The sequence below is a fragment of the Muscardinus avellanarius genome, assembly GCF_963383645.1.
Source record: "Muscardinus avellanarius genome assembly, chromosome: 9".
NCBI classification, from domain to species: domain Eukaryota; kingdom Metazoa; phylum Chordata; class Mammalia; order Rodentia; family Gliridae; genus Muscardinus; species Muscardinus avellanarius.
In genome coordinates, this window is record NC_137795.1 from 114,899,572 (window position 1) to 115,043,750 (window position 144,179).

Here is a 144,179-nt window from a genome sequence, read left to right on the forward strand (position 1 = left end):
AGGCGGGCTCTCAGCTTGCCTGGGCGGTTCCTGGGGCTTCTGCTCCCGGTGCTCTCCCCAGGTCTCACCTCATGCCAGGTGCAGTCTGTACTCTGCTGATGTAACATGCATGTGGGTGGTGTAACATGCATTCCCTGCCACTTGGCTCCCACACCAGAGTCTTTATCCCATTAGGTTCTAAATGACAATTTACTTAATCACTTCTTAATGATGGAACACTTAGACTATCACTAATGATTTCAAATTGATATAAAAATAACAGCACAATGATCATTCTTATACACAAATCATTATGCATGACTCTGAATACTAAATTAAGGAAGTTTCCTAGAAATAAAATTACTGGATTAAGTGGAACAAACACATTAATGTCTATAATATGTTTTAAGTGTATAAAGGAAATAAAAATGGCAAATGATATAGTTATAATGTTTCATTGTAGCATAATACTATGAAATAAACCACTAAATAAGGGCTTATCATATCACCCAGTCTAGTATAGCTCTTACTTCAATGGTACTATCATGGATGTGTGCCATTTTTATAAGAATTAGGATGTCCAGTTTTAATTTAGTTTTACTTATTAGAGGGGTGTACTATTTTCCTTATTACTTTTGCCTTTTACAATTTTTGGTAGAATGGTTACCAGTATTCAACAGTAAGATGCAAAGTGGCCCTGGGCTGGATACCTGGATGGTGGTGCTGACTCCAGGATGCATAGTGGCCCTGGGCACTGGGTAGTGCTGACCCCAGGATGCATAGTGGCCCTGGGCCCTGGGTAGTGCTGACTCCAGGATGCATAGTGGCCCTGGGCCCTGGGTAGTAGTGCCTCCAGGATGCATGGAGGTCATGGACTGGATGGCAGGAACTAGCAGTGCTGTCTCCAGGGCGATGGTTGTCTTGGGATGGACACCTGGACCTGGTGGTGCCAACTCCAGGACACATGGTGGTCCTGATCCGGACAAGGGTACCTGGTAGTGCTGTCTCCAGGATATATGGTCCCCTGAGCTGGATGGCTGGACCTGGTGGTACCAATTCTGGGGCAATGGTGGCCCTGGCTGGACTCCTGGACCCAGTGGTACTGTCTCACATGGTGGCCCCCTGGTACTTGCACAGTCACCTGGAGTGAGCTCAGGTTTTTCTCCTGCCCTGCCTGGGGCAGCAGCTGCCCCCTCCTCTTTCAGCTGCTATTAGAATGAGACCCTGACAGCGTGGACAGTGAGCCTCGGCCCCTGGGGGCTAGTTTAGTCCAGTGGGCCCCACACAGATTGGTGGATAAGTTTTCCTTGCCATCCCTGAGACCTGCATGGCTGCAGGACCCTGGCTGGATGGGAAACACTGTGCAGACTCAGCACACTGCACTGCCAACTCCCCTCTCTGGTGTGCCCACAAGCCACGTGTTGGCACCTCTGCTATAGGGTTGAGGCCAGCCACAGGTTCTCAGGTGCTGACCTGGATAGCCTCAGTTTTGCTCAACATGAGAAAGCTGCAGGCAGGCCCAGCTGAGCAGTTAGGGCTGACTTTTGGTCTCAAGCTCCCGACACTGCCCTGTGTCTTGGTACTGCTCTGTGTAGGCCCTGTGAGGAACTTGCTCAGCTGCTTGGGTCATGATTTCCCCAGCCCTCTGTCTCTTCCTTCTTCTGGCCCGTATCCACCCTTTCTGCCTGTCTCCTGTCTCTGCTTTGCTGTTTCCGACCTTGGCCTGGTAGTACAACTATACCCTTTCACTGACCCTTTAGGGCAACTCTCACTGACAGACCCCTCTTCAGGTTTCTTGCAGCCCTGCATAGCTCCTTTCTGGTGTTTCTGTAGAATGCAGAAGCAGTTAGTTATACTTTGGATCTGGAGTGTCCCCACAAGCTCATGTGTGGACGGTGTTCAGAGGTGGGGCTTTGGGAAGTGACGGGTCATGAGTGCCTCTGGATTATTCATTGGGGGTTAATAATCTGAGAGGAGATGGGACTATGGATGGGGGAAGTGGCAACTGGGGGCGTACCCTTGAGGACCTATGTCCCTTTCCTATCCCTCTGATTCCTGGCCACCATGAGCCGGGCAGCTTTCCTCTACCACAGCCCCTGCCATGATGTTCTCCTTCAGCATAGGCCCAAAAGCAATGGAGCCAGCTCACCATGGACTGAGACCTCTGAAACCACAAGCCTGAATCAACCTTTCCCCCTAAACTTGTTTTTCTTAGGTGTTTTGTCTCAGTGATAGAGGCTGGCTAAAAGTTCAAGGGTTTGGGCACTGGGTCTTTAGCCCACTCTCTAGCAGGGAGCTGAGGCCTCCTGGCTGGTCAGCCAATCACTCCAGGGAAACACCCCTCCAGCCCCACTCTCTGCTCCTATTTTCCTTCCCCTCCCCTCAGATTCTCCTGCGGTGTTACTGACAAGGTAGGAGGAGGCAGAGATGGGGGGGGGGCAGGCGGAAGGCAACTTGAGGGCTCCCAGGTCGGTGCCCTCAGCGGGGGTCAGGCGTTCCTGACCCCAAACACCCATGCACACCTCATCTCCTGTAGCACTCAGAGTAAACTCGGAGGTTCTCACTGCATGTGGATGGAACTGGGAGAAAGACCTGCTCATGCTGCTCAAAAATCTGCACAGTCCATGTCTCAGGAGGGCTTTATTATATTATTCATTTAATCTGAAAGAACTGTAATGATTTCCTTTATAACGCAAAAGTCACAAATTTTAAATGTTCTAGACTTACAATGGTATGTTTTTTAAGATGCATTGAATTTCTCTGTTACTTTCTTAGACCTTCAACCTTTACATTTGAGGATATGAAAATCTGCATCTTAGAAAGCGAGCCAATCCTGCTTGGTCCTCTTGTTTTGTAATTATGTCCATGGTTTGTCTTCTCCTACTGCTTCTCTTCAGGTCCAAGTATTGAAAAAGCAGCATCTTAAAAAAAGTCCCTGTGGTAGCCGGGAGCCCTGGGGCTGAGGACCCACTCTGCAGGGTCCCTGTGATGTCCTGGGCAGGCAGAGGAAGGACTGTTTTCGGGAGCCAGTAGACCACCTGCTGACCACCTGCTCCACTTTCCTTGTTAGATCCACTAGAGAACATAAAGGAAACAAGAGTCGCTTTTCTTTCCATCTCCCAAAGAACACGTCTCTGCATAAAAGATGCCCTAAATCCTTTGTGGGTCCATGTCCCACCCACGGCTCGGAGGCACCTTCAAGCGGCTGGAGGGCCATGGGAAGAGCACAGGCTGGTTCCTGTCCTGCCCTGCGTCCCAGGACTGAAAGAGTTAATTTGCAGGAGTGTCAGAACAGTTGATGTCCTAGGAAACATCTGCCTATAAGATCTGCAGCTTTGCAATGCTCCTGCATAATTCCTACAACCTGAAAATGTGAAATTTAGAAATTGAAAGCTGCTGTTTTTGATGAGAAGGGAGAGCATGTGCTTCTCAGGGGTAGACGGCCTTCCTCAGAGCCACTGCCCATCAGGACGGACTGACCTTTGACCGACTGCAATATCGCCACCTCAGGAAGAGGGAACCCAGCCTTCCAGTCAGACATCAGGTGCGAGCACAGGGCGCAGGGTGCACACAGGGCCTCCGCCGAGGGGTCAGAGCACACATCTCTCATTTCCAGCTTTGGCCTCTCAGGGCTTGATTTTTAGCAATGTGCTGATTTCCCTTCATAATGCAGCAGGGAGGCTGAGTGTGGAGTAGGAAATCTTATCTGCTTGTAGCAAAAATGTGGTTAGGGGTCAATGCACAGAGATGTGCATGTGCTCACAGTGACACACCCATGAGCACACACTCAGCCATGTACTCCCCATCTACACACTCAGTCACACACCCATGTGCACACACTCAGCCATGCACTCCCCCATCTACACACTCACAGTTATGTATACAGTCTACACACTCAGGTGCACACATCATGTACACACAGCCAGGCCTGCTCCGGTGGGCAGGCTCAGTTGTGTGGGGCTGTGGGGAGCTGCAGGGCTCAGGGCAGGTGCGCTGGGCCACAGCCCAGGGCTGCCATTCCCTTCGCAGCCCCTCTGGACCAACTTCTCCCGAAGGTCGTCCACCAGAGCCAGCAATTGTCTTGAGGGAGGGGGCTGTTTCCAATGTCCTCAAAGGTGTTATGTGGCCACAGCTCTCTGCAGGGTGTTCTGGCAAATTCTCACTCAGTTAAGATATGAACCAGAACTTCCGGGAAGATGGCGACCGAGAAAAGTGGGGCTTAAGAGCCCCGCTAACAACCAATCTCCATTACCACAAAACCAGCGCCTTTCATAGCCAGAAAACACCATCACCAGAAAAACAAAAAAAACCACCAGGCTCCAGAGAGAAAGCGGACTGAGAACAGAGCTCAGGGCCACAGAGGAGACACACGCGCCCGAGGACGCGGCAGCAGCGCCATACTGCCGGCGGCAGCGGCGAACTCATCGGACGGCTACAGCAAGCCGAGGTGAGCCACTGCGGAACAGCCAGGCGGGATTTCTCCACGCAGAGAGCGTCTAAAGCTCCCAGTGGCCGAGCTCAGCACACGCTGCAGGGATTCAGAGTGGAAATCAAAACCAGAGAAGAAAAAAAATACGCCAGCCTCACGGCCGAGGGCGTGGCAGAGGCGCCATATTGCCACCGGCGGCGGCAGCAGCAGTGAATTCACCGAGTCCAGTACAGCTACATCTGCGTACTCAAGAACAGTGAGTCAAACTGCGGGCCACAGAGGAGAAATCCCAGTACTGTACCTCCTGGGACTTGACCCAGTGAGGGAGTGGTGGTGGCAGAGATATCACACCATAGGAGAACGTGCAACCTGGCACCCCCCATAGTTTAAAGCAGCCTCTATCGACTCCCTGGGTCAGAGACTCTGTGATACAACCCAGTAAAGGAGTAGTGGGGTCTGAGATAATACAGACTCGAGATCCAGAGCACCTTATGTGAAGCCATAGTGACCTAAGGGAAGAACCCAGAGAAGGCACAAACCTCCGAAATCATGGGAAAGAGGAATAACACTGGACTAATGAATGCGCACAACCCCACAACATCAGAACCCGATAAAACAGAAAATCAGAGATTTCTAGAAGATCAAATCAGGAAAATAACTGTAGAAATAATAGAGGTGCTTCGAAAAGAACTCAGAGAGAGCCAAAAAGAGATAAAGGATGCAATTAATGAAGTAAAGGCCTCAATTCAAAGCACAAACAACCGATTAGAACACATGGAGAACAGAATCTCGCTCTTAGAAGATGAGCAATCCAAAAATGAATGCATAGTTTCTAATCTAGAAAAAAATATCCAAAAGCAGGAATCTGACATGGAAGAAATATGGGCCCATCTTAAGAGAGCTAACCTAAGAATAATTGGAATAGAGGAGGGAAAAGAAAGTGAAACCAAAGGGATCAACAATCTCTTCAAGGAAGTAATAGCAGAAAATTTTCCAAACATAGAGCAAGAGGTTGATACACAGATCCAGGAAACTTATAGAACTCCCTTTAGACAGGATCCGAGAAGAGGATCCCCACGCCACATAATTGTCAAAATGACCAATGTGGAAGCCAAGCAGAGAATCTTAAAGGCAACAAAAACAAAGGGCCAAGTGACATTCAGAGGCAAACCAATTAGAATCACTCCAGACTTCCCAAACCAAGTCATGAGAGCCAGAAGGGCTTGGAGTAACATATTCCAAACTCTGAAAGAAAACAACTTCCAGCCAAAAATTTCCTACCCAGCAAAACTTTCTATCAAATTAGATGGAGAAATAAGAAGCTTCCATGACAAACAGAAACTGAAGGAATTTATGTCTTCAAAACCAGCGCTAGAGAAAATACTCAAAGAGATTAACTACAAAGAAGAAATAGGTAACACTCACCAGAACCAGAGAAACAAGATTTTCCATCCAACAGACAACTAAGATTGGTTATCTATGGAGATTCATTATTTTTGTTAGTCTTTACCTATCTCTAAATTGTATTGTTTGCCTTTATTGTTGTTAATTTTTAGGATTTCTAGTTGGAATATTAATATACCTTCAGATATAGCATTTGGAAATATTTTATCCAATTCTATTAGTAACTTTTAACTCTGTTTACATTGTCTTTGGATATACAATATATTTTTTTATTTTCTAGGGAGTTTGTATATTCTTCTGTTGCCTGTGCCATTGAAATCATAACCAAGAAATCACTGCCAATTTCAATGTTGTGAGGTTTTATGACCCAGATTTTCTTCTAAAAGTTTGTGGTCTTAGGATTTATATTTGGGTCTTTTATCTATTTTGAGTTAATACTTGTATGTGGGATTAGGTAAGGGTCCAATTTTATTCTTTTCCATGTAATTATTATTTTTCAACAATATTTAGTTAAAAGATTATTATTTCCACCACCAAATGTTCGTGGAAACCTTGTCAAAAATAACTTGACAATATAGGGAAGAATTTAGCTCTAGGCTTGTATTTAACTCCAATGGTTTATATATCTGCCTTTAGAACAGTATTACACTGTTTCAATTATTGTAGCTTTATATGGTTTGAAATCAGAAAATATATATCTGCTAGCTTTGTTCTTTTTCAAGATCGTTTTGGGTATCTAGAATTCATATTCCATATTAGGATAGATTTTTTTCTGAAAAATAAATATATGAATATATGATAGTTTCACCTAAAAAAAACAGAAAAAAATATGCTCTGGTAAGAAAGAAAGCAAAAAGAAATATTGAAATGTTATCTTTAAGTTATCAAAAGCTTGGTATCAGACAAATGAAACTGTTATGTGAGATTATCATTTTTAATTTTGGATAAATTGCTATAATACTAGATGTCAACCACTAAGCCAAGCATGGGAAGGAGGGATGGGGAGGGAATGGGGTGGGGATCGGGTGGGGGCTGACTGGGCGATGTGTGCATGTATGTCTACAAAAGTTTGTATCCCACTATGATGTATGAATACAGTGCACCAATAAAATAAAATTAAAAAAAAAAAGATATGAACCAGGTTTATTGCCATATCTACACAGCTCATCCCACCATGTGATGGAATTTGTGTATGTTCGGACACAATGCCAATGTTTAAAGACGCATGTAAGCCATGTGGTCATCACCGGTCACTCAGTGGACATGCCTTTCTCTCCCAGCTTGCTCTGGCCACTGAGCTTTGGCCTGTGCTTGGTCAGAAGAATTAACAAGGACCACCTGGAAGACCTCTGGCACCTGCGCCCAGTCCTCAGTGTCTGCTCAGGGTCACAGCCAAGTGGCCACACCATTGTTGGCACATGTTCAGTTGCAGCAAAGCTTTGTTTCCTCAAAACTGCCTAGCATGAGTAGGAACCAAGCTGGAGGCAGGCTGAAGAAAGTAGGCGACCCCAGGGTCTCTGGTATCCGCCATGTCCTCCTGCGCCAGCTGCCACGGTCCATGGCCCTTTCCAGGCAGCTGCCTGGGTATCTGTTCCCCACCCCTGGCCGAGTATTGCAGCCCCAGGAGGTTAACGTTGGCTGTCTCCAGGTCCTCTGAGCCAGCCCCTACACGACTGCAGACAAGAGGCGAGTTCACATGTGGTTGGGACAGAAGTGCAGGCACAATCCTGTTGGGCAGCAGTGGTGGCCAGCCCTGGAGTGTGTCAGACGGAAGCCCAGCACTGGGCCTGAGCTGCTCTTTGGATACTCTGCTGTCCTAAAGCCCCGCTGTCCACCTTATTTCCTGGGGATGTAGGAGTGGGGCCTTCACCTTCTCCATGCCCTGGCCTCATCAGCCTCTGCCCAGCACGGTGGTCAAGGTTGTCAGCACCCACGTGGCTGAAGTCCACAAGGCCATGGAAGCCACGGGGCCAACTTTGGGCCCTCACTCTTCAGCAGCAGGTGGTGTGAAGTGTGCACTGCACAGTGGGTAAGGGCTGGGCTGCTACACAGCAAAGACCTGGCACAGGGAGCAGGCTGCGCCCTCCCGCCCGTGCCACCCTTGTGGCCATGTCCGCGACTGCCCACACCTGCCTCTCCAGCCTGCGGAAACAGAAATGAAGACTGTCCATCAACACTGGCGGAGGCACTTGATACCATGTTATATTGTGATCAAAGGACCCTCCATTTAAACAGGAAAAATTACAATTTCCATTAAAAAAGAACAGGGTTCCCTCAGATGTTAATCACTGTGGCCCAAGGCGCATAGACAGGGACTGAGGGCCTCCTGCAGCTGCCCTTGGGGCCTGCCTGGCTGCATGCAGGAGGGCCTGGTCTGAGCTGCCCTGGAGGTCTGGGCTGAAGCCTCTTGCTGTCAGTGGGGACCAGGCAGCATGGGCAGATGCTTTGGGCTGATGTCCCCTGGTGTTTCCTGGCTTGAGGGCATGTCACGGAAGTCCTGACCTGGCTTCTGGGTCAGTACCCTGGGGGCTGGAGGGAGGAGGCTACTGAGGGGTCCAGCGCAGTCCTGGATCTGGCTCCCACCGACAGGATGGGTGGTTTGCAGGAGACAGCAGGGAAAGGAAGCCTCTGTGCCCTGGTACCTAGTGTTGGTGCTCAGTGGCTGCTTGTCTCCCCGTTTTCTCTGAAAGTGGATCTGCCTCTGGAGCTGAGCAACACCATGAGTGAAAGCACATACACGCTGGAGTCTAACAGTGGTTAGCATCTAGGCCAACTGCAGGTTCACACACAGGATTAAGTCCACGGGATGGGACTGAGTTCAGGACCAGCTGTGTTAAGCCACTGACGACCTCACAGGGCACCTAGCGCCGGGGCAGGAGGGAAGTGGTGGGCCACATGGAAGCCCCAAGCTCGGGCTGCACAGAGGGTTGATGTGCTAGATGACGGAGGTTTCTGTCTGCAGGAAGGACTGGGCGCGGGAGCCGCGGTGCGTCTGCAGGGCGCTCTCGGAGCCATTCCGGGAGATGGACCAGCTGTGCAGTCTGTAGTCCCGGCTCCCAGGCTGGGTGGGGCACAGGCCTCGCCACCTTCTCTTCAGCTCACACTGCACCTGGGGACGGGGCAGTGGCAAGGTGAGCGTGCTTGCAGGGCTCCCCAGTGTGCGAGTCTGGCAGCTCCCCTCCCACCTGTGTATGGACCTGGAGGACATTCCCCATCAGATGGACAGAGGTGGGCTGGGAGAGAGTGGAGACAGGAGGGCCTCGCTGGGAGCGGGAGGATATGTCCAGCTCACCCTCTGACCCTGGGGCTGGTTTGGAGAGGTCACCAGCACCGCAGATGGGGCCGTGTGTTTCCAGAAGAGACTCCTTAGCAGCAGGGATGGTGCTCAGCTCTCCCCTCATCTATGTGTGGGAGATCCCCTCAAGGAGGGTGTTGGGGAGTGAGGAGGCAGCAGAGGAGGGGCAGAGACAGGAGCAGGGGTTGGCCCCGCTCTGTGCCGTGTGTGCAGTGTGGTGACAGCAGTTAAGACACCAGACAAGGAGACATCAGTCAGTGGGGCAGGGCTGGGGCTTCCAGATGAGTCAGAAGCAGAACAGCTCCTGGCCTTTTCTTGGGAATGGACTGACATCTCCTGGGGAGCCCAGCCCCTTTCCTCCAAGACCTCAGGTTTTCTGGACTCAGGGTCGTGGACAGGGATCTGCCCCTCAAGTGGGCACTGGCACTGATTTTGCCCATATGGAGGAAGGAGACCACAGTTCTGCTGGAAGACGCTGTGCTGAGATGGGGGAGCCATGTGGCCCTTGCTATGTGAGTCAGTGAGTGGTGGCAGGGCTACAGGGACTGGGCCTGCGGCCCTTGCAGAGCTGCCTGTGCTATCTCTGGTGAAGGCCTTACCTCGCTGTTCAGGAAGCAGTAGAGGACAGCGACCACCAGGCCCTGTAAGGAGAGAGGGCATCAGCGCCGGCCTGCAGCCTGCAGTACACCCGCCCTTTCCACACCCACCTGGAAAGACCCGACGCACAGCTCAAACAGGATCTGGTACTTGGAGGAGATGCCGATGGGGAAGGCAGCAAACACCATGTAGTGGACGCCGAACAGCGGGATGAGCAGCAGTGTAGACTTGGCCAGCCTCCTAGGCAGAGGAAGGGGCGCAGTGGGTGGCACCTTGGCCCGAGGAGCTGAGGCTCACGCCTGCACACACTCCTCCTTGCCCTCCTGAGCCAACAAGCACAGCCCCAGCCCTCCTCTCTTAGGTGGGAAGCCCACAGGAGGCCTCATGGGTTGGTGGTTCTCAGAGGAGCACTGTCCTTAGTCATTGCTGTCTGCAACTGGCTCCCAGGGGGCCCTGGTGGGAGCCTAGGAGGCCTTCCTCCTGACCTGGGCCATGGACCCATGGAATCGACACACTGGGATGGACATCTCTCAGAGCCACGAATGATTGCCCAGGACAGCCAGTGCAGCTTCCCGCATCCCGTCCCTGGCCCTTGCCCACCTGCCAAGCAATGCCATCCATGCTAATGGGCATCTCATGGCAGCTCAGATCCAGCTGCACGGAACCACTGCAGGCCCTGCTCCAGCACAGAATGCTGGTCTCTGAGTTTCTGCAACACCTGGCACAGTTCCCCATGATGTATGGGCGCCACTGAGACAGCTGCCCAAGCCTGTGCTCCACCCTGCTTGCTTGAAACAGGGGGAGATGCCTGACCCGGATCCAGCCATCCTCATCCAAGACACACCAGCCGACGGTGGGACCCGGTGTCTGGGTTAACATCTTGATGGGTGCACTCAGCCACCGAGTGAATGCCAGCCCATTGCCCCTGGAAACAGCTGCAGGGAACCCAGGGGCTCCACTGGCCCCTCCTGTCCTGTTAGCCCCCTCCCAATACACAGGGAACATCAATTTATTTGAGTTATTTTTGAGGCACCTGCTTCAAATCTACCCTCAGCTGGGAAGTGCAAGTTCTAGGGTACATACAAGTCTCCCTATCTCCTTGGACACAACATCCCATGTCCTTGGGGTTTCTCACAAGCAGGACTTCTCCCATAACAGACATCCCATCCCAACCCTAGAGCCCAGTCCCTTCTGTAGCAGGCCCCCACTGAGCCCAGGTCCTTCTGTTCCTCACTGGATTTAGTGAGTATGGGCTCCGTGGATGCCTGATGTCAGGGGGATCCTGCTGTTCCCACCGTAGCACAGCCTGTCTGCCTCATCTGGTTAGAAAGTGTGTGGGCAAGGCTGGCTTTTTGGCTTTGCAGACCCAGAAATGTGGCACCATGCCTTGCTCCTTGTACCATCCTGGGAAAGCAGATTTCATTACCCCACACAACTGTGTTTCCAACATAAAAGCAACTTAACTAACTCCCAGGGAACCAAAGGAAAGGTCTACACAGATGCTAAAGACTGGCAGGGAATCCAAATTCAATGAAGGGCACCCAGGACCCATCTCAGCTCTGTGTCCTGGCTTCTTCTGTGGCATGAGACCCAGAAGCCAGGGCTTCTTTCTGTCTCTTCCTCAGGACCTGTGATGGGTTCCGCCTTCAGGGTGGGCTGGCTGTGAAATTCTTCCTTGGGTTGTATGCATCACGCGATACAATTGTACTCAGTGTTCACCAAACTTTCCACAGTGTCAGTGGTGCCAGACTGTAAGTGCCTTTCAAGGATTAGCACAACTGATCCTCAGATCTTACTGACAAATACTATCTTCCTCCCACGGATGAGGAAACCAAGCAGAGTGAGGTGGCTCCCCACAGGCCCCAGCCGGGACGCTGCCCAGCAATGTGCTCCTGGTCTGCTACCGAAGGGTGTGGGAGCCCTCTCAGCACCCCAGATGCTACGCTTTCTGCGTGGGGCTGGGGAGACCTTGAGGCAGTAGCCTCTAGGAATGCCCTTCCAGCCCGTCCCAGCCATCTGATCCTGAAGTCCATCCAGGCTGGGCCGAACACTTTAACATTACATTAGTATTTATTTTGTAGCCAAGTTGGGGATTTCATATTTTCTGTTTGTGGAAGTGGTTGGTGACTCCCCTACCCAGCTCTCCACAGAGATTGAAAGGGACCTCTGTCACCGGACCCTTCCTGAGCCTGTACTAGGGGTCACCAAGGTGGGCCTGGCATCACATGCTGCCATGCCCACATGGCCAAGCACCCCAGGGCCTGGCGGGAGGACAGTGAGCATTCAAAAAGGGAGCTGGGAAGCCGGGTGTGGTGGCACATGCATGTAATCCCCGCACTTGGGAGGCTGAGACAGGAGGACTGCACAGGTTCGAAGCCAGCCTCAGCTACTTAGTGAGGCTCTCAGCAACTTAGTGAGACCCTGTTTCCAAATAAAATATAAAATAGGTCTGGGAGTATAGCCCAGAGGTAGAAAGCCTCTGGGTTCCACCCCCAGTACCACCAAAAAGAAAAAAAAAAAAAAGGGAGCTGGGCTGGGTGTGGTGGCGCACGCTTGTAATCCCCGCACTTGGCAGGCAGAGACAGGAGGATCGCGCAGGTTCGAAGCCAGCCGCGCTGGCTTAAGAGACCCTGTTTCCAAATAAAAGTATAAAATAGGTCTGGGAGTGTAGCCTGGAGGTAGAAGGGTTTCCAGGAACCCCAGTACCACCAAAAAAGGAAAAAAAAAAAAAAGGTAGCTGGGCAACCAGGACAGACTGCCACAGGAGCCTGCCAAAGCCTGGACAGTATGTTGGCCACAGTGATCCACAGGGCTAGAGGCACAGGCAGGCTTGGCGTTAGAATGAGCCAGGGTGGGCCTGGGCTCCGTACCCCTCTGCATGCATAGGGACCTTGGGGACCTTCCACGAGCCAGGGTAGGCCTGGGCTCTGTGCCCCTCTGCGTGTCCTGCCCGCTTCTGGACAAAGGATACTCACTTGTACTGGGACTGCTCGCTGCCACCAACGTCTGGGGACGTCAGCTTCTGCAGTAAGATTCTTATAATGCTGATGAAGAGGACAAAGTTGACCTGCAGGGGGAGAGGATGCCCAGGGGCCGACTCTGAGCAGGATGGGTTTGTAGCACACTGGGCTCACTTCTCTGTGGGGTCCATCCAGTGCCGCCTGTGAGGAGGCTGAACACCCGCACTCCCCGCCCAAGCTGGACCCTGTCTTGCTACTATGGCTATATAACCCAGTGGACACTGGCCCAGGCTCCCCAGGCCTGGGTGAGGTGCATCTGTGGGAGGTGGAGGAATGGGCCATCTCTGTCTACACGAGCAGGTATGGAATGGTAGAGCAGGCATGCTCAGTAAGAAGCCACTTACAATGATAGAGGTCAGGATGGGAGTCCGTATGACCCACCAAGGGATGCTGTGGTCATTGGTGTCCCAGCAACTGTGGAAGAGGACACGAGAGTCACAGGACTGCACCCCAGGTGGGCCTGGCTTGAGCTCTGCGCTGAGCAGGTAGGGCCTTGGGGAGCAGCCTACATGGGCTCTCACTCCCCAGTCTCACCCCTGCTGGCACAGCCGGCCCTCAGGACATCAGCGCTCTGACAGAGAGAGCCTGAAGCAACTTCCCAGGGTGCAGGGTGTAGGGTTCCATGATTGTCCAGTCTGCCCCTCTGAGTGAGCCCAGTGTGGTCCTGGTCAGTCCATGCAGCTCTGGGTTGGTAAGGCCCAGGCTCACACTGGCTCCATTTGACATCATGGAGAAGGAAGTTTTTCTCCTGAATCAAGCTCCTCTCATCTCTTACTGGTCTGTGTCTGTGTTTTGGATGAAGGGTTAGGACGCTTTTGGAATCCTCAAGGAGAGTTTAAGTGGGAAGGTTCTGTCTACAATGATAACTCCATGTTTGATTTTCAGGGGCAGCCTGTCTCCAGGGAGAATCCCGACCAGTTGCTTGTAAATGGTCTCTGTGATTCCCCTTAGAGTTCTCAGGCTCTGGAGACCCCATGCAGGGCAGAGTCCCTGTCCTGGTCCTGACCCCAGCTGACTGACTGGGTGATAGGCCATGGGTCACTGGGTGCTGGGCCTGAGAGCTCCAGCTCAAATCCACCCCCCTGGGGCAGGAGGCTCCTCCAGCTGCCAGCTGGGCCTCAGGTGCCCTCGAGGACTCCTGGGGCCCCCACGTTGTTAGGCTGCAGATCGACTGAGTAAATGGGTGTTTTAGGCTGCCCGCCTTCGGCTGACACCCAAGGCTTTTTACGAGGCACCTTCCTGCTGGGACACCTGGGCTTGTGTCTGGCTCTTGGGCTGGAGAGCTCAAGTTCTTGGGAGACAAGTGCTGTCTCCAGAGGCTGCCCAGCCAGCCTCTGTCCCACCTAGGCCTCTGTGCGGTGGGCACAGTGCAGCTCTCTGTGCCTGTTTAGGGGACCTGCGGGGCCGCACAGGGTGCCCCTGTCTCTGCCTGGTCTGTGTTCCTAGCTAGGCTGCAAGGCCTTCTGCCCCTTCTCTCACAGGGACCTTCCTCCAAGCATGGTGTCCTTACAGACTCCTCCCACCAATGCCCCGTCCTGCTCGCTGCTGTACAGAGCTGCCTGTGGTGTCTCGCTGGTGCAGGTGCCTCCTGTCCTTCCAACCAGGCACCCACCACTCCAGTTTCAGACACTCGTCTGGTCTCACTGTACAGGCTGACCACCAGCAGGCGTCACTCACCCTGTGTCCTCCAGAGAGAGCCGGGCAGCTGTCCACGCACCGACGCAGACAGTGGGGATACCTGTGGAGAGATGCCTGGTTGGATCGATCCCGCCTCGTGAGCGATGGGCAGTTCTTGAGCCAGAGCCACCACGGCTGGGCTTCCTCACCAAGGACACCATGGAGGCTCTTGTTCAGCAAGTATGAGTTCACACTCATGCCTTGTTAGGCAGCAAAGGCAGTTAAATGTGCTGAAAGCTGCGAATCTGACCAGGGCTGAAACTAGTCTATGTAGAGAGTGTGACTGAAGTTGTGGAGGGTGACAGCAAGGCACAGTCACTGCCACATGACCCAGGCGTGGACAGAAGACTCTGATGCTCTGGACAGACTGGGTCCTGCCAGAGGCCATGGCCAGCCCTGCCCGTCTCTGCCCCTTCTCCCTTCAGGTTTCCCACGACCCTCTCAGTTCGTCAGTCTGTGCATGATGGCTGGGGAAAGGGAAGATGGAGCCGAGGGAAACCAGAATAGCAACGCTGTTTGAATTTGGATAAAAGGGGCCAGGAATGGAGACTTCAAGCATTTCAGCCCAGGTTCCTGGCCACCAGAAATATCCAAGTGTTGTGTGTGGGAATCCTCAGTTGCTGAACACCCCGAGGCACATCCTCAAGGGGGCAAGTGTGTTTTTCTGAGCTGGGGAAGTCTGCATGTACTGGGCAGAGAGGAAGGGAATTGGGGGTCAGGCTGTGTGGGGCCCTTACCCCATCCAATCAGCAGGTAGGCCAGGAAGCACCTGCCAGGGGAGAAGATGGCCACCAGCAGGGTGTGCAGGTAGAGCCCCTCCACCAGGAGCCAGTAGAAGTTCGCCATGATGCAGTACTGGAAGAAGACCAGGCTGAGCTTGCAACCAACCTGGAACACCAGAGAGCAAGAGAATGCAGCCTGGGACAGACATAGCTGCGCCCACAGAACTTTTCAGTGTGTTTGTACAAGGGAGGGATGGGCCAGAGTGCTGACCTGGGAGGGCTGTGATTAATACAGTGGTGTGGGTGGGTGTCGGTCAAGGCTGTGTTATGTTGGAGTGAGGCCCTCCATACACTGCACCAGGCTCCACCCATATGGAGCCTCTGAACTTCCACAAAGAGGCAAATGTAAACAGCCCTCTGGGCGGCACTATGAGTGCAGCGGCTGCTGGTCACCCTCCTCGTGGCCGGCTCTGCCCGTGTCCCTCTCTATTTCTGCACCCACAGCTCCTCCGATGTCTCTCTGTTCTTCCTCTGCTGTTCCCTCAGGACTCGTCCAGCCCAGGACACATGGTGGAGGGGAGGGTGGGATGTCCTATGTAAAAGGAGGCCCCTGTGCCTGCATGCGCCCTGATATTGGACGTGTACCCCTGCCTGGAACTCAGGGGCCTTGAGGCTCTGCCCAGTGTTCCTGCTGCTCCAGGCTCCTTGTCCTGAACGGAGAGGACTGCAGGAAAAGGGGTGACACGCAGTAGCCTTTACTTATTACCACTTAGGTAGAGAAGTTTGGGAAGAGGAAACAATGCAGCCAGGTGTGTTGGTACACTCCTGTAATCCCAGTACTTAGGAGGCTGAGACAGGAGGACTGCAGGTTCAAGGCCAGCCTTAGCAACTTAGCCAGACTCTGTTTTAAAATAAAAGAGAGAGTGTGTGCATGTAATGGGCCCATTCCAGGTTCCTAGACTTCTAATTTTTTGACAACTTTGTAAGTTTCTCATTGTAAAAGAAACTAAGAGATGAAAAAAAAAAAAAAAAGAAAACCAAGATAAATCTGGCAAATAAACCACTTTCCCCAGGAGTTTTGAAAGGTTTACAATGGGAAAATATATGATAGAAAATAAATCTATTTTAATCTCTCAGACCTCCCTTCATGTAATTAGACCCACTGGGAATTTCAACCTCATGAACATGAAATTGCTGCTTTTAATCATTAAGTATATAGAATTTGTGACAATGGAATAGCGCTTTGACACCATTCCTGTTCCTGTATGAAGGCAGATGTGTGCCTACAGGTATAGCTACACAGGTGGATGTACATATATGCTTGTGTGTTAGGGCAAATGTATCATACAGTGGTGCACGTCCACCACACATGTGGGTAGACTCACTCTTGCGTCTGTCCATGGGGGGGCTTATCAGCCACGCACACAGTACAAGATGCTCCAAGGCCAGGCATTCAGCTGCAGGCTTCCTGCCAGACCATGTCTACATGTGCTTTGCATGTGTGTGCCTATACTCTGCACATATGTGTGGACCAGTGCTCCCTAGCTGTGCCCTGTTGGCTTTCCTCCCTTCTGACCCCTCTGCTGTTCTGGCCTGGGCTGTGGGCCGAGGACCATCTACACTGTGGTCACTATGGTGCTATTTCTGGGTTTGGGTCCTGCCACTTAGGGCCAATTGCAGGATTCACTTTAGCCTTGTCCTCATTTGGGATGCAGAGTGACTGCTCTTTCAAAGACTGAGCATTCACCGAGATTATTCATGGAGACAGCCTGCACTTGGAAGAAACTCAACAAACGTGGGAGATCAGAGACTCCCATGTAAGAGGGGCAATGGCAGGTGTTGCTCTGCTCTGGAGGTGTCTGCTTGTCTGCTGCTCCTCCTCATCCTTTTGTGTGAGAGGGTCAAGTCCTTGGGGTCTAGCAGTAAGAGAGAGCTGAGAGCTGCTGCTTTAGACAGATTACATGCCAGTGGGTCTGCCAGTTGGGTACTCGTGTGTCTTCCAAGGGTCTCTGCTTCCTTAAGAGCACAGCAGAGCAAAGCGGAGACCACCGTGGTGAGAAGGGGACCTGGCCCGGTCTCTCCGTTTCCACTGTTATTGCACACACAGGGAGGCCTTGTCTAAGGACAGGAGCTCAGGGCCATGACTTCCAGCTTGGGGGTGGATTTTCGATGTGAAGGTCTTGTTTTTAACTCATTACTGCTTCAGACTCCTCTGTTGGTCAAATCCCTCATTGTGAGCCAGTTACCCTGGATATATATTTACTAGTAGCTGAGGTGCCATGCAGTTATAAAGGGCTTTCCATTTCAAGGCTAAACTAATTTGAATTGTTCAGGCTAAGCAATCATACTAGTAGAGGACCTACCTGTCTGGAGTGTGGGAGGTGCACCTGGCATCCTGGCTCCTCATGGAAGACTACTGTCAACCTTGGAGGAGTAATCTTAGACCAAGAGCAATCCACAAGATTCCCAAATGCAGGGTGTTGTGCACTAGCAGAGGGAAACTTAGGACAACCTGTATGTGGCAAGTACTCAATATCTGTTGGACTAGCTTGACTAGGAACTAAATAACCACTAGTAACCACCACAAAGACAGCCAAGGGAGAGCAGTGTGGTCATTACACAGGCTTTACTGCATTTGTAGAAACTAACAATCAACATTATTTATCCTAGAGACATGCATTTGGGTTCCTAATCAGCTGTTGCATGAAGTTTATTGACTGCACAGGTTGATTTCCTTGGGCAATCTGGATGGAAGCATGTACTTCATAGAACTGTGGGGACTTAGAAAATGCACTCTGCGTTTGTCTTAGTTTGCATGTGCTGAATTCAGGGCTCTTTAACTTCCCAGCCCTGCCCTGCCTGTACCCTTCCCTCCTGCCCTGTGCTGCCCCTCCTTTCCCAGCTGCCGACTTGGTCTACTTTGGACCCACTCTCTTCCTCACCTGGACTGTGCAGCACTGAGACCTCATCGTCCTGAGGGCAGGATGGTGGTGAGCTGGAGCTCTGTGCTCCCCAGAGAGGCCCTGCCTGGGGACAGCCTTACCCAGGAGGACGGCTGGTCGGGGCAGTGCAGCATGCTTGAGCTGGAGTAGAGGACATTGTCCTTGACCAACACCGAGATGGCTCTCAGGATGAAGGAGAGGAACAAGTTCAGGTGGATGTAGTTTCTGGTGCAGTGCAGCTTCCTAGAGGGAGGGAGAAAAGGAGGGGAGATAATCAAACTGATTGTGTGGACACCTTATTTATCAACTGTGTGGCTTTAATCCTAAAGTTTTTGTTTTTATGGAAGCCGATAATTTATTTAACTGTTTTACTTTCATTGTATATTTACGTTGTTTCCAGTTTTGCATCATGATAAACATTTCTGCATTTAAATCTTTCCCCTTATTTCAGGCTATTTCTTTAGATTAGATTTCGAGATCAGACTATAAGGCAAAGTCACATGAACCTGCTCTCAGGTTTGCAGTGAATGGATGGGCTCTGAGCCTGGAGTTGTGGTGTCTTTACCCAGCGACTTCTGCTCAGCTTCAGGACCCAGGCTGTGGGGGTGGAAGATGGATGTTACACTTTCCCTCCTCCTCTTCACACTGATTCCTTTCCTTGGCTAACTAATTAATACCTGGCCCCACACTCCTATAATACATGAGAAAAGTTGCTTCTGCAAAAGCTGATTTTCTCTGAGTCATTCTAGCACCGAGGACAGAGGACAGTTTACCCTGCACTAAGCCTCCCTGGACCACCCCAGGGCTCCATCTTCATCTGGGGTGAGGACCTGCTTTTGGTGTCTCTCCACAGGTGGCACACGCCCATCCCCACTCCCTCCTGAGAGCCCCCTGGGAAGTGTGCTTGTAAGTTAAACGCATGGGTCAATGCCCTCTGCACCCCTTTCTCCTACCCACACAGGTTTTAAATCTGCCCTTTGATGCCTTATGACCCTGGACCAGCCTTGACCAATCAGTAGCAATGAGCTGCCCAGAACAAATGAGACTGAAATGTAGCTATTCCAACTGAGGACTGCACTTAGATTTCATCTAATCTGAATTAATTTAAGTTTAAAAGGCAGCATAAGGCATTCCCATCACACATGGCCATCTTGTCTTGGTAGTGCCACAGCCTGCTGTGACCTATCTCTTTGGTGCTATGCAGAGGTATGTCTGGCAGTTTAGTCTTTCTTTTTATGTGTGTGTGGTACTGGGGACGAACCCCGGTTGTTCTAGCTCTGAGGTATACTACCCACCCTTTTTATTTTTTTATTTTGGAACAGGGTCTTGCTAAGTTGCCAAGGCTGGCCTCCAATCTGAGATCCTGTCTTAGCCTCCTAGGTACCAGTATTACAGGTGTGTACCATCATACCCAGTTCAGGCATGAATATTCTTTCTGGAATGCACACAAGTAAGCCACTGATCTAGTGAATGCCAATTAACTGACTCAGCTTGAATGATTTTTTCTATATATGAATAAAACTTTGTAATATATGAGTACATGGTGAAGACAGCATGAGTTTTAGTAAACTTATATAAATCATAATTGGTTAGTAAGTAGAAATATTTGTTATTTTAATTATAAATAGTTTTTCTAGTTTAAAAAGAGTGTGGACAAATTTTATAACTTAAAATGAAGGCACACTATTGATGCAGAATCACATGATGATGAGAAAATAGGGTTATGATCAGAAAAGCTGACACAGAAGAGGCTGAGAGCGGGCTGTTGCACATTTCATGATGCACGGCCATTGCTGGCTGTGGTGAGAAAGATGGAAGTGTTCTTCACTGTGCCAAAAATTTCCGAAACAATAAAGTGGATAAGATGAAGTTTTTTTTTCCTAGCCAATGTGTACTAAATTTGATAAGAAATTTCCTATCAGTCTAAAAATGGAAAGTATGGTACAATTGAAAATCTTGTGTTCAATTTTTCTGAAGCAGACTCCATAAAAACCATCAAGAATGTGGTTGTTAAAGTCTCTTAATGTATACTCAAAAAGAGCTGTGAATCAGAGTTAACACACAGCTGGGAGCAGCGGGAGACAATACACTGCAGAGGCTGTTCTCCAGGGGCTGGCGTGAGTCACGGGGATCTTTAAAAGACTCTTCTTTGTCAGCTCCACATCCAGATTTCCTGGGAACAACAGGATGCTTTCCACACATTCAAGGGCCAGAGACAATGACAGTGCACAGCATCTCACGAATCCTATGTTCTAAGGAAATGGAAGCTCATCTGTGATGTAGCTAGGTGTAAGAAACTATGTTGAAAGCTTTTCATAAAGTAAATCGTAATTAATGATTTAACACATTATTCTATCATTAATCAATAGGTAGAATATTTTAATTAAACAAATAGCATCATATATAAAACCATAAAATTTTGAGAACTACTTTTGTCATATCAATACATTTAGAACTGCTTACCAATTTATGCATCGCTCTATTAAATTTGACACTAATGACACTGAGTTACTAACAAGAGTTAGTAAGTTTACTTAACTTGTGCAGAAGGTTTGTAATCAATGTGTTTTCAGTTCAATCCCCCGTACTACAAGTATACATGTACAAAGACATTTGGTGCCAGACTCCCTTACTAAAAAACTTCTAAGTATGTTTGAACTGGGTATGTTTGAACAATTTTTAAGCTAGATTCTGTAAACTCCAAATGCACATCAAGTGTCTCCAACAAATGTTATTGACCAAACTGAGCCATGCTGAGTGAATGACCTGTACCCAAAAGATGAGCAGTGAGCATAGAAGTGTCAGCAGCTAGCTGATATTCTTTTATGTTGATCCCAGGCTGAATCAACAGCACTTTGGATCTAATTAATTAACTTAAAGATACTATTAAAATGAATTCCACTCATTTCCTTTAAAACTGTAGCTACTAGAACATTTAGCACTACACACCAGGGTGCACAGTGTGCAGGCCCCATGAGGTGTGCCTTGTTCTATCGACCTGTCTCCTGCACAGCCACTGGACCCTGCGGTGCTGGCCACAGTCCCTGTCTCCCCAGTGCCTGTCATATCTCTTCTCAGCTACTGTGAGCTCTCTGGTTTGGGCCTGCAGTGTCCACTGACTCTAGCGACTCTCTGATTCTTTCCGTATGCCTTGCTGGGCCTGCTTGTGGGGAGTACTGAGGATCCTCCTCTCCCACTCAAAACCCCTCACATTAGCCTTTCGTCTGAGGTTCCACATTCTACATTCTTAGGCTACAGAACTTCTTAGCCTCATTTTAAGTCTTTTCTATAAACACATTGATAACCGTTCCTACATCTAATGTGTGGTAAATGTGCTTTGGACAGCGATTTCTTAGGTCTTCTGCCTTGCCCACACTCTCAATAAAACCCTTCCTCTTGGAATTCTATTCCATCTGCAACAATGACAAAATGTCAATACAATTGTTTCTTTAAGCTTAATTTTATGTGATGTCTTGCTTTCTCAAAGAACCTCAGAACTTTTTGTTTATACATTTTTTTGACAGAAATTCTGCCTTGAGAATTCATTAGATGCTTGCTTTGACTTTGAGGGCACAGACCACCCTGAGAAGTCTATACCAGCTTTCACAAAGCCTGGAGAACAGCTTGAAGTGGACTTTACTAGCTGGTCCAGCTAGCTTGCCCACCTAACTACAAAAAAATTATACTCTCTCAGCAGTAGAAATCATTAGTCATCTGCAGTCCTGACAATGTACCTACTTGTAATTAAATAAAATCACTGTGTATGCCAGAAATAGCATTAAGTGGTCCAAAACCAAGTTAGAGAAAGAGAGAGAGAGAGAAAGAGAGAGAGAGAGAACCAACCAAATCACAACCAGACAAAAGAAAGAGATTCAACTACCAGTACTCTAAGATGCAGACTATAAAATTATGTTGACTACTATGCTCCAGAAAATAGATGAAGAGATGGAAAATTTAATAGAGAATGGAATTAAGAAAATCAAGTAGAAAATTATTAAATCAAGAAGAAAATTATTAAATATTAAATAGATGGGCCAATAGTAGATTAGACACAGTGAATGAGAGAATTATAAACTGGATCTATAGAATATGTCTAGATTAAAGTAGAGAGAGGGAAATAATGGAAAAGGTAGAAAGTCTATCATAAAATACGTGAGAAGTGATCAGAACACTCAACTCACGTGAGAGTAGGTTTTCAGGGGAGAAGCAAAGCTTGGGGAAGTACTAGCCCAGAATGCTTGAAACTGGTAAAAACAGTAACAGAGCCAGGTGTGGTGTGTATGTTTGTAATCACAGCACTTGGGAGGCTGAGGTAGGAGGACTGCAGGTTCAAGGACAGCCTCAGCAGGTAGTGAGACTCTCATCAACTTAGTTAGACTTTGTTTCAAAATAACAACAAAATAAGGCCAGGGGTGTAACTCAGAGGTAGAATCCCCAAAAAACAAAAAAGAAAAAACCCAGATGGGACACTTTACACCTTAAGAGAGAGAAATGCAAAGGAAACCACCTTAAGTCCTGTGAGAGTATAATTGCTGAAATCAAGACAAAGGGAAATCTTCACTGTATGCAGAGAAAAAAGCCACACTGCTTCAAGGGAACAGATATACCTGTAGATGTACTGCCAGGCTTACCTGTCCCCTAAATGAAGGTCATCACGTTGGAGGTAAAACACAAATCTTAAATGGTGCTTATAAGATACCTCAAGCATAAACAGTTATTACATACACACTAGGATGCCTGGAATCTTAAAACCAATAATACCAATCGGTGGCAAGGATATGGAGCTAGCAGAAGTCTAGACCGCACCGGCAGGTGTGTGTCTGTTAAAATCACCTTCGATGTTTCTTGCACATTTAGGAAGTTTGACTCTATGTATAAACCAACAATTGTAAACATAGTTGTGCACATGTACAAGCACACCATCTGAGAAAGCATGCACACACAGAGATAATGCCAGCATCATTACTAATAGCAGCATGTTGGTTCTGCCTCAAGGTGAAGGTCACCGCCTCCATGAACAGCTGAGGGGTGAATACATTGCCTATGGTCCCTGAATGGAACACTACACAGCAACACAAGAGCACATGCCAAGTACATGCAACAACACGGACCAACCTCTCTGCAAACTGCTGAGCAGAAGAATCTAGTGATCAGGAGTCCCAGCTACACGGTTCCAAGATCACATTTTCAGGAGGCAAAAGTAACTATGATAACAAAAATCTGAGTGGCAGTCACCTTCCAGGAAGGATTGGCCGTGGAAACAGCAGAAAGGACTGGCCATGGACGCAGCAGGAAGGGCTGGCCGTGGACACAGCAGGAAGGGCTGGCTGTGGACACAGCATGGTCCCGAGGGCCTATGGGATCAGTTTCCTACATCTTGAGCTGACTGTTGTGTTTACCTTGCAATGAACGTAAGGCTACACCTGAAGACGCACGTTCTCCACTGAGTATGGACTTCGACAAAAGCATTTACCTTAGTGCAGGAAAACCACAAGAGAGTCTGAGGAGTGGGCTCAGTAGCTGCCATCTCAATTCCTTGGTGCCTGAGGGGCAACACTGGGCTGCAGGCCTGTGTATGAAGGCTGTGGGCCGCCCCTTCCCCAAGGCCCTCCCCAGGCCACTCTGCCCCAGGGCCTCTTGAGTTGGCTGTGTTCACTCCTCTTGCATTCTTCATTTCCAATTTGTGTTCCTTCTCCTCTTTACCCTTTGTCCTGTCTTTTCCAGAGTGGGTCTGAGGTCCAGCCATCAGGCAGGGGCACAACCCTGTCTGGCAGCTGGCAAGTTGTCCAAACATGTCTTATTTGCTGAGTCTCTTCATTACTAACTATTGTTCATTTTAAAATATTGCCTCAAAGCACAGACCTCACAGTGTGTGATGGAAACAACTGGCTCCCAGGTGAGGAGGACCAGAGCTTGCTGGCCGGCGGCAGCTGGGGATGGACCTGATGGTCACATCTGACAGTGAGCGGGAGGCGCAGCTGGTCACATCTGACAGTGAGCGGGAGGCGCAGCTGGGGATGGACCTGATGGTCACATCTGACAGTGAGCGGGAGGCGCAGCTGGGGATGGACCTGATGGTCACATCTGACAGTGAGCGGGAGGCGCAGATGCTGTCTTGCTGAAGGCCTGTGTGACTGGCGGGGCGCCTCATCACCAGCTTCACAGCCCAGAGGCCTCTGGCAACCTCTCTGGGCCTCCACTCTGACCTGTTAGCTGGGACTGTCACAGCTACCGATGAAGATGTAGGGACTAAGTCAAACACACCTGTAGGATACTGGACACGGTGCTCGTCAGCAACGTTCATGGCTGCTGCTGGCCAGAGGTTGAGGCTCTGTCTCAGCTGCCCTCAAGAACCCCCATACAAAATGAGGCCCATCTATGTTATCAGGGCTACACTGCGCTCAGAACTTGGTCGAAGGAATGAGCCACTCCCTTTCTCTGGGTGTCAAATAATATCAGGGTCACTTTCTGCTTTTCCAACTGGTGGGGTGCCATGGCAAATAAATGTTCTATGACTACAAGAAATTCTATTTCAATGACTACAAGGAATTCGTCGGGACAATGAAGCAGGTTATTTTATAATATGGACTTCAGAGTCTACCCACTCTCAGCTTTCCTGGGAAGCAGCATCGTGGCCGAGCAGGGCTCTGAGGCTGGGGTGAGGTGGAATCTAGAAGAAGCTGAGCAGAAGCTTTGGGTGCTGTTCCCTGCGCTTAGCACAGTCAGCCATCAGCCAAATGATGTCAAATGCAACACACCTTTTCCAGCTACAAAATACCAGAGGCAGGTGAACAGGGTGTCTGTACACAGAAGGCCATGTGCGACACCCATTATCCAGCATAGGTTCTCTTAAAGCTCAATGCAATGTGCACAAAACTCCAAAGTGCTGCCAGGTTGGCTGATTACACGTGTCATGCAGTAAAATTGGAAGAAAACTGAGGTTTGTTAAGAATACGGATCGGAAAGCATAGGAAGATAAAAATGTCTAGTTTAATTATCCTGCATGAACTTGCCTCTCTAAACTTTTTCATTTATTCTTCCCTTTGAAAATTTAAAACATACATGGGAGAATAGAACAAACATGGATGGGCGCTAGCTTTGCTTCTGAGCGAGGACACGTAGCTCTGCCACACTGTTCTCGGTGCAGCTCTGGACAGAAGGGTCACCGGAGTCCAAAGGCCCAAGCCGGAGCCCCTGCCAGGCTCCCTCGCCCTGCTCCTCGCTGCCCCAGGCATGGATCCGAGCATGGCAGCCAGGGTCTAGACACATTCCTTCTGCTGCATCTGTAACTTTATCTGACAAACTGACCAACACCCAAGCTCTTCCTCTGTAAAGAGAGGTGAACTGGTGGTGAGGGGAGCCTGTTGGCCTGGCTGGATACCCATTGTGTGCAGAACCAATGTGCTCACAACTTGGCTCCTGTCCACACATGTGCCTGCCCCAAGAGAAATTGTTCTAGACAAAGCCAGCGCCTCAAGCCGGGCCAACTGCCTGCCTGTGAGATGTTGGGTCACCAGGAGCCTGCCAGGATGGAGGTGCTGAGAGATACCAGCCAGCCTCGCTCCAGGGAAAGCAGAGGCAGATGCAATATCTCAGATATGGGTGTCAAGCCCCTCCCACCTGCCAACTTCACCCTCACAGCGAACGAGGGGCTTGACGCACATCCACACTTCACCGTCCCACCCAGGGTTAACTAGGTGTCTGAGGTCATGAAGCTACAAAGAGGCCGAGCAGGAGCTATACTCAGACAGCTTAATGGATGCCACAGGCTTGAGATGCGAGTGGTACCTCTTGGCTGGGGCGAGGTTATGGCGCTCCTGTGTTTCCATGCATGTGTATAATGCCCAAGTACTTAGCATGTGATGGCAGAGCTGAGCTCTCACACAAGGTCAGCATCATCTCTTTATACAGACGCACAGCGTAGCTTGCTCCCGACATGGCGCCATGCTGCTTGGCTACAGAGGAGACTCCGTCTCTACCTCTGAGTACCCAGGAGAACATTGCAAAAATGCTAACTCTTGTATTCTTAGCAGAATTCTCATTTCTGCTCCTTACCTAAAGAGGCAAAGAATTATACTTCCCGTCGTGAGAGACATCAGGGAGACACTGTAGCCCAGGGTGTAAATGGCCTTCACCAGAATATAGAATGTGATCTGTAAAGAAAGAAAGATGCACCTGTAAGTTGATGACCTGCACTGGACAGTGGGACCTTCCTAGACCTGAACACGTGTTCCCCAGAAAGGACTCTTGCCTGTTGACTGCCTGGAGACAGGACCATGTTACAATTCCTTCTCCATCTGGAACCAACAGGGATCTTCACCCTTAAACACCCACCTTCCCTAAAACTTGCTCTGTGACCTCGGATGGTTTTCCTAAGGAATCTGTCTGAGAAACCAGCCCCGCCATTCTTCGGGCAGGTAAAGGCAGGAAGGGCTGTGCTGGACCAACGGGAGCTGCAGGGGTGCCAGAACACAAGTCAACAGGACATACATCCAGTGCACTGAAAGCCACATGGTTTCAAGACACAAGCAAGGTGCTCAGAGCAGACCCTCCTGCGCCAGGCCAGTGGCTCGGAGGATCTTAATTTTCCAGCAGTTCTCGGCTTAGCAGGTTTCATGGCTCCAAACTTTAAAGATTTTTAATTTCTTATAATTATGGGTGTGTTGTAATTACACACAATAGTGGGGTTCATTGCTACATCTTTGTACATACACATGACATAGTTTGGTCAGCTTCGCCCCAGGATCTCCCTTCTATCCCCTGCTCCCCTCCTTGGTCCCTTCCTCTACTCCACTGCTGGCGCTCCTGTTCTCATGAGAGCAATAGTTTTAATCTCCACAAAATCACAAGGCACACGAGGGGTTAGTGGTAGTCAGCACTACAGAGCTCTGTAGCCCAGGAGCCTGAACAGAGGAGGGAGACGGGTCCTTGGGAGCAGGCCGGGAGGGGTGGTGCCCCAGAGGTGACCCTGGGCACCCGAGGCCACGCGGGCCTGTGCTGTCCGCACTGAGCTGATTCCTGGAAGAAAAGGAGAGACAAGCCACAAGCTCTTGCATGATGACGTTTATATTTTCCAGAAAGGCCTAAAATCTGTATAAATACTACTGAAACTCATGTCGATTTCACAATAAAAGGAGTAAAGTGACACAAAAGAAGTTATGCTTTTATTACTTTTAATGATAAGATACAGTCTAGTCATTGTTTGAAACATGGACTGCTTTTCTGACTGTAGGAATTCTCCTGGAGTCCACAGAGGGATCCTGACAGCCCTCCTTCAAGAGACTCCCCCTCCCATCCTCAGCAACCCTCACACCAGGATCCCTCCCCCTCCTCTTCCCGCCATTGTGCAGGCCTCTTGGGGATGGAGGATGGGAATACAGAACTGGAATGTCAGGATCCAAAAGGTTCCTTCCTGAGAAGAGACTTGCTTACTCTGTTTCCTTTCAGCCTAAGAGCTGGAGCCCTAGACAGGTGTTCCTGAGTGCTTCCTTGGGCCTCTTCACCCTCCTTCTGCAGCCATCTTTTTGACCCTGGTGCAGAGGCAGAGGCTCTCAGAGTCTGGCCTCTGGGGTCGAGGCCACTCAGCCTGGTGGCCTCTCCAGGGCAGTGCTGTGGACAGGGGAACTCGCCTGTGCTGTGCCCATCCTCTATGCTCTTCACAGCATCTTGGAGAGTCCTGAGCTGCTGCGATGCAGGCTGGAGAGGTCACTTGAGTGAGAAAAGCTCGTCGGGCAGCATACCTGTCTTGGCCTGGAGAACGGGGTGAGTGCACATTTCCATCCATGCAGCAGGAGAAGGGACTCTTTTCTGCCTCGTTAAGCCTCAGCGGCCAGCCATAATCCTATCATGAGGAACACTGGTGCCCTCTGACAGCCTCTCCCATAAAATGTTACTGAAATTACAATAGTTAAACAGAGTTTAACTCTGGTGACTGGGTCGTGCTGGCTGCATTTCAGGCTCTAGGCCCCTGTGGCCACCACGGGCCTCCACCCTGGATAGGTAGAGGAAGAGGAGCATTTCTACTTAACTACGTTCCCTGGGTGTTAATTAAAACTCACTTGCACTCCTTATGGGGGGCCCAGCAGACGCTGACTGACTTGAGGCTCGTTGACATCTGATTGACAGTGGGCTCCAGGTTCACTCTGAGTGGAGGCTTGGGGAGCGCAGGACCCAAACCATGCTGGGCTGCAGACCTTTCTGAACAGAAGGTGAACTGCTCAGTCTCAGTCCCCCATTGATAGCCCAGGGAGGGCGCGAGGGGCCAGCCACACTCTCCTGAAGCCACGACACAAGGTCTCCTGACCTCAGCCTATCACCATCTTCTCAACATGGAAGCGCACAGCTCAGCGTGGATATTTCAATTTTGAGAGGGGACAATAGCTCTGATCACCATGGGGTTCTAAAAATGCCTGATGCCATCGCAGAGGGAGAACAATCTGCAGGAAATGTGCAGTTGGTAAGAAAGGACGAGATCCAGCAGCTGTGACTTCAGAAGCTAATTCCAGCACTGACTTTGGAAGGAAACACTGGCAAGGTTCTGAAGTTCTTTCTGTAGAACCAGGATCCTGCTGGAGCCCGGGAGAGGGAAAAAGATGGTTTCATAAACTTAACACCATCATCTGTACTTGCCCCAAAGAGGCCAAGGCTGATGTCGCTGAGCGGAGGTTTCTGGCCAAGAAGACGAGGAGAGTGCCGGTCCTTGTGCTCCCTCTGGGGAGGCTCTGCTGGAGCAGGGCTGAGGCGCCTCTGCCCATCACAGGGAAGTGAGAGCCTCGCGCACAGGCCCAAACCCTGAAATGTGCAGTGTCTCCTGCAAACACAACACCCAGAGCAGGGCCCTGAGGTTAGATGTTACTGATGACCCCACATACACACTCAGCTGTCACAGCTGACAGGAAAGAGTGGGCCCAAGACTTTAAAATTGCAGCCACTCTTTTCACAGGCTTGTTTTCCTTTAAGGGGACTAGAGCTGGTTAAAATGTCTTAGGGGAATGCTGAACATTTAGGGTGACAGCAGTGCCACTGACCCCGAGCCTGCAGGTCTCCCTTGGACAACTGGCCACAGAACCAACAGATTCCTGGTCAGCATAGGCAGTGCCTGGGCATGGGGAGGGAGCCCCCTAGATGTGGCTCCTGTGCCCAGGGTCTGTATCAGGAGGGAGTATCTCTATTCTCAAGATTCATTCTCAGATCAAGGCCACAGGAGAACAAGACTTTCTTGCCCCACAGGGGATGTGCCTGGATGACTACGAGGGGCTTCTTTCTTCCAATTTCCCTCTCTCTATATATATATTTTTGTGTGGTAGTAGCAATTGAACCCAGAAGTATTTTATCACTGAGCTATGTACATCCCAGCCCTTTTTATTTTTTGAGATAGGGTTGTGCTAAATTGCCAAGGGTCTCACTAAGTTGCTGAAGCTGACCTTGAATCTGTTATCTCTGTCTCAGCCTCCCAAGTTCTAGGATTACAAGTGTGCACCACCATGCCCAGCTTCCTATTTCTTTTATTTATTTATTTTTGGTGGTACTGGGGTTCCTGGAAACCCTTCTATCTCCAGGCTATACTCCCAGACCTATTTTATATTTTTATTTGGAAACAGGGTCTCTTAAGCCAACAAGGCTGGCTTAGAACCTGTGTGATCCTCCTTGTCTCTGCCTCCCAAGCCCGGGGATTACAAGCGTGTGCCACCACGCCCAGCTTCCTATTTCTTAAATGATATTTAGGTTTATATTTCTTGCAGAACATGTTTGGTATCACTGGTTAATTCAATCCATTCCATTTAGCACATTACAGGGCTCTTGATCCAGACACTGTGCACGGTGTTTCCAGGAAACAGTGACAAGGACATGGCCCAGCCCTAAGAACTTGCCCCAGGCTCTACCCCGGGAAGCAGGAGGAGCTAGGAACTGGGATGGGCACAGGCTGGGGTTTGTTTACTAAAAGATAAGAATGTCCAAATGATGTTAGTTGTTAGACTGGCTTGGATTTTACCAGCCGTATTTTCAATCTTTTGCAAAGGCTTAGTTTGGTTACTTGCAAATTCCTGTCAGGGTCCTGGGGAGCAGAAGGCTCTGAGGTGACCGTGAGTCAGGGGCCGGCTGTAAGGCCTGATGTGGAGCTGAGCATGAAGCACCATGGGGCCAGTGAAGCCGCTGACCACACGGGAAGGACAAGAAAGCTTTCCTGAGGTCAGCTTTCACGAGAACCAGGCCAACAATTTTAATTTTAAAAGTTGGTGAATCATAATCTGTAAAAATATCACTGAACTGAGCTGTTTCGAGGTGAGTTCTTTCAATCTTCTAAGGAACGGATTATCCCTGGGATGTAAAAATTGTTCCAGAACCTAATAACAATTAAAGGTTATGTGTGACATTTTATGAAAGTTCCAAAAGTCTGATGTCAAAATCAGACAATAAATATACTGTAATAAGGAATAAAAACAAAACTGAAAGTTCAATTTACTCATATAGAAGAAAAAGTCTCAAAATACTTAGTATACAATAAAGTCAAATTATAAATATACTAAGAAATAAAACCATGCATACCCTTAATCAAGACGATGTTCCTGGGACACACTCCTGGCCTCACGTTATGCTCCGCTGGCCTCGCTCCACCTGCAGCTGGACATTTCCAGCCTTTGGGGCTCCCTGGCAGGACAGTACATTCCAGGCACAGGTCGCAACCCTCAACCTGGGGCCTTTCCAGTCCTGGGCTCTTGGACTGCCTAAGAAAAGCCATGGAACTTTCCTCAGAAAAAAATGCCTGGTCACATGTGTGCACAGGGCATTTCAGCTGGACTCAGGGTCCTGTCATTACACATGGGAAAAGAAGAAGCAAAACTGCTCCTGTGAGGCCAGGGCACAGAGACAGCACCATGACCAGCGAGGCTTAGCCAGGTCACATCAGAACAGTCGCACAGATGCAAGACGCCAGGGGTAAACTGAGGAGACGTCTGGGCCATAGTGAGGAGGCCAAAACACGCCCCTGAGACAGACCCGCTTTTGCATGGAAAGGCTCTGCTGCTGGACAGTGTGTGCTCTCCCAACACACAGGGGAGATTCGGTTCAGACCAGTTCAACTTTGGGGGTCGGGGGCCCAGAGGATAGAAATCCAAAGCTTTTTGATGGGACAAACTGCTAAGAGGTGTGTAAGGCCAGCTGGGGTGGTGGGGCTGGGCTGATTTCAGTGAGGTCATGGGCATGGGCTGCCCCAGTTCACACCAGGAGTTGGGTTTCCATGGAGTGGGAAGGAAGGGGAGTCAGGGTGATTCTGGGAGGATGTGTTTCTTGGTGAAAAAGTAGTCCTTGCCAAAGTTACTGCAAACACATTCCAAGTGGATCAGAGTGTTAGTATAAAAATTCATAGAATTAGAGGAAAAATACAGGTGGCTGGGTTTCAGGGTGCAGATGCCAAAGTATGAAAGCAAAGAAAGAATCCACAGAAAAAAAGCAAATAGACTTATATTTGCACTATTAAATATATTTTAAACAACTGGGAAGACCAAAGTGGGGAAATATGTCTATTAGAAAGAAGGACAGTGTTCTTCACAGATAAAAGGCTCTTGTGAATGAGGAAAGAAAGAATCCCCATAGGAAACTGGCAAAGGGGACAGGTCAAAAGCAAACAAAACTCGAATCAATAATAAACCATAGGAAGCCTCTTTGCCCCCTTAGTAATAAAAATGCAATGAAATAGTAAGACATAAGTTTTTTTTTTTACCACAAAATTGGTGATAATTGAAAATATATGAAAGTTTGTGGTGGTGAGTGCTATGCTCTGAATATCTGAGTGCCCCAAACACATGTGTTGAGACTTAAGCCCTAAGGTGATGCTTTGGAGTGGATGAGCCATGAGGTGGCGCACACCACAGGATGAGGTCCTGCCCTTCGACACCTGAGGGCCCCGTGGCAGGTCAGCCTGCTCTATTCAGGGGTGGAGAAACATCGATTCCCTGTGTCTCCATCAGCTGTTGAAATGCAGGACCCTCCTAACTAGGATGTCTTGGGGAATTTTAAGCTAAGGCAGGTCCCACCTGTCCCATAACCCCCTGTGGACCAGGTTGTGCACCTTTCTGAAGACAGGTGAACTTTAAAAAGGAAGCCTTGGAACTGCTGTGGCTACTGTGGGGAACCTTCAGCTTTGATGAGATAGCCACTGTCCAGGGCCAGAGCAGGTCCCAGCCTCTTTGAGGCAATAGGAGGCAGTGTCTGAAAGGGAAAGTGACTGAAGGGCCTCTACACAGGGCAGAGAGAAGCCCAAGGCAAAAGCCCAGTCACCCCAGCCGTGATGGTAACCCATTGTCTCACCAGGGTCAGCCTGGACCACTGTGCTTATGAACGATGAGCTGGGCATTGCTGTGCCCAACGTATGGCCAGCATGGCATCATGGCTTTTAGAGCAAAGGCCAGATCAGCTTTGTCTCTGTCTCCAGTCCCTGTCTCCATGGCTATGATTATGTATCTGTGATACACATACATATGTGACTTTTTACCTCTGGATGACACTGCCAAAATTTGTAAAACAGTTCTATTTAATTGCCATAAGGAAAAATAAGCACTTATATAAGTGAATTATTCCTAAAATGCTCAGGACACTAGAAATTAATTCAAATGCTTTTCAAGTTCCTGTGACTTGGGTTATCTTGATAAGTAAGGATATTGTTGATTTAGCACAAAAAAGTATATAACTCTTTGAGTTGTGAGCATCACACATAATGGAGACTTAGAACTTTTATTATCAAAGTATCTTCATGTCACAACAATTTTCAGCAAGAAAAATGAAAAATAAATGGGGTAAGCCAATTGTAAATTCAAATGAGACAAAACATTAGTTATGGAACACAAGTTTCTCTACTTTTGGAGAGAGGATCGAAGAGACAGGTCTGTTAATAAACATGCCCTGTACCACACTGAAAACCTGTATTTATAACTCACCAATCCAAGGGATGTCAGTGAATTGTTAACTATTACAGATAGAAGGTTAGGAAAAAAAGAGGAAAAATCTTGTGTGGCTAAGACTGAATTATTAGGGTTTTAAAAATGACCATTAATATAAAAAGCACTCTAACACAAATCAGAATTTGTTTTCTGTTAATAGGATAGAGTATTGATCTACTCTTGGATAAGAGAGTTTGAAGGGCTTTTCCTTGCCCTTTGAGTAATCTGATTAGGTATAAAGATCCTGCTTCCTCAAAATAATTTTCTGTGCTTCATGTTGTATTCATCAGGTCTCTGACTACTGTGCTTCACTATGAAAGAGCTAGGTTATTGTGCTAGTATTGGGAAGAGGCTTCAAAATGTATTAATGTACTAGTATTAGGAAAGATTTTCAATTTTTCAAATATATCTTTGTTAGTAAAGAAGCCAGGAGCTTCAGAAAAAAAAAAGCTGCAGGATTCCAGGCACCAAGAGAGGTTAGCAAGACAACAGAGACAGTTTCAGGGCCTTTTTCAATGTAAAGATAAGATTTCCCAAGGAAGTGGAACGATGCCATAAACCTTTAGGAGACCCCAGATTTCGATAATCATGGGAGGATGCCATAAGCGATGGTCAAGCATTCTGGGGCTTAGGGAAACAGGACAGACCTACAGGAAGGAGTCCCCCACATCAAGAGACTGGCCCTAGAGGGGGAGGATCTTTGTGGGTTAGGACACTGGCTATAAGAATTACTCTGTGTCCAGAAATCTTTGGTGAATTTGTTTGAACCCCCCCCCCATGCCACTCCTGAATGGCATGGGGCTGTGACTGTCTTCTGTATTTATATTTTTTAAGAAACTCATTTAAATCTTCAGCAAGAGCCTGGGCTATTGCATATCTATCCTTAGCTCAGGACAAGAACCCGCAGTTTTTGTGGGTTTTTTTTTTTTTGTGTGTGTGTGTATTTTCTTTGGGGAATTATTCCCAGGGGTCTAACAAAGATCCCTGGGGACAGTTTCCCAAACCATAACAGTCCAAAACCGTAACAGTTATTTTTTCCTCCTTCCTAACAACTATGAAATTTTTGTCACCTTTTTGGATGTATAACTACCTGCAATTTTATTTAATCAAGTACTTTAAACCTTCTGACATTTTTGACAAACTTCTCCAAATCCAATTTGGAGAACTGGATTTGGAAATTGGATTTGTCTAAACAAGTTATTTTTTTAAATCTCTAACTTAGGATTTTCCAGAGGGCTCCTAGATATATCAAATGAATTTCTTTTCTCTCTTCATAGAAAGGTGTTAAGCTAGGCTCATTGATGGGAAGAACTATCCATAGAGGTGATGACCAACCTTCAGCTTGTATTTGGGTAGATGCAAGTTACCAGTGTGGGTCAGAAATTCTAAGGATTCCTGGAACCCTGCTATGTCCTGATGCAATGTTGCTAGTCACAAACTTAGATACTGTCTTAATGTGCTATTATTGATGAACTCTCAAATCTTCAGCCACAGCCATGTTAAGCCTTTAGCCATCCAAAATTATCACCTTATTCTGGTGTTCCTCTGAAAGCTTTCCCAAGCATCTATGGCACAAAAATGTTGAGAGCATCCGCAGAAGACAGACATGTTGCTTTCTAATGGGTTCTGGGGTACATGAGACTGGGTAAGTCTCTGAGATGCTAACCAAACCAACATATTCACAAAACTGCTGACCTGGGTCAAACAGAACTGAAAGTAGTTATAGAGGACTAGATGACCCATGAGGATGATTATTGTGCTGGTACTGGGAAATGTCTTTGATACTAATTTTAAAATCTATTAATTTGAAATGCTTTCAAAAGGTAAAAGTAGTCAGCGCAGACACTCAAGCAGGGAGGAGGGGCAGCTGTTACCCTGCAAAGTTCCAGGCACCAAAAGTGATTAGCAAGAACACAGTAGAGTTGTAGCCCAGGGCCTTCTTATTTTAAGGACAAGTTTACATAATAAATCACTTCTAGCAGACAGGCTAAAATTCCCCAAGGATTCGGGAGGATGGTATGATCTTCCTCAAAGAAGTTAGATACCATGAGCTCTCTGACTCTGATAATCAATCAACACATTTTGGGGTGTAACAAAAGGCTTGTGTCTGTACCTGAGACAGGGTGGGCCTACAGGATGAAATCTTCACATCAAAAGGCTAGCTCCAGACTGGGTGGAAGGACGCCTGTATCGAGTCAGGAAGACTACTGGCTAACCAAAGATAAGAGATAATAACCGTTATAAAAACTCTCCCGTATCCAAAAACTTCAGTGACTTATTTTCAATTCACTCCATTATGTCTCTCTCTGATGTAGTGCTTTGTTTTGTCCCTTCTTTCTGCCTTCGTAATAATAAAAATTGCTTAAGCTTGCAGCAGTTCTGGCTATTCTTTTCTACAAATAGCTAAGAGTAAGAATCTGTGGCTACATCTCACACCGTTACAATTATGACTGTTTGTTTGAAGCTTTGCTGGTTCTTTGATGTTTTGTTTTCCAGACTTAAAGACTCTGCTTTCTCTTTTTCTTAAGTTGTCTATAACTTTAAGCCACTTGGCAAGGTAGCTTCTGTGAACAGAGTGCTCTTTCCCCAGCAGATCCTGGGACTCTGAGGCTCTTGCTGCACATTCTAATTCTCACGGAGTGTGGCAACTGATATATGTTAAAAGAGAATCTGTTCTCCTTGTAATAGGACACAATCAGGCAGGCTTTTGAAGGGGGGCTTTTGAAAGTTGAATCTGAGATTCCTATTGCCACAGGGTTTCAAGACGAGATGGCTGACTTTATGGAGCCAGCAAGCCTCTTTGACAATATTGAAACTACCCAAGAATCACTATTGCTCCAGTGATATACGTCATCAGTCCAAGTTTAATGAGACTAGACTTATTTTGCAAACAAATCATTCTCACTGTGGTTGTCTTTTTTTTTTTTTTAATTAATTTATTTTTTAAATTGGTGCATTGTAGTCATATATCAATCACATTGGAGTACAAGACTTGAGAGGATATACAAGCACACATCATCCAATTAGCCCTCCTCCAGCCCCCGTCCCATTCCCTCCCCCTCCCTCCATCCCACACTTCTTTGGTGATTTACTTTGATACATTTGTTTATGTACCTCCTGCATTTTAAAGAGGCTCCGTCCTCCAGTATTACATACCCTCTGATTGATCACATTAGTTGCTTCACTATAGGGCCCTTTCTATAGCTCAACCTCTTCCTGTTGCCCTTTTCCTCCTAGTTATTGCTGATTAAGAGAAGCGTCTGATTTATATTTTCTGCGATATTTCTCTGTGCATGCTGCGTTGCAAGTACCAATCCCACTCTTGATGGTCCCAGTAGTGGCCTGGCTACTCAGTGGACTGATCCAGACCTCGCTGGCTCACGCAGCGGCCTTGCCTCATGGGAGGACCCAGTTCTGGTCTCGCTGGCCCCTGAACCGGTCAAACCCCTAAGCTGGCTTTGGTCCCGACCTTGGAGGCCGCAGGAGTGAACTTGCCTCACGCCAGGCTCCGATGCTGGCCATTGGCCCCTGCACCGGTCTAACCCCTTGGCAGGATTCCAATCCCGGCCTCGGAGGCCCCAACACTGGTAATGCCTCACGGCAGGCTCCGATGCCGGCCTCACTGGCCCCAGCACCGGCCTAACCCCTTGACAGGCTCTTATCCTGGCCTCAGAGGCCCCAGTACCGGCCTTGCCTCACGGCAGGCTCCGATGCCGGCCTCGCTGGCCCCAGCAGCGGCCTAACCCCTCGGCAGGCTCCGATCCCGGCCTCGGAGGCCCCAGCACTGGTCATGCCTCAAGGCAGGCTCCGATGCCGGCCTCGCTGGCCCCAGCACCGGCCTAGCCCCTTGGCAGGCTCTTATCCTGGCCTCGGAGGCCCCAGTACCGGCCTTGCCTCACGGCAGGCTCCGATGCCGGCCTCGCTGGCCCCAGCACCGGCCTAACCCCTCGGCATGCTCCGATCCCGGCCTCGGAGGCCCCAGGACTGGTCATGCCTCACGGCAGGCTCCGCTGCCGGCCTCGTTGGCCCCAGCACCGGCCTAACCTCTCAGCAAGCTCTTATCCTGGCCTCGGAGGCCCCAGTACCGGCCTTGCCTCACGGCAGGCTCCAATGCCGGCCTCACTGGCCCCAGCAGCGGCCTAACCCCTCGGCAGGCTCCGATCCCAGCCTCAGAGGCCCCAGTACCGGCCTTGCCTCAAGGCAGGCTCCGATGCCGGCCTCGCTGGCCCCAGCAGCGGCCTAACCCCTTGGCAGGCTCTTATCCTGGCCTCGGAGGCCCCAGTACTGGCCTTGCCTCACGGCAGGCTCCGATGCCGGCCTCGCTGGCCCCAGCACCGGCCTAACCCCTCGGCATGCTCCGATCCCGGCCTCGGAGGCCCCAGCACTGGTCATGCCTCAAGGCAGGCTCCGATGCCGGCCTCGCTGGCCCCAGCACCGGCCTAACCCCTTGGCAGGCTCTTATCCTGGCCTCGGAGGCCCCAGCACTGGTCATGCCTCATGGCAGGCTCCGCTGCCGGCCTCGTTGGCCCCAGCACCGGCCTAACCCCTCGGCAAGCTCTTATCCTGGCCTCGGAGGCCCCAGTACAGGCCTTGCCTCACGGCAGGCTCCGATGCCGGCCTCGCTGTCCCCAGCACCGGCCTAACCCCTCGGCAGGCTCTTATCCTGGCCTAGAGGCCCCAGTACCGGCCTTGCCTCAAGGCAGGCTCCGATGCCGGCCTCACTGGCCCCAGCACTGGCCTAACCCCTCGGCAGGCTCTTATCCTGGCCTCGGAGGCCCCAGTACCGGCCTTGCCTCACGGCAGGCTCCGATGCCGGCCTCACTGGCCCCAGCAGCGGCCTAACCCCTCGGCAGGCTCCGATCCCGGCCTCAGAGGCCCCAGTACCGGCCTTGCCTCACGGCAGGCTCCGATGCCGGCCTCGCTGGCCCCAGCAGCGGCCTAACCCCTCGGCAGGCTCCGATCCCAGCCTCGGAGGCCCCAGCACTGGTCATGCCTCAAGGCAGGCTCCGATGCCGGCCTCGCTGGCCCCAGCACCGGCCTAGCCCCTTGGCAGGCTCTTATCCTGGCCTCGGAGGCCCCAGTACCGGCCTTGCCTCACGGCAGGCTCCGATGCCGGCCTCGCTGGCCCCAGCACCGGCCTAACCCCTCGGCATGCTCCGATCCCGGCCTCGGAGGCCCCAGCACTGGTCATGCCTCACGGCAGGCTCCGCTGCCGGCCTCGTTGGCCCCAGCACCGGCCTAACCCCTCGGCAAGCTCTTATCCTGGCCTCGGAGGCCCCAGTACCGGCCTTGCCTCACGGCAGGCTCCGATGCCGGCCTCACTGGCCCCAGCAGCGGCCTAACCCCTCGGCAGGCTCCGATCCCGGCCTCAGAGGCCCCAGTACCGGCCTTGCCTCACGGCAGGCTCCGATGCCGGCCTCGCTGGCCCCAGCACCGGCCTAACCCCTCGGCAGGCTCCGATCCCGGCCTCGGAGGCCCCAGCACTGGTCATGCCTCAAGGCAGGCTCCGATGCCGGCCTCGCTGGCCCCAGCACCGGCCTAACCCCTTGGCAGGCTCTTATCCTGGCCTCGGAGGCCCCAGTACTGGCCTTGCCTCACGGCAGGCTCCGCTGCCGGCCTCGCTGTCCCCAGCACCGGCCTAACCCCTCGGCAGGCTCTTATCCTGGCCTAGAGGCCCCAGTACCGGCCTTGCCTCAAGGCAGGCTCCGATGCCGGCCTCACTGGCCCCAGCACTGGCCTAACCCCTCGGCAGGCTCTTATCCTGGCCTCGGAGGCCCCAGTACCGGCCTTGCCTCACGGCAGGCTCCGATGCCGTCCTCGCTGGCCCCAGCAGCGGCCTAACCCCTCGGCAGGCTCCGATCCCAGCCTCGGAGGCCCCAGCACTGGTCATGCCTCAAGGCAGGCTCCGATGCCGGCCTCGCTGGCCCCAGCACCGGCCTAGCCCCTTGGCAGGCTCTTATCCTGGCCTCGGAGGCCCCAGTACCGGCCTTGCCTCACGGCAGGCTCCGATGCCAGCCTCGCTGGCCACAGCACCGGCCTAAACCCTCGGCATGCTCCGATCCCGGCCTCGGAGGCCCCAGCACTGGTCATGCCTCACGGCAGGCTCCGCTGCCGGCCTCGTTGGCCCCAGCACCGGCCTAACCCCTCGGCAAGCTCTTATCCTGGCCTCGGAGGCCCCAGTACCGGCCTTGCCTCACGGCAGGCTCCGATGCCGGCCTCACTGGCCCCAGCAGCGGCCTAACCCCTCGGCAGGCTCCGATCCCGGCCTCAGAGGCCCCAGTACCGGCCTTGCCTCACGGCAGGCTCCGATGCCGGCCTCGCTGGCCCCAGCACCGGCCTAACCCCTCAGCAGGCTCTTATCCTGGCCTCGGAGGCCCCAGTACCGGACCTGCCTCACGGCAGGCTCCGATGCCGGCCTCACTGGCCCCAGCAGCGGCCTAACCCCTCGGCAGGCTCCGGTCCCGGCCTCAGAGGCCCCAGTACCGGCCTTGCCTCAAGGCAGGCTCCGATGCCGGCCTCGCTGGCCCCAGCAGCGGCCTAACCCCTCGGCAGGCTCCGATCCCGGCCTCGGAGGCCCCAGCACTGGTCATGCCTCAAGGCAGGCTCCGATGGCGGCCTCGCTGGCCCCAGCACCGGCCTAACCCCTCGGCAGGCTCTTGTCCTGGCCTCGGAGGCCCCAGTACCGGCCTTGCCTCAAGGCAGGCTCCGATGCCGGCCTCGCTGGCCCCAGCACCGGCCTAACCCCTCAGCAGGCTCTTATTCTGCCCTGGAGGCCCCAGCACTGGCCTAACCCCTCGGCAGGCTCTTATCCTGGCCTTGGAGGCCCAAGTACCGGCCTTGCCTCATGGCAGGCTCTGATGCCAGCCTCGCTGGCCCCAGCACCGGCCTAACCCCTCAGCAGGCTCCGGTCCCATCCTCGGGGGCCCCAACACTGGCCTTGCCTCACGGCAGGCTCCGATGCCGGCCTCGCTGACCCCAGCACCGGCCTAACCCCTCAGCAAGTTCCGGACCCGACCTCGGAGGCCCTAGCACAAGCCTTGCATCATGGCAGGCCCCAATGCCGGCCTCGCTGGCCCCAGCATCGGTCTAACCCCTCTGCAGGTTCCAATCCCGGCCACGGAGGCCTCAGTAGTGGCCCTGCCTCACAGCAAGCTCCGATGTCGGCCACTGGCCCCGGCGCCCGCCTAACCCCTCAGCAGGTTCCGATCACAGTCTCTGTGGTTAGTATTTCAAAGGTTCCAGTTGTAATGTATCAGATCTCTGCCTCCCCCGAATATTGGCCACTGGCATTGCCACTGCCTCCACCGTTTCAAATCCTTCCCAGGCTCCTTTTCCACTCTGAATGTTGTCCAGTGTTCCTAAGCATGCGTGATGGTAGCATTCGACATTTGGTGTAATTTCTCCAAAAAAATAAAGTTGGTAAGATCCGGTTTCTGCTTCTCCTGAATACAAGTCTCTACCACCATCGCGAAGAACTCTTTCAGCACCGCATTTCTCCTTGGTCTCCGCTAAACTCTCTCCTTATATGTGATGTCTGAGATTCTTAACAATATAGAGAAATAGCAGTCCTCTTTCACGGCGAATTTTTCCATAAGTTCCAGTGCATTTAGATAAGTTTTGTCTGCATCTCCAGTGTCCTGGCATCCATAACGGCTTTCTTACCACCTCTCCGATATTTTTCTTTATCTTTTTCTGTTCTGGGCCCGGTTTCTCCAGGGGTCTGGCGTGCTACTCGCAGTTCTGCCTGGGGCCCAGAGTCCCGCAACCCGGGCCCCATCTGGCGTGCCCAGCCCGCGACCCCTGCCCAGAACCCAGCGTCTTACTGGGTCTGGTTTCTCCAGGGGTCTGGCGTGCTACGCGCAGTTCGGCAGGGGCCCAGAGTCCCGCGACCCGGGCCCCATCTGGCGGGCCCAGCCCGCGACCCCCGCCCAGAACCCAGCGTCTTACTGGGTCTGGTTTCTCCAGGGGTCTGGCATGCTACGCGCAGTTCGGCAGGGGCCCAGAGTCCCGCGACCCAGGCCCCATTAGGCGTGCCCCGCCCACGACCCCCGCCCAGAACCCAGCGTCTTACTGGGCCTGGTTTCTCCAGGGGTCTGGCGTGCTACGCGCAGTTCGGCCCGGGGCCCAGGGTCCCGCGACCCAGGCCCCGGCTTTTGTGCGCCGCGCGCGACCCCTGCCCAGAACCCAGCGTCTTACTGGGCCTGGTTTCTCCAGGGATCTGGCGTGCTACTCGCAGTTCTGCCTGGGGCCCAGAGTCCCGCGACCCGGGCCCCATCTGGCGTGCCCAGCCCGCGACCCCTGCCCAGAACCCAGCGTCTTACTTGGCCTGGTTTCTCCAGGGGTCTGGCGTGCTATGCGCAGTTCGGTCTGGGGCCCAGAGTCCCGCGACCCGGGCCCCATCTGGCGTGCCCAGCCCGCGACCCCCGCCCAGAACCCAGCGTCTTACTGGGTCCGGTTTCTCCAGGGGTCTGGCATGCTACGCGCAGTTCGGCAGGGGCCCAGAGTCCCGCGACCCGGGCCCCATTAGGCGTGCCCCGCCCGCGACCCCCGCCCAGAACCCAGCGTCTTACTGGGCCTGGTTTCTCCAGGGGTCTGGCGTGCTACGCGCAGTTCGGCCTCACTGTGGTTGTCTTGATAGGAAGGGGGTGACTACAGATAAGACATTTTTCAGTAGAAAACAACAGCACACCTGGCATCAGATTCTAGCCCCATGTAGTGTCTCCAGGTTTTGTTGTATTTCTGAACTGTTTTCTACAGCAACTGGCCATGACTTTCCAAAGTAACATTTCCATTTTCCTTCTGCTTTGAAATTACTAAAGACTAAAACTGTCCTTAAACCTGCAAACTGGAGCTGGAAAAGTCATCATAACTTAAAGAAGTGTCAATGATCACTTTTGTGGACAAGCTTTGTGCTCACTGCTAGACTAGTTTGTCCATCTGAAGACCCCCAAAGACACGTGAGTTGTGAACTAGAAAGACCACCAGACTGAGGGCACCCCACTCCTGCACAGCCGAAGGTCTAGCTTAAAGCTACACATCTTAACAAGCTGCCCTCAGACTCAGAAACCAAGTTTACGATTTGTCTTAGCTAGCAGCCTTTGTTTTTCTTTTGTTTTCCAAGAAATGCCTCTTACTATGTGTCTGGTTGCTGGTGCCATACAGAGAACTCACTTAGATGGACGCTCCCTGCAAAGCTGCTGTCTGAAGCAGGGCACTTGCAGCTCCCCTTGCCCTAGGTAAGCCTGGTGTGGCTCGACACGGCAAGGTGCTGACCACATTTGAAGGCTTGTTTCCCTCAGATCTGAGAAGTCTCCCCAAAGAAAGCAATGAGACATACATTAGAACTGGAGACTTAGTTTATTGGAAAAGGCACCAGCAAGTCTGCACTTGAACTTATTGGGACAGATCTCATGCACTGCTAAGTCTTTCCAACCACAGCAAGAATGTATAAACTCCAGATTTAAATCATACAATCACATAGCCATGGAGTATTTACTAGACAAAAAGAGGGAGAATATGTTACCTCATGTGCTTATCAAATATCTCAGGAAAAGTTGGAACCTACTACATAGTATCTATAAAAATGCAGATTGGCTTGGAAAAGTAAAATCTGAGGATAATTCATTTGGCCTTTCGAGCTGATTAACTGTGGGAAAGTGAGCCCCAGCCTGTTGCAGGCCCTAGGTCTGGTGTCCTGATGTCCTGAGGTCTGGTCTCCTGGTGGCCTGAGGTCTAGCCTCCTGGTGGCCCAAGGTCTGTCTTGCTGCAGGTCCAACATCTGGTCTCCTGCAGGCTTGTGGTTTAGTAGCAATATTCACAGTCTGTTTGCTGAATCACTCTAGCATTCACTGACCTCCATGAGGATAAGACATCTATCCAAAAGAGTCACCCCAAAAACCTACTGGGATTCTGGTTTGTGGTCTTGATGTTCAAGGTAGGAGGAACTGGCCTGGCCATCAGTAGTGCTGAATAGCTGGGTTAACTGTTAAATACAAGTGGAGGTCAAAACAGAGGCCAGGACTATCCTCTGCCCCAGGCAGAGACCCCTTTCTGGAACATTGGCTCCAGTCAGTCAGTGAACTCAGATTCGTGGCCAGTCAGTGAGGGCCCATGTGGCCTAAGTAGAGAGAGTGCAGCTCTGAGAAGGACCTCTGCACAGCATGCTGGCTTCTGACAACTTCAAAGTCTCCTTACTCCTTAACAGTCTCTCACTCAACCAAATATTTATGTCAAGTGAGTCTCTCTGAATTTCCTTCAGATCCCTAGTTACTGACCATACACATTGGGGCCTAGTATACTGTTACGAGGTTAAAAAGTGGAGGGAATCTGTTATGGGATGCACATTTTGTTTTCTTTCTGCAAAATGAGTTGTTCACTATCACCTAACAGAGAGCCCTTAATTACACACTAACTATGCTATGCTCAGTTTATATACTTTGGTTTTAGATAATCTGTCTCTGCCAATAAGCAGGAGTAACTTCACCCCTACTGTAATTTTCTCTGGAACCATATCCATTTTGGATATACATCTTTCAAAATTTTAGAGCAACTTAGTCTAAGTAATGTAAGTGAAAACTGGTACACGCTACTTTTTGGTGCGTAGACTAGTTATAAACATGTTTCTTTGAAAGAGGAAAGTATTATGAATTTAAGTCAATTGATTGCTAGATTTATTCACCCATTTCCTTTAGATTTCTAAGGCAGAAACAGGTTTCACTAAAAACATACAGGTAGACAGACCAAGGCTACCATGAGTATGGGGTGAGGCCGTTCCCAGTGGGAGTATCTGGGCTCATGGGACTAGGATGAAACATGTCTAAATCCTTTTTATGTTTTGAGTTTTACTTCTACTTTTATTTTAAGTATACTTTTATTGGTGCATTGTAATCATATATCATAATGAAGTTCAGAATGACAAGGACATACATATACATGTATAAGCACTGGATGGGATTCCCTTTGGGTTCTACCTGACTCCCTCCTTTCCCCATATACCATATTGAAATTGGCATTGATTATTAAAAAAAAGACACATAGACCAACGGAACAGAAGATTCAGAAACAAATCCTCACATTTATAGCCAGTTGATTTTTTGACAAATGTACCAAAAATATATGCTGGAAAAAAAGATAGCCTTTTCAACAAATGGTGTTGGAGAAACTGGTTATCCATTTGTAGAAAAATGGAATTAAACCACAATTTCTCATCCTGCACAAGAGTCAACTCAAAATAGATCAAAGACCTGAAAATTAGACCACAGACTCTATAATTACTAGAAGAGGGCACACGGCCAACATTTCCAAGTCCTTAACTGAATGAAGAGCAGGCAAACCATCAGCCTGCAAAGCCACGATGTGATTGCAAATGGCACTCTTAAACATGCAATGTGGAGGCCTTACCAAAAGAACAGAAGGCAGGAGTTCAGTATGGTAACCCTGGACCCTGAGGGTTACACCTAGGTCCTCCAGAGCACCTGCCCACCTACCCCTTCTGCCTCTCCCACTGGCCTCAACTTCTCCCACCTGCCCCTATCTGTGCTCATCCACCCTCTCTGTCTCCACTGGTCCTCATCTCCCTCCTCCACCCCGTCTGCCACATCTGCCCCATTGTGCTTGGCTGTGCCTGTAGGTCCCAATCTCCCTTCTCCATCTGTCTCCACTTGACTCTACCTGTCCCGACCTGCCCCCCCACCGTCCATCTACAAGTGGTCCCCATCTGTCCTCACCTGCTCCCATCTATACCCACTGGTCCCCATCTCCCCCCACTTGGTTCCCACTGGTTCCTATGTGCCCAACACAGACTCTAATTAATTATCTATTCTGGCTTGGCTCTGCCTCAAGCTCAGAGCATCCCAGACCTCTCACTGGCTCTCTAGAGCCCCTGCCCCTCCCTCACTCTGAGTGAAAAGCTACTCCTGCCTCTTCCAGAACAGGAATGCCTGGTTTCTGTCCCATTTGCAGCTGAGACTCCTGCTGTGTAGCTGACCCTGCTCTCAGTCCCACCGTCATCTTTCCGGGACCACTCCTCCTAACCTGGAAAAGGCAAGGAGTTTCTACCTCACCACAGCCATGAGTATGCTGCTGTCCCCTCCTCCTGCCCCAGCCACTTGACTCCCCCTGACATCTGTGGCTTCCTTAGTGCCCTGCCCTGGAAGGACGCTCAGGGCCAGCAAGGCCTGCCTGCCCTTACTTGGGAGCCAGCCCTTTCTGGGCTCCCCAGTATCAGACCTCCTCGTCTCTTCTCTCCCTTCTGGAAATGTCGGGTTCCCACCCTGACTTGGTCTCTGCTCTCCTCTACTCGTGGTCTAAGCCACCCTGTGGTTTTCAGTCATGGGACAACGATGACTTTCTGCCTGAATCCCTGACCTCTGCTATAACTCCAACCTCATGCCCTAGGCCATTTTCACATCTATGTTTCTTGGTAGCTCACATTCAGCAGGTTTGAAACCTAATGTGCCAGGAGGTCTTTCTCTGTGGCATATGGCCTCTGACCTTCACACGAAGCCCATGGTGGTCTGCTTGACAGATGCCCTTCCAATTGCTTTGCCCCAAGGGGCCCTGGCCTGTGAGCTCAGTGCCTGCCTGTGGACAGGGCACCTCCCCACCCATCTTTCTCTGTCTTCCTACCACTGCAGCCGAGCAGCAAACTCTCAGTGTGCCTTCCTTCTACTGTCCCACAGCAGGATTGGACTCTGTTCCAGGAGACACTCACTGGTGGGCCCAGGTGCATCTCCCACCATAGGGGTCCGGAGGAGAGGCTGCAGAACTGATGGTCTCCAAGCCCTCAGAGCCAAGATGAGGCAGGCCGGGGTGGACACCTCCACCTGGCTGAGAGATACAGGCTCCACCAACAGCAAAAGGGGGCAGACAGGAAGGGCTCACCCAGAAGGGCAGCAACAGTCACACCCTCCTTCTTGACTTTTCTCCATACTGAACTAGAAACCTTGATCCTCAGAGGGGGCCCTGGGGCTGTGTCAGGGCAACAGAGAAACTCCTGAAGATAGCAACAGGACCAGGCATCTGTGGTCCAGAGCTGAGACCTCTGCCTCCTCTGCTGGGCTGGTTCTCCTTCCCGCAGGGCCAGGAGCCCTCCTGGGATGCGGATCCTTGTCTCAGAGTCCTGAGCATCTTTGGATTTGGCTTCCAGCTGTGTTGAGTTTTCCCAAAACTACCTGGGCCAGTGGTGGCTTGGATCTGCCTCTGACAATGTCCACTGGTGGCTGAACCATGAGAATCAGGGAGACACAACTAAATCAGAAAGTGTGTGAAATGCCACATAAGCTGCCCGCAAGTTATTGCAACCCTGGCTCTGGAGCAGGGATGACGGCCTACAGGCCCCTTGGCTCCAGGGTTCAGACTCATGCACCCAAAGGGGCTGCCTGATTCACTGCTTCTCTTGTGGACTGTTTAACAATTCCCTAATTTTGAACCATGTGAGGATAGAGCTGGGCCACTATGAACTTAAGGAAGTTAAGACCAGGGCCCTCGCTGAGTGGCCTGGAGCTGGGAGGTTTGTGATCAGGAGTGTTTCCATGGAAGTCCAGCAAATCCCTTGACAAGGTCCCAGAGGAGGAGACTAATATATAATGCTTCGGTAACCTGTGATTTCATTTTCCACCCTAAATGTTCACTTTTGTATTTAATTTTTGCTTTTGCTGCTGTATTCTTTGTCTTTCAGAAGGTCGCTCCTGTCCAAACCTTTAAGCCACAGGCTCGGCAGGCTGGCTCCCAAGTGCAGATGTGGCCTGGGGGAAGCCGAGCTGACTCGGCCACACATGCCTTCCATGTTGAGCTGAGGGTGGGCTAGGGCCGCTCTCCTTGCTGGCCTGGTTGGCTCATTCAGCAGTGCCAGAACGTCCTGGATACCCAGTGTGGATGTGGGGTATTTCCTTAGGCCCTGAAGGCGCCTGACACTGAGGTGTAGGATTCCTGCTGCTGCATGGTTTGGCTCTCCAGGCCAGGTGCCCTCAGACAGAGCTTTGAGCTACAGCCCAAGCCTGAGACAGTCATATACTTGCAACACGCTTCAAAATATGTAGTTGGCATCACAAAATCACCAAATGGCTGCATTTGAGTGGTGAGCTGGAGGACAGGGCCCTCCGGTGCTCCCTCTCTACTCAAGCCTCAGCCTCGGCCGCCTGACCTTCAACTTCACACCAGCCGACCTTCCAGGCTGCCCTACACAGGCGGCAATGTCCTGGGAGAGGCTGCTGTTTCCTCTGAACCAGGTAGCTGCCCTCCAGCTGTGCCCTGACCTCCAAAGCAAGGGTAAGGGGTGGGTTGCCCAGTCCCCTAGCCCAAGCTCTCCACAGGGGTGGATGGCCTGGGGCAACAACAGCCATGAGCCCTCACCAGGATGGCTGGCCACACAGCATTTCCAAACCTTTCACCAACAGCCCCCTCTTCCCTGAGCCCAGAGTGTGTTGACTTGGTACACTGTCCATGCCCCTCAGTACTTATGCAGTCCATTTAGTGAGCAGCAACCAACATGCTATAAATGAACAGCAGCTGTGGCTCATGAACCACCTTCACTGTGACCCTGAGTGAAATGTGTCTAATCGTGGGTGTGGAGTAAACAGGTGAACCTCTCAGGGTTGGGTGAGGGTTCAGGAGGAAGCGTGGCTCAAGGGCTGGAGATCATGCCTGCTATCTGTTGCGCGTCCCTGTCCAGAAAGCTACTTATTTCTTTCAGGCCCATTTAGTAACGGTCTGCTTACCCACTAATGCACTGTGCTGGGTACTGTGGGTGCAAAAGGAAGACGTGAGTGATATTCAGTATCTGTCTTGCTCTTGCGTAGACAAGACCCCACACGGTTCAGCTGTGCTTCTGAGTGAATTCTGTAGCAGCTCAGAGGTTGGAGAAAAGATGGGACCAAACTGCTGCATCCCAGGAAGGATGAAGCTTTTTGGGTAGTAGAAACTGCAGGGGCCCTCACAGTGGTGGGTGGGGAATGGGAAGCCCTGTGAAGAGTATAAGAGGGACCCAGACGGCAAGGTCAGGAGACAGCAGGGCAGGAAGCTCGGGCTCCGCTGAGACCACACTGTGTGCCCAGCAATGGCTCATGTGCTCCCTCAACAGCACAGACCTGGTCCCTCCCCCAGGTCTTCTGGCTCCACAGAGAAGGCACAGGGGTAGACCTGTGGCACCACCAGGGCCTCAGCAGGCAGGCCGGGGCCTGGTCAGTGTCCGAGAGGTCCCAGTATCTGCATTTTATGTGACTTGGGGTCAGGTCTCACCATTCTTCACATTCTTTTCTATGAGTGGGCATAAAGCTGGGCAGAAAGTATCACCAAAGTTATGGGTCAGGAGGCAATAACATGCCACGGTGATTGACCTCCACTCGGCAAGTGAGTCTTGGAGACTGTCCTTAGCTCCTGTCTCAGCTGGTCCTGAGAACAGCCACAGGTGTTCTTGTGGGAAGAAAACAACTGTTGTGTGTCTAAGTACATGACAGAGATTACAAAGCAAATGAAAACAAACAGCCCAGACACACTTAGTACCTCCCTCCTGCTGCCAAGTGTCATGGAGGGTGGCTAGGTTGTTGGAACGCTGGCAAGACTGGACAGGAGGGCTCTGGGTTGCTCCTGCACAGCCGGATGCCCATGAGGCTGCTCTCTAGGGACCACGGGCAAGGAGTGTGGTTGGCTTGAGCTGAGAGGTTCTTCTGCTGTGTTCCCAGCCCCTTGTCCCTTCTGGGCAGGCCACAGAGGAGAGCGGCCAGCATGGTTCAGTGATGCTAAAGTCCCTCCCCGAGTACCCTATGGGCCCTACTGCTACTGGCATCTTCTCCTACAAATGCAGCCACAGGCCTCCCCACGGTGCGCAGGGCAGTGAACAGTGAGCCGGGCTGACTGGCTGGGACCCTTCACGATGAGGCAGCAGCCAGGCTCACTGAAGATTTACTTTCTACACAAATGAGGGACTGTGTGTCATGGGTGTCTGCTGGCCTGCCCCAGGCTTCCTCACTGACCAATCACACCACCTGTGACTGCAGAGGACACGCCAATCACTAGCACAGTGGTGACAGCTATTGTCGGTCGGGTCAGCATCTGGGCTAGCGGGCTCAAGTTCTGATGGGTCTGTGCTTGTGCCCTTGGCTTTGTGGCCCTGTGGTCGGGTCATGGTGGGAGCGCACTTCATCCTGGGGTTACTGGATTGATTGAGAATCCACGGGAAGAGTGAGCACAGAGCCGATGCTTAGCACAGGCCCAGGAAAAGACCTGCCATGTGGTCCATTCTGTGAGGGAAGCACACTGATGACAAAGAGGCCAACCTTCTAACCCAGGGGCCACAGTCCTTGCTAGGGTCAGGACCACTGTGTCCTGTGCACACTGCGTGACTGCTTCACACAGAACTCGTGGACCTGCCATCCTGCACTGCCCTCCTCCAAGAGGGCCTCCTGCTTCTCCTGCTCTGAGGGGGCAGAGGGCGGGGGCAGTGGGAAGAGCCAGCACCTGTCAGTATCCTCCCTGGGTTCTGTGTGGGGTGGCATGGGAGGCCCAGCTGCCACCAGCAGCCTGCCTGGCTCGTCTCCATCCCTTAGATGTGTGTGCCTCCCAGCACTGCACTGGGGTACCTGCCCTCCACCTCCCTGTCTGAAGAACAGATGAGTATGGGCTCCTGGGGACATCAAGGAAACACAGGCGAGTCCCAGGCCCTGCCAGGGAAGGCGCAGCCTCTGAGGAAGGCAGGGTCACCCTAGCGCCTGCTGGGCCTGGGGACGAGGGGGCTGCATCTTTGCTGTGGATGAAGGCTGCTTCCTCTGGAAAGGCCTTTACAGTGGGGACAGTCCCGGGCTGGTGGGGTGACTGCGGTGGCAATCTGGGACCTTGGTGTCTCCAGTGTGACACCCAGTGTAATCAGGGGTTGCCAGGCCTGAGCACTTAATCACCAGGATTTCCTGCCCCCGCCTGGTCAGCGTGTTTTAGGAAGCTGCATGGAGTGTTACTTTGGGTGGACGGTGACAGGGAGCCTGGATTTTATTTTAAAATCTGAACAGGACATGTCTGTGGTAGAGGAACAGCCATAGATGTTTTGTGGCATTTTTATCCCAGTGCACGGAATTTATGACTTAAAAAACAAAGTGGCTGGCTTAAAACTGAGAGCCTTTGGTTGCTTCCAAATTTGCTTAAAAAAGAAAAAAAAAGTGCCTGGCAGATCACCTGACTGTACTTAGAAGACCCCAGAGAAACTCCAGTACACAGCCCTTGGGTGACATACCTTCACATGCCAGAGTCCTGGGAGAGATGGAGGGAGCTCCTGAATGGAGGCCTGAGGAGCCACCAGTCTTGGGAAGACCGCCCTAGAAATGCCAGGGTAAGGAGATGAAACTAGAGGAGATGGCAGGCGCGGTAGTGGCATTGCAAAAATGCCCAATTTCCTAGATTTAATCACAGTACTGAGTTGCAGAGGAAGAGAGCCTGCTCTCAGAAAACTCTTGTGCCGGTAGACCATGCACGCTTCAGTGAGAGGCTTGGCAGATGCCACACTACCTGGTCCCTGCAGTACGTGGAACGGAGCTACGTCACAATAGGTTAAAAGAGAAGAAGATGAGTCCCTGGAGATCCAACAAGTCCAGAGTCAAAAGACAAACTTGATATAAATGTGTTATTTTAAGGACTTAAAATTGGATATTATTTAAATACACAGTACACGCCCATTGTTGAGAAAACCCAACACCAGGCATGTAGAGGGAGAGCAGTCATGAGCCCCAGTGCCTCTGCTTCGCAGCGATGTTCCTCTCACCCGCTGAGCATCAAGCCCCAGGACCTGACGGTGTGGTGGTCCTCGGGCTGATCTCCTCCGACCCCACACTCTTCATTCTTTCTTAGGGCTCTGAATTTCTGGTCCTGAAACTTATGCTGTGTGCCCTGTGAGAAACTAGCAGAATGACCCAATGATGCCCTGGTATCTCTTGAGGTGTCCTCGCTACATTGGCTGGGATGAACTTTTCCAAGCCCTGGTCCTCCCCCTAGCACTTGTGCCACCTGTCCTGGCATACAGCATCCGTGATGTTCAGGAGGGTGGCTGGGGTTCTCATATCGTCCTGTTGGCTATCCCCAGAGCCGCTCCCAGAGGTGGCCACCCACACCCCATACATGGCTGCTCATGCGTGAACCCCAGATGTGGGGTAGGCGGAACAGGAGGCTAGAGTGCTCCCAATTGTCCGTGTATAGCCAGATCCTGGTCCATGGTGTGGCACTGACCTGAGCTGAATAGAGGGGACTTCTCCCAGTGCTGGCCTTAGCTTCCCTGGCTAGCTGGGTGCCCAGGCTGGATGCTATTCCAGCACATGCTCCTTTGTCCTGGTTTTCTAGATATGCTGCCCTTCAACCTCAGCACCTCCAACCACCTGCCTTGGGGATGATCTTCCCTAAATTCTCCCAGGACTTGGAGAGCCTGGAGGCCCACCAGCCATCCCTGGCATGCAGCATTTGCAGACTTCTTCCTCCTGCCTGTCCTCTGGCCTCAAGGTCTCCCATTCATTTGTAAAGCTTCAAGCACCATGTGCACAGGCTCAGTTAAAATGAGCATAAACAGCCAATTGTGCCTTGTCTAAGGAGATGATTTCTGGCAGGCCTCAGGGCCCCTGAGGGCAGCCATGGGTATAGCTCTTTGCTCCACCACCCGCAGGTGCAGTGCCTGACCCATCCTGCCCAAATCACCACACCTTGTCCACCACCAACCTCACCATCCCCAGCCTAAGGGTCCCTGGCATGAAGCGCAGCTCATACTAAGGTGGCAGGTCTCCCTAGCCACAGGAGATTCAGATGCTGCTTTGAACCTTGTGGGAAGTCGAGTTCACCCTGCAGTGTAGAGCATGGCGCATGTGCCTTGGATGAGTCTGCTGGGGTCTGACGCCTGGAAGGTGCTCCTTCCTTTCAGGGATCCTTTCCTGGCTGAGAATCCCCAAGGGTGGACCCTGGGCAGGTAGAGTGAGGCACAAGAGCCCTGGGGAGCCCAGGGCTGAGGGAGAGAGCAGCCCAGTGGTGAGAGCTGGTAGGAGAGGGTGTGAACGTTTTGGGAATATGGCATAATATGGGAGAAATGTGTCCACTTGACAGGTGGAAGGCTGAAATGTCAAAGGCTAAATTTAGCAGAGGTGCTCTTTAAGAGTGCTGCAAGCTAAGTCACAACCCAGAAGCCTTGTGGGGGCCGATGCCCCCCAACAGTGCTGCTTCCCGTGGCCTGGCCATGTGCCACCCTGGACCACTGGGCCAAGGGTCAGGGCTGCATGGGGCAGGTCCTGGAGGTTCCTCCTCTTTGGCCCCCACTCCCAAGGCCCTGAGTCGTCTGTACCTGAGATGATCCTTCAAACTAGGAGGAGAAGCAGTTCCCCATGGGTCAGGGGCTTGGAGGTTGGGAACATGCTTTCATCAGCTGGACCAGGATGTGGTTTGGGGCAGCCTGTGAAGCCCACCAGCAGCCCAGCCAGTCCATATATCTCCATGCGTATGAGCTTCTGGGTTGTACCAGATCCTCTTCCAAGTCACTGGCACCATGAGAGGCAGCAGCTAGATTAGAGCCATGACGTCCATGCCAAGGTGGGATGAGAGTGTCCACCTCACACTAGCTGCTATGACATGGTCATCAAGGCTTGAGTTTAGCTGCTGCCTCTCATGGTGCCAGTGACTTGGATAAGGACCTGGCACAACCCAGAGGCTCATACACATAGAGGTATCTTGACTCACTGTCTCACTGTCCAGGGGTAGCTCCCTCCTCAGCCCCCTTGGGCACCAGGGCTCGGGGACTTCCATGCCCCATGACTTGGAGCTTGCTCCTGGGCTGGCTGAGAGCTGGCTGAGAGCCCCCAGCTGACAGAGCAGTGCCCAGACCTGCAGACCCCACTGGTGGTGGACCTTCACTCAGCCACTGAAGACTGACCGCCGAGGCCTGGGCCTGGGGCTGGAGCCTGGAGCTGGTCCCGGAGGGTGCAGATGGGAGAGTTGGGTACTGGAGCTGAGGTCAGGGATTGACGGAGGTTGCGGAGGCCTACAGGACTGGGCTGAGCCATGCTGCCTGCTCTGCTCCTGGGCTCCTCAGCCCAGAACAGGTACCATGCATGGATGGCTCCTCTCCACTCTCCCTTCAGGGACTCCTGGCATCTCTCCATTCTGTCTGTGATCCCTCCACATGCAGCCAGGCCTGTGGCTTTTGTGAAGGTTACTTAATTTTCCTAAATTTGATAAATTTTGGAGACAGTAATGACTGTATACACAACACCCAGGGCAGTATTTGCTACATGTGAGCCAGTATCCAATGGAATACTAATCTGGGAAGAAGGGAGAAACTGATGAGAGGAATCTGGGCTGCTGGGGCAGGAGCGGCTGGGCCACTTGGAGTGCTCCTCCATGCTCCCCTGCATGTGGGGTGCTCCTGGGCACCCTACAGAGGCCAGGACTGAGGAGCCCACATGGTGAGATGGCAGCAGCTCCTCTTGGTGTTTTGCGGGTGGGAAGGGCAGCCATGCAGCTGCGGCCCCATCCAGCAGGTGGACAAGAGGTGGAAGGCTCTTGTGCTCAACACACAGGGCCCCAGGAGGGGGAGCACATCCCAGCATTTCTCTAGCCTCAGTTTTTCTGTCTGTGCCATGGTGTTATCAAGATGGAATGAGGTATAAGGGCTAATGGGTATGGCTCACAGTACACATTCTTTGTTCTCACCAACTATCGGCCCTAGGGCAGGAGTGTTACTTTTGACAGTGGGATATTGCTAAAGAAGAGTGACTTCCTAATTCAGTGGAAAAGAACCTGTTCTGAGTTATACAGCTCAGTGAGGAGAGGAAGGAAAGACATCTGTAGGAAGGTAGGGAGGGTGGCCGCTCCAGGGGGCAGAGTGTGGAGTGTAGAGATAGAAAGAAGCAGGTGGGCAAAATTGGGAGAGACTTGGGCCTGGGACTGGAAGCACCAGAGGGAGAGTTAAGCCGCCCTTTGTGCAGATATAGCCGCCCTCAGAGCTCCAGGGTGTCACGTAGACCCACACGCCGAGAGTCTCCAATGGGGAAAGAGCGCAGATGCAGATGGACTGAGGTGAGCTATGAGGACAGCCAAACACCCCAATAAACGCACACGAGGACCTCCAGAGGTAGCCCCACATGGCTGTCACTGCAGACGGCCGTTCCAGGCATTTTTCTCTGGGCCATAGCAACCCTCCCTTCTTTGATTACAGCCTTCTTCGACACTTCCCATTGTCCCTACATAAACCTCTTATATTCCCCCATTTGTACTTTGACTTCTTGTCCTTGGAAAATCAAGGATCAAGTTGGAATCACTACCCATAGCAGGAGGGCACCCTGTGGGCGGGGGCAGGCCCTCTCTCCCTGTCTCAGGCTCCCCACACCTGGCACCTCACCTGTGCAGGTAGCATACTCTGCACACACCTGACCACAGGCATATTAGGTGCTCATGTCCAATGGGGCAGCAAGAAGATAAAGGAACCGAGTGGACTCACCTCGTACCTCCCAGTCACTAACAATCCCATTCCAGCAGGAAGATTCACAAGAACACAGCTCCTGAGACCCCCTGGACAAAGGGACCCTGTGGCTAGTCCACCACGCCTCAGATGAACCAGTGCTGCTGCCCTGCACCCTCCATAAGGCCGACCCAGTCTCTGCACTGGGGAAGATGCCTACTTCTGCAGGAATGGCTGTTGAGGGTGTGCAGGGAAAGCAGTGTCTACACCCCAAGACACTGACACAGGAAAAGCACCTTCCAAGTCTCTAGAACTGCAGGGCTATCGGTGAGTCCCCAAGTGCATACCCAGTCGGGGGCTCTGGAGACAGGAAGCCCCCATCCCAGAAACAGAACCCAGTGGCCCTCGAGGCCACAGGGTGCCAGGGCCTGGAGTGCAGCTATAGGTCCCCACAGGCGCCTACCTTGCTCTCGTCCTCGGGGTCACTGTAACCACACGCGTCAATGAAATCAGGAAAGGTCTCCGACCACCCATCACTGGTACAGTTTTTACTTATGTTTCCTGGAAAATAAAGTGTTTTACCTACAAGTCCATGAAAAGTGATCTTCGCTGGTAACCTGACAATCCTAAAATGCAGTGTCCCTGCAGTGCACACAACCCACCAGGAAGGCTGGGCAGGGCCAGAGAAACGCCAGTGGATGCGCTGTGTTATAAAGCAATAGAAATAGAGGTCAAATTGTAATTGCTATAGCTGTAAGTGCTGTTGGTGTGGAGCATATTGAGAATTCTCATCAGAGTCTGATGTTCTGTTACAGAGAGCGCTGCGACCTGCCACAGATCCTGGGGTTCACTTCCCCTGCCTCCCCACTTGCCTGCACTCTTGACTGGTGAGAAGCAGCGGACAGCTCCACTTGGCTGGTGGTGGGAGGAAAATGACTGCGGGATTAAGGTAGAAATCACAAGCAGCAAAGGCAGTTGTGATCTTGGAATCCCATTGTTTGCTCCCAAATAATCTCAAATTGCATGCTAACCTCAGAAATGCAGGGTTCTCTCTGCGGACCTAGGGTGTGAAACTGGCACGGGTGTCCTCTGCATCTCCACGAGTGGCAGGTAGGTGAGAGCCTGGGTGGGCCATCTGCCCCCAGCACCTGCGTGAGCCCTGGGGCACAGCCCGGGGCTCAGATCCCCCAGCATACCTGCACCTACAGAGCCACTGAGGCTGGCTGGAGGTGGGCCGCAGCCAGGCCCGTTCTGCCTCACAGGCTCCTGAACAACACTGCTGCCTATGCCTTCATGTCCTCCCCTGCCCCCCACCCATGTGGGTTTGAGTGGACAAGCTTCTCCTGCTCTCAATAACCAGCATTCGCTCCAGCATGGCCTAGCTACTCCCTGGCTGCCCTGGGAAGACAGAAGTTACCAAGTGCGGCCCCGGCTCCAGCTTGCCATGACGGAGCCAAGAATTCACAGGGTGAATGTGTGGGTAGCAGAGAATCAAGGCTGTGGCCTACCTGGCTTGCTGTAGAAGTTGCTGAACACTTTGGGGCAAGGCACGGTGACTGTCTCCCCTACATCCGCAGGGCGCCAGCAGGTGATGTTATCCCAGACACCAGGGCAGGCTGGAAGGAGAGGCAGAGGGTGAGGGAGCCCAGCATCTGGCCCCTGGCTTTCCAGTGAGCAGGGAGGTGAGAGGAGGCTGTGGTGCCTGGCATAGGGCTTTACAGTGAGCAGCGTAGTGCAATCCCTGTCCTGGCCCCAAAGCCCTGGCATGCAAGGTCCCTGGGACACAGCAGCCTGGGCACTCATCTAATTAGATTTGAAAGTATAGGTATGTGGTGGGACACATTTGAGTAATTTGATGTGTTATTCAACAGTTTTAACTGATGAATAATAATTACATATTTACGGCATAAATGTGATGTCCCAATACAGGTGTATACTGAGGAAGGATCAGTTAGGTAGCTAGCATATCCGTCACCTCGTGCACTCACGGTGTCTTTGTGGTGAGATTTAAAATGCACTCTTAGTATTTTAAGCAGCACGACATGTTTTATTGACTGCAGTTGCCCTGCTGTGGGGTGGAGCAGCAGAAATACTCCTATCCAGCTGGGCCGTCCCCTCCCAGCCTCCTGACCCCCTGCACTTTGCCCTGGAGGTCAACTTGTAGACTCCACCGAGGAAAGTTACTTGGTACTTGTCCTGTGATGGGCTGATTCCACACAGCAAAGACACACAGGTCCATCCATGTTGAAATTATAGGGCTTCACTCTTTTTAAAGGCAGAATAGTATTCTATTACATACCTATACCACAATTTTTTATGAAAAATGTTTGAATTTATTTAGTTTCAAGAGGATTGTTATGTTTTTTCTTGCTGATCTGCACCCTGTATGGTAAAACAGGCACCTCTTATTAGTTTATTAGTTTACATCCTGGAGACTCAGGTCTGAGGGAAGCAGGGGTATCACTGGCCTGGTGATCTGAGCCTGGTTAAAACAGGAGCCACAAAACACACACCACAAACATTTCAATTTAAATGCAGCAAGACCTTGCTTCAGCTTAGAAAGCAGAGCCAAACCTCTCCTTCTGGTCCGAGCTGGCTCTCAGTGTCTCTGGTTCTCCCTGCATGGATCCCTGCCAACCTCCACCTACAAGGTGCAGCAGCGGACTCAGCTCCCTCTGGAGGCAGTCCTCCTGGAGAGGCCAACCCCACTGGTGTGCAGGTGCCCAAGGGAGCCACAGAAGAGCACGAGGAGAGAGCTTCTTGTACCTTCTGGCCTTGGCTGGTGTCTGCTGCGTGTAGTTGAGACTGACCCCAACTGAGATGCCACATGCAGGTGGGCAGTGCTACTGGCCAGACCAAGTACTGAGGTTCACCCTCCATCCTAAAAGCTTATTTATGGCTAAAGTCACAGCCACAAAGATTCCTGCAGAAAAGGGGCTGTGCAGGAAGTCCAGGTGCTCATAGAGAGCTCAGGGTGGCTGAAGCTGGCTCTTCTGTCTTGCAGCCCCTCTCCCTGCTACACACAGACACCTCCCACCAGCCATCGAACGGATGTTCAGTCACCCCAACTGCACAGCTTGCAGGGGAACATCCCTGCAGCCCATCCCTTCTGCCAACCTAAGCAGCCAAATTCTTCCGAAGACACCTGAAAGTGAGACCCCAGCAGAGGAATTTCAATTTCTTGGTTGTGGCAGGAAAGCTGCTTTGCCATTTCTCTGTTCCAAGGGGCTGCAGCCAGCCAGGTCCGTCTTTGTGAGGGAGCAGGATGAGGGACACTGCAGATTGTCTTTCCTCCTCTGACCCTAACCCCTCTGTGCAGCAGGGTCTTGAGAGTGGATGGTGCTTCCAAGTGAGCAAGACGGGAGGAAAGGGGGGAAGCAGGCAGGAGGGTCTTACTGCTGCAGCAGGTGGCTCGGCCCCAAGATGGACACATGATCAAGTCAAGCTCTTTGACCACAGAGGGTGACTTTGACTTCTGTCCATTTCTTACTGCAGGAAAGATCAGAACAAAGCATGTCCTGTACCCCGGGCATTCCTTGTACAGAATTCTCTGCAGCCAGAAAAGTGTGGTAATCTGGCAGGACCCGGAGTTATGTGGGGCCCCTCTCTGCTTCCTTGACTGCCTCAAGCTTCACCTGAATCACTCCAAGGAGGGAAGTGAGAGCAGGCCAGGCTGGGCATCGGGTCCCCAAGAGACTCGGCTCCGGAGGAAAGGCCGAGGGACCCAAGGACTCAGATGCCATGCTCAGGGTTGTGGCTCAGCACCCCTTTGGGGCATGCTGCTGGCCTGCTCAGAGGCCGCTGCCTTGAAGTCCAGCCCTGTTCTTTCCAGGTGCCACAGTGAGCCCTGGGCTCTCCTGCTGGGCTGAATCTAGAATAACCCAGGTTGGCATCAGGAGGAGGCGCCTGGGTGGCCCTCTACTCAGCGGCGCTGGGTGGCTGGCTGTGATCTCTGAGTCCTCCCCATGCGGCTTTCGTGCCATTCTCCTTTTCAGCAGGGCCACCCCTTCACAAGGGAGAAGGATACGGCACCCTACAGATGCTCTGTTGCCAGGACCCACAGAGGCAGGTACAGGGGTAGCTGTCAGATCTACCTGAGTCTGTGCAGAGGTCTGGCCCTTGAAGCCTTAGTGAACCTAGACTCGGACTCAATTTGACAATGTCTACACATATTCACACACACTCTCGCATAGGGAAGTGATGTATGATTCTTTTTTTCAAAAGCTGGAAGATATATATTTTTTCCTTGATTTCCCATTTAACAATATCTCTCTCATATTCTTAAAGTTATTTATACAGAGTATCACCATTTTAATGGCTGTATAACATTCCAGTTTGATTATAATAGTTGAATCTCCCATTTGTAAGTCCTCAACATCCACTATATTTATGATATAAACAGTGATAAAACAACTGTCTGATAGAAAATCTAGTTTTTAAGTGCTCAACAGGGAGCAAAAGAAGTTAATAAAACCTGGATGGTATTTACTATTTCTGAGTTCCTACTATTAAAATGAAAACCCAGGGAGCCACAAACAAGTACAGGAATAGCAAATCTTCACTATGCTAGCACAGCCACCAATTGTGGGATTTTCTCAGCTGTGCAGAGTGAGAAACCCATGCAGGGCTCACTCATGAAAGGGCTCGTGGTATAGGGTTCACTGTGTAGGTGACACCCATGCAGGGCTTACCTGTGGAGGGCTCACCTGTGTGGGCTCACTGTTGAGGGCTCACCTGTATGGGCTCACCTGTGTGGGCTCACTGTGGAGGGTACACTTGTGTGGCCAGTCTATTCTCTGGCAAGGTGACTGCTGAGCAAGGAGGTTTCTGTGACAGTTTTTAGTTCTATAATACTAAAGAAGAGTCATTACAAAAACCAATTACTTAATTTTGGCATAAGAGCCATCCGTGCCTGCCACTGCATAAAGGACAAACCTGGGCAGAAGTGGAACTGACTTGGGAGAAATCATCTTCGCAAGTGGTTTGTCCTCCTCTGCTCTGACCTGAATAGCCCCAGACGAGCGGCTTTGCTTGTCGGCCCTCATGCCACTCACAGCTCCTGCTCACCGGGAAGGGGCTTCTTTGCACTGTGTTCACAGACAAGGGACGCAGCCTGCGGCGGGGTCCTGGTGAGGGGATGCTGGGGACCAGGGCTCCTTCCTCTCACTAGACTTCCCTGGCCTTGAAAGACCACGGTGCAGGGCAGCAGGCTTGCTCACAGAGCCTCTCATCCCATGCCCAGGTCACTGGAAAACCCCTTCACGTCCTCAGACAAATCTGGCTTTGTGTAAATTCTGTCTCAGCCCCAGTTCTGCTCCCCAGGGCAGGAGCAGCTGAAGCAGCAGCTCAGCAGGACTCCCACCACTACCTTACTTTGCTTTCTGCTTAGAGACCCTCAAAATTACACTATTCTTGGACGCCTGGTGTTGCCTGGACACTTGTGGCCATCACTTCATAGCCTCCTGAGCTGACTGCAGAGCCACAGGGACCCCAGGGTATGTCCGGAGCCTGGGGGCATGTGGTGGAGATGCGGAGTTGTTCTCTAGGCAGCTGCCCAGCAGGGACAGTGGTGCAGAGAGGACATCCCTGCTCTAGTAGCTGCGATCAGGACTTTCTGTCCAGTGTTATTGTGAAAGGCTCCAGAACAAAGTGGACAAACCACACGGGAGTCAGGGTGTGCAGCCATCAGGATAAGACTTCCCAGACCCAGTGAAGGCGCACCAGAGGGCTCAGGTAAACGATCCTGACTTTCCCTGAAGGTGCTGAAGCACTGTCCCTGCTGCCGGGCTCGCTCAACGTGGGTTCCTCTGCATATGCTTTGGAATGCCCCTGTTCAGATGCCAACTAGAAAATTTCCCATCACTCAAAGTTGTACTGAACCCCAGTGAGGCAGTGATTACACGCATCTTACTAAATGAAGGTTTTCTTTTCTTTTGTTCTGTGGATGCATATTTATATCATTTGTTCTTAAAATATTTGTTGGTGAGATAAGAAGAGCTTCTTCTATTCATTAACTAAGCTGGGTCTGGTGCCAAATGCCATTTTAGAAAAGTTGCAATTAGGAACCATGACATAATTGCTATTGGTAGGAGCAGAGAGGAAGGAAGCCGTCTGAGGGAAACACCCAGGCAGCAACCTGCCAACACTAAAGAGATGCTCTGGGGCCCACGCAGCACTGAAAGAGACAGGCGAACAGGCCCAGACGACCTCACGCGGAGGCTGCAGGATGACGGGGACTATTCTAACAGGCTCAGGGCTCCACAGAGACAGACACTATGTAGCAGGGTGCTCTCCCATGGCCTAGATGGCTTTCAGAAGAGCCCCGGCCAGGCTGCTTCTGATTTTCAGTAACGGCTACCCACACCTTCGACAAACATTCACTGCGTAACTCCCGGAATCAGGTCCCAGCTATGCATGGGATACTCCTCAGTGTCCAGAGTCCTGGGACAAGGTGCTCTTCCTGAGAGAAGGGTGGACATGACTTGGGGGTCGCTTCATCATCCCCGGCTTGTGAATGGGCCACATGCGGTCCCCAGGAGAGACAGTGGGGAAGCAGGTCAGGACAGGACCATGCCCTGCCAGGGCCGCACATGTGCTCAGGCCTGCACATGGTGTCACATAGGGAGCAGACTCCTGCAGACTCGGGGAAATGCCGATGTTCTCTCTAATTAAGGTGCAGCAATAATGCCACCCCTCACTGCAGAGGAAGCTACAATCTGAGAGTTCAGACCTTTGGATCTGAGAAGGAGCAGCTTTACTCTGGGGTCCAGTGGATCCTGCAGACAGGATCACTGCTCTGAGACTTTAACTAACATCCGAGCAAGACCCTAACCCAGAAGAAATCAAAGCTGGTCAGTGAACAGAAGGATTTTTTTTACAGTAACATGCAGATATCCAGTTAGAACCTACGTATTTTTAAAAATAGGCTGGGTCTCATAAAACTCAAACATCTGGACACTCCAGACTGTGCTGGAGTTGGTCTGGTTAGCTCAGACAACCTGCCCCACTGATTCAGAGAGCCGAGCCCACACACTGCTCCCTTAGGGAGCCTGTCCCACATGCACAAAGCTATGTGGCAGCGGGTGCGGAGCTGACAGGGCCCGAATGTGGGAGCACGTTGGGAAAGCAGTGCGCAACACATCTCCCCCGCCCAGTGAGTGGTATGCTTGTCCTCACCCATTAAATACACTCTACAACTGTGCTCTGCACCCCGTGGATGGTGCCACGGGAAGTCCAGGGCTGAGCAGAGCGTGAGGCCCTGCATGAAAAGTCTCAGTAGCCAGCCCCATCTGGGGAGGACTCAGCATGGCACCCTGCCAGGCTGATCCTGGGATAATCTAGATTCATGATCAGGGCTTGGGTGGCTTTGTGGGAAGTCCTAGGACATCTCTCTACAGTGAGGTGACTCTCATGTGGCTGGGTCTGACACAGGTCCAGGGTGGAACTCACCTGGGAGGAAACCCTGGCACTGCCCCCCTGTGGGAAACCATGCAGAGCCATGCCCAGGCCTCATGGGGAAGTCCAGAGGACCGAGGTTGCTCAGCCCCTGGGGATCATGTCTGCTCAAGGGCAGGCCCAGGAGCAGAGACAACCCACCCTCAGCCTCCCTGGGGGCCCAACCCTAAGAGCAGTTCTGGGCCTATGTGGTCTCTCAAGTTAGATCCCCAGCATGTAACCAGGCCTGAGCACCAGATAATGGGCCCTATAGCCAGATGTGCTATAACCTGGCCCTTCTTCCCTCCTCTCTCTATGCAAGGCCTAGCCTTCAGCCAGGGCAGGAGACCATGCCCTGCAGCCCTTCTCCCACCTCAGGCTCTTGCTGGAAGGCTGCGGATGGGACCCCTCCCCTTCGGTCAGCAGCTCCTCCTGCTGGGGACCCCTCTGCAGCCCATGGAGGGCTCTGAACCAGAATGAAAGACTGCCCAGTGGGGACCCCATTCCACCACATGACACTGCAGGCAGCCCCTACCCTCTGCTCCCTCCCTCCCAAACTGCTCTGTTCAGACACACAGGCGCAAGGCATCTAGCTTGTTGGCAAGTCCTAAGTCTACAAAAGACCAGAGACAGCTGCCACCACAGCCCTGCTCAGAGAGCTGGCTCTAGGGACTCACTGCCGCCGTCTGCAGGGCCTGAATGCCTCCCTCAGGAGGGTCACCTTCCTCCTGACCTTAAGTGAAACCACCATAAAAGTGCCTAACATTCATGTCACAGGGGGTAAAAGAAGAAAACACCAGAGAAGAGAGGGATGCCTCCCAGTGTTCAAGGGGGCACCGTCACAGAGACGTGCACGTTGCTGACCCGTGAAGTCCCAAGTTCTCAAAGAGTTTAGAACTAAGCTGAGCATGGTGGCACATGCCTGTAATCCCAGTGCTCGGGAGGCTAAGACAGGAGGATTGCAAGTTCAAAGCCAGCCTCAGTAACTTAGCAAGACCCTCAACAACTTAATGAGACCTTGTTTCAAAACAAACAAACAAAAAGACCTGGGGTTGTAGCTCAGAGGTCCCCTGGGTTCAGTCCCCAGTTACCACCCCTTCCCAATACACAGTTTATTGAAATTATTTTCTGTCTGGATTTGTTACATTTTTTTTTGCATTCATATGTAATAAAGTGGAAGATTTTTATATCAGACTGATAGAAATTGCCTCACTAGAATGGAAAACTAGTTTCCCCCCTCGTTTCTGGTCTTTTTCATGGGAATTCCTTGGTCCAGAGTGTAAGTGGCAGGCCCAGAGCCCAGGACCTCAGTCAGCAAATGCTCCCACTGCAGCCGTGGCCCTGGGAGCACCGCGCCCAGTGCTGGTGCTTGGGTCTGGCTCCCGTCATCTACGCTGTCTTCATCTTGGGAGTTACACTATTTATATCGCTGGCATTTGGGCCACGCATATTTCAAGGAGTAGAAGTGCTGTGGACACAGGCTGTCTCTGCTGCACCGATTGGCACAGGCCTCTGGTCAGCCTGATTTTCTCCTGAGAGCCAGCTGCTGCAAGCTCTTCTTATGAGTCAGAGAGGTGGGATGGGTCAGGTGCACATGCTTTGGCTATGAAATAATATGAAAAATGGAGCCTTCAATGTAAGTTGTCCAAGTGGACACTTATCACCACAAGAAAATTGAATGAGATCCCCACCATGACGCCCTGTGGCCTTGGCCTAGCTGGCTACTCTCCCTGCCAAGCTGACAGCAAGTCAAGCCACGCATTTTCAGGACACTACCTCAGACATTGCAGCACAGGGTGCCCAATATGCTTCATGCACAGGTGGTCCTCTGCTCCTCTGAGGAGGAGCCCAGAGTGTCTAGCTGCTGACCTGTCCCTGGGAGTCCAGCCACCAGACTGGGGGCCAGTGAAGCTCCTGGGCAGCGCTGGCCACAGAGGTCTGCCCTTCTCCCACAGAACTATTTTTAACGTATTATTTGAAAACTTCTAAAGAATTGATATGTTTTATACAGATTTTGAATATCTAATAAGCCCTGTGAAGATAGGAAGCTGGGCCTCAGGGAACAGATTGCTGGGGTGGAGGAGGGCCACACCTGTCCAGGACTCCAATGACTCATGATGCCTGTCTTCTGGCATTACCTTCCAGAACTCCCTGAGTTTTCACTGAACTCTGAGTTTTCTCAGCAGCCACCAGCCTGACCCTCAGTCTCCTGTCTGGGTTCCAGGGCGGTGTGTGGCTCTCCCTGGTGTCAACCCTTAGCAGCAGCGTGAGGCAGAGTTATATGTTTGCTGTTCCATGGACAGAGTTCCTCCAGGCGCTCTGAGGGCATGGCCATGGTTAAGGCTGGAGGGAGGTTAGGCCAGGCGTCCCTGCTCAGAGGATGTGGGCAGGGTGCAGGAAGGCCTGTTTCTGACAGAGCCACACTGTGCAGCCTGGGGCTGCAGTTGCTTGTGGTGTGCAGGTGGCTCCGGTGGCTGTGTGCCATCAAATGCATGTTGACTATAAGTTAAGTGATAAGGAATTTGATATTTCAGGTACATAAGATACATATTAAATTAATCTCACTTTTTTCATTTATTTTAGTGTGGCTACTAGAAAATTCAAGTTATCTATGTGGCTCAAATCTTACTGATCTAGTAGAGTCCATCATCTGACACCCTCTGTAGGACACCAGATGTTTAAACAGAATCTTACTTTGATTATCTCTCTTAAAGAGGATGAGATCCTGGCAAACACCAGAGAGAACAGAAGCTCAAGGACAGAAGGCCTTGCCACAATTGATAAGTGGTGCTGTCCCCCAGCCCTCCTGTGGCAAGGACAAGTGGGGTGCCTAGGTCTGAGGAACCCGGAGGAGCCCAGCAGACTCCTGCCCAGCAGCCCAGCCGCAGCAGGACTAGCAGGCTCACTGCATTCACAGTAGGCCTGTCTGCAGAAAGCACAAGATCCATTTTCCTGTTTGCTTTCTGATAAGTCTACCCTCCTTACTGGACCAAAATTATTGTGATATAACTAAGATTTGAAATTTATTAATTCAGCCGGGCGTGGTGGCGCACGCTTGTAATTCCCGCACTTGGGAGGCAGAGACAGGAGGATTGCGCTGGTTTGGAGCCAGCCTCACTGGCTTAAGAGACCCTGTTTCCACATAAAAAAGTTAAAAAATAGGTCTGGGAGTGTATCCCCGAGGTAGAATGGCTTCCAGGAACCCCAGTACCACCAAAAAAAAAAAAAAAAAAAAAGAAAAGAAATTTATGTATTCAGATAAATGCTCATTCCATGGAAAAAGGGGCTGTGTTTGCAAAGGGTAGCAAAGCCACAAAATGTTAGCCACCATGGCCATCACTGTGAACCGTGAGCGTTGTCATTGTGAAGGGTGAGGGTTCCTCTTGAGGGTTCATGTGGACCTCACAGACATGGTTCTCCACGGGCTTTGTCAGCAGTTCCCTAAAAACTAAAAATCAGACCTGCTTCAAGATGCAAGCAATCTTCTACTGGCTGTCAGGAGAGGGAGGAGCTGCCAGTGTCTGCAGCAGGACGTTCCTGTGCTTACCTTCAGATTTTTCTGTTTGAGTGCTTAGAAGCTCTGCACATTTTGTTTCTTCCTCCTGTATTTCCAGGTGAAATCGACATTCGGGGTGAATGCTATTTACCTGTTCAAGGTAAAAAGGAACCTAAGTAACTAAAACTTACATAAGAAGAAAGTCAAGCAAGACTTCTACAAGAAGAATCTAAACCTCACAGTTCAAGACAGTTCCAAATTAAAATTTACCTCAAAGCAATGACCTTCATTTTCCTGGCATGATTTACTATTTGCTTTGTAATTTTTTAAAAAACAAACACAAAACCTAATAGAATATATATATATATATATATATATATATATATATATATATATATATAGTTTCTGAACAGGGAAATAAAGTGGCATAATACATTGTATGTTTAAACCAATAATGTCTCAATATTCAAGTCTTCCATTTCATAGTTCTCAGAATGATTGAAGCAAATGCATATTTACTCACGAGCCCACTTTTCAGGACTGTGTGCAGATACGTGGTACCAGCTCCTTCAGTGACCGAGTTCACTGTAATGCCTTATGACGGGGCAACTATATTTCTAAAGTTTCCAGACCCATTTGAAACTTAAAATTATAATACAGATGAGGTTGTAATCATTCTGACTCTTGAATTTGGTGTGAAGGGGGTTTCAAAAAGATTAGAAGAATGGGAAGGGAGGCAGAGGTTCCAGAATCACATGGCCATGGCTCTGCGGAGAGGTGTGTGTGTGTCTGTGGTGCTATAGAAGTAGTCTCTCCTGTGCTTACCAACACAAAAGACGGGACACAGAAAGGGGGTTTAGACCTCAGGAGACAACATTCTCTGATTAGTTTTTACAAAGCCCAGCACTATTTCCCTCTACTCTGTCAGACCACAGCAAGTGCCCACATTGTAGGCTGAGCTGCCCAGCTGCCTACAGGTCTCTGTCTCTCCGTCTGTGTCTGTCTCTCTATTCTCTCTCGTTCAATCTCTCTCAGCTTCACTCTCCGTCTCACTGTCTTATCCTCTCCTTCTTACCCAAATTTTACGTTTACTAAAATAGTAACTAAAGAGAATCATACTCCTGGTCATATTATAGCCATCTATGTTTAGATATCCTCCTTTTTTTGTGTGTGTGGTACTGGGGATGGAACCCAGGGGCTTTCTACCTCTGGGCTACACTCCCAGACCTATTTTATATTTTATTTGAAAACAGGGTCTCACTAAGTTGCCAAGAGCCTAAGTAGCTGGCTTTGAACCTGTGCCATCCTCCTGTCTCAGCCTCCCAAGTGCTGGGATTAAAAGCGTGTGCCACCACCCCGGTAGATATCCTACTATTGATATAGGTCAACTAGAATTCCAACTAGAAAGAAAGTTTCCTGACAAAATTACGAGAAGGAACTTGATGCCACATTTACCCCACTTACAAAGGACCCAAGAATTTTTCATGCCAGCTGCCCACTAAGCAGACACTCCTGCTTCAAGCAGCTCTGCTTTTCATACAGGAACAAGTTAATAGTCTAGTTAATAGTCTAAATTTCGAAATTAAGAACACTGTATCAACTTAGAAAAATTAAGGCATTAAAAGCACTGGGTATCTGACATTCTTGGAATAGGCAAAACAATGACTTTTGTGGAGGCATCTTGGGGGGAGAGCGGCCTTACCCACGACGCCCCTGATGCTCGGGCTGCAAGCTCCTGCGAACGCCTGGCACCAGTGTCGAGGGTCCTTCTCACCTGGCTTGCGGTGCCTCCCCAGGGCCCAGGGGTCTCCTGACTCCAAAACCGAAATACCCCCACGGGCAGCCACAGCCTTCCCTAAACAACTCCCTCCCGGCCGCGCAAGCTGGGGAGGGGACGCAGCCCGACCGCGTACACAGCGTGCACGTGCAGACCCTCGCGGGTCGGTGGTCCGGAGCTTTCCCGAAACTACGCCAGGCAGCGACAGGCTCCCCGCGTAAGCTCCGCTCGGTCTATCTTTCCTGCGACGGTCTTAAAACGAGCAGAATACTTCCAGAGGAAACTTTCTTAGCGATCCCGGATTCCCTCCGACACCGCTAAAATCCAAGCCAGAGTCAGCGACAACGCTGCTCCAGTCCCTGCGGCGCGAGCCCGCGCAGGTGCCGCCGCCCGGGCAGGGACCCCGCGCGGTCGGTGGCGGCCGGAGCCCGCCCAGCCGGCCCGGGAGCCCGGACGCGCGGCCGGCTGACCCTCGGCGCGGCGGGGCGGCGAGGACCCACGGCCCGAGTGCCTCGGGCCGCCCCTCCCGCCCCCCGCGCTCGCCCGAGAGGGGAGGCCGTGGGGTCGGCGACTCACGGGGGCCAGCAGCCAGCAGCAGCAGCAGCAGGCGAGCAGCGCGGGCGCCCTCATCCCGGGCTCTGCGCGCCGCCTCCGTCCCCAGCCCGGCGGCCGCCCGGCCCGGGGTGGGGGGATCCGTGGCCGATCGAGCGCGCGGTCCCCGGCCCGGGAGAGCGCCCGCACCGCCCCGCCCCGCCCCGCCCCGCCCCGCCGAGCCCGGAGACCCCCCCCCTCCTCCTTCTCCTCCTCCCCCCCCTCCTCCCCCTCCTCCTCCTCCCCCTCCTCCTCCTCCCCCTCCTCCCCCTCCTCCTCCTCCTCCCCCCTCCCCCTCCTCCTTCTCCTCCTCCTCCCCCTCCTCCCCCTCCTCCTCCTCCTCCCCCTCCTCCTCCTCCCCCCTCCTCCTCCTCTTCCAGCAGCAGGTCGGGGGTGCTTGCTCCCACCCAGCTGCAGGGTAGGGATCCCCAGGCGCACCTTCCGCGGGAGCCGCGCCCTGAGGCCCCGGGAAGCCCACCAGCTCGCGGGCCGAGGGCCTTAGGGGTCAGTGGAGCAAGCCTCTGGGCAACTGGAGTACGAAGAAGACTCCAGTGCGTCTTGCGGGGAGCTGACTCGGTTCTTGGAGAGGAAACAAGGTGGGAAGCTGGAAAACTGCACGCGAGGACCTACCGGGCAGTCACACAGTCTCCCCAGCCGCACCCTAAGGCGGGGACCTCAGGCGGAGACACCTCTGCAGGGCCACATCCAGGACACATCCACTAGACAGTGCGTCTAGTGGAGGAGCGAGTTAACCAGCCAGCGAAACTGCACCAGAAATGAGAAATAAAGCAGACACTAAAAAACTTTACTTGGAAATATTTTCAAAAACAAACGTTAAAGAAATGAGTACAAAGCACAGCCTTTCCCTCTTCATCTGGACTCAGTCTGGAACGTCTCACCTCGTGGAGGTAAGTTACCATCTCAGCTCCCCGCCCACCCCCCCCCACCCCGCAACCCCCAGTAAATCCACCGACTTCCAGCTCTCCTCTGTCAGTGTCTAGCCAGCTGGGAGCCACATTAGAAAACAGGATTTGGACCTTAGACTTGCAACTTGGGATCTGGAGGCTTGGGCCCTGCGTCCCCTCTGATGAACCTTCCTTTATTTGCTTTCCTACCCTGGGCAGGCCAGTGAACTGGAGTATGCAAGTGCAGTGGCCACCCTGGCTGCTCCACCCAGAGGGCGCTGGTGAGTGTCAGGCAGCGGATGCCTGCACTCTGAGAACCACTGTACCTGCTGCCCAGGTCAAAGGTTGGGCGAAACTGGAGGTCTTCTCCAGACGCATAGATTCAGCGTAAGGGGTATCTGAAGTGGAGAAGTAACCAAGACAGTGCCAAGATACAGGCCCATGGGAGACAGAAGGGACCTGTCTTTCCCAGGATGCAGTGCTTTGGAGGAGTGAAGCTCTGAATGGGACTGGCCATGGCCAGGCTGAGGTCAAGGACTGAAAGGGCACCCACCAGGTGCGTGCAGCGGTCAGCCTAGGAAGCGGCTGCTCAGGAGGCTGAGGACAGAGGGGCCGTGGCAACGGGAGCTGGGACAGCGTTGCTGGTGAGGGCCTGTTCCCTCTGCACTCCTCCTTGTCTGTACAGCAAGCTCCTCCACCTGGGCACTGAGGTTTCCAGCTGAGCTCCGAGTGGAGATAATCAGGCTGTGCTGAATGCCTATTCCTGTGTTCTGCCAGCAGTAGCCACACCTGGTGAGTCATCCAGGGAACCATGAATGAAGGGTCCAATACGTAAATGTGGATGTTCTGTTGGGCGTTTGCATTTCCCAAACAGAAAGTGGAACCACAGGAACCCTCACTGAGGTACTTTTGGCCCCAGCCCCAGAGGAATAATGGTTCTGGGGTGCCCTGTGTTTGTGGGACTTGGGTGGGATGACAGTGACCTCGGTGTGCCGAGCCTAAGCCTTTGAAGAAACTCGCTCTTTGCATCTCTTTTTTCTTTCAAAAGCCTGAACATTGGACTTTAGTTTAAAAAAAGAAAGAAGGAAGTCACTTTTCCCAACTCCCTTACACAAAGACTGTGTTTCAGTTCAAGGTCTTTCCCGACTCTGTGGAAATCTGTGGAAGCCAGGAGCCCTCTTTGTGGGCCTGGGCCTGGGCCCGGTTTTGTGCTTCTGGGTTAGAACTCTGGAACAAACATGAAGGTGGTTTTCTGATTATGGTCTCAGGCAAGAGCTAGGAAGTGTCATGCCCGCACATCTTCATGCTGGGGCTCTGGGGAACCTTGTGCCAGGGCTGCATTAGCCCCTGGTCTGTGGAGCAGAATTCCTAAGATGTGCTTGGCCTACTTCTCAAGACAATTTGGCAATTAAGTCAAGGCCAGCTGTGGTAGGCCTTCACAGGTGCATTCACACCCAGATATTACATGCTGGTGTGGAGATGTGGCCCTCAGGTGACACAGATGCAGGCTGCCACCTCAGGGCTGTCTGGTGGGGCTTCCAGCTCCTGCTCTTCCCCCATCACAGGCCCCTGGAGGGAGTGGACTCAGCAAAGCTCCAGCTCAGTGCCCTCCACAAACCTGAGAGCTTCAGTTCCAGGTGTTTCCAACTGTTAGAAAGCTCATTGTCTTTTCTTCCCCCAGCCCAGTCCTGCAGGGCTGCTTAACCTGGACCGGGCTTTCCTGGAAGGGTGGGGTCCTCTCTTCTGTTTCTCCTCTACCTCTTGTATTGTTGCTGTCTGGGGTCCTCGGGTTGGAAAGGGTAGAAAGAGTTGGGAAACCCTGTCTTTTGGCACAACATGGTGCCCAGGGCTGGAGTGCTCAGGTGGTGTTGGGGTTTTTCAGTCTCTCTTGTCTGCATTGCTGGGAGCCCTTGGGGAGCCCCCATCCAGATGCTGCCTCCTCACAGGCCCTCAATGCCTGCTGTGAGCGCAGTTCCTGCTTAGCTCTGCAGGCAAGTGGCCAGCTGCAGTCTCTGCCTCCAGGCTCCTGGAGGGGGGCATGTCTCTCTCCTTCAGAAGACACAGGCCAAGTTCCCCAAGTGACTCTCAGGGCAGCTTCACTTCATGAGGGAGGGAGAAGCACTGCCCCCCCAGCAGTGAAGGCTCTCAAAGCAGGCCTCCTGTGGCCTCAAGGGCTGAGGGAATCAGCTTCTCTGAGGCAACCTGTGGTGAGGGATACTGGGAAGACACTGTTGAGTGCCCCTTGGGCCATTCTTGGCCACTGTTGGCAGCCACTACCTGGTTGAAGTATGGCTACTTGACCCCACCTGTGTGGCCTTCGGTGTGAACTGTGCAGAACACTTGGTGAGTCTTCCCAAGGGTCCCCCAGACACACCTGGAGAGCCCTGGTCCTCAGGATGACTGGGAGACAAGTCAGGGTGACCCTGGGCAGAAGTTGTTGGGTATCTGACTCTCAAAAGACTTCATGTTTCAGAATGACTGTGTGTTTGAAGAGGAAGTGAGCAGACAGTGGAGAGAGATCACATTGGCCTCTTGCCCCTCCTCTAGCTCTCCATGGCAACTGCGGCTCCTTCTCACCATTAAGGAGCCACCATTGTTATTAACCAACATCCGTGGTCCACGCTGGGGTTCGCTCCTGGCATAGGACACTCTGTGGGTGTGGATGCACGTCTGTTGACATGTGTCCATGGGTACAGCTCATACGAGTGCTTTCACTGCCTTGAAAACGTGTGTTTCACCTGTTCATTCCTCCCTCCTTCCCTCTCTCCTCACACTCAGGAACTATCAGTCTTTAATTCCTCTACAGTTTGCCTTTTCCAGAATTTTAGATAGTTGGAATCGTACGGTAGCCTTTTCAGATTGGATTATTTCCTTAATATGTATTTAGGATTCCTCTCTGTCTTTTCAAGGCTTGAGAGTGTTCTTCTTTTTAGCTGAATAATATTCCATGGTCTAGATATACCACAATTTTTCCATTAACCTACTGAAGGACCTCTCAGCCACTTCCAGGTTTTGGCATTTGAGAATAAAGTTGTTAACATCCATGTGCAGGTTTTTGTGCAGACATAAAATTTTCAGTTCCTGTGGGTAAATACCAAGGAGCATGGTTGCTAGATCCTATAACAAGAGGACATTAATTTTGTAAGATATTTCCAAATTATCTTTCAAGGCAGCTGCAGGGTCTTGCATTCCCTCTGAGCCTTCCTGTTGCTTCATGTCCTCCCCAGTAAGGCATCTCTCTCACCCCAGGTAGGTAGAACTCAAAAAGTTCTTCTTGCTCTCTTCTCCTGGGCCCAAGTGTGGCCCAACTTCTCACACCCACTCCGCCTAGTGGAACACCCTGCCCAGCTCAGTCTTGCCAGTGGCACACAGTGGGCCTTGGTCCTGTGAGCAGGTGAGCAGCGGCTGAGCCAGCCCTCAGCTTCGTGTGCTCTGGCCTGACTTACCTGGACTGCTGCTCTCCTGCTTGGCTCCACTCTTCACCAGCAGCTCCCGCCCTCTGAGGGCATTCACCAGAGCCCTCTGGCCACCACTGGCCACTCACTGTCCCTCTTCCCTCACCTAGAGGAGGATGGGGCCTGGCCATCTGCCTAGTGATCCACCACCTCGGGCATTGAGTCCTCAGCAGTGAGGACTAATGAGTGTCCTTAGTAGTACGGGCTTATGGTTGTAAGGCATACATTTCTGTGGACATTTTTTTTTTATATTGTCTCCCTCCCTCCCAACCCCTTAGGAAGTAGCCAAGACCTTTTCTTTTTCTGTGTGATAAAATGAACACCAGGTTTTACTTGGGTTTGCCCAAGTCCCAGGCCAGACAACAACAGAGGCCAGGAGCTCAGATTTCCACCTCTGGGCCACCTACTCCCTGATCACACTGCACGGCTTTCTACTCTGACACCGTATATGCTGAGACTTACCCAAACCATTAGAACACCGTAAGGTGTGAACACGTGGGAAGACTTAGGGACTGTCAGGAGATGCGGGTGGCACCCACCTACACTCCAGATCATTAGATTATCACTAGCTTTCTTATCTGTAGTGAGTGTTTATGTTAATCATAAAATCTTGAACAGAGAAAAGAATAAAGTTGATTGTTCCTTCTCTTAGTTTTTTCTAAAAATTGAGATGTATTCCTCAGAGCTCCTTTCTGACACCACCCGTGATAAGGGAGCTCTGAGGAAGTACATAAACTGAAGTCATTTGCCATGGCGGGAGGGGATGGTTAGGGGAGAGGCGCGGCTCCATTAGGCAGTGTAATCACAAGCCACCTCCGGGTCCCATGCGCTCACGTTGCACGGGGAAAGCAGGGCTCATCTGATGCCAAGTGCCCAGCCTGCTCAGCCACGTGCAAGGCATGAGACACTTCTGCAACCTGGAAAGTGAAGCTGGCAGCTTCAGAGGAGATGGGATGCTCTTCACAGCCACACTGCTGACTTTTCTTTTCTTTCTTTCTTTTTTTTTTTTTTTCCTTCGGTACTAGGGATTGATCCCAGGTGCGTTCTATCTCTGAGCTATACCTCCAGCCCTATTTATTTATTTTTTATTTTAAAACAGGGTCACACTAAGTTGCAGAGGGCCTCACGAAGTAGCTGAGGCTGGTTTCTGTCTCAGGCTCCCTAGTACTGGGATTACAATTGTGTGCCACCTTGACTGGCTTGCTAATTTCTTTAATTCATGTAGCCTTAGAACCAACTGGGTACAAGTGTCAGACCCATCTGTGGACACTTGGCTGGTAGTCCCTGAGCGCATGCTGAGAACAAGGCCATGGAGGTCTGATGCTGGCACCTCCCAAGAATGTTCCCTCTGCTGCGACATAGCTGTCTTCTGGTTTGTGTGACCCACCTCAATTTCAGGAGAAGCAAAAGGTCTTTAGTCAGTAACATTTAGGATGACTAGGACTTTCCATGTTTCAAGGAGAAGCCTGGGTGGGTAAAGCCTGGTGTGGCCTAGTGGGAGGATGAGCAGTGTCCAGGTCAGCAGAGCCTGAGAGCCCTGGCCATAACCCTGCACGCTTGATCATGGCACAGCTTGGTGCACAGTCCTCAGGGTGCTGAGACCCAGGAACTCCAGGAAGGGCAGAGGAGCTCACCAAAGGGCTGGGTGACAGTACCTTGGCCACATCTCTAAAAGGCAGGCCAGGACAGACCCGGCTGTGAGGCTTGGGGGTCAGGCCAGGCATGGAGGGTGGATGCATGAAATGCTCCTCTCAGCGGGGCTGTGTCCTAGTGAAGAGAGAAGAACACATCCATCTTTAAAGACACCAGAGAGCTTTTAAAACTGCACATTAAGCAGAAACAAGAGTCTAATTGAAGAGTGAGTTGGTAAATGAAACCATGTTTAAAAGTTTGCTCCAAAATGAACAGGGAGGGATAATTAATTACTCAAGTGGTCTTTAAATAATTAATAATGTTCTGCTGGATGTAATTAAAGAAGATTTTCTAGGCCAAATTGTTCTTAAGCACAGACTCACAAACTCAGAAACAGAGCATCTGAATCAAGAAGCTTTGTCCTTGTCTTTTCACCAAAATATTACTATTTTCTCTGTTCTTTGGTCTTTTTTCTTGTTCTAGGACCTATTAGGTCCTCTTTCTGCTTCTAAGTTCACACCCTGAGGGGAAGGGGATGATGGGCAAGGTGAGGAGTGAATACTGAGCATTATAACTTGAACGTCATACTCAACAGGACCCACTGGCACCTCTTGACCAGTCCCATCACCGATGGGGCTGATGGATGCTGGCCAAAAGTCCCTTTCCTGGCATACACTCCTTCAGCCTCCTGAGGTGCTCAGTTATAAGCCACAAAGTCTCCGTGTAGGCAGGCACAGTGCACAGTGCTGTCCAAGGATGCTGGCTGGGGTACTAACTTGGCAACACTCCATCTTTTCCTCAGCTTCTCCAAGATGATCAGACAAGACAGAAAGCTTGGACATCCAACTGGTTATTCAACCCACAAGTAAGAATTTTAGTGACCGCATGTGTGCTTTGCTTGGTTTTGAGAAGAGAGCAGGGTGAACAAGAGACTGGGATGGCTCTCAGAGCGTTGTCCATTGGGGCAGATGACTGCCCACATCAGCACAGGACAACCATGTCTGCTTCATGCTTTTCTGATAAGCTCAAGCAACCAAATGCAGGAATTTAGGTAGACAGTAAGTAAAATAATATCACACTTTAACTTAAATACCTTTTTGAGTGGATACAACAGCCAAACACATCCACTTGGACACACTGTCATTACAGAAGAAAAAGGCCTGCTTAACCCACAGGCAGCCCACATCTCCCCTGGAGAGTCTTCTTTGCTATAATTGAGAGCACTTTGGCTGATTGCTTTAAAATGCCTTCTTCAGAGGGTCACTCCCTCTTTGATTTCCTTGTTGCAGCACACTCTCCTCCCAGAGTGTAAAAGCTGTTTCAGTGAGAATGCTGAAAGAAGAATGGAAGGAAACCTGGAACAGCAGATATGAAGACCTGACAGCCCTGCAGTGGTTTAGCCACATCCTTGTAGAAGGCAGGGTGTTGCAGAATGGAACATGCTCTGTAGTCAGAACAGGTATGTGTGGTGGCTGTCACTGGGCTTCGTGGGACCAGCTTGGCCTCCAACTTTGTCCCTGTCCAAGATTTGTCCAATGACTTCTTAAACACTTCCAGTATACTCATAACTTCATGGTGATTAGAGCCCATGGGACCCTGGGGACCACCTGATACCTGCATGTCTCCAAGCATATGGGGCAGAGTGTAAGTGAAGGGTGCATGAGCTCCCACTTTCCTGTAGGACCTGCTGTCAGGATTCTCCCAGAACCCTCACAGCCAGCCTAGGGCAGCAAGGGCAGAAGGCCAAGGAGGGCACACCCAGGACTAGGTGAACAGACAGATTCTGAAATAAGCAAGAAGAGGCTGCAGTGTGGCCAGGTTTCCTGTGCTAGCCAGGGCATCCTGGGAAGAACCACAAGGGAGGACACCTTACAAGAGGCAGCAAACCTCCTCCTGCCAGTGTCCTGAGGGTGCTGATGTGGAGTGCTCCCAGACAGAACTCTAGACCACATGCTTCATGTGGACTCCAGTGCTCCCAGACATGGCTCTACATCACCTGTTTCTTGTGGACTGTGGTGCTCTGAGATAGGGCTCTATATTAGATGCTCCCCACAGACCCTAGCAGCCTACTTCTGCCCTCCCCGGGGATGCTTTATCAGCCCCTGTGGGTCTAACGTCCTCAGTGTGCATGCTTCATTCCCAAGGAGAACATGCTGGTGAAGCTTGGTGTGGGATCTTGGTGTCTAGTTCTGGGCCCTCCTCCTGGGGAGGCACCTGCACTTCTTGGAGCAGAGAGGCAGCCCCAGTAATGTAACTCCCTGCCAGTGTACCCTACCTCTCCTCTCCCGGCGGTGCTGTGTTGTTTGTTCACCCCTGACTGGGTCTGGCCCAGCACTACTGGGGTATTATAGACACTGCTTATTTTTTTAAAGGGAGAAAAGGAACATATTTAAAAAAAAAACATTTACTTTACAACCAAAGTGTATAGGACCCCCAAAGCCTGAACTAGCTTGTAAGCAATCATTCAGTTTCAGGCTGAGAAATCAGAGTTTTTTCAGACAGATTAGAGCCTCTGGAAAAGCCTATAAGAAACAGGCAAGTATGACCTTTACTGCAAAGCTGCTACTTCTCTTTGCCTTTTGTGTGTGTGTGTGTGTGTGTGTGGTACTGGGGATGGAGATAGAACCTGGGGGGCAATCTTCCTTTGAGCTACACCCCAGCACTATTTTTTATTTTATTTTTTTTACTTTGAAACAAGGTCTCTCTTTGAATAAGAAAATACTTCTTTTAATATTTTAATTTCTTTATAGTCTTGCTTATGAAATGTATTTTTGAAACAATTTAATAATCTTCTAGGAATTTAATTCCTAAAAAAAAGAAGAATGTAGTACTGTGAGTCACTGACTAGAGACCAACAGGGCCCCCGGGCATGAATGGGTGGAGGGGCCCTGGAACTAGGTTCCCTTTCCAAGATGTCCAGAGCCCTCTCCCCTCTCATGGGCTGGACTCCTCTAACCTCTCCCCTCTGCTCACCCCAGGCAGCAAGGCTGTTCCCCACAGTGGCTCTCCAGGCATGGCTACCTATGCTCTGGCCCCTGCCCTTCTGGGAGCATTCCTGCCCATCCCACTCAGCACCCCTGCCACAAGAGCCCACACAGTCTTTTTCTTCTGTTCCCAAGTACAGGTGAAGTCACCACCCCAGTGAGATGACTGTCTTACTGAGGGGTCTCAGCCAAGAAATTTTATAGGAAAATTAACAAGATCAGTGAAGTTGGTATTTATTTATATATTTTTTTAATTGGTGCAATTGTACTCATAGATTTTTTTTTGCTCATATAGAAAGAGCTTTAACTTTTTTATTGGTGCAATGTATTCATAAATCATAATGGTATAAAGAAAATACTTTTGTAGACATACATGCACACATTGCCCAGTCAGCCCCCACCCGATCCCCACCCCGTTCCCTCCCCATCCCTCCTTCCCATGCTTGGCTTAGTGGTTGACATCTAGTTTTATAGCAATTTATCCAATATTAACGATGATAATCTCACATAACAGTTTCATTTGTCTGATGCCAAGCTTTTGATGACTAAAAGATAACAATTCGATATTTCTTTTTTGCTTTCTTTCTTACCAGAGAATATTTTTATCTTTTCTTTTTTTTTAGGTGAAGCTATCATACATTTATTTATTTATTTTTCAGAAAAAATCTATCCTGATATGGAATATGGACTCTAGATACCCAAAACAATCTCGAAGAAGAACAAAACTAAGATGTATATTTTCTGATTTCAAACCATATAAAGCTACAATAATTGAAACAGTGTAGTACTGTTCTAAAGGCAGATATATAAACCATTGGAGTTAAATAAAAGCCTAGAGATACATTCTTCCATATATTGTCAAGTTATTTTTGACAAGGTTTCCACAAACATTTGGTGGAGGAAATACTAATCTTTTAACTAAATATTGTTGAAAAATAATAATTACATGAAAAACAATAAAATTGGACCCTTACCTAATCCCATATACAAATATTAACTCAAAATAGATAAAAGACCTAAATATAAATCTTAAGACTATAAACTTTTAGAAGAAAATCTGGGTCATAAAACCTCACAACATTGAAATTGGCAGTGATTTCTTGGATATGATTTCAATGGCACAGGCAACAGAAGAGTATACAAACTCCCTAAAAAAAAATATTGTATATCCAATGACAATGTAAACAGAGTTAAAAGTTACTGATAGAATGGGATAAAATATTTCCAAATGCTATATCTGAAGGTATATTAATATTCCAACTAGAAATCCTAAAAATAGCAACAATAAAAGCAAACAATACAATTTAGAGATAGGTAAAAGACTAACATAAATAATGAATCTCCACAGATAACCAATCTTAGTTGTCTGTTGGATGGAAAATCTTGTTTCTCTGGTTCTGGTATGTGTTACCTATTTCTTCTTTGTAGTTAATCTCTGAGTATTTTCTCTAGCGCTGGTTTTGAAGACATAAATTCCTTCAGTTTCTGTTTGTTGTGGAAGCTTCTTATTTCCCCATCTAATTTGATAGAAAGTTTTGCTGGGTAGGAAATTTGCGGCTGGAAGTTGTTTTCTTTCAGAGTTTGGAATATGTTACTCCAAGGCCTTCTGGCTCTCATGACTTGGTTTTGGAAGTCTGGAGTGATTCTAATTGGTTTGCCTCTGAATGTCACTTGGCCCTTTGTTTTTGTTGCCTTTAAGATTCTCTGCTTGGAGTGGGCTCAGGGAGAGTGCATCCTCAGATGTGTTGTGCCTGCACCTTCTCTTAAAGTGGAATCTACTCTCAGGGTCCTAGCTGACCCTGCTCATTTAGGACCTGAGAAAAAGTACACATTAAATATTGTTCTTTTGGCCTGGCCTGACTCACCCCATTTCATTTATACAATCTTCTGTTTTTACAATTACTTTGTAATCCACAATTTATTACACCTTTACTAGTTGTTTTCCTATTCTTTTCCTGGACTATTTGCTTTATTTCATTGTTTAATTTATATTATATGATAATATAAAGATTGATTCTGTGGAAAATAAACTCCTGTTGGACGTGTGTACCATTATGTTCCACTATGGTTTTATAACTAAAAAAGTTTATGTATGGTCAAAAAAACTGTATAAACTCAGGAAAAAAAAAATTCTCTGCTTGGCTTCCACATTGGTCATTTTGAAATTACGTGTCGTTGGGATCCTCTTCTCTGAGCCTCTCTAACGGGGGTTCTATAAGTTTCCTGGACCTGTGTATCAACCTCTTGCTCTATGTTTGGAAATTTTTCTGCTATTATTTCCTTGAAAAGATTGTTAATCCCTTTGGTTTCACCTTCTTTTCTCTCCTCTATTCCAATTATTCTTAGGTTAGCTCTCTTAAAATGGGCCCATATTTCTTCAATGTCAGATTCCTGCTGTCGGATATTTTTTTCTAGATTAGAAACTATGCATTCATTTTTTGAATGATCATCTTCTAGGAGCGAGATTCTATTCTCCATGTGGTCTAATCGGTTGTTTGTACTTTGAATTGAGGCCTTTACTTCATTAATTGCATCCTTTATCTCTCTTTGGCTCTCTCTGAATTCTTTTTGAAACGCCTCTATTATTTCTACAGTTATTTTCCTGATTTGATCTTCTAGAAATCTCTGAATTTCTGTTTTATCAGGTTCTGATGTTGTGGAGTTGTGGGCATTCATTGCTTCATTGTTATTCCTCTTTCCCATGATTTCGGAAGTTTGTGCCTTCTCGGGGTTCTTCCCTAGGTCACTACGACTTCACTTAAGGTGCTGTTGATCTCGAGTCTGTGGTATCTCAGTCCCCACTACTCCTTTACTGGGTTGTATTGCAGAGTCTCAGACCCAGGGAGTCAATCGAGGCTGCTTTAGACCATGGGGGGTGCCAGGTTGGGCGTTCTTCTATGGTGTATTATCTCTGCCACCACCACTCCCCCACTGGGTCAAGTCCCTGGGAGTACAGTACTGGGATTTCTCCTCTAGGGGCCGCAATTTGACTCACTGTTGAGTGCGCAGATGGAGCTTTAGTGGACTCCGTGAATTCGCTGCTGCTGCCGCCGGTAGCAATATGGCGCTGCTGCCATGCCCTCGGCCGTGAGGCTGGCGTATTTCTTTTCTGTTTTTGAACTCTACTCTAAGTTCCTGCAGGGTGTGCTGAGCCCAGCCCCTGGGAGCTTTAGATGCTCCCTGCGCTGAGAAATCTGCCGAATCCCGCCCGGCTGTTCCACAGCGGCTCACCTCGGCTCGCTGTCCACCGCTCCTCTCTGGAGTTTGGTGGGCTGTTGAGTGCGTTGGTCTGGTGCCGTCCGGTGAACTCGCCGCTGCCGCCAGCAGTAAGGCACTGCTGCTGCATTCTTGGGTGTGAGGCCGGCGTTTCTCCTCTCTGGTTTCTGGGCTCCATTATGAGTTCCCTTCCTCTCTGGAGCCTGGTGCTGCAAGGCAAAATGGTACCCGCCGCTTCACACCGTGGCTCCGGCAGCAGCACTGCGGTCTGGTTTCTGGTGTCTCGTTTTTCCAGCCCTCTTTTCTCTGTCCCTTAAAATTACATTTTTTGTTTCTCTGCTGATGGTGTTTTCTGGCTATGAAAGGCGCTGATTTTGTGGTAATAGTGATTGGTTGTTAGCGGGGCTCGTAAGCCCCGTTTTGCTCCGTCGCCATCTTCCCGGAAGTCGTAGTCATAGATCTTAATGGGATAAAAGACATGTGGAGACACACATGCACACATCACCCATTAGCCCTTACCCGATCCCCACCCCATTCCCTCCCCATCCCTCCTACTCATGCTTGGCTTAGTGATTGACTTTGATATGTTTGTTTAAGTACTTTAGAGAGTTTCCCTCTTCCCCCTCCCATTCCCACAGTTACGTCTCCTTATTTGCTCCTCTATAGAATCTCCTTCTTTATCTAGAGTTCCTCCTGTTACCCATTTCTCCCTAGCCTTTGCATATTAGGGAAAGCATACAATTTCATATATATATATTGGTGGTACTGGGGGTGAAACCCAGAGGTTTTCTACCTCTGGGCTATACTCCCAGACCTTTTTTTATATTTTATTTGGAAACAGGGTCTCAGTAAGTTGCTGAAAGCCTCACCAAGTAGCTGAGGCTGGCTTCGAGATCCTCCTGTCTCAGCCTCCCAAGCGTGGGAATTACAAGCGTGCACCACCACGCCCGGCACAATTTCTTATATTTTCTGACTGACTAATTTCACTTAGAATAATGTCCTGGAGTTCCATACATTTCCCTGTAAATTACATAATTGTGTTCTTCTTTATGGCTGAGTAAAATTCCATTGTGTATATATCCCATAGTTTTATAATCCATTCATCTGTTGATGGACATCTTGGCTGGTTCTATAGTTTGGCTATGGTGAATTGTGCAGATATGTATGCATTAGTTTGGTAATTTGGTTTCCTTTCTTTTGGGTAGATACCCAGAAGTGGTATTGCTGGATCAAATGGTAAGTTTGTTCCCATTCTTCTGAGGATCCTCCATACTGTTTTCCAAAGTGGTTGCACTAATTTGCAATCCCACTAATAATGTTTTAGAGTTCCTACTTCTCCATCTCCTCGCCAGCATTTGTTGCTGTTTGTGTTTTGAATGATTGGCATTTTTGTTGGAATTAGGTGAAATCTCAGGGTAGTTTTGATTTGCATCTCTCTGATTGCTAAAGATGTTGAGCATTTTTTCATGCATTTATTGGCCATTTGAATTTCCTCTTTTGTGAAGTGTCTATTTAATTCACTTGCCCATTTTTTGATTGGGTTATTTGTTTTCTTAGTGCTGAGTTTCTTGAGTTCTCTGTATATTCTAGATATTAGTCCTCTATCTGAGGAGTAGGTGGCAAAAATCTCCCATTCTGTTGGCTCTCGATTGAGGTTCTTGACAGTTTCCTTTGCTAAACAGAAACTCTTTAATTTCATGCAATCCCATGTATTGATTCACCTTTTAGTTTGTTGTGCCTTTCGGGTCTTGTTGAGAAAGGTTTTTATCTGTGCCTATGTGTTGCAGTGTTGGACCTATGTCCTCTTCAAGGAGCCTCAAAGTCTCTGGTCTGATTTCCAGGTCTTTGATCCATTTTGAATTGACTCTTGTGCAGGGTGAGAAAGTGGGATTAATTTCCAGTTTTTTGCATATGGTTAACTAGTTTTGCCAACACCATTTGTTGAACAGGCTATATTTTTTCCAGTGTATGTTTTTGGCCCCTTTGTCAAAAATCAATTGGCTGTAAGTGTGTGAGTTTGTTTCTAAGTCTTCTATTCTGCTCCATTGGTCTATGTATCTGTTTTTGTGCCAGTACCATGCTGTTTTTGTTACAATGGCTTTGTAGTATAGTTTAAAGTCAGGTATTGTGATTCCTCCTGCCAGGTTTTTCTTGCTGAGAACTACTTTGGCTGTTCTGTTTTTTTGTTATTGTTGTTCCAAATGAATTTAAGGACTGATTTTTTTTATGTCTGTGAGCAATGATCTTAGTAATTTAATGGGGATTGCACTGAATACTTTTGGAAGTATGGCCATTTTAATGATATTTATTCTGCCTATCCATGAGTATGGAAGATCTTTGCATCTTCTAAGATCTTCTTCGATTACTTTTTTCAATGTTTTATAACTTTATTTGTAGAGGTCTTTTACCTCCTTGGTTAAGTTAATTCCTAAGTATTTTATTTTTTTTTGTGTGGGAAATCCTGAGTTGGAAGTGTTTTCTGAATTTCTTTTTCAGTGGATTTATGGTTGGTGTACAGAAAAGCTTCTGATTTTTTAAGATTGAGTTTATATCCAGACACTTTGTTGATCAGTTCTATAAGCTTTTTGGTTGCTGAATTTTTTGATCAATTCTATAAGCCTTTCATTGAGTTTGTTGGGTCTTCTATGTATAGTATCATGTCATCTGCAAATAGTGAAAGTTTGAGTTCTTCTTTTCCTATTTGTACTCCTTTGATTTCCTTTTCTTGCCTTATTGCTCTGGCTAGAGTCTCAGGTACTATATTGAAGAGAAGTGGTGATAATGGACATCCTTGTCTTGTCCCTGTTTTTAGGGGGAATTCTAGAAGTTTTTCCCCATTTAATATGATGTTGAGCCGGGCGTGGTGGCGCACACTTGTAATCCCAGCATTTGGGAGGCTGAGGCCGGAGGATCACGGTTCGCGGACAGCCTCAGCTACTTAGTGAGGCCCTCTGCAACTCAGTGAGACCCGGTTTCAAAATAAAGAATCAAAAATAGGGCAGGGGCTATAGCTCAGAGGTCGAATGCCCCTGGGTTCCATCCCCAGACCCACAAAAAAAAATAATAATAATATGATGTTGGTGGTGGGCTTATTGTAGAGTGCCTTTATGATGTTGAGGTATGTTCCTTCTATTCCTATTCTCTGCAGGGATTTTATCATAAATGGGTGTTGGATTTTATCAAATGCTTTTTCAGCATCTATTGAAATGATCATGTGATTGATTTTTGTCTTCGGTTCTGTTTATATAACGAATTACATGGATTGATTATCATATGTTGAACCAGCCTTGCATCCCTGGAATGAACCCTACCTGGTCATGGTGTATGATTTTCTTTGTGTGCTTTTGAATGCATGTTGTTAGTATTTTGTTTAATAGTTTTGCATCCAAACTATATCGCATCAGAGATATAGGCCTGTAGTTTTCCTTCCTTGAACTGTCTTTATTTAGTTTGGGTATTAGTGTAATGTTGTCTTCATAGAATGTATTTGGGAGAGTCAGGTTTTTTCTATTTCATGAAATAGATTGAGGAGTATTGGGGTTAGCTCTTCTATAAAGGTTTTATAGAGTTCACTTGGGAAACTATCTGGTCCTGGGCTTTTCTTTGATGTTAAGCTCTTTATTGCTGTTTTAATCTCGTTGATTCCTATTGGTTGGTTTAAGTATTCTATATCTTCTTGACTCAGTTTAGGAAGGTTATATTTATCTAGAAAGTTGTCAGTTTCCTCCAGATTTTCCATTTTGTTGGAATATAGTTTTTCAAAGTAGTTTCTGATAATCCTCTGGATTTCTATAGTCAGTAGTGATATGTCCTTTTTCATTTCTTATATTCATAATTTGAGTTGATTCTCTCTCTTTTTTTTTGGTTAGGTTGGTTAGTGGTTTATCAATCTTGTTAATATTTTTAAGAAACCAGCTTTTGGTTTTGTTGGTTTTCTGTATTTTTTTTATTCTCTACTTCATTGATTTCTGCTCTGATTTTAATAATTTACTGTATTCTACTGGCTTTGAGGTTAGATTGTTCCTGTTTTTCAATGGCTGTGAGGTGTGTCATTTGGTTATTTATTTGATGATTTTCTGTTTTTCTCATGTGAGCACTCAATGCAATAAATTTTCCTCTTAATACTGCCTTCAAAGTGTCCCAGAGGTTTTGATATGTTTTATCTCTATTTTTGTTTGTTTCTAGAAATTTCTTGATTTTATCTCTTACTTCTTCTCTGGTCCATTCTTCATTCAGAAGTGTGGTGTTTAGTCTCCACATGTTTATGTGGTTTCTCTGGTTCTTCTTATAGTTGATTTGTAGTTTCATTCCATTATGATCTGAAAAGACACAGGGAAGTATGTTATATTTTTTGAATTTGCTGGTGCTCACTTTGTGTCCCAGGATGTGATCTATTTTGTAGAAGATTCTGTGAGCAGCTGAGAAAAATGTGAATTCTGCTGTAGTTGGGTGAAATAGTCTATATGGACCATTGTGGACTTCTGGGAATATGGTGACCGAGAAAAGCGGGGCTTAAGAGCCCCGCTAACAACCAATCTCTATTACTACAAAATCAGCACCTTTCATAGCCAGAAAACACCATCACCAGAGAAACAAAAAAATCACCAGCCCCAGAGAGGAGGGGGACTCAGAACAGAGCTCAGAGCCACAGAGGAGATACGCCGGCCTCATGGCCAAGGACGCGGTAGGAGCGCTTTACTGCCGGTGGCAGCGGCGAGTTCACTGGACGGCTACGGCTACAGACCAACACACTCAACAGCCCACCAGGCTCCAGAGAGGAGTGGCAGACAGCGAGCCGAGGGACTCAAAGCGGAGCTCAAAACCAGAGAAGATATACGCCAGCCTCACGGCTGAGGGCGTGGCAGAGGCGCCATATTGCCACCGGCGGCAGCAGCAGCGAATTCACCGAGTCCACTAAAGCTCCATCTGCATACTCAACAATGGTGAGTCAAATTGTGGGCCCCAGAGGAGAAATCCCAGTACTGACTCCCAGGCACTTGACCCAGTGAGGGAGTGGTGGTGGCAGAGATATCACACCATAGGAGAACGCCCAACCTGGCACCCCTCATGGTCTAAAGCAGCCTCGATTTTGACTCCCTGGATCTGAGACTCTGCGGTACAACCTAGTAAAGGAGTAGTGGAGACTGAGATACCACAGACTTGAGATCCAGAGCACCTTAAGTAAAGTCGTAGTGACCCAAGGGAAGATCCTAGAGAAGGCACAAACTTCCAAAATCATGGGAAAGAGGAATAACAATGGAGCAATGAATGCCCACAACCCCACAACATCAGAACCTGATAAAACAGAAATTCAGAGATTTCTAGAAGATCAAATCAGGAAAATAATTGTAGAAATAATAGAGGTGTTTCGAAAAGAATTCAGAGCCAAAGAGAGATAAAGGATGCAATTAGTGAAGTAAAGGCCTCAATTCAAAGTACAAACAACCGATTAGACCACATGGAGAATAGAATCTCGCTCTTAGAAGATGAGCAATCCAAAAATGAATGCATAGTTTCTAATCTAGAAAAAAATATCCGACAGCAGGAATCTGACATTGAAGAAATATGGGCCCATTTTAAGAGAGCTAACCTAAGAATAATTGGAATAGAAGAGGGAAAAGAAGGTGAAACCAAAGGGATCAACAATCTCTTCAAGGAAGTAATAGCAGAAAAATTTCCAAACATAGAGCAAGAGGTTGATACACAGGTCCAGGAAACTTATAGAACCCCCGTTAAAGAGGCTCAGAGAAGAGGATCCCCATGCCACATAATTGTCAAAATGACCAATATGGAAGCCAAGCAGAGAATCTTAAAGGCAACAAAAACAAAGGGCCAAGTGACATTCAGAGGCAAACCAATTAGAATCACTCCAGACTTCCAAAACCAAGTCATGAGAGCCAGAAGGGCCTGGAGTAACATATTCCAAAATCTGAAAGAAAACAACTTCCAGCCACAAATTTCCTACCCAGCAAAAATTTCTATCAAATTAGATGGAGAAATAAGAAGCTTCCATGACAAACAGAAACTCAAGGAATTTATGTCTTCAGAACCAGCACTAGAGAAAATACTCAAAGAGATTAACTACAAAGAAGAAATAGGTAACACATACCAGAACCAGAGAAACAAGATTTTCCATCCAACAGACAACTAAGATTGGTTATCTGTGGAGATTTATTATTTATGTTAGTCTTATACCTATCTCTAAATTGCATTGTTTGCTTTTATTGTTGTTAATTTTTAGGATTTCTAGTTGGAATATTAATATACCTTCAGATATAGCATTTGGAAATATTTTATCCCATTCTATCAGTAACTTTTAACTCTGTTTACATTGTCTTTGGATATACAATATTTCTTTATTTTTTAGGGAGTTTATTTACCCTTTTGTTGCCTGTGCCATTGAAATCATAACCAAGAAATCACTGCCAATTTCAATGTTGTGAGGTTTTATGACCCAGATTTTCTTCTAAAAGTTTATAGTCTTAAGATTTATATTTAGATCTTTTATCTATTTTGAGTTAATATTTGTATATGGGATTAGGTAAGGGTCCAATTTTATTGTTTTTCATGTAATTATTATTTTTCAACAATATTTAGTTAAAAGATTAGTATTTCCTCCACCAAATGTTTGTGGAAACCTTGTCAAAAATAACTTGACAATATATGGAAGAATGTATCTCTAGGCTTTTATTTAACTCCAATGGTTTATATATCTGCCTTTAGAACAGTACTGCACTGTTTCAATTATTGTAGCTTTATATGGTTTGAAATCAGAAAATATATATCTAGCTTTGTTCTTTTTCGAGATCGTTTTGTGTATCTAGAGTCCATATTCCATATTAGGATAGATTTTTTCTGAAAAATAAATATATAAATATATGATAGTTTCACCTAAAAAAAAAGAAAAATAATATTCTCTGGTAAGAAAGAAAGCAAAAAGAAATATTGAAATGTTATCTTTAAGTCATCAAAAGCTTGGTATCAGACAAATGAAACTTTTCTGTGAGATTATCATTTTTAATTTTGGATAAATTGCTATAATACTAGATGTCAACCACTAAGCCAAGCATGAGAAGGAGGGATGGGGAGGGAATGGGGTGGGAATTGGGTGGGGGCTAACTGGGCAATGTGTGTATGTATGTCTACAAAAGTTTTTTTGTATCCTGCTATGATGTATGAATACAGTGCACCAATAAAATATAAAAAAAGAAATATTCTATATGTGTCCATCAGGTCCATTTGATTAATGGTTTTCTTTAGGTCTGAGGAATCTTTACTGACCTTTTGTCTAGAAGATTGGTCTAATGGTGTGAGAGGGGCGTTGAGAGTCCCAGTATTATTGCATTGGGATTTATGTGTGACTTCATGTCACAAAGAGTTTGTTTTATGAAAGTAGCTGCATCTATATTTGGGGCATAAATGTTGATTATTATAATTTCCTCTTGCTGGATTGTTCCTTTTACCGGTAAAAAATGACCTTCTTTGTCTCTTATGATAAGCTTGGGCTTGAAGTCTAACTTGTCTGATATCGTAGTTTTACTCCTACTTGTCTTCAAGTTCCATTCGCATGGATTACCTTGCTCCAGCCTTTTACCTTAAGTTTGTTACTATCTTTACTTGTAAGGTATGTTTCTTGCAAGCAGCAGATAGATGGATTCTATTTTTTAATCCATTTTGCCACTTTTTATTTGGGGAGTTGAGGCCATTTACATTCAGTGTGATTATGAGAGATGATTTTTAATTCCTAACATGTTAAGATTTTATTTCTGTTTGAAATACTGTTTGTTCTTCTTTGCTTAGTTGTCTGCTGGATGGAAATCTTGTTTTTCTGGTTCTGGCATGTATTACTTATTTCTTATTTGTAGTTAATCTCTTTGAGCATTTTCTCTAGCACTGGTTTTGAAGACATAAATTCCTTCAGTTTCTGTTTGTCATGGAAGCTTCTTATTTCCACATCTAATTTCTGAGATAGTTTTGCTGGGTAGGAAATTTTTGGCTGCAGTTGTTTTCTTTCAGAGTTTGGAATATGTTACTCTAGGCCCTTCTGGCTTTCATGACTTGGTTTGGGAAGTCTGGAGTGATTCTAATTGGTTTGCCTCTGAATGTCACTTGGCCCTTTGTTTTTGTTGCCTTTAAGATTCTCTGCTTGGCTTCTACATTGGTCATTTTGACTATGATGTGGTGTGGGGCATCTTTTCTCTGATCCTGTCTAAAGGGAGTTCTATAAGTTTCCTGTACCTTTGTATCAACCTCTTGCTCCATGTTTGGAAACTTTTCTGCTATTACTTCTTTGAAGAGATTGTTGATCCCTTTCATTTCACCTTCTTTTCCTCTATGCCAATTATTCTTAGGTTAGCTCTCTTATCATGGGCTCATATTTCTTCAATGTCCAATTCCTGCTGTTGAGTTGTTTTTTCTAAGTCATAAATTATGCATTCGTTTTTGGAGTAATCATCTTCTAGGAGCTAGATTCTATTCTTGATGTGGTCTAATCGATTGTTTATCATTTGAATTGAGTCCTTTACTTCAATGTTTGCATCCTTTATTTCTTTCAGACTCTCTCTAAATTCTTTCGGGAAGTCCTGGATTATTTTTACAGTTACATTCCTGATTTGATCTTCTGAAGATGTCTGTATTTCTGTGTTATCAGGTTCTGTTATTGTGGGGTTATTGGAGCTCATTGCTCTTTTGATGTTCCTCCTTCCCATGATTTCAGAAGTTTATACCTGTTGCTTTTGGTGATTAATCTCAGTCTCTAGGGTATCAGCTGGTATATTCAAGGACAAGTTGTATTGTATTCAACAGTGAAGGTTGAGTAAGGAGGGAAGTGAAGGAGTAAATGGAAGAATAGGGTAAGGTCTCAGATAGGGTAAAATAGGATGAGAATATGAGTTTTTTTAAGGTAGTATATACTAGAGATTAGAGATAGTAAAAATGTAGTAGTATTCTAGTAACCAATGTAGAATTTCTAGTATAATGATATGAAGTGGATTTAATACAAGACAGGGGAGAGATAAAAAGAAGAAAAAGATGGAAAAGGGACAGAGAGAAGAGAGTATGTTATGCACAAGAGAAGAAGCTTGGGAGAGGGTTTGGGAAGAGGGTTAAATAAACAAACAAACAAATAAAAATCAGCCAGTCATATACTGTCACACACACAAAAAGAACAAAAAACCAAAATAACCCCAACAACAAATTAATGCAACTCTACAAATAAATGACTATTCAGCAGATATATCCTCTGCAGTCTCTCTCTGTGTAGACACCAAGTTCCACCAGCATCTTTCCTGCTATAAGTCTGGTTTTCTGAGTCTTTCTCAGTCTATGCAGATGGTCGGTATCAATGGAGCTAGATTTAGTATTGAGCGCAGGTCACCCTCCATGCTTTCCATAGATTTGGAGTCTTGGTCTCTCCCTGCCTCTGTTGGTGGTGTATGCCTCTGAGACCAAACTCAATGTAGGAGTCTCTGATCTCCACAGCTAGGGATGTGCTAGTCTGACTTCTCCCTGTTTGTTACGATTGGGAGGTCTGCAGTATTCCTGGAGATCCTACTCATTGAGTTTAGTGTTAAGCATATATCTCCCCCAACACTTTCCATTGATCAGAGCCTGAGTCTGTCTGAGCTTCTGATATGTCCAACAGCAGATCCCACTCCTACCTTCTCCAGGTTCTTCTCCAGGTCACCATGACTTCATTTCTGGTGTTATTGAAAAGCACTCTGGATCTCTGGAGTGTGTGGTAATCTCAGCTGCCATTACTCCCTCACTGGGTTGTATCACAAGGTCTCAGATTCAGGAAGTTAATCATGGCTGCACAAGACCCTGGGGGTGCTGGGCTGGGCATTTTCCCGCGGGGAACTGCAACTTCACTTAAGGTGTTATTGAGTGCCACTCTGGGTCTCTGGAGGGTGTGGTAATCTTTGCCACCACTACTTTTTTACTGGGTTGAACTGCCAGGTCTCAGACTGAGAGTTTACCACAGCTACACGAATCCTGAGAGGTGCAGCACTGGAGTTCTCCACTTACGATTTTGGTGTGTGCTGGTCTGGATCTCTGGCAGGCATGGTAAGCTCAGCTGCTATTGGTAAGATGGTGCCGCCGTGGCACCCTCGCCACAAGGATGGTGTGAGCTCCACTCTGGATCTCTGGAGGGCATGGTGAACTTGGTCACCGGAAGTTTTAGTTGGTCTTTGCGCAGGAAGAATTGATGAATGACAATCGACTGATCTGCAACTGCTCACTTCAGCTCCTTGTTTTCCTTTTTTCTCTGGAGTCTAGTGCTGTGAGGCAAGATGGCACTGGCACAGTGCCCACTACAGCAAGTCAGGTGGGCTTCTTTTCTGCTCTCTGGTAGTTTTTCTAGTCTTCTTTTTCTCTGTCCCTTGTATTTATAGTTTTTATTTCTCTACTGATAGTATTTTCTGGCTATGTAAAATGCTGTTTTTGAGGCAATGGAGATCGAGTGTCAGTAAGACTCTTAGCGCTGCTTCTTTTGGTTGCCATCTTCCCGTAAGTTCCAGTATTTATTTTTGAAGCTAAAGCTGACAAGCTAATTTTGATTTCTAAGTTTATTTTATTAGCTTTATTTTTGAATTGTCTGCTAATTTGTCCTAAAACGCAACTTGCTGCATTTTTTGTTTATTAAAAAGAAGTTTGTTGCAGGATCCTGCCTTCTTCTCTGGGCAGTGTGGGCATGACCTGCAGGAGGCCACTAAGTTCAGGGGCTTGAGTAGGCTCCAGTTGCCACCCACCACATAGCTTGCTGGGAATATGTGAGATTGAGCCTTCACAGCCAGTGCACCCTGATCCCGCTGCTGCTATAAGAATGATCCCAGGTGTCAGCTTGTCTGTGTGAAGGGAGTGCTATATCTGGTGTGTCTGCCAGGGAATTTCAGGGGATTTGTGTTTGAATCAGTGGACTTAGTGGGAAAGATTTGCCCTCAATGGTGTGCTACTATCCAACCAGTGGGCCAGATGGAACCAAAAGGCAGAGGAAGTGAGGACTTTCTCCTGCAGTTGGGTCCCCCATCTTATGCCGACTCCCAGGCTCTCAGTCACTGTCAGCTCCCTTGACTGTCCAGCTCAGATGGCCTGGTGGCCTTCTCGGGGCTCCCCGCCTATCATCACATGAGCCGACTCACCTGATGAACCTTCCTCATTGCTCATGGGTATAGTTGGCCCTTCACATGCATAGGTTCCACATCTGCAGATTTAACCAACCAAGGGAAAAAAGCATTTCATCTGTATTAAATATACACAGATGTCTTGTCATTATTTCCTAAACAATGCACTTTAATAGCCACTTACTGTATTAAGTATTTCAGAGAGGATTTAAAGCATGCCGGAGGATGGCATAGTTCTGTGCTGACACCATGCTGTTTTATAGCAGGGGTCTGAGCATGAAGGGTTTGCTCTCCATGGGGTCCTGGAACTGATCACCACGAGTGTCGAGGGACGGCATGTGTCCAGTTGGTTCTGTGTTTCTGGAGGCCTTGTCTAATACAGACTCAAAGTGGGGACTGCTGGTGGAACTCTTGCTAGTCCTGACTCACAGGGTTTTGTGGATGAGCAAAAAACAATTCCCAAGCTGTTTTTTTTTTTTATGTCACCAAGCTGAGGAGTGATATGCCGTACCACAGTGGCTGGTAGGACAGGCCTCCAATCATGGCAGGCATCTTGTAACTACAAAAACAAACAAAAGAAAAGCTTTGATAATTGATAATAATGATACCTTTTCCTCAACTGATTCTCGAACCCAAATCACAAAGGGGTCCTGTTGGTATGACGGAAGTCCAGGGCATGGTCACCAACACTGGGAGCTCTCACCATGCCTCTCACCTCCTGAAGGCCTTGAGTCAGCCTCTGTGGGGACAGAATGGTGGGTGCCAGGAAGAAATCTACCTTAAACTGGTGTCTTTGAACAGAACAGATGTGCAGGGGAGGACCATCATGGGGCAGAGGAGTAGAGGAGAGTGGCTGTGTAGTTTCCCACCCATAGCCTGAGCCTGAGACCAGAATCCCATCTCCTGGCCTCAGGGTGCCTTGATTGCCCTGCCTTCTCCCCAGCTCAGAAAGTGCAGGGTGGACATCCTCCCTGTCCAGCCCCAGAGTGTTCTGCCCTCTGCCCTGTGCAGCAGTTGTCTCCTGTCGCTGCCTGTGGCTGCGGGGTCCACCCTGTGTCTACCTCCTCCTTCCATGCACACCTGCCCCATGTTGCTGCAGTGGCTCTTGGGTGCGGGGTCTGCACATCCTGGTTCTCTCTTGGAGGCTTCTGGAGGCCAGCAGTGTCCTGGCCAGGGGAGGGTGGCCCCTGTGGACCATGTCCTTTCCAGCACACATGGTCACTACAGAAACAAGTCTGAGTGGATATATGTGAAACAGCTGACTTATTCATTGCATATTGCATGCACCTATCAAAGAACACAGTGTGCCCATAAATAAACGCACCATAATTTGCCACTTAAAAATAACAGTGGTGCTCAGGGGATCCTTCTCAGAGGGGCTGGTCCCCTTGGGTGGGGGCCCTTCTCTGCCTGCTGGGATCAGTCTCCTGCTTAGAACTGTCACCTTACACAGAAAGGTGGAGTGGGGCCAGCTCAGGTTTTCTGCTTCTCTGCTTTTCTGCTTCCAGGAGAGCATAGTCTTCTTCCCCTTCCCTCCACAGATGCACTCTGCTCAGAAAACTCACTGGACAGCAGGTGGGCCGATCTCAGGCTGAGGGAGGGGCAGGGCCAACTCAGCTCTGGAATTTAATCTTTCAGGAGGATTTCCAAAAGGTGGTGTGCTGTAGGCACTGGTGTGGTCTAGTCCCCAAGCAGACATGGCACGTCCCTAGAAAAGTGTGGGGAAAGGCGCTTGCAGCCTGCCTGTCTGGCAGTGGGGGCTGAGGGTTGGTGCTGTGCCTGTCTAGGCCCGCCTGCCTGTCTATCCACGGTGCCCTGTGCCACGCCCCTGGAGCTGGCTGTGAGGTGGGGCCCGCAGTTCCCTTCTCGTGGTTTCCTCTGGAGACAGAGTTTACCAGTCAGCCAAGGGGAAGGCACCAAGTCTGAGCTGCCAGGGCCTCGGGCTGCTCCTCTCTGCCTACCTCAGCTTTGGAAATAGGTTGATAGCCTGAGATCTAGTCCCGGCTAGCTCACCCCTTCTCCTCTGGCACCAGGCAGAAATCCTCCAGTGAGCAGAGGTCCACAGATGAGAGAAAGAATGGAGGTGCACCGACCCAGGCTGCGGGGAGGCCTGGACACAGGGCACAGCATGCAGCCAGCTTGGGCTGCCCACACAGTGCGCCTCCTGTCCCCAGCCACCCTGTGCCCCTTCCAGCCTGTACAAGTCTGCCTTGGGGATTGCCCTTCCCAAGTCCACACAGTACTGGGCCCCTCTGACCCTCCACCCTCAGCTCGAGCCTCTTCCCTGTCCTCTTCCCAAATGGCCCTTCGAGCTGGTGCCTGCAACCCCCATGGTTCCAACTTCATGCAGTGAAGGTGCGTGGTTCTCTGGTCAAGCTTCCCAGGGCAGGTGACCTTTTGGCTTTTTGTATTGGCTATCCAAAGGAATGAGTAAATTATACAAAAAGCTATTAGAGGAAAGCGCTTGAGGACAGGAAAGGCTGGTGTGACAACCTGCGCATTCTACCTCGATCTCAGTGACTCTAACTTAGTAGCTGAACCTCAGGCCAGCCGCCGACGGTGTTCATCACAGCCTCCCCCAGAGGAAGAGCAGCCTGAAGCCTGTGGCCAATGAGCCCCTTGGCTCAAGTGGATCTGAGTACCCCTCCTCTCTGGGCCTGTCAGTGGAGCTCAGGGATCTGGCCACTGTTCTTCCCTTGTCTTGATGATGGGATCCCAGAAAAGCAATATGTTCCTGGAACCCTAAGCAAATTCAGAGGCACCTACACACCAGGCCAAAAGAACACACTGCCAAGTTCCATGTGGGTGGACTGACCCGCAGGACCAAGATTTATGATTTCATTTTCCAGACAGAAGAAATTCTAGTTTCTTAATGTTTGTAGATTCTTAGTTCAAGAATGCAAGGGAATCTGATTTACTTCAGATTTGATCAAGAGTAGGATTTTGAAGCAGGCTTATGACACCTGGCTCTTCCTCTCGGAGTATCCCCAGAATCCTTGCTGGGGAGCCGTGGCCCCTCATTCACTACACTCCTCTCCCTTCTACTGTGTCCTATTGAGACTCACCTGCTTGTGTCTAATTTTCCTAGAAATTTCCTCCTTCACTAAATCTCTGCTAAGACAGTTATTACTGAAATGTGAACACCCAGTACTTGCTTGACATTATACATTTGATCGAACCTCAGTTGGCATTGATTATAATGATTTAAAATTTCCTGCCTCTTTCCCCCCTCACTGTATTATGTAAAGGCAACAGACAGGAGCCATCTCTCCCCGGGACCTTAGTATTAATTTGTGGTCATCCCTTAAATACCCTCCACTAAGCGCTGGGGTGTTTCCCCCTTTCATCTGAGTGGCTTGCAGCTCTTGGACCTGTGGAACTTAGTGGAAGTGACACTGTGGGACTCAGTCTGGTCGTAGCCCTCCCAGTGCCTCAGCCTGGCTCTTGATTTGCTCCCTCTGAACAAGTTCTTGGAACAGAAGCTGCCCTGTGAGGAGCCCAGCCACGCAAATGCTGACCCTTGTTGGTGGTCCCAGCAGAACCCTGGGAGGTAGTGTGAATACAAATGGTTTCCATTGACAACAGTCTTGGACTTCAAAGTCAGCTTGCAGTAGGATAGGAGAAATAATAGTAACAGGTAGAAAGGAGACAAATAGGGAAGAAAAGGGAGATTGCAGCTTTCAGTCTAAAAACCCCATGTGGTCCTCATCTTCACCCTAAGGCACTGTTTTCATCTAGGCCTGTGCATGTTCCTAAAAGGTCCTCACCTTTCACCCTAAAGGTTTATTTTCCTTAGGACTCAAACTTTTAAAAACTGTGTATCCAGTTAATCAGCATGCATTATGGATTATGCGTTATGCATTATGCCTTGTTGACCAGCAGAATGTATTTTAGACTGTTGAGGAATGTCTAGAGGGAATGTTGTTAAAAGGTCAGTGACATTTGGTCCATTTGACCCCATCTATCAATCAAGTGACAGAAGCTTGAAGATTCTGAGGAAGACCAAACTGCTCTGTGCCCCTGCTTACTGCCTCAAGGGGTCTCCTACAGAAGAGCTGTGAGACCCCACATGGGTCTCTCACTCTCGCTTGAAAGAGTATTTCTAACTTTCCTAAATAAATCTCTATCTCTGTCTCTGGCATGTGCTGAAATTCTTTTCCATCACGTAGGCCAAGGATCCCTTAGATCCTGGACTGAGGAATTGGCCCTTCTCTTGTGACAGGCTCAGGCCTCTTGTCTTTTTAGTTGAGGTTTTAGACAGAATGGAGCAGAGGTGTCATATTCACTGCCTTCTGTCCAGAGTCTGGAGTCAGAGAAAGCAGGGTAGTTCTATACCACTGGCGGTCACTTGCCACTCAGCTCAAGCCCAGATATGAATGTTGGGTAAGAAAAATCATAGTTTTGAACAAAGTCACCCTTGAACTTAACTATGTGATAGAGTTTTATATTTCCCTCAAGGAAGCCATTTGTTACTTCACATGAAATCATTAATTCCAGAGTTTAGGGATACTCAGAATTTAAAACAAAAACTGACTGAATGATTAACCAAAATGTCCTAACTTGTCTAGAAAATTAACTGTAGAGATGTTCCAAACGTGTCCAGCCATAAATTCTACTTACTAACTGTGCACTCTTGATGTGTAATTAGCACTCATCATTGGTTCAGGCCTGTGCAGATCCTGGAATACAGCACCACCTGCAAGCCGACACTTCAGCCTGCTGCTACTTCCTGGTTGCTAGTAGAAGGCATGGATGTCCAGGGACTGATGTGAGGATAGTCCATCACTCTCAGGAACAGCAAACCGCAGTAGCCAAAACGTCGCATTGTTCCTGATTCCAGGCCCCTGGCAGTGCTGTGGAGAGCGTTGGTGTACGTTGCCTTGCACAGAGGGTGTGTTGCAAAGCCTGTCTCCCTTTCTGGATGGAGAGCTGGCTAGGTCTTCTCCAGGAGACACTCTCTGTCTTCAAGGATGTTTGCTGTACCAAGTCCTTGGAAGTGAGCCCAGAACCAAGGAAGTTAGGGCATCTGGTCACAGAGGTGTGGAAGCATGAGAGCCAGGGCACGTCTCCACTGGGTTTAATCCCTTCGTTCCCGTCAGGAGCCATCACCCAGGACACCTGGGATTCTCTGTGCACACTGTCATTTTCGGGTCAGATGATCTGAAGTCATTGGACCAGTCTTAGTCCAGAAACCTCATTTTGAAGTTTTTCCTTCCTGTCCAGTCTTCCTGGCTCCTCACTCCTATTGCCATAGTTTGTATCTTGAATTCCTCAAGTGTCTGCCTAGAAGGCTTGGTCCCTGTCTGTGGTGCTACTGGGAGGTGGTGGGACGTTTAGAAGGTGGGCCCATGCGGACAGGGCCCTGGGAGGAGAGATCGGGACTGCAGCCCGATCCTCTCTACTTCCAGGCATCCTGAGGTCAGTCGCTTCTTCCGCCTCGTGTTCCCACCAAGCGACTGCCCACAGACTGCAACCTCTGAAGCTGTGAGCCGAATGAACCCCTGCCCATATTCAGTTAGTTAAGTCAGGTTTTGTTACAGTAACAAAAACCTGACTACCTCACCCATTAACTCCATTGCCCATGTCATCCTCTACGTAAAATTTCATACTCTTCTCTCTCACCCCATCAGTTTTCCCTCAAGGAGTCTGATAGACCTGCTTACTTTAGCTCGTGACTAACTGATCATGGGAAAATTCTATCTCTGCTAATGGACAGCAAAGTTCACACCAAAGAATGTATCTGTAATTATGGTTGTCAGTAAATAAAAATAAATAGGCTTTTCTTGGGGAGAAGCTGAGGGATAAACCTGAGTTTCTGCTTTACTACTCACTAACACATCTATTTTGTATATTTTTGCAGATAGCTCTAATCTATAATGTATTAAAATAATTGCTGGATCTGAAACTGTCAGAGGGCTTTATTTTCTGTTCTTGTTATAGGGATATATCACAGCCTTGTCTATTAGCTATGGAATATACCTGTGGATACGTGACTGAAAAAGTTTAGTGTTGGGAGCCACAGGGACTAAAAAAATCAAGAATTTACTTAGAGATAGAGGTGTCATTGGAGATCTTCTAGTTTGAAATGTGTCTATGAAATATAACTTTTCTTGGTTCCAATAACAGCTATGCATAGTAATACTGACAAGGAAAAAGAAGTCATAACAAGTCTCACAGAGGTAAGCCTCACATCTGAAAGTGCAAAACAAATGCATAAATGGATAAACCAACAAAGAAAATAGAGAAAACGATGAGGAAGAGAAATTGTGTGCATAAGGTTACAAGTAGAAGGAAACTTCCTCAACCCGATAAAGGGCACACACCACAAATCCATTTAATATAACTATAACTGTTTTCCCCAAATATCAGGAACAAGACAAGGTTGTAATTGCTTACTGCTTTTGTTCAGCATTATATTCAAAATTCTCTCCAAAGCAACTAGTCAAAAAAAGGAATGAGATGCATTCATATTGACAAGGAGGAGGCAAACTGTCTTTGAAGAAACATAATCCAATATATCTAAAGAATTCTCAGAAAACTATTAGAAGTAGTAAGCATGCTGAGTCAGATTGATAATACAAGATCAGTATACAACTGATATACATAAAATCAATTCTATACCTTTATACTCATAAAAACAATCCAAAAGTGAATTTAAGAAAACAATATTTATAATAAAATCAAAATAATAAAATACTTAGGCATAATTTTAACAAAAGAAAGGCAATACTAACTACAAAACATTGTTGAAAGGGAATCTAAAGACCTAAATAAATGGAAAGATAGCCAGGCGTGGTGGTGCACGCTTGTAATCCCAGCACTTGGGAGGCTGAAACAAGAGGATTGCACAGATTCGAAGTCAGCCTCAGCTACTGAATGATACTCTCAGCAATTTAGTGAGACCCTGTTTCCAAATAAAGTATAAAATAGGTCTGGAAGTATAGCGCAGAGGTAGAAAAAGCCCCTTGGTTCCCCCCCAGTACCACACACACAAAATGAAAAGATATACCATCTTTGTGGGTCAGGAGACTTACTAGTAAGATGTTCATTCTTCTCAAAGTAATCTATAGATTCAAAGCAATGGTTATCAAAACACCAGTTTTTTGGGTAGAAATTGGCAAGATAATTTTAAAATCTATATGGAAAAGTAAAAGACCAAAAATAGCCAAAATAACAGATATGCATATGCTGAATGGCAATTTGCTTTTAAGATGAATCTGGATAATTCCTTGTTTCAAGTGTTTAAAAGTTCTTCATAGTAAGAAGGATTTTTGAATAGGGGCACTGAGACAGGATGATTCCAAATCATCCCATTTCAGAAGAATCCCCTGTAAGGAAGAAGGTCGACACCAAGTTGTAGTTCCACACATCTGGGTATATCCAACATAGGAATTAGCTTTTACTAAAGTAAACAGAGGAGTTTGGAGGGACTCTTTGAGTATATTTTCCTAATGACACCGTAAATCATATGATCAAGGTTCCAGATATTTCACTTCACATTCAGAAAAAAAGCTTTTAAAAGCAAATGGTCCTGGTAAAGCCAACAAACAAACTTGATGCCAAATTGCTGCTTTGCACACCTGAGAATATGACTAAAATTCAGCGTGGAGATACTCTGACCTTTTGGGGAGGATGGAAGCAAGGGGATCCTAGAAGAGACCGCATCCAAACTCTTCAGGACCTTGTTGCAGATAAGCATTCCTTACAAGAGCCCCACAAGTGCTATTGATAAAATCAGGAGATCTTACCCACAAGAAACTTTCGCACATGACACCAGAAGTCAGGATCAAGAAAGTTTCACATGATAGCAAAAATCTGGCCAATCAGTGATTACTAGTAGGAAAATGATTGGTCATGTACATAAGCAGTTTTACAGCTCCCGGATGTATGGATTTCAGCTAAATTATTTTCAATGCCAAATGACAATCCCAAAATAATTTTTTTTGAGGGTCTAGAGATGGAACCCAGGGGCATTTGACCTCTGAGCTACACCCCCTGCCCTATTTTTTATTCTTTATTTTGAAACAGGGTCTCACTGAGTTGCAGAGGGCCTCGCTACGTAGCAATCCTCCAGTCTCAGCTACCCGAATGCTGGGATTACAAGCGTGCGCCTGCCGGGTGTGGTGGCGCAGGCTTGTAATCCCCACACTTGGGAGGCGGAGACAGGAGGATCGCGCGGGTTCGAAACCAGCCTCGCTGGCTTAAGAGACCCTGTTTCCAAATAAAAATATAAAATAAGTCTGGGAGTTTAGCCTGGAGAAGGGTTTCCAGGAACCCCAGTACCACCAAAATAAATAAATGAATAAATAAGTGGAGACCACATGACTTAGGGCCATATCTATGGGCGGAGGTGGTGCGCAGCTGTTGAGGGACAGGCGTTCCTCTGAGAGCCAAGGGTGGCAGTGTGAAGACAGACATGAGGCTGCTTTCTAGCGGCTGGCTGTCATTTGGGGTGGTGCTTTCACAGATGTTTGTTAAGATTTTTTTAAAAATAAATTCGGTTTTAAAAGGCTTGTCATCGACAGTATGAGATTATTTTAAAGACTGGTCTCAATTAAAAGAAACAGACAGAAACTGACTGTATGCTTGATGATTGAAGTGTGGATAGAGGAGAGCTCACAGAAATGAGAAGTGTGGCAAATGAAGAGTGCGCAGAGGGGCAGTCTGGGCTGAGCTTGGGCTCGGCCCACTCCACATGCTGCTGAGGCCGGCTGGCCGTCAGCCCCGCAGGTACTTGTTATGCTGGTTAAATCTCAGACAGATAATTCTCTCAATGACTCTGTCTCCTCTGGGGGGATAGAAGAACCTACAGTCTTAGGGACATTTGTTCTTCTCCTCACCCAGCTGAGGAGAGGGGTGACTCCCTCCAAGGGCGTCCCTGCTTGCATCTTGGACACATCCCCAGGGACATGCTTTAAAGGGACCAAAAAAGGCGTTTTCAAATGTCCTGCCTGGAAACTCACACAGTAATAAATCAGAAGGAAGATCACCCATTTTGCTCTCTCCCTACTTCTCTGATAAACACAACTGCCCATTTGTATTTCATATGGAACTTTTAATCTAAGCATGATACTGTCAATTATCCAGAAGTGATGATCATCATTCTAATATTTTTTTTGCTTGACTCTCTGATTTATAAAGCATCTATTATCACGTCTGATCTGTCCTGTGATCTAGGAATTGATACAGTAATTTGGTACCCTTAGCCCCTTCACTGGAGTGTTTTCTTGGAGATGCTAATTGTATTCTGTGATCACCTTGCCAGGTTTTGTTGTTTTTTTCAACCTGACTTTTCTGTCTCCATGCTGGATGTCACTTCTGCTGGCTTCTCTTGCACCTGCTGTGCTAGCAGGAGCTGTACATGCTGTTAGTAGATTGAAGGAGTGAAGGACACCTCAGTCTTCCATCCCAATCCCATGTGACTCCCCAGACCCTATTCCAGGGATGAGGGCGGTGGAGATACCAGCTCCCCTGCTGCATAATGATCCCATGTGTAAAATGCACCAGAGATTATAGTATACAGGTCAAAACAACAACAAAATTTGACTACAAAATTGTATGTATACCATGGTTGCATTTTCTGCAAAAAAACATTCCTAGGAAAAAAAAGACAAAGAAACATATCCAACAGTTAAATTAGCTATGCCAAGTTATTAAAGATAGGGATTTTTCATCTTTTTTTTCCAGAATTTTTTCAGGTGTACTTATATTACTAATCCAGGAAGCAACATTGGGTCACCTGCTCCATTGGCAAGATGATGCAGTCTTGTTATGATTGTGATTGCCTCTCAAGCTGCTCTGGAGCCTAGGCTGATGGAGCCTCACTGAACTGGGGTTCTGGGCCCTTTGGGCTGTAGGTATCTGGCGCCCTCTAGGAATGGCCTTCCTGACCTTTCTGCATTCTTTTTTCTTTTCAGAAAATTTATTTATTTTTTTGCACATATATATGATATATAAAACACTTTTCCGAGCTTGTAAACATAGCTGAAACTAATGCGTATAAGAAACTAAACTAAATGTTATACTCATCCTAACGCTAACTGTAGTCCTAAGTCTAAACGTATGTGAAAGTCTTACAATACACTGAAATTGAACATAATTGCACATATATATGACATGTAAAACATTTTTCTGAGCTTTTAAACATAGCTGAAACTAACGCATATAGGAAACTAAACTAAATGTTATATTTGCCCTAACACTAACTGTAATTCTAATTCTAAGCCAATGTGAAACTCTTACAATACACTGAAATTGGATATAATTGCACATATATATGATATGAAAACACTTTTCCGAGCTTTTAAACATAGCTAAAACTAACACATATAAGAAATTAAACTAAATGTTATACTAGTCCTAACGCTAACTGTAATCCTAATTCTACTTATGGACTTCCTCTCTTCTCTGGTTCTGAAGTCTGCTTCTTTTTTCTTCTTTATGATTTATTTCTTTAAGAATTTTCTCCAGTGTTGGCTTTGAATTCATGAATTTATAAAAATTCTGTTTATCCTGAAATACTTTTATTTCCCCATTGGTTTTGAATAGTAGTTTTGCTGGATAGAGTAGTTTTGGGTTGGAAGTTATTTTCTTCCAGGGTCTGAATCACGTCGTACCAGTCTCTCCTAGCATTCCTGACCTGGGTTGTATAGTCTGAGGTGATTCTTATTATTTTGCCTCTATCTGTCACTTGTCCTTTTGTTCTCACTGATTTTAAGATTCCTTCCTTGGCCTCTATGTTGGTCATTTTGGCTATTATGTGGTGTGAGGAGGTCCTTCTTTGGTCCTGTCTCAATGGTGTTCTGTATGCCTCCTGGACATGAAGATCCAAGTCTCTTTCCATGTTTGGAAAATTCTCTGAAATTATTTCTTTGAAGAGATTACGGATGCCCTTGGTCTGTACCTCTATCCCTTCTTCAATGCTTATTATCCGTAAGTTAGGACGCTTCATATTATCCCATATTTGCTGGATGTTTAGGTTTTGTTGCTGTAAAGGTTTCTGTATATCGCTGACCGTGTTTTCCGTTTTGGATGTACTGTCTTCTAACATTGAAATTCTGTTTTCTATTTCATCTAATCTTCCAGAATTTCTTTCTATTGCTATCTTCATTTCACTTATTGCCTCTTTCATTTCATTCCAGACCTCTTTCTGATTCTTTCTTAGTGTTTCCAACTCATCTTTCATCTCCTTTAGACTTGTTTTAAATCCTTTCATCATATTGTAAATCAAGATTCGGAACTCCCCTTCTTGCATTTCTTGTAGGTCAGTATTCATGACTTCTATTGTTTCTCCACTATTCCTGGTTCTCATATTTTCAACGTTCCCAGGTTCTTCTGATGTCTTCCCATTGATTGTGGGTATTGTGTATAGACCAGTCTTAGTAGTGGGGATTTAGAAGAGTTAACAGGTAAGCAGTACTTTTTCGAGTGGTGAGGGTTGGGTAATGGTGGAGTAGCAGGGGTCGGAAGTCAGGAACCATGAACACCAAAATTTTGTTTCTCTTCTTCACAAAATGACAATAGACATTAGCCAATGCCAACGGTTGTTGAGTGTGCTGTCGCGGACTCAGTGAACTCTCTGCCGTCACTGAAGGCAATATGGCACCGCTGCCACACCCTTGGCCGTGAGGCTGGCGTATTTCTTTTCTTGTTTTGAGCTCCAATCTGAGTCCCTGCAGGGTGTGCTGAGCCTGGCCGCTGGGAGTTTTAGACACTCCTTTCGCCGAAAAAACTGGTGAATTACACCTGGCTGTTCCACAACTGCTCACCTTGGCTCACTATCCACCACTCCTCTCTGGAGCCTGGTGGGCTATTGAGTGCGTTGTTCTGGAACAGTCCGGTGAGCTCACTGCTGCCGCCATCAGTATTGCACTGCTGCCGTGACCAGGCCGTGAGGCCGGCATATCTCCTCTCCAGTTCTGAGCTCTGTTCTGAGTCCCCCTCCTCTCTGGAGCCCTGCGCTGTGAGAGAAGATGGCACCGGCAGTGTATGCGGGCTGGTTTCCTCTCTGGCATCTGGCCGTTCTTCTAACCTTCCTTCTCTCTGCCCCTTGTACTTACAGCTTTTATTTCTCTGCTGGTGGTGTTTTCTGGCTATGAAAAGCACTGATTTTGTAGTAATAAAGATCGATTGTTAGCGGGATTCTTAAACGCTGCTTTACTCAGTCGCCATCTTCTTGGAAGTTCCCCTTTCTGCATTCTTATTGGGCTCACTTTCCTTGCTTCTCTAGGAGAAGACCTCCCCAAAGCGCTCATTTGGTTCCCTGCCTGCTCTTCTCAGTACCTGCGGGGCTGACGGCCGGCATCAGCAGCATGTGGAGTGGGCCAAGCCCAAGCTCAGCCCAGGCTGCCCCTCTGCACTCACTCTTCTATTTTTCACACTTCTGCACCTCTGTTTCCTCATCTAGCTTTTATGTTCTTTGTGTTTGGCCATCCTCACTTGGCTGGTGGCAGAAACTCAAATTTCTGTTGCTATACTAGAACATCTGAGACTGGGTCATTTATGAAGAAAAGAAGTTTATTGTGGCTTATGGTTTGGGAAGCTGGCAAGTACAAGGCCTGGGTAGCAAAAAAGGGTCTCATGCTGCCTTAACTCACAGCAGAAAGCAGAAGGGTCAGCAGCACGTAGGAGAAGAGGGACTTCACTCTTGGAAAAGGCCTCGCCCATAGCCAGGCCCCACCCAGGACCCACTACCCACTTCTGCATCAGAGGCCTCAGGTAGCACTGTCCATGTGTTCTCTCAAAGCTGCACAGGGAGTTGCTGTTGTGTTCATGTTTTTAGTAGTCTTAAAGTGGAAAAAGCTGTGTGTGTTCTAGTGTGCACATTTTTCTGTAGACATGGGCATTTTTTGGCAATTTTTCTATACTACATGTGTTCTGATTATATTTATTGAAACATGATTTTATATCTATAAATCTATTAAAATATGGGCTTGCTTTTAAATGTATTTTTCTAGTAATTTGGTTTCATTATATTTTAGGAGTATTGGTCTTTAATGACTTGGAAATTAGAAACATAGCCAGGCCCTCTCCACTGTGGCTTGGAAAGCAACCAGGATGCTGATCCCTGTGTTTTGAGTGTCCTGGGTCTCTCCAGACTAGCAACCACACAAGTAGTGTAGGGCTCTCAATGCAAAACCAAACCTAGAAAATGTCCCGGGAGCTTCATAAAGGGGGAATCAGGCCTCACATTTGGTAAATGAGCTATAAAATACTGCAGAGAAGTTCCTATTTTTATCAGGGCCCAAGAATTCAGAATTTTATTTATTTTTCTGTCTTTCAAAAATAATTGCTGGGCGTGGTGGTGCACGCTTGTAATCCTCGTGCTTGGGAGGCAGAGACAGGAGGATAGCGCAGGTTTGAAGCCAGCCACAAGCGCTGGCTTAAGAGACCCTGTTTCCAAATAAAAAAAGTATAAAAAATAGGTCTGGGAGTGTAGCCCGGAGGAAGAAGGGCTTCCAGGAACCCCAGTACCACTAATAATAATAATAATAATAATAATAATAATAATAATAATTTATTAGTTGGGCGTGGTGGAGCATGCTTGTAATCTCAGTATTTGGGAGGCTGAGACAGGAGAATCTGGGTTTGTGGCCAGCCTCAGCTATCTAGTGAGGCCGTCTGCAACTTACTGAGACCCTGTTTCAAAATAAAGAATAAGAAATCAGGATGGTGCTGTTGCTCAGAGGTAGAATGCCCCTGGATTCAATCCCCAGCACCACACACACACAAATTGTTGGTGCACTGCAATTATACATCATAGTGAGAGTCCTTGAATATTTCCGTTCACCTCTTGCCCCACTCCACACCTCCTTCCTTCCTACAGTCATCAGTGACATTGGGAACAATGCATTCACATATTTCCATAGTATTTTTTGAACTGTTTCCTTCCCCAGCCCTCCCTACCTCTCAACCCTAACCCCTCAACTACTCTACTGATCTGTCTTTACATTAAAGTTCCTTTTGTTTCTGATTTTCTTTCTATTTTCCACAAATGAGAGAAGACATACCACTCTTGACTTTCTAAGATTGTCTAATCTCACTTAGCATGATATTCTTAAATTCCATCCATTTTTCTGCAAATGACAATTTTGGGTTTTTTTTTTTGGTTTGTTTTTGTTTTTTGTTTTTTTTTGGTGATACTAGGAGTGGAACCTAAGGGGCTTTCTACCTCTGGGCTATACTCCCGGACCTATTTTTTATTTGATTTGGAAACAGGGTCTCACTGAGTTGCTGAGAGCCTCACTAAGTAGCTGAGGCTGGCTTCAAACTTGTGCGATCTTCCTGTCTCCGCCTCCTAAGCACTGGGATTACAAGCATGCACCACCACACCCGGCCTTAATTTTGTTCTTCTTTATGGCTGAATAAAATTTCATTTTGTGTACATACCACATTTTTTAACCTATTCACCTGCCGACAGACACCTGGATTGGTTCCATAATTTGGCTATTGTGAATTGTGCTGCTATGATCCTGAGTATGCATGTATCACTTAATTTTGACTTTAGTTCTTCAGGAAAGCTATTGAAGAGTCGGATAGCTGAGTCATATGGTGGTTTCATTCCCACTTTCCTGAGAAACCTCCAAACTGATTTTCATAATGCTTATACTAATTTACAATTACACCAACAGTATATGAGTTTCTATTTCCCCATCTCTCTGGCAGCATTTGTGATTGTATTCTAGACAACTGCTATTCTAACTGGAGTTAGGTGGAATCTCATTGTAGTTTTGATTTGTATTTCCTTGATTGCTAGTGGTATTGGACATTTTTTATGTTTTGATTGGATATTTTTGGTTCTTCGTTTGAGAAGTGTCTATTCATTTCTATTGTCCATTTTTGATTTGGTTATTTATCCTTTTAGTGTTGTTTTATTTTAAAGGGCTGTAACTTCATTAGGCTGTTCCTCCTTATCCTGAGGGCCCCTGCTGTACAGGGACATGGTCCTGGCCTAGAGAGCGAGCATCCCACTGTGGAGAAGAAACATCTTTTCAGCAGTGCTCTGTCCCTCTCAGTCCAGATCAGTCCAGATCAGTTACACCAGAAAGCCATAAACATGTTCAGTGTGTACCTGCTCTGGTCCATGCTCTGAAGTTGGCATAGACTTTACCTAATGCAAATCATTGATTGGGATTTTAGTTCATTTTTCTGAAATAAACCACACCCATAAGGCAACATTTATACCTCCTAAATGAAAAATGAACTTCAGGACACTGAGATAAAGCCATCTGAGAATTACATTTTTTGGTTTTCATTTTATTATGATGTTTTTAAACATTTCACAGAATTTTTCCCACACCCATTTGAACAAATTTTAACAATTTACTTTTACTGATTCCTTCCAATGCACTCAAAATTCAAACTGTTTTTAGTTTTCTGCCCATGTTTCCTTAGCTTTGGGCTGCAACGGTGTACTGTGGGGAGGGGCTCCCACCTAGATGGCTCTTTCTGTGTGGTGGCTTAGGGGCCCAGGTGGCACAGGAACACACACAACCCATTCTTTCCTCTGGATCTTGGCTTTCAGGGTTTGGGTTTTAAGCTCCTGGGCTCAGATACCTGGTCATGGAGGCATGTTCTTACTCCAAGGAGGAGATGGGGAACCCCAAAGATGCCTAGCCCTGACCACTTGCATTTATAAAGCAGCTCAGTGGGGGAAGGGGATAGGGGAAATGCAGTGGGGAGAGACACCATTAAGAGACCCCAGACTGGACAGGAGGACCACAAGGGCCTGTGCCAAACAAGAGTTGAAAGAGGAAGGGCCTGTCCCCAAGTAGTGTGTGCTGGAGGGGGTGAATCAGGATGGGGCAGCGGGGCAGCTTATAAAGCCAGGGCACAGGAAGGCTGGCCTGGGGAGACCCACAAGCCACTTCCACTCTCTCTCTCTCTCCAGCTGCACATTCTTATCCACAGGGAAGAAATGGAGGCCAGAGGCTAAGGAAGCCCAAGATCATACTTCCAGTGAGGGCCTGTCTAGGACACCCCTGGCCTGCCTGCTCCAAGGTCCTTCACTGACCTTGTACTGCCTTGTCTCAGGGCCCTTCAGGAAGGGCCTCAATAGTGTGGTTGGGGAGTATCAACAGGGTTCATAGGCTTGGGACTACAGGAGAAGGGCATTGGAAGAGTAGAGGAGGGTGTCTGTCAGGACTCCTGGACTTGGGACCACAGGGGAAGAGTGTCAGGAGTGTGGACAGGTGTCCAGCAGGACACCTGGGCTCAGGGCCCTCAGGGAAGGGTTTTGGGAGTGTGGCAGGGGTGTCTGGAAGGATGCCTGATCTCGGGACATAGGGAAAGGCTATAGGGAGTGTGGACCCTCCAGGAAGGGCATTGGGAGTATAGATGGGGTGTCTAATAGCACTCCCAGGCTAGGCACCATAGGGGGAGGGCGTTGGCTAAGCACCATAGAGGAAGGGCTTGGGGAGTGTAGATGGGGTGTCTAACAGCACTCCTGGGCTAGACACCATAGGGGGAGGGTGTTGGCAGTGTGCAGGGGTGTCTAGCAGAACACCTGGGCTTAGGACCATGGGAAGGGCATTGGGAGTATGGACGGCTTGTCCAGCTGATCTCCGGAGCTCAGAGCCATAGGGGAAGGGAAGGTTGTTGGAAGTGTGGATGGGCGTATCCAGCAGGATTCCTGGGCTCAGGACCATGGGGAAGGGTATTGGAAGTATAGACAGGGTGTCAATCAACACTCCTAGAATCAGGACCATCCAGGAATGGCATCAGGAGTATGGACAGAGTATCTGTAGGACTCCTGGGCTCAGGGCTATGGGGGATAGTGTTAGGAGTGTGGACAGGTTACTTGTCAGGACTCCTAGGTTTGGGACTACCCAGAAAGGGCATCCAGAGTATGAGTTGGGGCATCTGGCAGGAAGCCTGGGCTTGGGACTGGCCTGGAGGGTGTCTGGAGTGTGGACTCAGCAGGACAGTGTGGCCAAGATAAGGGCTGGTGTGGTGAAGGTGTGCCAAGAAAGATAGTGCAGAAGAATGGGATTGGTTCAGACAAATCTGCATTACAAGAGTAGGATCTGAAAGCATTTTACCACATCCATTTCAGTGAGATGATTAGCAGCCTTTCTCTGGGCAGCCATCCTTACAAAAATTCAGATAGCAATGAATTTCTTCCCTGATTGCCCTGGAAATGGAGACCTTGGGGCGATGCACCTGCTGTTCACCCTCAGTGATCCACGGGTGAACCAGCCCAGGATGGGCACTGTTTAGGCCACAGATGGGTGCAGCAGCTGGGGCTCCTGACTTCTAGGGCATGGAGCCGTGGGGGCTGCCCCTGCCAGACAAGGCCAGATGAGCTGTTTGTGCAGCTGGGCCTCAGGCCACTTGATCAGCGTGGTCAGCTTGGTGTACCTGCACAGAGCCCATGGGACACAATCTGAGGGAAGTGCCCAGGATCTGGATACTGTTTCTTGCTGTCCGTCAAGAAGGGCCCTGGCAAGGAACATCTCAGCGTGATGTCTCACTCACTCTGAGTTCATTTCTAAGACTTTTCTCATTATCAACATTTCCCTTTGAGGCCTACGGGGATCTTAAATTGACAGAGAAACCTAGAACAATCGAGCCATAAAAGACATGTATTCCTGGATCTTTTTAAAATATACTTTTATTGGTGCATTGTAGTTATACAACAGCAGGAGATTCAAACTGATACATTATACATGCACATCTTTGGTGTTCCCTTCTGCATCCCACCCCATTCTCCCCTTCTCCCTCCTGTGCCTGTTAATGAGATTGGTAGTGATACCTTCATATATAGACATAACATCATGCTGGCTCTTCCAATGATCTCTTGAATTGCAGGTCTGAACATTTAATTGTAATTTAATTGTAATTTCAATTGTCTATCTCTGTAAAAGATTAGTTAGGAGCAACTGAAACAGTTTCAGCCTGAGGTCTTCAGACAGTGGGCAGGTCTAGCCACACTGAATTCCAAACTTATAGGATCAGTTTACAAAGTTTTGCCAAATGCAGACTTTATCAGGGGATTTGGGCTCCAAAGAAGGAATAAGAGCCAGGCCTGCAGAGTCTGAGGATGGCCTTTACAGAGCATCAGGCCCAATGGTCACAAACAGAGGGCTCCTGTGCCTGGAACCAGCGTAGAATCCTTGCTGTGAGCAGGAAGGAGCTCAGCAGCACACTGGAGAGACCGTCCATATATTTAGGGCCCTCTGAACTGCTAGGGCCTGACTCAGAGGCAGGAGAAACTGGGCAGAAGTATACTTGCTGTGATCATACAAGGGACAGCTGCCTTTGCCCCTTTGCTCCTGAAAAACCTCTGGAGTTTGAGCCAGGCCACAGATTTCTGGGGGCACTGCAGGTGTAGCTTGCCCTCAAAGAGCTGCTCTTTACTGGGAAGGGATGTAGCAGAGGAGTGGTAGGGTCACCCCTCAGGCTGCGGTTTTCAGGGCCTTGGGGTTGAGGAAGACTTTCTGAAGGAATCAGCAGTTCGGCTGGGCTCAAATGAGGATAAGGACTTAAAGTTTATCCCTGGTAGAAATAACATCTACAGCATGGACTGAATCATGCAGGAGGACATCCAAAGACTGAAAGATGAGCCTGGTAGGACTTGGTGGACAGCGAGGGACAGAGAGACCCTCAGACAACAGGATGCAGGGAGAGTGGGGGTTCAGAAGGAACAGAGAGGAAGATGCAGTATTCCAGGAGAGTCACTATGGAGATCTGGACAAAGCTGATGGCAATGAAGGGGGAAAGAAATGGCTGCTCATTCCCCTGGGCTCAGCAGAGGGGAACAAGCAGCTGCACATGTGAGGTGAGAGAGAGGAACCTGGAACACAAAGGAGAGGAACCTGGAAGGCACTGATGTGTTGCTGTTGGCCAGAAGAATGGTAGGCTCTACTGGGCACTGTCTGTTCTCCCTACTTCCTCCCTTTTCTGCCCTGCCCTGTGTCCCTAGAAGCTGGCCTGAAATAGAGAATTTGGTGAAGAAGTTGTAAGACAAAGTTGAAAAGTGAACTTTGGACAGCCTAGTCTGAGGTCCAAGTGGAGATGTGGGAAGGCAGTTATAGTCACAGTACAAGAATGTTTATATTAACAGTTCAGTTCAGGAAAGTTATGTTCACAGTTCAGCTTATTGTTTTTAAGATGGGAGAAGTGCAAATCACAATGGTGAGCTGATAGAGGAATAGATGCTGAAGTTGGCTGATCAAAGTTCTTTAGAAGAACAAATTCCCACTCATAGGTGAGGAATTAGGTTTCACATGGTAGATACAATTTAAAACATGAAAATCTAGAATCTTTTCATGTCCATCCAGAGTCCTCTTGAACATACCCAGGGTTGAGGAAGCCTTAACGCCACCAAAGGCAGCCAGACTCTGGACAGTTCTGAGTAAGCCAAATGTCTTCTCAAGTTCTCTCTCCTCATGCTGGTTTTCCATGGAATTCTAGAACAGACATAATCCTTCCTCTACATCATGGAACTTCAAGTACCATCTTCCCTAAGTCTTTCTAATTAGCCCAATCCCTTTACCACTGGCCATTCTGCACCCCTCTGCTCCTCTCTGAGCCTCTGATTTTATGGCTCCAAAGCCCCAAGCCACACTATAGTTCAGGACTCTGAAGGAGATAAGATGTCTCCACCATGAAGTCAATGCCCCAATATACTAGTAAGAGGCATGTGTATTTATATATTGCATACGGTACTCCTGGTGTTAGTTTAACATTTCGCCACCATAAATAACAAGAAAAGGGAGGAAAGTATGGCCCCTGCTCTGAGAGTTCAGATGTACCATGGGAATTCAGTGACTCTGTATTCACTAAGAATAAATATTTCCAGGCTGGTTTACTTATTTTTTCAGACTTGTGAAAATATATCCATCACTGATATCTCTTGTTATACAAACAAAAATTTTTTTTGGTGGTACTGGGGTTCCTGGAAACCCTTCTACATCTGGGCTACACTCCCAGACCTATTTTATCTTTTTATTTGGGAACAGGGTCTCTTAAGCCAGCGAGGCTGTCTTTGAACCTGCACGATCCTCCTGTCTCTGCCTCCCAAGTGCGGGGATTACAAGTGTGTACCACCACACTCAGCCAAACAAAATTTAAAACAACATTTTGCTATTGTGTAAACAAGTTTAAAAGTTATTAGAAGGTCATCAAGTAATGAAGCATGCATAATTCTTACTGTGCATGACATCAGCATTTTTGCTTCATGCAATGACAACATGCTAATGTTGTGATCTGATGACAAAGCACAGATGACAGGAAAATCTGGTCCTAATGGTGTGTTTCCAAGATATCCCAGATTACTGGATGATACAAAGGATCCAGTAAGACTTCACCAGCCCATTTCTTGATTATATGGTATATTTCCAGAGGTGAGTCCTGGAAGAAATGATCAATTCATTTGGTCCAGAGTAAGTAGGCAATGAGTGTGGTATAAGGCTAATACTGTAACGAATGACCAAGGGTGGAAAGCTTGGACTGGCCACACGTGTTGCCATGGGAGGTTCTGATTCTCTCTCTGGGCCTGGTGTTCTGTGGAGGTCTAGAATACACACAACCCCGCCTCCACATCATGGAGCTTTGGGTGCTGTAGTCCCTGTGTCTTCTGTCATGAGCCCGGTCCCTTCAATGATGGCTATTCTGTACCCCTCTCTAGACCTCTAAGTTTGGATGCCATAAGGCACCAAAACACATTTCTTACTTTTGCTTGTCCAGCATCCAGTCACTCTTCCTAGCTTGACAGCAATACTTCTCGTTTGGAAACTGTCGATTGTCCACATTTCCCAGGAGCTGACATGGCCCTGACCTGGCTGTGTAAGCGTGGTGTCCTCCTGCTCAGCATGCTCAGTTCAGGATTGGTGTGTGGCCATGGAGCCAGTGAAGTATGGTTCCTGTGTTGGACAGGGTCACTGTCTCAGGCGGTGGAGTTGCTGAGAAGACTGTACCTGAGGGTGGCAGTCGCTAACACAAGTCCCTGAGCAGGGACAGGAGTGTGCAGAATTGAGTCGAGAGGAGAGACTGAGACTGTTGTCCACAACTACTAAAGCTGCTTTTTCAGTTACTAGAATCAACAAGACTGACTTTTGCAGCTGGTTTGAGTTTGATTTATTCCATCTGTCAAAGTGTCCTGACTATTTACCTTCTTCACATTCTTGCTTCAATGCCCAAACATTTGCCTCGCAATTCACAGCTTCCTGCTGGCCCTGAGTGTGATGCCCTTTTGATGTTAACCTTGGCCTTTCTCCAAATTTACACTTGCCCCCCCCCATCTAATTCTGGCTGCTCTGAGTAACATTCACCCCGATCCAAGTTTGGCCCGTGTTACCGCTGTGTTGCCCAGGGAACCACTGGAGACAGAAAGTTCACAGCTGCCTCAGTAGAGTTCTCAAGTCTCTCAGAACCAGCAGAAATTCCTCTTGATTTCCTAACTAGAGAAGTCACGGGGAGATAATCCAAGAGTCATGCATGGCAGCCATGGTAAATAATGTTTTCTAATGTGTAAGGCTGGCCCCACTTGACTCGTGTCTCATTCTATTGGTCTATGTCCTGCACCCTGTCTCCAGACTTCACAAAGTCTAGAAAGAGGCAGCACCACTCTAGTGTGATGGATGGGACTCAGGAACCTCTGTCTTGCTAATATCCCAAAGTGTTGTCCTAGGGCCTGGGGCTTCTCAGGAGCCCCCTAGGTAAGCCAAGTTCTTTCCCTGGCCCTGAGGCCCCTACATCTGGCCCACCTACTCACTTCCTCTCAGCAATGCTCTCCCGTTCGTCTCCCTCCTCTTTCTCCCACTGTCGCACAAATTGGGATGTTTTTGCTATAGATACCAATCATTTCAACCCAAATCTTCAACGCACACTGGGAATCCTTCTACCTTTGTGAAATCATTTTCAGTCAATCAGATTCATCACTTTTTGAAGATATATTTTGTGCTTGGCGGATGTTGTGACTTGGGGTGAAAATGCTGCAGTGGGAACAATGTTATAAAAAAGGTATTTTCCAATGTTCAGAGAAGGGGTGAGGGAATAAGTCCCTCAGTATGGGCCTGTGGCTGCTGTGATAGGCCGGGCCTTCACACTAAAATGCAGTCTCTCGGAGGGTGAGTGTGGGGCCTGGAGTCTGTGGATGGAGGCAGGAACTGCCTGGACCCACCCTGCTGCCTAAAGCCCCATGGGTTAGTATATGCAAAGAACCAATCAGATGTGGATAGAGGCAGGGCCTGCCTGGACCCACCCTGCTGCCTAAGGCCCCATGGGTTAGCACATGCAAAGAACCAATCAGATGTGGATAGAGGTAGGGCCTGCCTGGCCCCACCCTGCCGCCTAAGGCCCCATGGGTTAGCACATGCTAAGAACCCTCAGATGTGGATGGAGGCAGGACCTGCCTGGACGCACCCTACCGCCTAAGGCCCCATGGGTTAGCACATGCAAAGAACCAATCAGATGTGGATGGAGGCAGGGCCTGCCTGGACCCACCCTGCCGCCTAAGGCCCCATGGGTTAGCACATGCTAAGAACCAATCAGATATGGATGAAGGCAGGGCCTGCCTGGACCCACCCTGCTGCCTAAGGCCCCATGGGTTAGCACATGCTAAGAACCCTCAGATGTGGATGGAGGCAGGGCCTGACTGGACCCACCCTGCTGCCTAAGGCCCCATGGGTTAGCACATGCTAAGAACCAATCAGATATGGATGAAGGCAGGGCCTGCCTGGACCCACCCTGCCACCTAAGGCCCCATGGGTTAGCATATGCTAAGAACCAATCAGATATGGATGGAGGCAGGGCCTGCCTGGACCCACCCTGCCGCCTAAGGCCCCATGGGTTAGCACATGCTAAGAACCCATGAGATGCCGATGACTCTTGTCGCCTGGGAAGAAATTTGCTGTGTGCACCTCTTAGCCCCAGAATAGTTATAATCACCATTGAAAGCTTTTCAATAAGTACCTGTTAGTTGATTTTCCTTTCTGTTTACTTGTTTAAAGAAGTTTAGGGAAAAAATAAAGAAGTTTAGCGTGAAGGCCAAAAGGGAAATAAAATGCCCGCAGCCCATGTCTGCACTAAAGAATAGTGCGTGAAATTGATTTTAACCTGTAGAACAACCTTATTGGATGTAAGCATAGCGCTGGTCCCATATTTTTGCTGCTGCCGACCCAAAGACCTTGAATACTGGACAGCTCTCCAGCTCCCTCCCTTGAGTATCCCCCTGCCAGGCTGAGAACCCTGTGCGCGCATTCGCAGTTCAGGCTTTCTCAATGTGGGTGGGGGGCCCGGAGACTTCTTGGACTACTGGTCCACGGGCTCCCTCCGGTTCACATTTGGAACAAAAGGGGAAGCTTAGCACACAGTCACACCACCCAGACATAACGAGTCTTGAACCAACCTGCTAGTCTACGAGATAAGCATCTCTAAGTGACCAGTTCTTATATTGAATCAAAACCTCACAAACATTGGGGTGCCAGTCACTCTGATTTAAGATAAAACACAGCCAGGTGTGGTGGCACATGCTTGTAATTTCAGTACTTGGGAGGCTGAGATAAGAGGATTACAGGTTAGAGGCTACCCTCAGCTACTTAGTGAGGCCCTCCACAATTTAATGAGACCCTGTTTCAAAATTAAAAAAAAAAAAAAACATAAAATAGGGCTGGGGTGTAGCTCAAAGGTAGAATGCCCCTGGGTTCAATTCTCAGTTTCACAAAAATGATAAAAACACAAAAAATAAAAACAATTTATATATTCAAAACATCTACAAGATGATGGTATGAAAAATCTGAAAGTCAACCAAGAGGATGAGGGTGTCTTGGTAAAATGGACCTGTGTTGTTATAGACTGAGAGGGTCTGAGAAGAGGTAGCTGTTCTGGGGCTTCCCCAGCATGCTGACTTCTAGGTAGGGGGCAGAGGGGCAGGAGCTGTGTGCGCCACAGGCCACAGAGGAGTGTATCTCCATTGTCAAAAGGTGTCGTGCCTGTTGTTGGGCATTGCTTTTGTGCTCCGAATCCACTGTTCTTGGCCTTGATCTGTGGCACTGGAATTAGACAGTGTAAACATCTCTTTTGCTAGTTGGCAGTGTCAGGATTGGCAGCAATAGTGCCACAGGAAACTTAGAGGTAATCTCCAGAAGAGGGAGCTCTGCTTCCAGCACCTGTCTTCAGCATACAGCTTGGGTGGGTGTGGTAGTGTCCACCTGGGGCTATCTGCCAGGCCCAGCCAGGGTGCTCACCACCCAGTGCTCTGTGCTCCGGGAGAACCCCCCTTCCTGAGAGGCTGGGATCTCAGCCTCGGTGGGGCTGCCCTTTTGGCTTCACGGTGTCTCTACTTTTCGTTCTCTTCAGCCATTGTGTCACTGCGACTTGCATGCCAACTAGTAGCTATCACCACACATTTCAGTAGCCAAGTACCCTTTATTTTAAAATTTCCATGTACAGGTTTAGCAGTGTTTCCAGAACAGTGGAGGAAGGGCTTTAAAAATCTGTTCTTTCATAAAAGCACTAAGAAAATTGCCAAAATAAACTTTCTCTGGACTCTAGAAATTAACCATAGCTTTGTGTCAACCCTTATGTTAACCTAGTTTTCTTATATTTAAGAAAGCTAGTTAAATTGTCATAAAAGTTTTGTTATTTTAACTTTCTGTTCCAACCTACCTCTATCAGCTTTGCACAACCTTAAAAATGAACAGCCTCATAGTCATGACTACTGTGGAAACCAGCCACCCAGAGGTCACTAGACAGGTAGAATGGGTTTGGAACTCTCACAGTCTCAGCCTAGATAACTATCATGGTATGACTTACATGGCCAAAGAGTATAAGGGAAATAGTTCACTTTACCATGATGCCCCTACCCCAAAACCCACACAGGGCTACATGCAAAGATTCATGCTTCCTACAGTGAAAAAAGTAGATTAGAAGCAGACACTTGACTTTCCTACTGTTCTGTGACCCTTCACAGGAGGCTCACTTCAGTCTTGTCCCATAGCAAGCATTGCAAGTGTTACAGGGCTATCTAGAGTTATCTACAGTTATAAACAGAGTGAAGGATGATCACAGACAAAGCCAGACTGTTGAGACTGGAATAAGTACTAACATGCATGTTCAACGAATAGACATTGACACACAACCAGAAAGATTAGAAAGAATCACGGAGACATGAGGTCATCAAACTGATAAAACAAGGTACTAATGACAGGCCATAAAGAGAAAGAGAGATGAACCACCTCACAAAGAATGTAAATTATCTGTGTTAGGGAATTTCAGAAAACTTTAAGAAGCTATAGAGTAATAATCCAGAAGTGTATCAGAATCCGGGTGTGGTGGCGCACACTTGTAATCCAGCATTTGGGAGGCTGAGACCGGAGGATCATGGTTCTTGGCCAACCTCAGCTACTCAGTGAGGCCCTCTGCAACTTAGTGAGCCCCTGTTTCAAAGAATAAAAATTAGGGCAGGGGGTGTAGCTCGAAGGTCGAATACCCCTGGGTTCCATCCCCAGACCCGCAAAAAAAAAAAAAAAAAGAAGTGTATCAGAGTAATTTAACAGAGGAGTAGAGGAGTTAAAGTAGTAAAATCAAATAGGCATTCTGAAGGTGAAAATACAATTAATGAAATGAAAAATGTAATAAATAGAACCAGTAGCAGAATTGATCATGGAGGATAAAGTAATTGAGCTTTAGGATAGGCTATTTGACAGCCTCAACAACTTAGAGAGGCCCTAGAACTTTTTTTTTTTCTTTTTTGGTGGTACTGGGGTCCTGGAAACCCTTCTACCTCCAGGCTACACTCCCAGACCTATTTTTATATTTTTTAAATTTGGAAACAGGGTCTCTTAAGCCAGCAAGGCTGGCTTCGAACCAGCGCAATCCTCCTGTCTCCGCCTCCCAAGCACAGGGATTACAAACTGTGCCACCACACCCGGCTAGGCCCCAGAAACTTAGTGAGATCCTGTTTCCCAATAAAAAATAAAGTGGGGCTGGGGGTGTAGTTTTGAGGTAAAATGCCCCTGGGTTCAATCCCCAGTACCAAAAAAGGAAAGAAAAAATCAAGGAATCAAAATGCACTGCTAGGAAAACAAAAATCACACAACAACAAGAAATACAATAAAGGGAAAAGAAAGGAAAAACTTAAAAGAACTGGAAAAATATCTAACACAATAGTAGTAGTAAGTCATTATCTATCACTAATGACCTTGACTATAAATGGATAAGTTCTCCAATTTAAAACACAGGGTTAATTATGGATAAAAATAAGGCCCGACTACACAGTACCTAAAAGAGACTCACTTCACCTTCAAGGATACACATAGACTGAAGGTGAAGGAGTAGAAAAAGGTGTACTATGAAAATGGAAATTAAAAGGGAGCAGGAGCAGCTCTGCTTCTATTAGACAACATAAACTCAAGTCAAAAACTATGAAAAGGAGACAAAGAAGATTGTTATAAGTTGACAAAAGGATCAGTCCAGCAAGAAGACAATAGTTATAAATACGGAAGCAGCTAAATCTATAAAACAAATAGTAATAGTCATAAAGGGCAAGATAAACTGAAATAAAATAATAGGTGACGTCAACACTCCACTTCCAGTTATAGACACAGTAGCTTCTAAAATTGGTCCAGACTAGAGTTCCCTGGGGAGATTTAAAAATACTTTTCCTGAGCCAGGGGTGTGGTGGTGCCTGCTTGTAATCCCAGCACTTGGGAGGCTGAGACAGGAGGATCGCGCAAGTTCCAAGCCAGCCTCAGCTACTTAGTGAGACCCTGTTTCCAAATAAAAATGTAAAAATAGGTCTGAGAGTATAGCCCGGAGGTAGAAAGCCTCTGGGTTCCACCCCAAGTACCACCACCACCACCACCACCACCACAACAACAACAACAACAAAACCTTTCATGGGCTTCTCACTCAGAGCTGAAATGTGTTGGTTTGAGTACCGTAGACAATAGAGTTTGTAGCATTCCTGATGATTCTAGTGTCTAGTCCAAGTCCAGAATCACTGCTATAGAGTGTGCTGGGTATAGCAAGGAAATTGTTCAAATGCGTTTCCTGTTGGTGTCTCTCCAGGCTTTTCACAGTATGTTGTGTGCTTATTTTTGGAAACTCACTTCTGACTGACTCTGTGTGAGCACTTTTTTTGAAGTACAGCTGGAAATAGCAGGTAGGGGTACCTAGGACATCACAGGGATGTTACACATGAAATAAGGACATCTGCTTATTTTGCAAACTTTTATAGATACCTACTGTATATCAGGTACATCTCAAGGTACTGAAAAATGGAGAGTATAACAAATTGCTTATTTTGTACTCTGCTGTCCTGCCATAGATTTTCCACAAAAATCCAAGATTGTAAGAGATCTGGCCTTTATAATCTGCTAACCACCAGCTGGTCTTCTCACCTCTCTGAACTTTATTTTCCTCTTGAGTTTAAACCTAGTAAGGTCAAGAGTCTTCAAACTCAGAGCCAGCTCCATCCACCACTAACTCTAAATGTATAAAGCTTATTCTGGGAATTGGTTTTGAGTGGGATCCAGGAATGTCAAAGGAGTAGAAAAGCATCTGAAGAGAGCAGCCTCTGAAAGGCCCCAGTGGGGAAAGTGCCCAGATCTCAGGTAGCAGGTAGAGGCTAGAGAGGCCTTGTCAGGGCCACACAATAGGGGTCACCCAGGGTAAGGGGCCAGTAATGGGGGTCTAACCTCTGTGTATAGCACCCAAAAGGCCATGGGGCTCCTTGTTGGAGAATGGACAGTCATCATAGAGGACTAAGAAGAGAGACAGGTGTTAGCTGTAGTCCTCCAGGCAAGGGATGAGGGTAGACCAGAACCCAAGGAGATGGCCAGGGGAGATTCACTGAAATGTCAGGCATGGAACCAGCAGGCTAGGGGGTGAATGGAAATGAGAGGATCACACATGACCCGTGGGCTGTGGTACAAATGGCTACCTGAAATCTGGTGCCATTTATTGGAATAAAGCAGATCAGTGCCTTGGAGCTGCAGCTGGGAGGTCTTATAATATTGTTATTCATGGTAGGATATAGGCAACTGGATTAGCTTTTTCCAGAGTAGGAATACATTTATGCTGCTCTGTGAATTCAGCCTTTCTGAGCTCCCACATGGTCAGCAGCAGACACTACCAGTTAATAGACTTAAGAGCGAATTTGGTGGCTCACACAAAGATAAACTTCAAGGTAGAGGCTGGAACTGAGGGGCCCCTGATCACAAAGCTGTGGTCTGTTCTGGTCTGTTTTGGTGCCTGTCTCAGTTTGAGCTAGTCCAAAATGTTGAACACATACCTTTCTCTCTCTCCCTGTGACAGTTTTAGGATCAAAAGTTGCCTTTAACTCTAAAGTTAAGTCATCCAGTGCTAAAAGCAACTCAACAAAGGTTAACTGCCACTGACCATCATCACAGTCCACGAGGTGCTCTGACACATTTTAAAACAAGTAGAGAAAAAAATAAAAAAATAAAACAAGTAGAGCACCTCTGGAGGGACTGAGAGGGGAGGTGCTAGCAATGCTGAGGTGGCAGAGAGTGGCGGCGCTCCTGTCCACTTATGCACAGAGCAGAGCAGCTGTAAGCAGGGGCAGAGATCGCCTCAGGCGTGGGAAAGCAGACAAAGTCTATGAGTCTCTTGTTGAGATCAGTAGTAAGAGGCAGGGAGTTTGTTTATTTATTTATTTATTTATTTATAGTACTGGGGTGGAACCCAGGGGCTTTCTACATCCTGGCTATACTCTCAGACCTATTTTTTATACTTTATTTGGAAACAGAGTCTCACTAAGTAGCTGAGGCTGCCTTTGAACTTGTGTAACCTTCCTGTTTCAGCCTCTCAAATGTGGGGTTTACAGGCATGTGCCATCACGCCCAGTGAGACAGGGAGTTTTAAATGGGAAAATGAGACTTGCAACTAAATGCTATTTAGAGTTGAGGACTCAGATATTCACATGCAAATTTGAATCAGCAAAATAAAATATTGTGGGATGCATGCACATTTGTGTTACTCTGAACCTCACTGTGATATATAATTACAGTGCATCAATACAGTATAAACAAAATAAAATATTGAGCTTCCCTGGTGAAATTAGTTGTATATGAGTATTTCTTTGTATGGTTGTATGTTTCTACATTTCTTCAAGAGCTACTGTTAGTAAAAGTACAAGAACTCTACTGGAAGTTACATTTGTTTATGACAGAAAAAAACATAAAATGTGCACATAAAATTATTTTTGGTAATTGCATATTGCATAAGATGTATAAGATATGTTCAACAAAACTTTGTTTTATTAATCACTTTTATATAGATAATAAGCACTAGGATTTTCAGTCTTCAAATTAAATCTTCCCTAACCACTAGAAAGAGATGTAACATATAATCCCTATTAGTTACAAAATTGAATGTTAATAATGACAGCTCTTTAAATAATGCTTGGGTTTCCTGAACACAGGTGGCAAGGATATCTGCAGTGTGTGTGTGTGTGTGTGTGTGTGTGTGTGTGTGTGTGTGTGTATCTTTAAAAAAAAGTAAAATACAATTTAAAAGTAAGTGAATCTGCTGAGTGTGATGGCTCATGCTTGTAATCCCAGTACTTGGGAGGCTGAGACAGTAGAATCACAGGTTTGCATCCAGCCTCAGCTACTTAGTGAGGCCCTCCACAACTTGGTGAGAGCCTGTTTCAAAATAAAGTAGGGCTGGGGTGTAGTTTGGAGGTAGAATGCCTCTGGGTTCAATCCTCAGCACTGAAAAAAAGTAAACCTGAGAAGGAAGTGAAAGACTCAAAAGAACAAAACAACGCAGAGTCAAATTAAATACAACTTAACAATGAAGACATACACAAGTATTCATGAGTCAGAAGATACAAAATTGGTAAGATGTTAATTTTCCCCAAATTGATCTATTTTTTCAGTGCAATATCCCAAATCAAAGTCCCCAGCAGCTTTTAATTTTTGTTAAAATAGACAGATGGATTCTAGAATACATACACAAATACACAGAATTTAGAAGAAGAATACAAGGACAAACTTGAAGGAGGACACAGTTGGAGGACAAGCACAACTTCGCTATGTCAAAGGACAGTAACCTGGTTCCTAGAGTGGCGGGGACACATTCCTCCTCTTCCTTTGTATGAATAGAAAGGTTGACAGTAGACATGACATGCCTCACCCAGGCTGCTCACCAGGGCGGTAGCTCTGTCCTGGGCTGGTCCTGTCTCCCGTCATGCTGTGACAGCGACTCTCTGTGGGACTATACCATGTGCAGGCCCAGGTGTGGTTCACTTCCAGCACCAGGGACTTTGGGATCACAGGCACAGACCCCATCTGCCTGGGAACCCTATACCCTGCTACCTGGCTGGTTTTGTTTGAATGTTCAGTGTGTACATGAGGTTTCAGCAGTCCTTCCATTACCACCATTTGATACATGCAATAGTCCCCATCATTTAAAAGTAATTTTCACAGAAATAAAAAAACCTTACTATAAATTATACTGTACAATTATGAAAGTTGATTCCCAGGGGCTTCAACTAATACCAACTCAATCACTGTTTTATGCATTTGAATGTTAGAACTTTCTTTCAAAATATTCTGCAGTTTATACATTGGACTCACTAAGCGGAACCTTTCCTAGTTAGTCCAAACTAAAGATTTAGGGATCCACATTCAGAAAAATCTTCAAAGTTCAGAGTACCACAATGTTATTGGGGAAGAAAACACTTGATATTTGACCTGTATATTCATGAATCACTGACACTCAACTGCAAAATACTTCTCAATGGCTTCAGAACTGTCATGCCGTTGTACCAGAGTGCTGTAAGACATTTAAGAAGGGACCTCACACAATTTCTTTAAAAGTAACTTTCTGTTTAGTTTCTCATTAGGTTATTTATTTATTTATTTATTTATTTATTTATTGTGCTAGGAAATGAACCCAGGGCTTTATGCATGCCAGGCAAGTGCTCTACCACTGATCTACACCCCAGCCCAGGTTATATTTTAATATAAGCATATTTACAATTCTTATGGGCCTAATTTGGAAAAAATGACAACAAATTTGTGAGTCGGCCAGGCCCCAGTACTGTCTTGTGGTGGGAGAGATGAACTGCTGACCAGTACCAAGCCCAATGTGCCCCAAGAAGATCACACTACTGGACTCCTGGCGCTGTTCTGGGGTTTGGATGGAATTGGCCTCAAGCAGAGGAGTTATAAAATATCCTTTTCACTACAAAATATTCAACTAACTGATGTATTTAGTCAGGCCCAGTGGCCTAGGGAAAGCAAATGTAATACATTCCTTTAACTTAGTCAAATTTAGTAGGAACACTCTTTCAAAGAAATCACTCATGTCCAAAATTAAATTAATTTTCAGATCTTTCATTTTGATATTTCACCCAGACTTACTGGAGCCCTAAGCACAAGGAAAAAGATGAGATGCAAGGCCCTCTGTGTTCAGGGGTCCCACAGGCGCTTTCCATAAGAGGCTGCAGAGGCTCCAGCCCTGCAGGTCCTGGGGAGGGCAGGGCAGCTGGGCTGCTGCTGAGAGACCTCTGCTGGCACCCTCTATGCCTCTGCAGGTGTGGCTGCACCCCTCCTCCCACACCCTGGCCAGCTCCGGGGCTGCCTCTCAGGGGACAGGGAGATGCCCCGCTGGCAGTGCTCTCATTCCACGGGCTTTAGATTTTAACAGAGAACAGTTCTACCTAGAGACAGGCAAATGGAAGGGAAGGCTCTGAAAGTCTCTGAGCACTAATTTCTACTATCTACTGTCAGCTCCCTTCTTAAATCATACCTGCATGATCCACTTCCCCCTCAAAACCCTAAAGCCTTTTGCAGATTATGTCCTTAATGCTCTGACTAGTAACCAGTAAGGATCCCAGGGATTTTTAAAATAAATGATTTTGTGCTACTGAATTGTGTAATTCTGTGCCGCTCAGGACTCCCTGTGTTCAGGCCATGAGCTGCAGAGGCCAGACAGGGCCCCCTGGCTGGCACTGCACTGGGCCCACAGGAGGTGACCTGGTCAGGTAAATTCTCCTCAGCCTTGATGAGCAATTTAAATTGGTGAAAGAGAAGGCCTGAGGGACTTTAATTTTTAATTTTTCTATTTTTTAAATTTCTCCCTGGTATTGAGTTACCATTAAGGTAAATGCAGAATTAGAAAGTAAATTTTGAAACATAATGGATTATGATTTGTAAAAACTTACTGAAAATAATTTGTATATAGTAAGCTGGCATTTTCATACTCATCAGAGAACACGTTACTAACCTAGGAAATGTTGAAAGAAAAAATTTTGAAAAATATTTTATGTACATATCATTTATAAAAATGTATGATTATTTTTAGATATGTGTTTGAAAATAGAAGACTGTTTTACATCAAAGTTATTTTTTTTAATTATTTAACTACAAACACAAGAATAAGTAAAGGCTATGTTTTTAAAATATTATATAATATAAAAAGGTAGCCCATTGGGTCCCAAGCTTTTCTTTGATGGGAGACTTTTTATTTCTTTGTGGTTCGGTCTCAGAAAGCAATTTGTTAGTGTATAGTTCATATTAACTCTAATGATCCTTTGTGTTTCTGTTAGGTCAGTTGTAACATCTTATTTGTGATTTTATTTATTTGCATCTTTTTTTTCCTTATTCTATCTAATAAAAAAGGTAAAGTCTCCCTCAGTGAGAAAAATTTGTTTCTCATGACCATAAACTTCCTCTCTATGGACCGTTCTACCCATTGGCAGGGCATTTTCTTTCCTTCAACATGCAGGTACTGAGATGCCTTGGAGTGTAAATTTAGGTGTTCACCAGTAGATAAGGGGAATGGGGAGCGGCCAGGGCCTAGAACTGGCTTTCCATATGGAATCGCCCGTACTGTCCTCGCAACCCCTAGGATGTGTGCTCGCTCCTGAGGCTGAAGCCCGGGCCACGACAAGTGGCCTGGCGAAAGTCTGCTTAGAAAAGCAACCTGGCCCTTCTCCACACAGATCTACTTCTGATGCAGATCCTGAAGCTGCACTGTTATAGGTGATCACAAATGCTTTTCTTTACTGGGTGTCGTGGTGCACACTTGTAATCCCAGCATTCAGGAGGCTGCGACAGGAGGATTGTGGTTCGGGGACAGCCTCAGCTACTTGGTGAGGCCCTTTACAACTCAGTAAGACCCTGTTTCAAAATAGAGAATAAAAAATAGGGCTGGAGGTGTAATTTGGAGGTAGAATGCCCCTGAGTTCCATCCCCAGTCCACAAAACAAAAACAAAAACAAAAACAAAAGCCTTTCTTCATACTCAAAACATTCATATTTCAAATCCAGGAATGCCTAAGAAGGATAACATGATTTATCAGGTTCCACTGTTACAGGTGTGATTCAGAAGTGGCCAGCAGGGCGAGCACTGGAAGTAGAGATGTGTCCCTCTTGTAGATCTGGCTCCAACAGGCAAGCAACAGGTCTACATGCAAAGCCAAGCAGAGTCTGACCCAAAAGTGAAGGCAGCAAAGGAGACAGGCAGTGCAAAGGCGGATGCAGAGACTCTCCACCACCACCCCCAGTCCCCACGGGAGGTCTGCAGTCCCAGGTGAAGAGCCAGTGCCCTCAGCACAAGCAGCTCCAGGTCCCTGAAGAGGAACCAGGTGACTGTATCATGATGACCCCAGGTCAGATGAGCGATATAGAGCAAAGCCAGTGGGAAACTAGGAACGGATGGCGCAGCTGAGTGACCTCCAGAATGAAAGATTTTTAAGTTACCTAAGAGCAAGTGAAACTAGAGGGTTTAGTGAGGTTTTTCCTGGGCAACAATTTCATTATCTTGTGCATACATCTGCTTCTGTGTTTTACCAGGGCCTCATGACGGGTCAGTTGAAAGGAGCATGTTGGTGGAGAAGCAGCGTGCCCTGGGCACAGGGCCACAGTTTGCTGCACCTAGGGTTTACTTACTCTCCCAGCCTTTTGGGCCACCTTGGTGGCCCCTCACTGCCCCAGTTTTCCATTATTCTTAGAACAACAAATGGTGTTGGTGGCCTGTGAGGTCCTGCCAGTTGTCTCCCCCCACCCCTGCTCCAGCCACACTGACCTCCTCTCCTTCCTTGGGAATCTCCAACTCTCCTTTCTCATTCTTTTACTCTTCCCAGAGCATAGATGTCTCACCTCCAGAAGGATATTTTTGCACACTTCAGCTCAAAGCAGGGTCACTCTCCTAAATACCCAGTTGTTAGTGGGTACATGATTCAGGCCTGGAATGATGAATCTAATTTATGGCTAGAATGCCATCCTCACATCTTCCAAGGTTGAAGTCCAGGAGAATCCTCGAATCCTTCCAGTGCAGCCACTGCTGTGAAAGCAGCAGTCTGCCTCTCGCCCTCACAGAGAATGTCCGGGTCTCATCATGCCAGCCAGTGAACTGGCCAGGTCTGCTCAGCAGGAGCAGGCACAAGAGGGACCCTCCTGGAGTCTTTGGCGCAGAACACCTGCTATGCCCTGCGAAAAAAAGAACACTTCAAGTGATAAACTGTAGATGGCCATCCTGGGAGGACTAGATGGACAGGATGCTGGGTTGGTCAGCTTCTCGTTGCTGTGATCAAATACCTGAGAAAACCAACTTAGGGTGGTGTGCGGCGGGCCCGCCCTCCCCGCGCTGCGCTCCCGGGCGCTGGGCCCTCACACACCCTGCCTCGCCTGCTCTGTCACCTGAGCACGGCCACCATGGCGTCCAGAGAGGAGGATGGTGGCAGCGCGGCAGAAGCCGGCGAGGAGCGGGAGTTCCCGGGCCAGCGGAGGCGCCCGGGCCTGCTGGCCACGGCCTGGCTTGCCCTGTAAAACAGCGCCATGACGGCGGGGTGGTTGGTTCTAGCTTTGGCCAAGGTACGCTTCTATAAGGAAAAAGGAATATACAGAGGTTTATATAAAAGTTTTCAGAAGACTCTTAAATTTTTCCAGACATTTGCACTGCTTGAGATAGTCACTGTTTAATTGGAATCATGCCTACTTCTCTGCTTGTGGCCGGAGTCCAAGTGAGCCCAGAATCTGCATGGTGTGTCTCGCCATGCATAGTGTAAAGCCAATATAATTTCTTTATATTATATCCTGCTGGAGTTGCTGGTGAGCTTCTGACAATATACGCTGCCTTGCCATATGTGAAGAAAACAGGAATGTTTTCCATAAGACTCCCTAACAAATGCAGTGTCTTTTTTGACTACTATTATTTTCTTCTTATAACTATGGCCTCAATTATGCCATTGTTTCTGCAGCTCTATTTTCATACGTTACTTCAAAGAAGAAAGGTGCTTCATGGAGAGGTGATCATAGAAAAGGATGATTAAAATGACCCCTACAAACAAGGTGCTTTTTCTGGGATTATTCGAGTCCAAGTTTTAATAACAAGAATAAAAAACTTCATCAAATACTGTGGAATGTATTGTTTCTTAATATAACTTGAGATACACATGGTGTTTGCTAACATTTGTCTTCATATTGTGCCAAGTCTGTTTTTACAAGAACTGTAAATATTATCAACTCCTGAGTAGGTATTGATCACTTAGAAAATAATTGGGTATATCACCTGGAAAAAAACTTCTGTTAATTTTACAAATTTTTGTAACATATAATCAAGGCTTTTAAAATCAATATTTATAAATTAGTTATAATAATTTAATATTATATTGGCTTCCCATGACATTTATATGATATTTGTAGTTGAAAGTAATCAAATTTACTGAGAATGTATTAGGACCCACATTCTATTTATAAGTCATAAGGTAACATTTATGATTAATAACAATATTTGAAAGTAAAGTATAAACATATGCTTCTATGGTAAGAATTTTGATGTAAAGTAACAGTATGAAACATTTAAGTAGATGGAACAATTGGAAATATTTATGTATGAATGTATACATATTTATGAAAATATGTATGAAGTCTAAATATTTCATTATTGGTAATGTTAGGGATAGAACCACTTTTCAAAACTGCTTATGTGTTTTGTCTGCTTTACTGATTTTTTTCATTTAAAATTTGGAGTACAGAATTGTTTTACAAGCTATAACAATATATATATATATATATATATATATATATATATATATATATATATGTATATAATTTTTTATGGTACCAGGGATGGAATCCAGGTACCATCCACTCTACCTTCGAGTGACACTCCCAGCCCTATTTTTTATTCTTTATTTTAAAACAGGGTCTCAATTGTGTTGCAAAGGGATTCACTAAGTAGTTGAGGCTGGCCGCGACCATGATCCTTCTGTCTCAGCCTCTCAGATGTTGGGAAAGCGTGCGCCACCATGCCCAGCTTTACATTTTAATGCTTTCTCTGCAGCTGAATGTGATGAGCAATATGCATTAGGTTACTAATTCTCCAAATAATACTGTTTCTTCTATTCTTACACTGTTGATCAGTTTTCAGTTTTTATGTGGAAGAAAATTTCAGGGAGTTTCCCCCTTTGGTAACATGCTATATAAGAATTTTTATATATTACTAAATGCCTGTCTTATGAAAAGTGTTTTAAATCATATTTCAAAATTTTTCATTAATTCAATTTGTACTCCCCCTAAACAGCTGTAATGCCTTTTCCCTCACACTGTGGAGTATCTTGAAGTAGGAATTGTGATTGAATTTAATAAAAGTGAAAGCAGATTAAAAAAATCAACTTAAGGGAGGAAAGATTACTTCGGCGCATGGTTTTTAGAGGTGTTGGTCATTGCCATTTGGTCCCATGGCTGTGGTCCTGAGAGGGAGTTGGGACAAGAGATACTTCTCCAGGACCTGTCCCCAGTGACCAACTTCCTCCACCTAGGTCCACCACCACCCAGTGCCCACAGTGTCCCTCTCTCAGCTCATCAGTACACTGCTGAGGCCAGAGCCTTCATGACCCAGTCGCTCCCAAGAGTCCCACCTCTGGGAACCAGGCCCTCCATACAGGATCCTTTGGGCACAGTGCAGAACCACACCACAGCAGGTAATGTGTCCTTAGGGTTAGTTTCCACACAGAGAGCCATGAGTTGACTGCTCTACTGGTAGAAAGGAGCAGGGCCAAGGATACACATAAAAATTCCTTGGTTGAGGAATGCACCTGTGAAGTTGGGATAATGGGATGACTGTGCCAAGCCCTGCCCTGGCTCCCCAGTCATGGACACCCCATGTGCCAGGCCCTGCCCTGGCTCCCCAGTTGTGTACACCCCATGTGCCAGGCCCTGCCCTGGCTCCCCAGTCGTGGACACCCCATGTGCCAGGCCCAGTTCTGGCTCCCCAGTCGTGGACACCCCATGTACCAGGCCCTGCCCTGGCTCCCCAGTCGTGGACACCCCATGTACCAGGCCCTGCCCTGGTTCCCCAGTTGTGGACACCCCATGTACCAGGCCCTGCCCTGGCTCCCCAGTCGTGGATACCCCATGTGCCAGGCCCTGTCCTGGCTCCCCAGTCATGGACACCCCGTGTGCCAGGCCCTGCCCTGGTTCCCCAGTCGTGGACACCCCATGTACCAGACCCTGTCCTGGCTCCCTAGTTGTGGACACTCCATGTTTCAGGCCCTGTCCTGGCTCCCTAGTTGTGACACCCCATGTGCCAGGCCCTGCCCTGGCTCCCCAGTCGTGGACACCCCATGTGCCATGCCCTGCCCTGGTTCCCCAGTTGTGGACACCCCACCGGCATTTGTGACCTGCTGCTGCTGGTGGAAGGTTAACCATCCATGTGCATGTCCAGTACTTACTGACAGGAGGAGGATTCCTTGTCAATGTCCACTACCTGGTGCAGTATCTAAAAATCCATCCCCTTTAGTCTTACTCCCCTGAAACTTGTAGAAACCCATGTTAGATACGAAGTGCACTTGAGGTAAACCTCTCATCTTGGTGCTAAGAAATGCTCCCAGGCTCCAGGGGTACCTTGTGGGAAGGAGCTGGGGGAGGCGGCTCCCTGGCAGACACGTCCTGCTGCAGCTGGGATGATGCAAGCCACTTCAGAGATGGCTATCTCTTCTACACACATTAGTACAGAAGAAGCATCAGGAGTGTGGGGTATAACACAGAGCTGGCTTCTTAACTAAGAGTGCTGCTACAGAGAGAATTCCTCTCTTCTCCCAGCCTCTCCATCCTGTATAAAGGTATTCATAAGCCATGTGGTGGGAGGGGTAGGTGGGGAGTCCTGGGCTCTTGTGCAGCGACCCTGCAGGCTGCACATCTGTTAATCCGGATGGAACTATATAGTGTCTCTGCAGGACTTTGACCTCTATGAGCAGGATGTGAGGCCAGGCATTATGATGGTGCCCTCATGCTCTAACAGGAGCATGCATCCCCTCTGGGGCAGAGGGAGCAGAGGTCGCTGCCTGGGGCCACCGTGTGCAAGCTCAGGGGGCAGTGGAGCCTGGCCAGCCATTACACAAGCCATGAGTCAACTGACAGCTCTGACAGAGGCCAGGCTGCATGGAGGAACTGGTAATTTGGCAGAGAATCTGGTCTCACATTATCACTTGTGGATGTCATTTTAAAAGCAATCTTGGAAAACACTTATGAGGAAAGCAATTGTTTATTCCCTTGAAAATCTTGCTCTATTCCCAGAGGCTAGTAAGTGTATTTGTGAGAGGAATTCAGACTTGGTGTTTGGAGGAAGGGGACGGGGAAAGGAGGGATGGAAGTAGAGCAAAACCAGGACGGTCCTGGGAGACAGGGGGAAGAGGGAAGGGGTCATTTTCTTCTTGCTTTAAGCCCTCAAGTAAGTCTATGTCACAATCCATGTAAAGTTTTCCTTTTGGTTATATCTCCCCCTCAGTTGTAAACTCTCTTGGGGGAAGACCTTCACTGGTTTTGGTCAGTATTGTATTGTCAGGCCTACACAGTCCTGGATTGTAGTAGTGGTTCAATGCATATTTCTCAAATGGTAAGGGCCACCAAAGCACAAAGCAGGGCCAGAGCTCAACAGTCAGTGGACATGGAGCAGGGAGACAAGGCCCTCCATATTGTGGGAGCACTTATTTGTTGCACTTTTCAAGTTAAAAATTTTAAAATCACTGACCAATTGCGAGTCTCAGCTCTGTCCCCTCTTCATTGTGATCAGGCGTGTGCCATTTTTCCTACTGTGTGCAGCAGGCTTGCTAGGCTGGGTTTCCGTCCCTCTGCTACCGCTTCTCTGGCTGAGACAAAGCAGCATGTTGTTTACATACAAAGTGTGACAAACTTCTGTGTGCACAGATGAAGGGTTACACACTTTCTATTCTCATTTAAATTATGGGTTGTAGGTTGTTAGCAACATAGTTTTGTTGTTAATATCAACACTTTATAAACATACACAGTAAGTCTGCTATGTGTGTAAGATATTTGGACAAAGGTCTATCCTGGTCTAGTCTAAGATGCAGAAACCTAACCAAGTCATTTCAACACAGCATGTACCACCATCTCAGCACAGCATCCTCAGCAGGACCCCTGCATCCACCCTGGGGCCTTGATTTGCTGCTGGTTTTCTGTCCTTTCTGTGACTCAAGTTTTTCAGCACCTGAGTCATGGGGAGGGCTTCTGTCTGGGTCTCACACAGGAAAACAGCCCATCTCTACTTTGTTTTCTTGGTTAAGTTTCCAACTCCTTTAAAATGTTCTTTTCAAATGCAGTTTACCTGCCCAAGGAATCTACGCCAGCCAGTTGGCACTTGCTGACAGCTAAAGGATGCTGTCAAGAGCAAATCCAGAGGCCTGAGGATCACCCACAGAAGGAGGCTCCACTTCCCAGTCTGATGCTAGTAATGAGGCACCGTGGATTCTCCTAGAAAGCAAAACACAAGTAAGTCTGAAGGCCACATCTGGGTGACCTGACCTCTATCCTGGGTCTGACTTCTGCTCTGAGGTCTGGACGAAAGCCCATTCTGACCTGGGAGCATAAAGAGAACTCCTCCAAGGCTGGCCTCAGTCCCCTCAGCACTGAGCCCTGCAGTCCCACAAGGAGCACTGTACAGAGCTTGTTGCCTGAAGCCAGCAGCTTCTCTTGGGAGGAACTTCACCCCGTCTAGTCCCAGGGTTTCTGCTGAGTCTGGTCCTGTGCACATTCCTGACTGACCTCTGCCCACTGATACTTCTACTCTGCCACCTGCTGAATGCCAGTTCCCCAGTACCTTGAACCTGACTAGCTCCATCCTGACGGCCTGCTTTCCACTTTCTACCTCTCATTAGAAGCTGCTGCTCACTTCCAATTATGGACACACTGGATTACAGGGTAAATCAGGCATGGAGACTTTTGCCAGGCTTGCAGAGGGCCTGGAGTCAAAGAAGGATTCCTTCATTCAGGAGGAGGTGCTGCTGTCCCAGCTAGGACTGCTGGAAAGTACCCCGAAAACCACTGGGCAGCACTCCAAGGACCAGGGAACAAGCACCCAGAAGACGGCTGGGCGACCAGGAGGATCTGGCTTGGAGGGACAGTTAGTCCCTCCCTGGACACACCTGGGAGCTGGTCTGAGGGTTGTTCATGGCATGTGGTGCAGTGAAGTCCTGCTCCACCTGCCCAGGGACAGCTATGCAGGAATCCTATGAAAGCCAGTGGTTTAAAATGATGTAGTGTTTAGCTGGGCATGGTGGCACATGCTTATAATCCCAGCATTTGGGAGGCTGAGACAGGAGGATCACAGTTTTCAGACAACCTCAGTTACTTAGTGAGGCTCTTTGCAACTCAGTGAGACCCTGTTTCAAAATAAAAAATAAAAAATAGGGCTGGGGTGTAGCTTGAAGGTAGAATGCCTCTGAGTTTCATCCCCAGTACCACAAAAAAAAAGGGTAAAATGATGTTGCAAGCTTAGAATGGGATCTTGTATTAGAGGGTCTGAAGGTACACAGATGCCTGAGTGATTTTCCTCAGAGCAAGCCTGGTCCAGAGCACTGTGCTGTTTGCAGGTTCTTATGGGCCTGCAGACTCTGTTTCTTGTTTGAATAGATTCGTCAAACAGAGGGAATACAGGGCAGAGATCAAGCCCTCCAGGTTTTTGGAGGTGGTTAACATAGAATATCTGTTCCTGACCAGCTGCCATGGCTTAGAGCTCTGAACTTACATCTGACACTGGCTGGTACACACCTGGAGCTAGAATAAAGATGACTTGTGGTGGCTGCTGACCTCCCCTCTTCATCCCAGTCCTTCGGGTCCCATTGATGTCCCTGCCTAGTTATCCTTTAGGATCAGTATAGCAAAGAGACATATGCACTCCACAGTCATAGTAGAACTATTCACAAAGGTAAAACATGGAATCAGCTAAGTGTCCACTAAGGGTACATAGATAGAGAGAAAGTCCTATACTATACAGTGAAATACTATGCAGCCTTTAAAAGTAGGAAATTCTGGGACTTCCGGGAAGGTGGCGACGGAGCAAAACGGGGCTTACGAGCCCCGCTAACAACCAATCTCTATTACCACAAAATCAGCGCCTTTCATAGCCAGAAAACACCATCAGCAGAGAAACAAAAAATGTAATTTTAAGAGACAGAGAAAAAGAGGGCTGGAAAAACGAGACACCAGAAACCAGACCGCAGTACTGCAGCCGGAGCCGTGGCATGAAGTGGCGGGCGCAAGGCTCCAGAGAGGAAGGGAACTCATAACGGGGCTCAGAAACCAGAGAGGAGATACACCGGCCTCACGCCCGAGAACACGGCAGCAGCGCCTTACTGCTGGCAGTAGCGGTGAGTTCACCGGACAGCACCAGACCAACGCACTTAACAGCCCACCAAGCTCCAGAGAGGAGCGGCGGACAGCGAGCCAAGGTGAGCCGCTGCGGAACAGCCGGGCAGGATTCGGCAGATTTCTCGGTGCAGGGAGCATCTAAAGCTCCCAGGGGCTGGGCTCAGCGCACGCTGCAGGGACCCAGAGTGGTGTTCAAAAACAGAAAAGAAATATGCCAGCTTCACGGCCGAGGGCGCAGCAGTGGCGGCATATTGCTACCGGTGGCAGCAGCAGCGAATTCACTGAGTCCACGACAGCTCCATCTGCACACTCAACAGGTCTGAGACTCTGCGATACAACCCAGTAAAGGACTAGTGGGAACTGAGATACCATAGACTCGAGATCCAGAGCACCTTAAGTGAAGTCGTAGTGACCCAAGGGAAAAACCCAGAGAAGGCACAAACTTCCGAAATCATGGGAAAGAGGAATAACAATGGAGCAATGAATGCCCACAACCCCACAACATCAGAACCTGATAAAACAGAAATGCAGAGATTTCTAGAAGATCAAACCAGGAAAATAACTGTAGAAATAATAGAGGTGTTTCGAAAAGAATTCAGAGAGAGCCAAAGAGAGATAAAGGATGCAATTAATGAAGTAAAGGCCTCAATTCAAAGTACAAACAACCGATTAGACCACATGGAGAATAGAATCTCGCTCCTAGAAGATGATCATTCAAAAAATGAACGCATAGTTTCTAATTTAGAAAAAAAAAATCCGACAGCAGAAATCTGACATTGAAGAAATATGGGCCCATTTTAAGAGAGCTAACCTAAGAATAATTGGAATAGAGGAGAGAAAAGATGAAACCAAAGGGATTAACAATCTTTTCAAGGAAATAATAGCAGAAAATTTTCTAAACATAGAGCAAGAGGTTGATACACAGGTCCAGGAAAGTTATAGAACTCCCGTTAGAGAGGATCAGAGAAGAGGATCCCCACGCCACATAATTGTCAAAATGACCACTGTGGAAGCCAAGCAGAGAATCTTAAAGGCAACAAAAACAAAGGGCCAAGTGACATTCAGAGGCAAACCAATTAGAATCACTCCAGACTTCCAAAACCAAGTCATGAGAGCCAGAAGGGCTTGGAGTAACATATTCCAAACTATGAAAGAAAACAACTTCCAGCCAAACATTTCCTACCCAGCAAAACTTTCTATCAAATTAGATGGGGAAATAAGAAGCTTCCATGACAAACAGAAACTGAAGGAATTTATGTCTTCAAAACCAGCACTAGAGAAAATACTCAAAGAGATTAACTACAAAGAAGAAATAGGTAACACACACCAGAACCAGAGAAACAAGATTTTCCATCCAACAGACAACTAAGATTGGTTATCTGTGGAGATTCATTATTTATGTTAGTCTTTTACCTATCTCTAATTGTATTGTTTGCTTTTATTGTTGCTAATTTTTAGGATTTCTAGTTGGAATATTAATATACCTTCAGATATAGCATTTGGAAATATTTTATCCCATTCTATCAGTAACTTTTAACTCTGTTTACATTGTCTTTGGATATACAATATTTCTTTATTTTTTAGGGAGTTTATTTACACTTTTGTTGCCTGTGCCATTGAAATCATATCCAAGAAATCACTGCCAATTTCAGTATCGTGAGGTTTTATGACCCAGATTTTCTTCTAAAAGTTTATAGTCTTAAGATTTATATTTAGGTCTTTTATCTATTTTGAGTTAATATTTGTATATGGTGTTAGGTAAGGGTCCAATTTTATTCTTTTTCATGTAATTATTATTTTCAACAATATTTAGTTAAAAGATTATTATTTCCACCACCAAATGTTTGTGGAAACCTTGTCAAAAATAACTTGACAATATATGGAAGAATTTAGCTCTAGGCTTTTATTTAACTCCAATGGTTTATATATCTGCCTTTAGAACAGTACTACACTGTTTCAATTATTGTATTTTTATATGGTTTGAAATCAGAAAATATACATCTTCTAGCTTTGTTCTTCTTCGAGATTGTTTTGGGTATCTAGAGTCCATATTCCATATTAGGATAGATTTTTTCTGAAAAATAAATAAATAAATGTGTGATAGCTTCACCTAAAAAAAAGAAAAGAAAAAAATATTCTCTGGTAAGAAAGATAGCAAAAAGAAATATCGAATTGTTATCTTTTAGTCATCAAAAGCTTGGTATCAGATAAATGAAACTCTTTTGTGAGATTGTCATCGTTAATATTGGATAAATTGCTATAAAACTAGATGTTAACCACTAAGCCAAGCATGGGAAGGAGGGATGGGGAGGGAACGGGGTGGGGATCGGGTGGGGGCTGACTGGGCGATATGTGCATGTATGTCTACAAAAGTATTTTCTTTATACCATTATGATGTATGAATACATTGCACCAATAAAAAATAAAATAAAAAATAAATAAAAAATAAAAAATAAAAGTAGGAAATTCTGTCATTTATGGCAGCATGAATGAACATGGAAGACAGGCACAGAAAGACAGATGCTACATGATCTTATTATCATGTGGAATCTGGAGTAACCAGACTCTTAGGAGCAGAGAGTAGGACCCTGGTTACCCAGGGTGGGTATGGAGGTTGGAGAGATATTGGTCAAAGGACACAAAGTTTCAGTTAGACAGGAGAAATAAGATTTTGAGATCTATTTCACAATATGGGGACCATAATAACAATGTACTGTATACTTCTATTTATTTAGAAATAAATTCCAAACATTCTTACCACAAAAACAACAAGCATATGAAGCAATGTATGTATCAATTGGCTTGATGTGATCATTTCTCATTGTAGCTGTACACTATCACACAACACTGCACCCCACCAGTATGCATAATTTGCCAATTAAAACTAAAAATAACCTAAGAAGTAATCCATAGCAATTTAGAAAAATCAGAAAAGAAGAATAGATAGGAAAGCAATTCTATAAAAAGCAACTTAGCCAGGTGTGGTGGTTCATACTTGTAATCCCAGTACTTGGGAGGCTGAGTCAGGAGGATCACATTTTTGAGGCCTGCCTCAATAATTTAGTGAGATCCTTAACAATTTAGTGAAATCCTATTTCACAATAAAACATAAAATATGACTGGGAGTAAATATCTCAGAGATAAAATTCCCTTGGGTTGACTCTCTGGTATCGCAACAAACAGACAAAACAACCTAGCCATTTTAAATCTAGTTCAAGACTGAAAACCCTATATACAGCTCTTAATTTTGCTAAATTTGTAAACATTGGAACAGCCCTGTTTAAATGGGAGTGGCTGTCTATCACCATACTGTTTCAAGAGGGTCAATGTATGCACAGGATCATTTTGGATATGTGCATCTGGCTTCTCTCAGATCAGTCTCAGTGAGCTTGTTCTGTATTTACCATGGGCAGCACAGTCTCGGGGAGCCCACTAGGTCCCAGGGCTAGGGGAACACTGTCATCTGGGAGAAATACTCATTTGAAATAAAACTCTGTGCCACCTATTTCTACACAGATCTGGGATAGCATCCAACCAGTGTCAACCTGTCTTCATTCAAAGCACATGCTATCTTTCAGGGGACTAATTCAGACAGTTTGGTTCTGGTGGCTCCAACAAAGGATTTGTTTTAGTTTTGCATCATCCCGACTTTCTGTAGTGGTGTTTTCTACACGCTTCATTACACGTACTCAAAGCAATGCTGCAGTCAGTGCGAGGCTGCTGTCTTTCCCAAGGGACGGCCAGTTTCAAACTTGCCTGGACGCAGTGAGCACAAAGTAGCAGAGACTCAGTGACTTTAGAGCATCCTGTACAGCCAGTTCCAGGAAGCGCCGGCTTTCTGGCTGCCAGTGATGAACTGAAAGTTGCACATAATCCCATAGTCAGAGAACAGAAATGGAAAATTTTTAGACAGCCAGCTCAAAGATTTGGAGACTCTGGCTGCTGGATCTCAAGTCCTTGGCTGATCTCTGCCCCTGTCACAAGAGAGAAAGTGCAGCCAGGAAGATGAAGTCCTGGACCACCTTGGGTTGTGGGAACCCAAGGCAAAACCCCGTTTTCCCCAAGAGATCCCATACCTGTTTAAGCACATGTTTCTCCTATAACATTAATCCCAGCCCATGACCAAGCCATGGGAGATTGTGTCTTGCATGTTCATGAATTCTTTACGAGGGAATCTAGAGGACATGGAGTGGAGGGTGGACATGTGCTTGATCAAGCCTGCTGGTGTTTGCACCAGAGAAGACTATGAACCCATTTGATGAAGGGAATCAGCACTTAAGGGCTTTCTGAGCATTATATCTGGTATAAAAATCAGGATTTGGGCTATTCAAGTTGTATTTTTATACCAAGGGCAGAATTTTACTTATACTGATGATTGGGCTTGGCAATAAAATATAAAGTCAAAATGATTAATTTTCTGGCTTTAGTTCACCGCTATAGCCATTAATTTTTCCATGCAAGTTATGGTTGGCAAATGTAAGGAAAAAGTATTCCAGCAAAGCTGTATGCAATTAAACCTAGATATGGACCTCTAGTGACCTCAACTTTAATGATACCTCCATGTACCTGAGCCAGCACAACACTCTCTTAAATGGTGTCAAGGCCACAAGTCAGAGATACCAGTGTGGTTCAGACTGAAAATGGAAAAGCAATGGTCTCCTGTGATAATCACTGATTCTGCAGAGAGCCAGGCCCGTGAAAAAGCCCTTCTGCAGGACAACCAGTTAGATGGAACCTGGACAGGCTGGTGTGAGGCTAAGAATTCACTTTCCATTCTGGGGGCTATGTTGGGCCTTATTACCTAGAAGCTGTGGAACATCTTAGCTTCCTACAGAATCAAACCCATGATTGCTTAAATGGCACGAACAACATCATTCCCTGTAACCAGGCCATCTTTTGGCCTTTAAGTGTCCATTACTGGCTACAAGAAAAGTGACCATTCCTTCAGCATTCACAAATACACATTTCCAAGCAATGGACTTGAACTTCATTGACCACAGGTAATTTATTTTCTTTTATTTATTAGTGGTTAGAAAATCAAATATTCATGGTATTTTGGTGTTTCCTCTTTTCATGCCATCCCAGCCCTAATCACCATCGCTGGCACAGGTGATGCAGAGAGAAGAGCAGGTCACAGGTAAGGAGTATGCATAAACTGTGGTCAGACATCGACGTGGAAAGGATCCATGTAGAGTGTAGGATCTGAACACATGTGCTCTGTCTATTCAAATATAAGTCATTAAGACTTGCATAGTTTTGTAACTCTTACTGTCCTTTCAGAAAATGAATAGCAAAAGTGAGCTTAAGTATTTCAAAGGTCAGATGGTTCATTCTTACTACTGAGTCTGTAGGCTTTACCCAGCTTAACCTTTTGCTCACCCCATTGTGCCCTCAGGTCATTTTCTTGTCTCCAGCAACATCTCTTCCTTCTGCTCCTGTTCAGTCTTGTGATTTGCCACTTTTCTCTTTCAGGTCTACACTAGGTTTGTTTTGTTTAATCTTTATCACCTTTCTGAATTTGCACCCTCAAAGCAAAGAAACATGGTGTTTTCAATTTTCTAATTTCTCATGGAGTGGAACTTTTCTTTTTTTCTTCTTTCTTTCTTTCTTTCTTTCTTTCTTTCTTTCTTTCTTTCTTTCTTTCTTTTCTTTCTTTCTTCTTTCTTTTTTTTTTGTGGTCCTGGAGATGGAACCCAGAGGCTTTCTAACTCCGGGCTATACTCCCAGACCAATTTTCTATTTTATTTGGAAACAGGGTCTCACTAAGTTGCTGAGAGCCTCACTAAGTAGCTAAGGCTGGCTTCGAACCTGTGTGATCCTCCTATCCCAGCCTCCCAAGCACAGGGATTACAAGCGTGTGCCACCACGCCCAGCATTGAGTGGAACTTTTCCCCATAGAAAGTGAATTACCCACTTTCTACCAGCCTCTTTGAGAAATAAGACCATTCTTTTCTGTAACTATTTCAAGCTACCATATGTAACAGGATAGTTTTTAAATGGGCTGGAATCCCATTGTCATGAATGTAAGGATATTTGCAACTCTAATCACCAGGCTTTCCCTGTGACACACACCTTTACCGGGGGTGGTAGCCTCAGGTCCCAGGCACGCCACTGGAAGGCTCTTGCCAAGGCCAGCACTGACCTCTACTCTGCCACACCTATGCATTGCATCTCTGCCCTTGGCTGGGCTCAGACATCCAGCAGGATTCAACAGTTGGTATCTGTGTCCTTTTTATTTTCCCCCTTTGACACACCTTATTTTCAACTTCTCAGCACCACAGTCCTTTGGTTTCCTCAAGCCTCCCCAGCTGTGCCTGCTCAGGATCCTTTGTGAAACTTTCCTCTACTAGAACTTAAAATTCAGCCTCTACTCAGTCTCTGCAGGAATTCATGCACACTGGTATGATGACAAATGTCAGTGTTCCAGTTCTCATTCTTACTGCTGTGACCCAAATACCATATGACCACAATTTAGAGAAGGAAAATGTGCTTGCTCACAATTCCAGAGGTTTCAGTCCATGTTCGGTCATGTGGAGCTCAAAGGCTGACAGTGGGAAGCAGAGAAGAGAAGAGGACAGAGAGCATCTATAGTCCCAAAGGACACACACCTAGGGCCCTCCTCCAGGCACACCTACCTCCCTGTTTTACCACCTAACAAATTCAGTAATCCATCAGTGCATTTATCCACTGATTATATGAGAACCCTCATGATTCAATGATTTCACCTCTCAACACTGCATTGTTAATACAGGAGCTCTTCTGGGGATTATAGTACACTCACCAGTATTCACCAGATCTCTGTCTCCACCAGCCATGGAGTCCTGCACATCCAACACGCACTGCAGCTGAAGCCTTCCTGAAGAAAGCTCTCCTTTCCTTTCAGACCGCTCCCCTCCTATCTTCTCCTGCAGCCCCTTGACCCCCATCTACCAAGCTGCTCAAGCCAAAACTCAGGCTTTATCCTTGATTGTTCCTCACACCCTACCCCACATCAGGCTGACAGAAAGTTCTGGAACATACAAACAGGCCCTCGTTTTCCACTCTTCTCCACCCTGTCAGCCTGGGATACTCCCTTCATCTCAGCTCAGTCAGTCAGTCTTTGAACTCCCTATTCTCATTTTCTACTCATACCTAATTTTTGCAATACAAAGTAACCTTACAGCCCAGCAGAGACATCTCAGCAACCTGATTTTTTGGTTGCTCAACTCAAACATCACCTATGTCTTCATTCTTTGTCCTCCAGTCTCTGTACTAATGCAAGAAAACCATCTGTTATGCTCTTACCCTTGGAGCCGAGGCACACACGTGGCATGTTGTCTTTGTTGTCCATGGAAACTGTGAGCACCTCACTTCTGATGGTTTGACACTCCACCTGGCCTCTGCATTCTGGAACTTGTCACTGCCACTGGTGCCAGGAAACCTTGGTTCATGACTATACCTCCTACTGTCAGCTCCAGGTCAAGGGTCAGCCCAGAGCCATTACACGACACCACTGTCCCCTCTTCAGGAGACTTCATAGGCTCATTGGAGGGAAAGTTTTCCAGGATCTGATAGTGCATCCTGTGTCACAGGATGAATCCACTTTACTCTTTCACCTCTGGTCCTCCTGACACTCCTCACTCAGACACCCTGTCTCTCAGCCTTCTGACACTCCATACTCTGACATTCCTGTCTTGCTGACCCTTGTGACCCTTCCATGCTCTGCCACTTCTGCCTCTCTGAGCCTCCTGACCCTCCACACTTGGCCACCCCTGTCTCTCTGAGCTTCCTGACCCTCCACACTTGGCCACCCCTGTCTCTGAGCCTCCTACCCTACATACTTGGCCCCCTCTACCTCTCTGTGTCTCCTGACCCTCCACACTTGGCCACCCCTGTCTCTCTGTGTCTCCTGACCCTCCACACTTGGCCACCCCTGTCTCTCTGTGTCTTCTGACCCTCCACACGTACACTCTATATCCCTGTCTCATTTCACACAGATGTCCCTGTGTCTTGGGAGCCATCCAGCAACACAGGAGCACCAGGTCTCACCAAGTTGCTAAATCATAAGTCTGCCACTGTTTTTTTCAAGGCTTCCAAAGCAGTTTACAAAGAAAAAAACCACAACCAAGTCCATGATTGTTATAATTATTTTAATTATTAGTAGCTCTAAATCATTTAACTGTCAGAGCTGCCATGTAGCTGGGATTCAGATGTCCAAGTGTCTTGGCCCTAACTCACCCCAGGACAGACACAGGGTTGGAGGTGGAGATGGGGTAGGCAGTAGGGATGGAGGCCAAGGTTGAGGTTGAGGTGGCTGCAGCTTGAGGCCAGCCACCACCCTCACCAAGCAGACCCAGGAACATGAGGTACCTTACTGCCTTTGTGGATGCTGTGGGCATGGGGGCGGCTGTAGCAGAGGATGCTGACAACAGGGAAAGGACACTGAGCTTCTTGCTATTGTCCCACCTGGAGACTGGGGAAGATCCCTGTCCTCTCCCAGGTCACAGGTCTGTATTTTGGAAAAATTAGGCTAGATTTGTAACTCCCCAAACTGTTTGCAGAACAGAATTACCTTGTAATCCCAAATCATACATACCTGTGCCCTGAATCTGGAATCAGGGTGTGTGGGCCACAGCACATGGAACCCAACCTCATAGATTCCAGCAGGGCCAGAGTCAGCCAGTCCACCAACACTCAAAGCACTTTTATTTTCTGCAGATTCCCACTGAAGAAAAATTTGCAAATTTCAAGTAAAGCATAGCTTGTTATCTCTTTGCTTATAGATCTGATGATGTGCTTAGATTAACATACAAGAAATGGGCAGCAGCGTAAAAATATAGTAGTTCACACATGCTCATTAGCAGCGTTTTTCCAAGCTATAAATAAATCATTCTTCTCTTTATTTTTTCTCACAATTCAATGAATACTTATTGAACAAATTATATCTCTTAGGTATGCATCATGTTAGGTATTGATCTGAATGACGAGGGGTAAAAGATGAATAAAGGAATATATTACAGGGATATACACATACAAGCATTGGGATGGGAGACAGAAGTCAAACACAGGAGAGGTTTGAAGCCTGTGGGTGCTGTAGCAGAAGCACACATGCCAAGTAAATAATGCAAGACTTTTCACGTAGTTTAATTCCTCCAGCTCTGCTTAGCAACAAAAGACAGTGGGGGAGAAAGTGGGATTCTGGGAAGGTGTTGAGGATGTGGTGAGTTCTCAAGGCCCAGGAGGCTGGAGTTAAGAGCAAGCAAGAAGCTGGGCATGGACACACAGGCCTGGAATCCCAGAACCTGGAAGATTGAGACAGGAGGATTATAGGCTCAAGGACAGCCTGTTTGACTATAGTGAAACCGTGTTTCATAAACAGGGCTAGAGGTGAAGCTCACAGGGAGAACGCCCCTGGCCTCAATTCCCAGTTCACATACTCAGGTGCATGCACACACTCACAAGCAAGAAAGACCAAGAAGTCCATCATGCCAGGGATCAGTCCTGATCCAGTGCAGGATCAGTGAGGTTTAAAGTGCTCTAGAGACATGTTTTGCTGAGTTCCTGGGTATCTTAGAAACTCAATTTGCAAGCTAGAATGAATAGGAGATTCAAATCTAGGTATAGTTCAAAGAATACTGCAATTGGCAGAGGTCAGCTTCCACCACCCACTGTGGTGTGTCTGGAAAGGAATGAACTCACTGTTCAGGGAAAGAGAACTACGTTTTTGTGACATACAGAGGTAAGATGCTGATAGGTCCCAGAGGCTCAGGGTGGCCTCAAATGCTTACAAGGACTTAGTGTTTTTTTGTTTTATTTTTATTGGTGCATTGTTAGTCCTACATCTTAATGGAGTACAAGATGGTGGAGGTATACATGCACACATCACCCAATGCCCTTACTTGATTCCTGCCCCATTCCCTCCCCCTCCCTCCTTCTCATGTTTGGCTTAATGACTGACGTTGGTATGTTTGTTAAAGTACATCATGTGCATTAGAGAATTTCCCTCTTCCCCCCATCCATCCCCTCAGTTAGGTCACTTTCTTTGCTCATCTATAGTTTATCCTTCCTCATCTAGAGTTCCTCCTGTGACCCATTTTCTGCTTATGGAGCTTAGGGAGCTTCTGCTTAGGGAGCTTCTGCTTATTAGGGAGAGGATCAGATTTATTATTTTTTGTGACTGACTAATCTCACTTAGTATAATGTCCTCCAGTTCCATCCATTTCCCTATAAATGAAGTAATTGTGTTTTTTTTTTATGGCTGAGTAAAATTCCATTGTGTCCATATTCCACAGATTTGTAATCTACTCATCTGTTGATGGACATTAGAGAGATGCAAATCAAAACTACCCTGAGATTTCACCTAACTCCAACTAGAATGGCAATCATTCAAAACACAGACAACAACAAATGCTGGCGAGGATGTGGAAAAGTGGGAACTCTAAGACATTGTTGGTGGGATTGTAAAATAGTGCAGCCACTTTGGAAAACTGTATGGAGGATCCTCAGAAGAATGGGAACAAACTTACCATATAATCCAACAATACCACTTCTGGGTATCTACCCAAAAGAAAGGAAACCAAACTACCACACCAATCAATGCATGTGTATCTATATTCATAACCTCACAACTCACAATTGCCAAAGTATGGAACCAGCCAAGATGAACTTAGTGTTTTTAAACTTTCAGCAGGAGATGCATCAAACTCAGCTCATTCTTAGCACTACTAAACTGAGAATCTCACAAACCAGACTCCTGCTTCTGGCTCTATGAGCCACACAGTGAGCATGGATGCCTCCTGACCCTGGGGCCTGCTGACTTGACTTCAAGGCTGTCCCCAGTCTTCTCTTCACCCCCACATTACTCTCCTTGGAAGGCCTGTGCTTGAGACAGGAAATATAGGACCTGGGTCTGGATGTGCACACTGGATTCCCTTTCAAAGCAGCACATCAACTTTGCAAGCTTGAGGGGCCCAGAAAGTGAATCTCTAGCTCTGGTGCTGATGGCCAGCCGAGGCTGTGGCAGTCCTGGAAAGCCAGAGCTCTCCTTGGAACAGCTGAAAGCACAGGTCCTTCCACATGCAGCGCCTAGCCCACCACTTCTCACTTCAAGCTGCTTCTCCTCTTTCTGATTCTCAGTTTTCCTGGAAAAAGCAATCAGACCCATAAGAAGGGATAGAGAATATCATGAAAGCAAAACTAAACCAAAATGAGCAAAATTCTTCAACTAAAAGGCAGAGGAATGGGATTCTGTCAGTCCCTCGAAAATAATGTGATCATCTATTCCTTTACGTGGCAATTCTGTTGCATACACTTTCATACTAAAATGAAATCATTAAAAAAATTTCCATAGCCGAGCGTGGTGGCGCACGCTTGTAATCCCCGCGTTTGGGAGGCAGAGACAGGAGGATCACGCAGGTTCGAAGCCAGCTGCGCGCGCTGGCTTAGGAGATCCTGTTTCCAAATAAAAATGTAAAAATAGGTCTGGGAGTGTAGCCCGGAGGTAGAAGGGCTTCCAGGAACCCAAGTACCACTAAAAAAAAAAAAAAAAAAAAAAAATTTCCATAGAGCTTCCTGAGGACCATATAGA

General features: G+C 47.7%; 1 protein-coding gene and 1 pseudogene across 2 annotated transcripts; one reads left to right on the forward strand and one right to left on the reverse strand.

Moving 5' to 3' along the window:
• Positions 1-8,747: 8,747 nt before the first annotated feature.
• On the reverse strand, positions 8,748-67,750 carry VIPR2 (vasoactive intestinal peptide receptor 2; the record flags this gene model as incomplete). The annotated part of the gene is made up of 13 exons (XM_080701933.1): positions 8,748-8,921; positions 9,707-9,748; positions 9,815-9,944; positions 12,680-12,771; positions 13,069-13,138; positions 14,402-14,462; positions 15,139-15,289; positions 18,167-18,308; positions 26,121-26,218; positions 54,877-54,974; positions 55,922-56,029; positions 65,395-65,494; positions 67,697-67,750. The coding sequence occupies 13 exons, from the start codon at positions 67,748-67,750 to the stop codon at positions 8,748-8,750; spliced, it is 1,320 nt and encodes a 439-aa protein (XP_080558059.1).
• Positions 67,751-125,659: 57,909 nt separating this feature from the next.
• Positions 125,660-126,276, forward strand: LOC308266650 (very-long-chain (3R)-3-hydroxyacyl-CoA dehydratase 1-like; annotated as a pseudogene). The gene has a single exon. The product of its transcript is annotated as a very-long-chain (3R)-3-hydroxyacyl-CoA dehydratase 1-like (transcript).
• Positions 126,277-144,179: the final 17,903 nt, after the last annotated feature.